General features: G+C 43.9%; 7 protein-coding genes across 9 annotated transcripts in view; 4 read left to right on the top strand and 3 right to left on the bottom strand.

Moving 5' to 3' along the window:
* The window catches only part of KIF18B (kinesin family member 18B), a 19,398-nt gene extending 19,121 nt beyond the window's left edge, over positions 1-277 (top strand). The window contains exon 16 of the mRNA XM_036756931.1: positions 1-277. This exon is cut by the window's left edge and continues 180 nt beyond it. The gene's annotated coding sequence lies outside the window, so the exon portion shown is untranslated.
* A 21,107-nt stretch (positions 278-21,384) lies between these two features.
* On the top strand, positions 21,385-33,906 carry LOC118848901 (glial fibrillary acidic protein). Its single transcript, XM_036757950.1, has 9 exons — positions 21,385-21,849; positions 23,875-23,935; positions 24,301-24,396; positions 25,171-25,332; positions 25,792-25,917; positions 26,111-26,331; positions 27,506-27,549; positions 30,868-30,953; positions 31,489-33,906. The coding sequence occupies exons 1-9, from the start codon at positions 21,398-21,400 to the stop codon at positions 31,525-31,527; spliced, it is 1,287 nt and encodes a 428-aa protein (XP_036613845.1). The 5' UTR covers positions 21,385-21,397; the 3' UTR covers positions 31,528-33,906.
* Positions 33,907-35,249: 1,343 nt separating this feature from the next.
* FAM187A (family with sequence similarity 187 member A) lies at positions 35,250-36,488 on the bottom strand. The gene has a single exon (XM_036753698.1). The coding sequence runs from the start codon at positions 36,486-36,488 to the stop codon at positions 35,250-35,252; it is 1,239 nt and encodes a 412-aa protein (XP_036609593.1).
* A 2,516-nt stretch (positions 36,489-39,004) lies between these two features.
* Positions 39,005-41,485, bottom strand: CCDC103 (coiled-coil domain containing 103). Its single transcript, XM_036758066.1, has 3 exons — positions 41,340-41,485; positions 41,001-41,151; positions 39,005-39,455 (listed from the first exon to the last, which is right to left on the bottom strand). The coding sequence occupies exons 1-3, from the start codon at positions 41,480-41,482 to the stop codon at positions 39,006-39,008; spliced, it is 744 nt and encodes a 247-aa protein (XP_036613961.1). The 5' UTR covers positions 41,483-41,485; the 3' UTR covers position 39,005.
* Positions 41,486-43,538: 2,053 nt separating this feature from the next.
* Positions 43,539-91,245, top strand: EFTUD2 (elongation factor Tu GTP binding domain containing 2). The gene is made up of 28 exons (XM_036756322.1): positions 43,539-43,612; positions 45,609-45,717; positions 51,190-51,355; positions 56,022-56,100; positions 57,886-57,961; positions 58,480-58,545; positions 59,390-59,425; positions 64,401-64,491; positions 67,183-67,265; positions 68,001-68,167; positions 73,617-73,741; positions 77,039-77,102; positions 77,761-77,851; positions 80,187-80,322; positions 81,081-81,208; positions 81,649-81,842; positions 82,680-82,791; positions 83,187-83,327; positions 83,873-83,974; positions 86,409-86,491; positions 86,971-87,057; positions 87,363-87,489; positions 87,717-87,804; positions 88,309-88,427; positions 89,374-89,468; positions 90,023-90,176; positions 90,282-90,389; positions 90,744-91,245. The coding sequence occupies exons 2-28, from the start codon at positions 45,613-45,615 to the stop codon at positions 90,837-90,839; spliced, it is 2,919 nt and encodes a 972-aa protein (XP_036612217.1). The 5' UTR covers positions 43,539-43,612; positions 45,609-45,612; the 3' UTR covers positions 90,840-91,245.
* A 677-nt stretch (positions 91,246-91,922) lies between these two features.
* Positions 91,923-94,419, bottom strand: HIGD1B (HIG1 hypoxia inducible domain family member 1B). Of its 2 annotated transcripts, XM_036756871.1 has the most exons (4): positions 94,333-94,419; positions 93,306-93,518; positions 92,603-92,737; positions 91,923-92,071 (listed from the first exon to the last, which is right to left on the bottom strand). In XM_036756871.1, exons 2-4 carry the CDS (start codon positions 93,409-93,411, stop codon positions 92,007-92,009), a joined length of 306 nt encoding a protein of 101 aa, XP_036612766.1. In that variant the 5' UTR covers positions 93,412-93,518; positions 94,333-94,419; the 3' UTR covers positions 91,923-92,006. The 2 variants fall into 2 exon arrangements, with proteins under 2 accessions (XP_036612766.1, XP_036612764.1); XM_036756869.1 differs by lacking the exon at positions 94,333-94,419 and having other exon boundaries at positions 93,306-93,686.
* A 10,768-nt stretch (positions 94,420-105,187) lies between these two features.
* Positions 105,188-140,912, top strand: GJC1 (gap junction protein gamma 1). 2 transcript variants are annotated; one of them, XM_036756687.1, is made up of 4 exons: positions 105,188-105,232; positions 124,125-124,266; positions 138,221-138,296; positions 139,572-140,912. In XM_036756687.1, the coding sequence occupies exon 4, from the start codon at positions 139,592-139,594 to the stop codon at positions 140,780-140,782; it is 1,191 nt and encodes a 396-aa protein (XP_036612582.1). In that variant the 5' UTR covers positions 105,188-105,232; positions 124,125-124,266; positions 138,221-138,296; positions 139,572-139,591; the 3' UTR covers positions 140,783-140,912. The 2 variants fall into 2 exon arrangements, with proteins under 2 accessions (XP_036612582.1, XP_036612583.1); XM_036756688.1 differs by lacking the exons at positions 105,188-105,232; positions 124,125-124,266 and having other exon boundaries at positions 138,116-138,296.
* The last annotated feature ends 206 nt before the right edge of the window (positions 140,913-141,118 follow it).

Genomic DNA, 141,118 nt, shown 5'->3' with positions numbered 1-141,118 from the left:
TGTCTTGGTGTTCTCTACTTCTTTATCAACTGACAATTCAACTCCTCATCTAGCACACCTTCCTAATTAACTCCATCTGATTACTTGACCCTGCCTTCTCTTCCTCTCCCATGCTCTTGCTGTAATCAGCTTGTACTTACATTCACATACATGTATCAAAGTGTTCTTTCCTATGTATGTATGTTCTCCCTCCTTAAATAGACCGTAAACTTTTTTGTCCAACAGAGTTTTATCTTGTTAAATATTTCTCCATATAAAAATATTTTTAACATTGATTTCTAAAAATTTTGAGTTCCAAATTCTTTCCCTCCCTCCAGCTCCTCTCCCGTCCTTGAGAAGGCAAGCAATTTGATATCAATCATACCTGTGAAGTCATACACAACATTGCCATATTAGCTATGTTGGAAACACAGACAAGAAAAGGTATGCTTCAGTCTGCCTTCAGTTCCTCAGTTCTCTCTGGAAGTGAACAGCATTTTTCATCATGGGTCTTTTGTAATTATCTTCATCAGAGTCATCTTTCACAGTTGATCATCCTTACAATACCTGCTGACTTCACTTTGCATCAGTTCATATAAGACTTCTCAGGTTTTTCTGAAACCACCCTGCTTGTCATTTCTTATAGCACAATAGTGTTCCGTCACCATCGTAGACCACAACTTGTTTAGCCATTCCCCAGCTGGTGGGCATTCCTTCAATTTCCAATTCTTGGCCACCGCAAAAAGCTATTATCAATATTTAGTAGACAGTTCATTTTTAAACACCTCTCCCCACATCCCTACCCAGCATAGGGCACTACAGACAGACCAGCTGTTCTCAGTAAGTGATAGAATAACAGAGAAGGGTCAACTTGAAAACAGACTAGATTATGAGCACATTGAGAGGAAGGATGGGTTATTTCATTTCCAGCAAATTTGCATGTAAGAGGTATTAGATAAATATTTGACCAAAAAAAAGCATCATGGCTAGAAGCCTGGTACTTTAGAATCCAAAAACCTTGGGCTCCAATCCTGCCTCTGCCACATGACCATGGGAAAATCACTTGAGCTCAGTGCTTCAGGGTAACTTAACCTGTGAGTCACAGAGAACAGCTGCAGATCTACATGGGCTATAGGAAGTTTCAGCCCCAATGTCTTGCCAATTAAAGGGTTATATGGGATATTCAGGAAGGATTAGCACCTCAGGTGTGAGGGCTTGCTGAGCCCTTTTCAGGGCTGCTCATCCACCTTTGGTGTCCACCTGGCACTCATCTGTGGCTCCAAGAAGCTGTAGCATGGGCAGTAGCCACACCATGGTAAAACTGTCTCAGCAGACAAACTCAACTAAGTCGAGGATGATAATCAACAGGCCTCAGACCCACAGGTGAGTCAGGGGGATGCATACTCCAAACAGGTGAAGACTTTCCTGGGTAGATGAGAACAATTTGTTCCAAGGGCCATGAAGGAGACTCCAGGAAGGAGCAGGTGCTATGGAGCACTTAGAACTTAGCTTAGCAAGACATCAAGGTCATCTACTGCATCCTGGGCCAAAGTGAGTTGTCTTGACTTCTTTCCTGCCGCTGGACTTCCAGATAACTCTGGAAGAGAGTGGGGCTGACAACTTTGTGCAACTCTGCCTCACTTGGATTCATGCACTAGTCAAGACATCACCTTGTGATTTCATTGGTCCTCTTCAAAAATGAAGTTATATGGGGAAAATTAAGTAACATTAAAACAAAAAAAAATCAATAAAAAAATCATTCATTTGCCACTTAAAAGCAAGGTAAACTTGTTTCCCTCCCTAGGCCTTTTCCCTCATCTGTAAAATGAAGTGATTAGAGTCAAAGAAAGTTTTCAGGGCCTCTTCCAGCCCTTCTAACTCTGCCAGAATTTTTGGGTTTAAGAAATATTTGCCTTCACAGTCCTCTCTGTCTGAGTCCCTTCCACGATGCTTTATACTCTTCTCCCCGATTGCTTTTCTGTCCTTTTATTCTAGATTGATGCCCCTTTGGTACTATGCTGAACCTTTTGTGAGACTGGAGGGAAAGCTGTTTGTGTGGACTTGGAATTTACCTCCATTGAAGAATACAGTACTGGGCAAAAAGACTGCGTTAAAAAGCAGGACACACAACTAGCTCAGCCCTGCTCATCAGACTCCAAGGCTTTTATTAAACACCCTTCTTTGTTCCTATACTTAATAAGCAATTATTGAGTGCCTGCCTACTCCAGGTTGCAGTGACCCTCAGGGCTGTGTTTGCTAGGATTCTTATACTTAGTAGCAGGGTCTCCTACCAGAAAGCAGACCTGGGGGGCTGTGGCGGGGAGGGGAGGGGGGGAGTGCAGACTAATTCAGTTTAGTTAAAAATCTCATTAATTCACACAGAGCCGATTGAGATTTTGTGGCCTGGAATGAAGCTCACCTTTGTTCTTTCATGGAGAAAGGGTTTGTTTAGCAAATTCATGGTACAAATAAGATTCCAGGAGGTATATTTAACCTATTTAATAAAACTTCAAAGATTTTTCAGAACATTGTTAGTATGCAAATAATGCTATTTCAAATGAGTTATTTATTTGGGCTCTCCTCCACTTGGCAGCTTTTTGTTAGCCATTAGTTCCAGTTACTGTTTGCACTTGAAAGTAATAAAATTGCATTTCTTTAAAAAAAGGCCAGTGCTTTTCCTCTTCCCTTACCCCATTAGTCTTAATGAGGCTTTATTGTATAGAATTGTTCACCAGTGGGAGAATAGCAGAACATCTGGTGAGAGATTAGCACCAATGGAATAGAGTGGGGTGGAATCGGTGGGGTGAGGTGGGAGACGGGATGCAAGTTGGCTTGGCTGGAGTGGAGGATGTTAGAATCCTGAAGGAGCAGCTCTGTGGTACAGTTTTGCTCTTGGTAATCAAAAAGTGTTAAGATTCTTTACAAACGGACTTTTTTTTGTGTTTTGACTTCAATGCTAGGGCTTTTTCCACAGTGCCCTGCCTTCCAATGTACTGGATGAGGGGCACGAGTTGGTGCCACGAAGTCTGGCTGTTTGAAAAGCCTCCCAGAAAGCTAGCAAGGGGCCAAGGGGAGCGAGTGCAAAGCAGGCATTGTGTTGACAGCAGTGTTCTCGAAGTGACATCTGTGGGTGGCTCGAGGGCTCCAAGATTGGATTGTTCTCACATAAAAAGAGTCATCTGTGAGATCTGTTGATCGATGCCTCACTCCATTCACTAGGTGCCCCAGTTGGGCAAACTTGCCCTGTCTCATCCCATGGCCTCATCTAATCTTGCTGTCTCCCACCTTGGAGCTTTTGTAGAAATCATTGCCTGTATCACAGCATAATCACTCCCTCTTCTGACTAGCTCTGTCTTCTTTTCTGGATACAGTTCCCTAAATCCATCCTTCCTTTCTGCGGAGGGCACCACTGTCCTTCCAGGCAGCCAAGTTAACAACCCAAGATTCTTCTCTTTTCTTTATTTCCCACATCCAGTCAGTTGCCAGGGGTTGTCCTTGGCCTCATGCCACCCCACAACATATCTTGCATCTGTCCCCTCAAAGAGACCCTGTTCTAGGGCAGCCCCTTATCACCTCTTGCCTGGACTGTTTTAGTATCTTTCTAATTGTTCTGTCTGTCTTCAGTCTTTCCCCTTTCCAGCTCAGCCTCCACATAGCTGACAGGTTGACATTCTCATACCAAGGATCTGACCTACCTGTCACTGCCCTACTCAATAAATTCCTATTCCAATAAATTGCCTCTGGGAGAGCTAGTGTCTCCTCTTCCCCTTCATGGGGGAAGGTGCTTTGTATCTGCTTTTCTGTGTTCGTGTTGTATCCTCCTGTTGTGGACCTCTAATGGAAGCTCCTTGAGGGCAGGGACAGCCTCATTTTGGGCCTTTCAGGTCCCAGCAGAATGCCTAGTACTTTGTTCAGTCATTTCTGATTCTTCCTGACCCCATCTTGGGATGTTCTTAGCAGAGGTACTAGTTTGCCATTTCCTTCTCCAGCTCATTTTGCAGATGAAGAAACTGAGGCAAACAGGGTTAAATGACTTGCTCAGGGTCACAGTGTCTAAGGCTGCTCATGAAGATGAGTCTTCCTGATTCCAAGCCCAACGGTCTATCCACTGCACCACCTACCTACAAGCCTAGATAGTAGGCAATTAAGCTTGTCAAATGAATGATCTCTATTATGATGCCTTCCAGGAGCCATCGGTGGTGGAAAAAAAGCCCTAGATCGGAAATCAGCAGACCTTGGGTCTTATTCCCCTGTTCTGCTATTCAACTTTGAGCAGGGCACTTCTTTTCTCTGGGTCTCAGCTTCCTCTTCTATAAACTGAGAGGACTGAATTAGGTGCTCCTAAAATCCCTTCTAGCTCTAAAATCCTATTATTCTACCCAGCATGGAGCTCATCTCTCACTGAAGGGGCACGGAGGAGATTATGATTGACATCAGCTCAGGAGTCCTGATTCCCAGTCCCCGCCCCTCCCCCCTTCATGCAGGGCATCCCATTCCTCAAGGAATTCTCAGTATGATTCCGCTCCCCTTTCTGTTGTGCTCTGAAGCTGCTAGTGGGTGGATGCTAAAGAATCTTTACATCTTCCTCTCCACCTGCTGGGGAAGAGGCAAGGCTGAGCGTGGGGGCAAGGGGAGGGAAGGGGGAGGAAGAATCAGGCTTGTGTGTCAGGGCTTCGGTGACCCGCCTTCTGGGAAGCGAAGTTTATCCCTAGGGCGGCTGGGGTGCGTGAGCGAGACTCCCAGGGAGTGTCGCTGGGAAGATGCACAGCAGCTTTTTTCCAGTTCACCTCGGAGACCTCCCTCCCTTGCTCACCCCCTGGCACTAACTTCCCCGCTCTCTCCTTCCTGTTAATTTGGAGAGCTGCTGGGTTGGAAATAACACGGGAGGCTGCTGCGGCTGCCGCTACCGCTGTTCTCCTCCCGCCCGTCGCACATCTGCCGCCCGTCGCACATCTGCCCCCCGCACCTCTCCCCCTTTCTGGTGGAGGAAGGGAGGGGGCCAGTGGGCTGTGAAAGGCAGAAGGGGAAGAGAAGCAATTAAAAAACTGAGCGCAGGGTCAAAGGCTTTGGTGGAGAGGATAGGAGGTGGTGGTGGAGAAAAGTTGCTGAGCTTATTAACCTCCCGATGGAGCCCGCGCCGCCCCCCAGCCCAGCTCCCCAAAGTCAAGTACCCCTCTGCAGCCCCTGTGAGGCTGCGAAGGTGAGTGGGCTTATGTCTTTAACGAGCTCGGAGAGAAAGGATGAGAAAGAAGTCCTGTTCACATCTTTCCTTCGACCCTGTCAGCTCTGTGGGAAGTTCGGGGCGAGCCTCTGAAAGCAAAACAACCTTGTGCTGAGTACTGGGAGGAAGGGATGGAGATTCAAAGAAGGGAAAAGACCTGGTCCCATTACTGACAAGCCTTGTGGTTTGAGAAACCCAGTACCTGCTCTCAGGGAGCTGCCGGTATGATGATTCCTTTGGGGAGCTCCCAATAGCTGTCGGAGAGTCTCCAGTATATGGGAGAGACTCCACCTCTCCCATCAGGAAGCCTCCAAATTTAGCGAATCTCTTACCTCAGGGAGATCTCAATCTAATTGACCATGCACTTGAGAACATCAACCCATACTGCCCTGGGCTCATGAGACTCTTAGACATCAGGACTTGGGTGATGGATGGGAAAAGCAAGCCAGGTGAGGGGAAAGGCTCCAAGACAAGAAGTGTGGAGCTGGAAAGAGGGAAAGGACAATATGGGACCAGAAGGATGCCACCCGACCAAATCTACATAGATTTCAGAAAGGCATTTGGCTGAATCTCCCAGGGTATCTGTGGACAAGATGGAGGAATGTGGGCCAGATGATAACACAATTAGGGGATTTTAGAACTGGTTGAACAATAGGACTTGGGTGATGAACGGTTGATTGATGATGGCCTGGACTGCTATTCAACATTTTTTTTACGGACTTGTGTGAAGACATAGGTGGCATGCTCATCCAATTTGTAAATGACACAATTCTATTCCACACGTGTATTAATCCTTTCCCTCAAGGAGTTATGATCCTTAAAAATATATGTGTATACAGTAGAGCATGCAGCCGAGATTCAGGAAGACCTGAGTTCAGGTCCAGCCTCAGATACTTATTAACTGTGACGTGATTTTGGATAAATGACAATCTCTATTTCCCTCAGTTTCCTCAACTGTAAAACAAGGGTAGGGATAACAATAGCACCTACCTCCCAGGGTTGGTGTAGGGAATGAGGTAATATTTGTAAAGCATTTGTGCCTGGCACATAGGCATTGAAGAAATGCTAGCTATTACAGTATATTATATATATATATATGTATATATATACATACACACATACACACGTATGTATGTATATAATGTGTGATATACTTTGATCAGCACTGGAATTTTGACCTGCTCCATTTCAAATCTGGGTTGTGACCCTCCTTAGGTAACCTAGCAAGCCTGTTCCCCAGAGGCTCATCATATTCATGCCAAACTTGGTTTGATTTGATCTCAGAACTCTCCAGATCAAGAGATCCTCAAGCCTCAAGCTCACCAGTAACTGGGATTGCAGGCCCTCAGTTGCCTCTGTCCTTCTGATTAGAGTCTTGCAGGGAGAAGCAAAAAACTCCTCCCAAAGCTTCCATTTAAAGAAACCAGCCAACTCTTCATTTTGTACCAGTTGTACTGCTTGGTTTCAACTCTACCATCATCTGGCCTCCACAGAGTTATTTTCTCTCTACCCTCCACCCATCTTTTCAGCTTCCTTTTATGTGTTGTCTTCTCCCATTAGATTGTAAGCTCCTTGAGGGCAGGAGACTGGCTTTCTTTTTCTCAGCACTTAGCACAGTGCCTGGCACATAGTAGGTACTTCAGAAATATTTATTTGTATGGCACAAAAGTGTGCCACCATGCAGGTAGAAGCTTACATTCTACAGGGGTGGGGGGAAATGCATCCTGTATGTAAGTCAATCTTGTACAAGAAAAACTTAATACGGGAGAGAATGCTAACTACTGGGGAGATTGGGGAAGGCTTCACATTCAAGGTGGCATCTGAGCTGAGCCTTCAAAGGAAGATGAGGATCCTCAGAAGCAGAGTTGAGGAGATGCTGCATTCGAGGGATGGCTTGTGCAAATAAATGGAAACTAGAGATGGACGCGGAATGGAAGTTTAGGGAACAGCTGGTAGTCCTGTCTGGCTTGAATAAAGAATATGTGAGGGAGAGTAGTATAAAATAAGGTTGGAAAGGTGGGGGTAGGGGGAATCAGACTGTAGAGGGCCTTAAATGCTGGGTTAAGGCATATTTTATCCCACAGGCAGAGGCAATTCAGTGAGGTTTTTGAGCAAGAGGCCAAATGTATCAATCAGCCAACAAGCATTGACTGGTCAGACCTGAGCTTTAAGGATCCATCAGTTTGGCAGTTGTGGAGAGGATGAATTGGAGAGGGGAGAGACTTGAAGAAGGAAAACCAATTAGGAGGCTGTTGTAATAGTCCAGGGAAAAGGAAGAATCAGGGCTGAATGAGTGTGGTGCCTATCTGAGTTGAGAGAAGGTTGTGGATTTGGAGATGTTATGGGGGAAGAATTGACAAGAGTTGGCAACTGAAATCAGTCTGAGAAGGAATCCATCAATCAACAAAAAGCATTTCTGAAGCACCTACTATGTGTCAGTCACTGCACGAAAGAAAAGCAAAACAGACCCTGTCCCCCAGGAGCTCATAATCTAATCATAAAAGTCCAGGATGATTCTGAAGTTACAAACCTGTATGACTGGGAAGGTGAGAGAAATAAGGAGGTTTGGAGTTTAAAATAAGGAGCTATCTCCAGTGTGTAGCTCACAGAGAGGCCAGGAAAGATAACATCTCTAACATTTCTTCCTCCTCACCCCTCCACTTCTGCAAAGGAGACTTTAATTCCTACCAGGAGGGGAAGCCAGAGGTCGGAGGGTAGAGGTTAACCACTCTGCTCTCCCTAGAGAGGGAAGTACCAGGCTAAAATTATATCTACCTACCTCCTTTAATATTATCAATCCAGGGGATTTAAATTTAAAGTTCAAGCAAAACTCTTGATTGTTATTTCTCAATGGGAAAGGAGGACTCCAAGCTTTATATCTAAGGCTTGACTCCTTTCTCATCAAATGCCAATACTACAATGAACACGCATGGCAAATAACAAAGAAACCCATTTATCCAAGCCAATAGCAAAACAGAAATAAGGGATAGTATACATATGAAAATATATACCAGACAATACAAATTGAAGGAGCTCTCCCATTGAGAGTAAAATTATTCAATTCAACCAAGAGAAAGGGTCCCAAATCTCACCCAATGGGGAAATTCCCCAAGGTCTCTTGTGTAGCAAACTAAGAATAAGGAGATGATCTAAGTTCTCTATGTAAGCTTCTTCCCAGAGTCTTCCTCCCTTCATGGCCCTGAAGAAAGGTTGGAATCATATGAGTGTTCTCTCTGGACACTGAAACAGGTCATAGGAGGAACAGGTTTAAGTGGACATGTAGAATTTGAAATGTCTGACACATCTAGGAGGCGACACATACAGGCCATTGATAATGACTGCAATTGAGGAGAGAGATTAGAGCTGAATCTATTGATTTAGAAGTCATTTTCATTAGAGATGATCCTGAAACCCATGGAAAATGATTAGATCTTCAAAGGGATATAGAGAGAGAAGCTAAGAAGGTTCAGGAAAGAGCCCCCACACGAAGAAGACAGGAGATGAATGATGATCCCATAAATGAGGCTGAGAAGAAAGGGTCAGACAGTAGGAAGAGAAACAGGAGAATGTTATAGAAGCCAAAGGGAGGAAAGAATATCCAGGAGGAGCAGGTGGTCAGCAGCTTCAAAAACTGTAGAAAGGTCAAGAAGGATGAAATCAAGGAAAAGATCTTTGGCTCTAGCAGTTAAGAAATCAATGCTAACCTTGGAGAGAGAGCAATTTCAGTTGTCATGGATTTGGAAACCAATGTAAATGACTGAGAATAGAGTGAGTGATGACAAAGAGGATGGAGGTAGGAAATATTGTTTGTCCTTTCTTCTCAAAGAGGACGAATGACATCAGGAAGGTTATGTCAAGACTTGCAAGTGAATTGGATTTAAGTGATGGAGGGCCATGCAAAGGCACTAGCCTCACTCTTTCCTCCAGAGCCATCTGGGTCCAGTGGCAAGATATAGATCAGGATGACTGGAGATGGCCCCACAGGTAGGAAATGTAGACTTTTTTTCTAGAGTTTTGGCAAATAAAGGGAAGAAGCAGAGTCAAGTGATTTCTTTTTTTTTTAAAGGATGGGGTAGACCTAAACATGTTTGTTGGTAGTGAAGAAAGACTGGGGAGATAGAAGCCATGAGAGACCAAAGAGTCAATAGAGAGATGGACTTAAAAGCATAGGGTTGTCCTTGGCAAGGAGAAAGGTCAATTATTCCTCAGAGATGGGGCTTAAATAGGAAAGGACTGGTAAACAGTTTTGAGGATAGAATAGGAAGAAAGAGGGAACTCATGGCAAATGGCCTCAGTTTTTTCAGTAAAGCAGGGCATCTTATGAGGGTGGGGATGATATAACATTGGGACTTGAGATCTAAGCTATGACCATCCCTGGGAGATACTGAGGTAAAGGGAAGGTAAAGGTCATTGGAACCAATGAGACCGATGAAATGGGAAGCTAGGAGGTTGAGAGGACAACAAAAACACCCAAGTATTTGGACAGGGATTGAATTAGAGAGAAAAACTGTGCACCAGGCACTAAATTCCTTGAACAAGGAGTGAGAAGAAGGCCCTGGAGGGCAATGGATCATAGCAACAGCAATCTGGAACATATTATATAGCCAGATGGAGTGAACCTCAAGGGAGGACTGATGGTGGCAGAAGAAAAGTCTAGAATTGGCATTTAGATACTTTTTATTTCTCAAGACCTAATATGTGTTAGAGGACATGGGGGATAAAAAGAGTAACCAGAACTGCATAGGGTGGCCAGTCATGCAATGTCTCCTAAAAAGAGTGGGGTTTCCATGGGCTCAAGATGTAAAGACTGTGAAAAGAAGCAAAACTAGAAGCAATAGCAGAGCCACGAGACGACAGAATGGAGATCCAAGATCTTAACAAACTAAAACAATGGTTCAATTCTAATAAAATGAAATTCAACAGGAATAAATTTAAGTATAAATGTAAAGCCCCACATAGGTTTGGTCAACTGCACAAGTATAGGGTTGGGGGGAGTCATGACAAAATAACATTTCACATTCATGAGATAATCAGATGGTGCAATGGCTGGAGCAGTGGACCTGAAGTCAAGAAGAGCAGAGTTCAAAATCAGCCATAGACGCTTACCAGTTCTGTGACCCAGGCAAATCATTTAACTGCTGTTTGCCTCAGTTACTTCATCTGTAAAATTAGGAGCAATATAACACCTACTTCCCAGTGTTGTGGTGAGAATCAAATGAGATAATATTTATAAAGCACTTTGTAAACTTTAAAGTACAATATAAATACTACCTATTTATTTGGTAATTTTTTTTATTTCAAACTTAAATACAAAATGAGAAAAGAAAAAACAAAACCATTGCCATGAACACAGCAGACCATAAGAGAAGATTCAATATAAAACAATAAATTTCCATTTCAAGAAAACCTATATAATAAATACTATACATTATTTGCAAAGCTGCCCAGCTTTTCTTTGCTTCCTTGATGGCTTTGTTTTATTCTCTGCTGTGCACTTTTTACTTTATTTTTTTCTCCCTCCCCCCACCATCCTAAAGAAGACTACAATTAAGCATTTATATATGTACATATACATACACATAGATATCTATAAACATATACATAACTACACATACACATATATGTAAGACCGCACTATGCTTATTTCCTCCTATCATCTGTTTCTCTGAAGGTCGATAGCGTCTTCCTTCATAAGTCCAAGTCTTTCCATAGTTTTCTAAATAAACCAACTCATCATTTTCTACACCACAGCAATATTCCAACCCAATCACCTTCTATCTGAGAGATTGTCTATGAAAGTTTTTTCCCCGATTTTCTACATTCCTTCTATTCTTGGCTCCATAGGTTTTGTTTATGCAAGAAAATTTTAATTTAAAATAATCAGAATTATCCTTTTTACACTTCAACAATGCTCTCATCTTATAATATAGTTTAAGGTCTGATACTGCTGAATCTACTCCCTTTCCATCTTTTTTCCTGGTTTCTTTGAAGTTCCTGACCTTTTGCTCTTCTGAATAACTTTGTTACTATTTTTTCTAACTCAGTAAAATAATTTTTAGTAATTTAATTGGGATGACATTGAATAAATAGATTAGATTAAATAGAATAGATAGATTAGTTAGGTATAATTGTCATTTTAAAAATTATATTGGCTTTGCCTACCCGTGAACAATTCAATTGTTTAGATCTGAGTTCATTCGTATAGAAGGTGTTTTACGTTTATGTTCATATAGTTCCTGTGTCTGTTTTGGCAGCTATACACTCAGGTATTTTATATTGTCTAGATATTTTAAATGGTCTAAAACAATATTGAATAATATTGCTGACTCATAGTATAGTTTCTATTTTTCACTTTTGATTAAATCTATTTTAACTTCAGCTTTATCTGAGATCATGATTACTATCCCTGCTTTTTTATATACTAAATTCTACTCCTTCCCTTTGTTTTATCTTTGCTTATATCTCTCATTTTTATAATGTTTCCTGAAAGCAACATCTTGTTGAATTCAGATTTTTAATCTGCTATCAGTTTCAGTTTTATGGGTAAATTCATTTCATTCACATTCTAGGCTTCAATTATTTTTTGTATATTTTCCTGTTTTCATCTTCTCACCTTTACTCTACCTCTCTTCTCTATTTTACTTTACTTCTACCAGCTACCTTGCCCTCCCATTCCTTAACCTAAGGACCCCTCTAAAAGTCCCTCCCTTATCTTCTCCCCCACCCTATTGACCTGCCCTCTTATTTCTTTCTGAATTTAGAAGACTTTTATGCCCTCCTAAATATATAATATATATAATATATGTGTGTGTATGTGTATGTATGTATGTGTGTATATATATATATATATATATATATATATATATATATACATATATATATATATATATAATACATATATCCCTCTTTAACCTATTCCCAATGAGAGTAAGGTTCCAGCACTACTTGCCCCCCCCAGCTTCCTCTATATCAATTTTTTCCTTTTATGTCTTATTTGTATGAAATAATTACTCTTTTTTATCTCTTCTTACACAGTTTTATTTTTATAGAATCATCCCACCATGCTCAGCTCAATCCATGCCTTTTTTCAAACTACCCAAATAATGATGACGATCATAAGAATATTGCTAATATTTTCACATATGCAAGTAAACAATTTGACCTTATTGAGTCCCTTATAATAAATGCTACCTATTAATATTTTTAAAAATTTCTATTCTGAACATAATTATCAAAAATGGGTATTTGCCTATATAACAGTTCTCACACTTTTTGATCTCAAGAGCCCTTCACATGCTGAAAAATTGTTTAGGATCCCTGTTTATGCAGGTTATATCTATCAATATTTATAAATTAGAAACTAAAATGCCTTAATATCATAAAAGTAGTTTTGACCTCACATACCTCCTGAAAGTATCTCAGGGGACTGGCAGAGCCAAGATAGTAGATCATGGCAGCCACCCAACTGAACTGTCCCAACATTCCCCTCTAAACAACTTTTAAAATAATACTTCAAATCAAATTTTAGAGTGGCAGAGCCAACAAAAGATTGAGGTGACACATTTTTCCAGCCTAACAAAATTTAAGAGGTCAGCACTAGAAGTCTGTGGTACAGGGGTGGAGGCCTATTTAGAGCCCACATGTGTAGTGATGCAACAGCAGCAGCAGCTTCAGGGGCTCTCAGTCCAGAGACATTCTGGTTCAAATTTCCAGGGAAGAGAGGAGCACTGGTGGTTGTTCACAAGGGAGGAGGCATCCTGGTCACAGTTCCAGAGCAAAGAAGAGTGCTAGAGCTTTCAGGTGCAGGGGATCAGGAACCCTTCCTGCATAAAGACCAGAACACAGACCAAGAGAGCAGTGACCATACGGATCCTAGAATCATAGCACTTGGGAGCACCAAAAACTTGCAGACCCCCAGAACTAGCTCTGAAAACAGCAACACAAAAAAGCCTGAAGCTTGGCACAGTGCCTTCCCACTCCTAGGTAAGCAGAGATCCAAAAGTTCAAAGTCAAGAAACAGGATGGAAAAATGAGCAAACAAAGAAAATTGACCATAAAAAGCTACTAAAGTGGCATGGAAAACCAACACATAAACTCAGAAGAAGACAAGAGTGTGAAAACAGCTACCAAAACCCCTCAAAAATGCTAATTGGACCCAAACTCAAAAAGAATTCCTGAAAAAGTTAAAAGAATAAATAAGAATGGTAGAGGGAAAATTGGGGAAATGATACAAGAAAATTATGAAAAGAGAGCTAACAATTTGGTAAAAAGAGGCTCAAGAAAAAAATGAAGAAAATAACACCTTAAAAAATGGAATTGGCCAAATGGTAAAAGAAGTACAAAAAGTCACTGAAGAAAAGAACTCCTTAAAAAAGCAAAACTGACCAAGTGGAAAAAGAGGTACAAAAATTCACTGAAGAATAGAATTCCTTAAAAAAGCAAAATTAACCAAGTGGAAAAAGAGGTACAAAATCTCACTGAAGAAAATAATTCCTTAAAAATTATAATTGGTTATCTGGAAATTAATAACTCCACGAGACATCAAGAAACAATAATATAAAATCAAAAGAATGAAAAAATAGAAGAAAATGTGATATATTAAGTTAGAAAAACAACTGACCTGGAAAATAGATCCAGGAGAGATAATTTAAGAATTATTGGACTACCCGAAGCCATGATCAAAGAAAGAGCCTAGACATCATACTCCAAGAAATTGTCAAGGAAAACTGCCCCAATATCTTAGAACTAGAGAGTAAAATAAAAATTGAGAGACTCCACCAATCACCTCCTGAAAGAGATCCCAAAATGAAAACTTCTGGGAATATTATAGCCAAATTCTAGAGCTCTCAGGTCAAAAGGAAAATACTTCAAGTAGCCAGAAAGAAACAAATCAAATATTGTGGAGCCACAGACAGGATCACACAAGATTTAGCAGCTTCCAAGTTTAAGGAGAAAAGAACTTGGGATGTGATATTCTGGAAGGCAAAGGGGCCGGAATTAAAACTAAGAACAATCTACCCAGAAAAACCAAGTGTAATCCTTTCAGGAGAAAATGGATATTTAATGAAGTAGAGGACTTTCAAGCATTCCTGATGAAAAGACCAGAGCTAAATAGAAATTTGGCATTCAAACACAAGACTCAAAGAAAGCATAAAAAGGTAAACATGAAAGAGTAATCCTAAGGGACTCAATAAAGTTAAACTGTTTACATTCCTGTATGAGAAGATGATACATATAACTTTTAAGAACTTGTAGCAACAATTTGGCTAGCAGCTCTTATGGGGTGTAAGACCCAACAAGACTAGCAGCAAGAGCTGCTAGCACAGGTTCTTTAATCTGCTTTACTAAGGAAAGCAACTTTAAGGGGTTAATAATCTCACCTTAATTAAACATACAAATATCATTCACTTAGTTCAGGAGGAAAAGCCAGCACCCTGAACTTCAAAACAAATACAAACAAATTGCAAACATCAACAGACAGACCTTGTCTGATTCAAATCTCAATTCATAGTTACCAGGAAAGCATCAACATCTGGGTTTACAAGCTGGGGGGCTCTTAACAACGGCTGCCCAGAGTCTCTTCAAGTCACATGCCACTCTTGCAGTGACTGAGAGCCCCAAAAGTCAAACACCAACCTTGGATCTTATATACCATCTCAAGGCCCTGGGGGCACTTGATTACCTCAGTGCTGAGAAGCACTCAAACAAAGAACAGTGAAAAATCCCATTTAGGGTGTGGGAAAGTTAATCCCTAGTACCACCATATACAAGTCAATGACTCCTGATTGTCTTAGTGCAGAGAAACATTCCAAGACAAGATCCTACTTTATCTGCCCCATTCAAACCAAGGCCAGAATCATTAAAGGCACTTAAGAGAGGATCCCACCTTAATTATTGATACAGACCTTTATCATTATTAGGGCAGTTAAAAGGAATTTACATACACAGAGGACAATGGGTGTGTATTGATTATGTTGGAATGATCTCAAAAAAAAATGAAGAGGTAAGAAAGAGGGATGTACTGGGCAAGGCAGAATCCAAAAATGTTTCTCACGTAAAAGAGGTGTTGCAAGGAAAAACATTTACATTGAAGGAGGAAATGGGGAAGTGAGCAGTGCTTGAACCTTACTCTCATTGGAATTCATTCAAAGAGGGAAGAATTTATACACACACACACACACACACACACACACACAAAGAGGGAAGAATTTATACACACACATATGTATACACACATATATGTATACACACACATATATACATACATGCACATACATATATACATACATATACACACTCAGTTGTATATAGAAATAGGGAGGAAGGGAATAAGAGAAAGAGGGAGTGATGATAAAAGGGAGGGTGGATTAAGGGAGGCAGTAGTCAGAAGCAAAATAGACTTTTGAGGAGGGACAAGATAAAAAGAGAGGGAGAAAAAGAAATAGAAGAAAATGGAACGGAGAAAATACATAGTAATCATAACTGTGAATGTGAGTGGAATGAGCTTCTTCATAAAACAGAAGCAGATTGCAAAATGAATTAGAAATTAGAAACCTATAATATGTTGTTTCCAAGAGATACATTCAAAACAGAAAGACACACACATAGTTAAAATAAAGGAATGGAGCAGAATCTAATATGCTTCAGCTGAAGAAAAAAGGCAGGGATAGCAATCACAATCTCAGACAAAGCAAAAGCAAAAAATAGACCTAAATAAAAGAGATAATCAGGGCAACTACATTTCGCTAAAAAGGTAGCACAGACAATGAAGTAATATAAAAAATGTTTACAGCAAGTTTCTCTAATAAAGGCCTCATTTCTCAAATATATAGAGATCTGAGTCAAAGTTATAAAAATAAGAGCCATTCCTGAATTGATAAATGGTCAAAGGATGTGAACAGGCAGTTTTCAGAAGAAGAAATCAAAGCTATCTATACTCATATAAAAATGCTCTAAATCATTGTTGATTAAATGAAAACCTCACACATGCCAGAAATGATCAGTGCTGGAGGGGATGGGGAAAATAGGTACACTACAGCGCTGTTGGTACAATTGTGAACTGTTCCAACCATTCTGGAGAACAATTTAGAGCTGTGCCCAAGGGGCAATAAAATTACGTGTACCCTTTGACTAAACAGTGCCACTACTAGGTCTGTATCCCAAAGAGAGCAAAGGAGAAGGAAAAGGACCTATATGTACAAAAAGATTTATAGCAACTCTTTTTGTGATGGCAAAGAATTGGAAATTGAGGATGCCCATCAATCGAGGAGTGGCTGAACAAGTTGTAGTATATGAATGTAATGGCATACTATTGTTCTGTAAATGATAAGGGGGGTGGTTTCAGAAAAACATGGTAAGAACTATATGAACTGATGCAAAGTAAAGTGAAAAAACTGGAAGGTGGTTGTGTACAGTAACAGAAATGTTGTAAGGGTGATCAGCTGTGAAAGACTTGGTTATTCTAATTGATACAATGATCCAAGAAAATTTCAAGGGACTCATGATGCAAAAATGCTATCCACCTCCAGAGAGAGAAGTGATGAACTCTGAGTGTAAACCGAAGTATAATTTTATCACTTTAAAATTTTTTCTTGCCTTTTTTTTTTACAGGATTGCTAATGTGGAAATATGTTTCCATGATTTCACATGTAAAATCGATATCCTATTGTTTGCCTTCTCAGTGGGTGAGAGGGTAGGTAGGAGTGAAGGAGAGAATTTGGAACTCTAAATTTAGAAAGAAAAAATGTTAAAAATGAATAATGATCATTTAAAACAATAAAATGAAATAAAATCCAGATCGCTGATTTCATAGGTATAGGGAATTCCTGGCAAAACCTCTTCTACCAATCAATATTTGCAACCTCATGTCTTCATTGCCTAGGTCACTGAGAAGTTAAGTGACTTGCTTAGAGTCACACAGCCATGTGTCAGAGAAAAAAACTCCAACCTAGGTTTTCCTAACTCCAAGTATACTTTTTTTCCAATATGCTCAGTGGTGGCAAATCTGAGGGTAGACTGGAGTTTTGAAAACAGGAAGACATCAGGTTGAGCTATATTTGGTGATGAAGCAAGGGAATAATCCCCTTTGGAGTCAAAAACTGAACGGTTAGTATAAAGGATAAAATGGGTTTTGTTAAAGGACATTCTCTCTATTTAAACTGGAGCTCTGGCCTGGGCAGCTGGGCACTGCCACCTAGCTGCCAGCTAGACACTTCACTCTCACTCAGTATCTGCCAGGACATTGGCCCTAGGGTCAGCCTCTGAAGGGGCTGACAGCTTCTGCACTTCCCTACTTATTCTCCTCCCAACCAGGATCTCTGGACCCTTTTTAGTCCATGCTCTGTTGAGTTCTCTGCTTCTCCAAGGGGATAACTCACTTGGATCATAGGTCTAGAGCTGAGAGGACCCTCGGGGGCCGTCTAGTCCAATACCCTTATTTTATAGAAGAGATAACTTTGAGCCAGGGAGGTTGTGACTCACCCACAGTCACAAATTAATATATTTCATAGGCAGGATTTGAACCTAGGTCCCTGGACTCCAGAATCAGGGATCTTTCCAATGTGCTATGACAATATTCCTAAGTCTCAGTTGTTTTTTTTATTTTTTATTTTTTTAAATGAGAGGGTTCAACAAGATAAGTTGATAAATCAACAAACATTTATTAGGTGCGTGCCTGAGCTAAATGATCTCTAAGGTGCCTTCTAGTTCTAACATTCTTTAAAAATATATAACCAAGGATCAAGGACAACTCCAAAAGATTCATGATGGGAAACACTATCCACATACAGGAAAAGAACCATGGAGTCTGAATGCAGATCAAAACATTTGTTTGTTCTTTTTTGTTCTTTTGTTTCTTCTTTCTCATGGTTCCTCCCATTGGTTCTAATTCTTCTTTACAACATGACTAATGTGACACTATGTTTAATATGAATGTAGATGTACAGCCTATGTCAGATTGCACGCTTTCTCAGGGAGGAGAGAGGGGGAGAAAATTTAGAACTCAAAATTTTATGGAAGTGAATGTTGAAAACTAAGAAATGAATAATTTAATTTAAAAAATATGACCAAGGGTCCAGACCTTGGCTAGCTGACTGACTCCTCAGCTAACCTCTGCCTTCCTCCGTGATCCTACCCTCTGCTGGCCTGATGTTCTTGATGCTGGAGTTCTGGACCGTAGAGGGAGTGGGTAAGTGAAGGGAGAATATCATCAGGAAAAGACCCAAGTTGGAAGGCAGGGAGAGTGGTCAGATGAAGCCGAGGGCCTCCAGCTGTAGTTTGGGGTGCATCTGTCCTGCTGGGTGTATCTCAGAATCAAGTCTGTCTTTGTGATTGTCTGGGTAGGGGATGGTAACGGGCTATAGGGTTGGAGGCAGGAACAGGAGCAGGGCTTCAGGGAGGGTTAGGGAGGGAGATGAGGCAAGGAATTAGGAGTGGGGATGCTCTCACAGCTATCCCCTGGGTATGGTGATGGGGCAGGTCACTTGCAGATGGGCAGTGATTCAGAAAGACAGCAAGTAGCAGAGAAGGAGATTTCTCAAGGCTCTTATATGTCACTAGTCCATCATGATCATTAGAAAAGCAAAGAAGGGCTACCTAGCTTACTTTTGTGATTTATTATTCCCCATCCACTGGCCTTCCTTGCTGTTTCTCAATATGACACTCCATTGCCCAGCTCTGTAAATTTTTACTGGATGTCTTCTGTGTTGTGATAGCCTCCTCCTGGCTTTCCTGGATTCCTTAAAGTCAGCTAGAATCCTGCTTCTCCAAGAAGCCTTTCCCAGACCCCCTTAATGTTAGTGCCTTCCCTCTGATTTATCATCTATCTATCTACCTATCTACCCATCCAACCATCTATCCATCCACCTATCTATCTATCTATCTATCTATCTATCTATCTATCTATCTAATCTAGATATAGTTTGTACGTGTTTGCATGTTGTCTTCCCCATTAGAATATGAACTCCTTGAGGACAGGACTATCTTTTGGCATTCTTTGTAACCCCAATACTTAGCACAGTGCCTGGCACTGTATGTAGTAGGCACTTAATAAATGCTTTTAACTAGGCTTGATAGCTGGAGCTTTACTTTGTCTTGGATGTGAATGGCAGGATGTTGGTGGGAGGAGTACATAAACCTGCTGAATCCCACTGGAAATGTCCTCAGTGTCTCTCTGAAAAATGAAGATGAAAAATTCCAGCCCCTCAGTCTTGCCCACTCCCTTATTCCTTTCAGTCAGCCCTTTTCTACTTGGGAGGATCCCAAGCCTTTCCTGAACCCTGCCTCCAGGGTTCTACAAGTGCTCCAGACCTAAAGGCCTTTGGGTAGTGTAAGCTCTGGGACCACAGACCTCATCTTGCTCTTCCTCCTATGGGGGCTCAGGGGTAATGCCCAGATCTGACCCCAGCCCAGGCTGGCGCCACTTATTGGCCAACTGTAGAACAAGCTTTAATTGGAGACAATGCTTTGTGATTCAGACTCAAGGTTCCTCTGAGTTTCCCAGAGAAACTGTGGTGGGGAGGGACAAGATGGCTTTGTAAAAAAAATTGGGGAGGGGGCAGTTGCTACAAACTAGGGCTGGGGCCTCTCTCTGGAGATGATTTCTCTTTTAGCTTTTGGTCTCCCTCTCCCCCCTCCCCCACCTCTGCTCCCCTTACCCAGCCTCTTCTGCTCACTGCATGACTCACCTTGGCACAGACACAATGGCACCAGGGTGGGCATGGAGCCCACTGCCTACTGCTCATCAGCCCTACTCCACTTCTTTCCGAGAAGCCCATTGAGCCCAGAGCTTGGGCAGCACCCTGGATTGGCAGTCTTGCATCCCTGGAATAAAAGCAGCTTCACCTCCTGGGGGGTTGACATTTTTCTCCTCCCAAACCCCTCAGAACAAAAATCCTTTCAGCAAGTGCCCAGGCAAGTAGAAATCAGCAGCCTGAGAATAATTGAGGCAGGGGCGGGAGGTGTCGGGGGGAGGATGCCTATCTCACAGAAGCCCAGGGAGTCTGGGACTGGAGCTGGAACTCTATGTTATCGAAGCAAGAACACTAAGGTCTGGAGACAGGACAGGAACCAGGGGTCCCAGACACCAGAACTCCCGGTCCAAGGTTTACCTTAAAGGGTAACTTGTTGTTCCCAAAGTTCTCCTCCCCATCTCCCTATTTCCCAGAGTACCAATCCCTAGCTCCTCTGCCTGAGAACTAAAGGATCTGATGTGTGGGAACTCAGGGGCTATAAATCTTCAGTGAGATATTGTGGGGGAAGGGAGAGGTGGAGTGTTGGGGAAGGGACCCTGGGAACTCTCCCTGGGAGACAGCTCCGCACAGCACAGCCTCCAGGGCCATCTGTAATGGCTTTGTGGAGCTGTCCAGTCCTGGGCTCTGACGGCCCAGTCAGAGGAGGCTTATGAACCAATGCAGGGTGACGTGGTTGGGAAGGCCAGAGGACTCCCATGCCTTCCTCTGACTCATCCTTGACCAACCTCCCCAACCTCCACCACCACCCCCAAAGTGATTCCTCTCTTCTGTCAAGAGGTGCTAGGATCATGAGATAATGGGAAGAGTGCCAGAAAGAAGTCAAGAGGGTCCGAGTTCTGGCCCTATTTTTGTCACTAGCTACCTGAATGAACTTGGACATAACTGAGGTCTAGACCTCAGTTTGCTCTTCACCAGGATGAGAGAATTGAATTAAAAGGTCTTAATGGTCCCTTCCTGTTTTGAGATTTTAGGAGCCAGGTTTCCAGACTGATAGGTCCTAGCTAAGCTTCAGGTCCAAAGCTCTTAGTGTAGAGGGAAATGGGTAGATGGAGAGTCTTGGGGAATGGCAGTATCCTGGCCTATGTTCAGAAAAGGGAATGTCCTCAAGAAGTCCTGTGTGTGGAGTGGGAAGGACTATGAGGTATATCACAGTAGAACAATTTATTCCAATTCCCTGGAGAATACAAAGGCCAGCAAAAATGCAGGGAGACCTTCTTTCTCTCTCTCCCCCTCCCTTCAGGAGAATAATGAGATGGGGAGAGGGGAGGGGGAAAAGAGGGCTCCCCCCCAGGGGGGCCTTTGGTCAGTGCCTCATTCCTTTCCAAGGAACAGTGCCAAAGTAAACATGGGCAGTGCCAAGCACCAACAGCTCAGGGTAGTGGAGCTGGGTGTGCCTTTCTATAAAGCCCCCTTGGGGCCCTCTGATCCAGCCAGAACCAGGGCCAAGATGGACAGACGGCGCATCGCCTCCTCTGCCCGCCGATCCTATGCCTCTGAGGTTGTGGTACGCTTCCCGGGCGCCCGCCGTGTGGCTCCAGTTGCCCGGTTCTCCCCGAGCAGAATGCCACCTCCAGCTCCCACTCGGGTTGACTTCTCAATCGCTGAGGCACTCAATGCCAGCTTCAAAGAAACACGGTCCAGCGAACGGGCCGAGATGATGGAGCTCAATGACCGCTTTGCCAGCTACATTGAAAAGGTCCGTTTTCTGGAGCAACAGAACAAGGTCCTGGCAGGGGAGCTCAACCAGCTTCGGGGCAAAGAGCCTACCAAGCTTGCTGATGTCTACCAGGCTGAGCTGCATCGGCTTCGGTTTCAGCTGGACCAGCTGACTGCAAGCAGTGCCCGGCTAGAGATAGAGAGGGATAACCTGGCTGAAGATCTGGCCACCCTGAGACAGAAGTGAGTAGGTGGTTGTCCTAAAGGAAAAGGGAGAGGAGAGGGTGCAGTGTGACTTTGAATAGGTTGGTTGTCTTCTCTGGAGCAAGGTGCTGGGTAACCTGGGGTGAGTTAGGACCTCTCTGGGCTTCAATTTCCTGATCGGAAAAATGAAGAGGTTGGAGGTCCCTTCTCAGTTTAAGTCTATGATGTTATGGTCTGTTTCCCCCAACTTAATAAGAGTGGTCCCTGCTTCCTGGGTCTGCCATGAGGCTGCAAAAACCAAGAAGAGATGAAGCTAGAAAAGGCAGGGAGAGTAGACCCTCAGGGTGAAATCTGGAAGCCACCAAAGACTCTCATTCTCAGTTTTCTCCCCCTGGGAAAATGTGTCTGATTCTTGGAGCAGTAGCTCATTCTGGAGGAGGAGTATGGGACAGGTGCTGGGCTGCCTGGACTCTGGCAACTTTTGCCTGACTGGGTTACTCTGGGCATCTTGCTTGACCTCTCTGGGACTCAGGACTTTGTAGAAATCAAGGGGAGAGAAAGGGATGTGAGTGTCAGATGGAAAGAGAAAGTCAGATTATGGGTGTATATGAAACTGTGGTTCTTGCTCTGCAGACTCTGGTTTTGGGAGTCTATTAGTCACTCAGTTTATCAGTCTGCTCATCCCACGGCCTGTGAGCCGGCTCACCCCTGTGAGCAGAGTCCTGTGCTGAGCCCACGGGGAGATACACACACCCCTACAGGGGAGCTACCAATCTGACCAGGCACATAAGAGAAGCGTCCAAAATAGAAACAAGAATGGACTCTTGGGTAGACCTGTGGGCATCAGTGCCAGGGGAATGCATGGGGAATGCATGGGGAATGCAAGGAAGTCAGGAAGTCAGGTGGGAAGAATTAAGGAAGGCATCCTGGAGATGAAGAGGAGTCTTGAACAGGGCTGGGGAGGAAGGAGAGGGGAGAGCTAAAGAGTGAGTATAGAGTGGGATGCCAGGAGGGGTGTGAGACCACTGTTAACATTATTCTTCATGGCCACCTCTAAGAATTTGGTGGTCCTTTAGTTATTCAATTAATCAATTTATTCATACCATAGACCAACTATCCCCTGTGGGCAGAGCCCACAGCATGGCAGGGAGATACACGCATCACCAGGCACTGCCTGGATATAGATTGGAAAATAGAAGCTGGGAAGTCCAGAGAATGAGTTAGGATAAGGAGCCAGTCTAAAGAGCCCTTGATTTGCCAGGCAGGAGTCTGAGCAGTATGGTAGGGCCAGGCTGACATCCAGATTCAGAGATGTATTCCTCACTCCAGGGCCATGTGGACAATCTGCTCACATGCTCTTAATAGGCATGTTCTCAGATAGCCTGTGGTGCCCAGGGTTGAATGGGCAATAGAAAGAAACCCCACAGAGAAACTTCTGGGCCATTGGAGGGGGCCGGAAGGAAAGAGGAGGGGAGGGAGTATTTTATATGTGTGCATATCATTGACTAGAGAGAAGTACATGGGTTGGTGGAATAACACATGTATATGATCCATTAACGCATGACTTTGGATGGGTCACTCCCCCGACTCTGGACCTCTGTTTTCTCATCTCTTAAATAAGGGAACGGGAACCAGGTGATGCCTGAGGGCCCTTTAGGCCCCAAGAATTTATGACTAGGATTCTATCCAATGTGTGTTGGTGGGAAAAGGTGTCCAGTGTTGGGGTCAAAGGTTTTATCCTCCCCTTAACTTCCCCTTTACCCCAGAGGACTGTTGTGGTCCTTCTCTCTGTAGCCCTCAATTGTCTCATGGGCCATTTTAGGCCATGTAGCATAGAGGGTAGAGCGCTGGGCCTGGAGTCATGAAGACCTGAGTTCAAATCCAACCTCAGACACTTCCTAGCTATGTGACCCTGGGTGAGTCACTTAACCTCTATTTGCCTCAGTTTCCTCTAAGGATCATAATAATAGCACTCACTTCACAGGGGTTTTCATGAAGATTAAATGAGATCATATTTGTAAAAAGCACCTGGCACATACTAGGTGCTTATTCCCTTCCCTGCAGGCTCCAGGATGAAACCAACCTTCGGCTGGAGGCAGAGAACAACCTAACAGCTTATAGACAGGTCAGGGAATTTGGAGGGGCTGGAGGGAACCAGGGTAAGGTGGCAGCATCTCCTAAGCTCAGCCTCTCCCTGTCCCTTGTCTCTGTCCCATCCCCTGTTTCTGCCTCTGTCTCTCCCTATTCCATCATCCTTAAGCTCTGCCTTCTTTCCCTGTGCCTGGCTTGTCTCCAGCCCTGTCTTTGTCCCTGTTCTGCTCATTCTCTGTCCTACTCCCTTGTCCCAGTGAAGAGCCCTGTCCCTGGAGAACAGAGGCTGGGTGAGAGCTGAGGGATAAGGAGAGTGTGTGTATGTATATGGGGTGGGGCAGTGGGGAAGGGGATGATGTCCTGGGGTCAAAGCTCATCCTACTCCTCTCCTTGCTGCAGGAGGCTGATGAAGCTGCTCTGGCCCGCCTGGATCTGGAACGGAAGGTCGAGTCTCTGCAGGAAGAGATCCGCTTTCTCAGGAAGATTCACGAAGAAGTGAGAAAACCAGGATGTACCAGGATTTCCCTTCTGCTTGTATTCCCTTGGCCCCCAAAACATAAAGGCACATGCTGGACAGTTACATGCACACAAATCCCCAATGCTCATTACAGCTACAGCCATAAACAATCTGCTTCTTTCTCCTCTCTTCGATTTTTCTGTCTCTTACAATCTCTCTCATCTCTGTCTTTCACTAACATACACACACACAATCTCTCTTTATCTCTGTATCTCCTTCTTTGTTTCTGTCCCTGTGTCTCTCTTCTCTGCTCCCCTCCCTCCATCTGTCTCTCATGTACATGCACTATCTCTCTGTATCTTTCTCTCTGGGTCTCTCTGTCTCTGTCTCTCTGTCTGTCTGTCTGTCTCTCACATACACACAGAATTTCATCCATGTACACAATCACCTCCTGAACCTTCAACCTTCACCCTTCACCTCCCCTGGCAGCTAGCTTTCCATCGTGGTGCTAGCCTTGCTCTATGCTCCAGAGTCCCTACCCCCAGGCAGAAGAGAGAAGGACAAGAGAGGAGGCATTCCATGGATCTATATACTCAGGATGCTTAGATTCCTTCCTACCCTGGCTAGGGCCATGATTACTTCTTGTTCCTATTTCCCTAACTTGTACTCGGGCCCCATTGCTTATCATCTCCAACCCTCGGTCTCTGGAAAGGGAAGAGGAGGGATCAGTGAGGTGGAAGGCAAAGGAAGGTTGGTCAGATCTAGTACCTGGGAGATACCCAGTCCTCCAAGCTCTCCCCTTCCCCATCCAGGAGCTTCGAGAGCTACAGGAGCAACTGGCCCAGCATCAGGTACATGTAGAACTCGACGTGGCCAAACCAGACCTCACTGCTGCCCTCCGTGAGATCCGAACCCAGTACGAGGCTTTGGCCTCCAGTAACATGCAGGAGACTGAGGAGTGGTACCGGTCCAAGGTAGGCCTCTCCTCTCAAACCCTTCCTTCTGAGTCCCAGGTGTCCTAGCCCTGCCCTGTGGGTACATTTCCCTTCCTCTCCTCCCCAACAGAAATACCAGTTTGTTCTGATTCTACCTTTGTAAGATACCTTGTTCTTTTCACACTTAACATCTATCACTTCCCTTCACAGTATCTGTTTGCTCCTCTGAGAAAGGAAGGGTGTGGCAGGGGAGGGAGGAAAGAGAATGTGGACTTTGGTCGGCATGGGAGGGTAGATACACTCTAGGGTGTCTAGGGTTAATGGAATTTTGGGAGGGCACTGAGGAAGGTATCAAGGTCTGCCCCCCACCCCCACTAGACCCATACTCCTCCCTGGGCCTGCATCTTTTCCCTCCCCCACTCCCCCCCAATGCCAGCCTGAGTTTACCCCACCACACCTACCCAAGCCCACTGATTTTCTTTCCTCTACCCTCTCCAGTTTGCAGACTTGACAGATGCCGCAGCCCGGAATGTGGAGCTGCTACGCCAGGCCAAGCATGAGGCCAATGAGTACCGTCGACAGCTGCAGTCACTCACCTGTGACCTGGAGTCCCTTCGTGGCACTGTGAGCAAGAGAGGGGGGCAAAGATCCCACTATTGCCCACACGGGCACGGACCAAAACAATGTACCCCCTGTGCTCACCCCCTGAGGGACTGGGCTGAGGGTGCTTAGGGTATGGTGCCCAGGGGTGGTACCCAAGGGTGGTGTCCCAGGATGGATCCCATATAGACACGAGCTATGGGGTTTGTTTGGGAAGAACGAGTCCCTGGAGAGGCAGATGCGGGAGCTGGAGGAAAGGCATGCCAGGGAGGCAGCTGGCTACCAGGAAGCATTGGTGAGGCTGGAGGAAGATGGACAGAGCCTCAAGGATGAGATGGCCCGGCACCTGCAGGAGTACCAGGAGCTGCTCAACGTCAAGCTGGCCCTCGACATTGAAATTGCCACCTACAGGAAACTGCTGGAAGGAGAGGAAAGCCGGTAAGCTTTAGCTGCTGGTGCTGATTCCACACTCTGGACCCTTACTAAGAGGTCCCATCCTCAGAACCCTAACTAGCCATTTTAGTAGCCAGGGCAAGCAGCACAAAATTCCCCTTAGCAAGTGACACTCAATATACCCTCAAAGATAGCTGGGGAGGCTACCATGGGGATGGGTCAGGGAAAAGGTCATCTCTCATATGACCACAAGTATACTCTCTCATAGCTTTCTATTTTAACTGATATTTCTTGTTAAGCTCAGTTGTTTCTATCCTGCAAAGATATGCAATACTGTCATCACATCTAAATTTTGGTACCCTAGGGCAAAGCTCCATTCACCCTGCCCTAGTTATGGCTCTGCCCAGTTCTGACCTACGCACTCTATTCTCAACCCAACTTATTGACCCCTTGACTTTATTCCCATGACTCTTTGACCCATCAGGCTCCTGATGCTTCTCTCCTTGTCCATCAATGCCAGAACCTGCTTGTTAGCATAAACAATGCCCACCCTCTTTATGTGGCCTTTGGTGTCCTATTCAAACTCCTCCCTATCCTTACCTTCCCCAGTCATCCTTCTCCCTCCCTGTCATCACTTCCTGTCCCCATTCCCGTCATTCCCTACCTTCTCTCCCATTACCTGCTACTTCTCTCCACCCATAACTGTTTCAAAATTCAACTGCTGAGAATTACTCATCCTCTTTCTCCTCCTACCTTAGGATTTTTCCATGCCCTCCCCCCAAACTTCTAACCTCACTCTATATCATCAAAGTCATCTCTCTCCCTTCTTTCTGGGTCCGTCTCTTTAGGGAGTCTTCTCAGACTCGGAGAAAGAAAGTATACTTACAGCACCTATTTGTTACTTAAAAATCCCTCAATTCCTCACCAAGACATGTCTGATATTATCTGTCTGGGAGGCCAGGAGGATGGGCAGGAGCCCATGGAAACCAGCGCACACAAATTCCCATGACCTTGGAGAAAAATCACACAGATCTCCCATCTCTCAGCCACTAGGTCTGGAAAGGGCTATTTGTGACTGGGATAGATAAAGGCACCCAAGGTTGTTTTGACCCTCATTTTCTGCCCTGACTTTCCTAGGGAACAAAGTAAGTTGCGGGTCTCCCTCACCCCCAGACCCTTCCACTTCTGTTCATCCTGCTCATTTTCTGCTCCCTTTTAGCATCACCATTCCAGTACAGACATTCTCCAATCTGCAGATCAGAGGTCAGTGGGGATGGCTGGAGTGAGGGAGTGGGGTGGGGTGTGAAGGCCTGGGGAGGGAGGAGACCCTTGAGGACCCTGATGGGAAAGTTCCCATTGCTTTGTCCCATGCATCTGTTGGAGTAGCAGAGTGCCATCTATCTGTTCTAGCGTCTATGAAGTAAAGAGGGTCTCCACCTTAAAGGGCTATTGTGAGCACCAGGGTTTCTTGTTAATATACACTCTCTGAGGATTCCCTGGGTGTCCCAAGGCAGTTCCCAGATAACCCTCTAGCCCTTTCTTCAATAGACCTCAGCTCTTACCACCTGTTCTCCCACCTCAGGCTCATTCTTTGGGGGCCTCAGAGGGGAACAGAAAACAGTCTCTCAACTTCCCTCACCATTCTCCACCCCATATCTCACATAATCCTCTGAGGATTTTCTAGGGGAGGGGTCCCTCCAATAACTCCAGGGAAGAAGAGGCAATGGAACATAGCCAGTAAAATTCTGGGCTTGGAGTCTGGGAACAATCAACAAATATTTTTTAATCACCTACTATGTGCCAGGTGCCACATGTTCTACGTGCTTGGGATACAAATAAAAGGGCAAGATAGGTCTTGCCCTCAAGGAGTTTACATTCTACCGGGAGTATACATGTTCACAGATAAGAAATATAACATACATACACAATCGTTTCAACATGCGGCTGGAAGGGTGAAGGAAAGTACTAACCACTGAGGTAATCAAAACTAGAACTGGGCCTTCAAGGGAGCTAGAGATTCCCAGAGGCAGAGACGAAGAAGATTTGGGTTCAAATCCTACCTCTGTCACTTACTGTGTGACCCATGGACTAGTCACTCTAGCAGCTTCCCTGGGATTTATCTATTAAATCAAAGACAAGTTGGGATTTGCCTTGGTGGAGAGAGCTCTCCATTCAAACAGCAGGGCTTTCTTCACTCTGAGGAAATCTTATTAATTACAAGGAAAAAGTCAAGGGATAAAAATTTACACAGGGGTGGTGGTGGTGGTGAAGGAAGTTACTAATTTCCATGAAGTCTCAAAATAATAGTTATCATTGATATTCAATATAATGTAAATAGAGATTAGGCCTAATTTCTCTTGGCTCCCTGGCTCTACTTGTAAAAATGGAAGGGTTGGATTCCATCACTTGATCAGTTAATCAGTCAATCAACCGGCACTTATAAAGCACCTACTGTGTGTCAGGCACTGGGGATACAAAAACAAAGAATGAAACAATCTCTAATCTTAAGGAGCTTACCTTTGATTGAGTTAACAAGTTCATATTTAAGTGATAACCAGCACATGTTTGATACATATATACAAATGCAAAGACATATGTTCTGAACACACAGAATAAATATGAAGGAAACAAATACAAATAAATGCAAGGTAGTTGGAGGGTACTAGCAATTGAAAGATCAGGAAAGGCTCCATGTGGAAGGTGGTGCTTGAAGTAAGAGAGGGATTCTATGAGGCTGAGGTGAGGAGGGAGTGCATTCCAGGCATGGGAGATGGCCAGTGTAAAAGCATGGAGGTGGGGAATGCAGTGAAGAACAGAAAAAATTCAGTTTGACTACATTATAAGTACAAGAAGAGAAATAATGTATAATGGAGTTGGAAAGATAGGTTAGAACCAGGCTAGGTTTTGGAAGACTGTAAAAGCTAAACATAGTTTACATTTTATCCTAGAGACAATAGTGAGCCACTGAAGTTTATTAAGTAAGGGAGTGACTCGGTCAGATCTATGCTTAAGGAAAATACAATCTTTGGAGATTGTATAGAATAGAGGTGGTAAATACATAGATAACATTTGATTTTAAAACGAGGTCAATATGTGGTCATCTGGGATCCTTATATATGGATGACTCCCCCCCCCCACCCCTTCTCTTTGGGTTTGATGCTACTGGTGTAAAAGATGGGCTGGGGGGAAAAGAGACTTAAGGCTTGAGTCCAATTAGAAGGTTATTGCAATAATCTGTTGATGAGGATTTGATCTAAGGTAGTAACTGTTTGGGTAGGGAGTCAGGATGGATATGTGTATGAGGGAAGGGTTAGCCAATGCTGGAGATGATAACCAGAGTTTTCTGAGAGGAAGCCAGGTCTCAATGAGGACAAGTAGATGGAAGCAGCATGAGAAAAAGAGATCCATGATGGAGGGATAATTATTCACCATGAAATGGGAATTCCAGAGGGCACACTGAAAGGGTGGGAATATTTGGAATGGAACATGGGTATGGAAGAGTAAGTTGAAGATAGTTTGCTCCTTGGTGACCAATGATTGAGTAATACAGGAATAAGGGAAGAAACAGGTAGTGGGAATTGTTAGCCATAGGAATAGTAATGGGTGGCCAGCCCATAATATCCAAGGAGGGTTTCATGACCCCTAAGGTCCTTTCCAGCTGCAGAGTCTCTAAGCTGGAAGGGATCTTAAAAGTATATTTAGTCTGCTCCTTTCATTTTACCGATGAGGATGTAAAGTCAATTGACTTCACCAACACCGTGCATTTATTAAGTGACAGAGCCAAGCCTTGAACCTAAGTATTGTGATTCCAAGTTCAAGGCTTTCTCCAGTACACATGCAAAGAAAACCTATGTGCTAGTCCTTGAATGTCCAAGGACTCAACCAAGATTCATTTCCATAGTCACAGAATGTCAAAGCTGGAAAGGACCTTAGGAATCATCAAGAACAAATCCCTCAGTTTACAATTAGGATGCAACTGAGGTCAACAGGGTCAAACTGTGTCCGAGGTCACACAGAGAGGTAGCAGTACGCCCAGGACTTGGTCAAACCAAGGTCTTTCATTGCCCAGTCCAGGGTTGTTTGTTTTTCCACTACACACAGAGTTTTCCTCCATTTTTCCCCCTTGACCACTATTGGTTTGTTTTGAGAATCTCCCCTCAATTCAGCCCAAGGCTTGGTTTTCTTATCCCTCTGGTTATATTGTACTGTGGGTAGCACAGAGAATTATGTCCCCAAGAGCTTCTCTTGTATTGAGTAAAGCTTTATATTCCCTGTTCTTAATTTTAAAAACAGGCAAGTGGAGTATTTAATCTCTCTTTCTCCCAAGAGGAGGAGAAACAAAGAAATGAAGTTGCTTTAACTTCTTCAATGTGATCCCTGACTCATTCTTTCTGTGAGTTGGGTGACCTTTGCTCTCCACTTCTGTGGTAGGAAGTATTTTTTCTTGGGGGTGGCAGAAGAATGGAATATTATCTTGGGGCTCAGCTTGTATGACTGGGGGTGGGTGGTAGAGTAACATAGATGGGGGCCCTGGTGCCTAGAGTGCCTGCCCTTAAGAAAATGGCCTTTTCTTGTCCACAGAGACCAGCTTGGACACCAAGTCTGTGTCAGAGGGGCATCTCAAGAGAAGCATTGTAGTGAAGACTGTCGAGATGCGTGATGGAGAGGTAACTGACTGGAAGTCTGGAAGGAACCCTTCCCACCAGCCCAGTACTATAAGAATTCATTATCTAGGGGTTTCCCAAAGGTCCAGGGTAGAGGGAGGAGCAGTAATCTGTGTCTCATGGGGAGGGATAATGTGGAAGCGAAAGCAATCAGAAGACAGAAACCCAAGCCACTATCCACTCTTCCTCTTCTTCCCAATTTGGCTCCAAGACTGTATCTGTAACCTATAGGCAGAAATATCCCTATTATAAAGAAGAGTAAACTGAGACTCGAAGTGCCTACATAATTTGCCCAAGGTCACACAGCTAATGTTAGAACTAGAATCTGAAAGAACCCAGGGGAATACAGGTTATTAGATAAATGATCCCAGTTAAGAGTAAAGGAATTATAAGCATGTCCCCTTCCCACATTTGGATGCGTAGGAAAGGGGAGTCTGGAGAGATGGGCTGTAGTCTCCTAAGTCAGGGAAAAGGTCCTTGGGCTAACTGCGCCTTGTCTTTCCTTTCCACCAAACATGTCCTATCTCTCTCCATCTAGGTCATTAAGGAGTCTACGCAGGAGCACAAAGATGTGTGAAGTGGGGTACACCCAGATAGCCCCTACAGCAGGAGGCAGAGTAGCTGCCTTGATTCCTAAGTGAGAAGTTGTAGGGTAGGCGATTTATTCAGATACAAGTCCCATAGAACAAGGCCTCTTCCCCTCCCCCACCCCCACCCCCAGCCTCTTGGCCAGCTTTGTCTTAGGCTCCCATCAGCACTACAGCTGATGCTACACTTGTCATAGTTTCTCCGATTCTCCAGTCCAATTCCTACTAACTGGACAGGATAAGCCTCTAGTGTCTGTATTTCTGGCACTAATCATAAGGGGATGATGTTAGAGACGCTTAGGAATCAGTCTGGTTTAGGCTAGTAGGGAGGAGACTGAAGCAGAGGGAAGAACATTGCTGGAGGTTGCTCCCCCTTGACCCTCCCCACATCCTAGTTTCTATGGCAACTATTGCCAGGGCACCAGGAAGCCCAGAGCTGTCATTCCTAGACTAGGGGGAGCGAAGGGTGGCGTTGGAACTTATCGGGGTGGGAGTTGTAGAGGGTTGTCTGGGCCCCTTATTATCAGGCTGAAAGAGAAGAAATAAGATCTAGCAAGGGGAAAGTAGGGGTCCTCGGGCAGGACAAGGCAAGAGGTTGATCTCTTGTTCTCTGGCCCTGACCTGGGAGAGGCTGGGGATACTGATGGAGGTAGTTATTACTCAGTTACAACTCACATTTATATAACTCACATTATAACTCACACATATTTATATTTAAGGTTTACAATTCATCTCTGCTTGCAATAAGTCTGTGAAGTAGGCAGAATTATTATCTCGATTTTAAAGAAGAGTAAAGTGAGGCTCAGAGAGCCTAAGTTCACACAGCTAGCTCTAGAATCAGGATCTGAACCCAGGTCTCCCTACTCCAAATCCAATACTCTTTTCCTTTGTCTTCTGAGTTCCAGGAGAATAAAATACCCCAGCTGACTTCAAGAATCATTGTTAACACAGTATATTGTCACTTAGGTTTTAGGATGATAGATGTCCAGAGAATCAGCATTACAGTACCCCCTCCACTCCATCCCCACCCCCACCACCCCTAATGTGGTTGCAGTAGACCCATTTAAGGGGATTAAGGCTTGGAAAATGCTTATACTTGGAGAAAGCCATTCGGTGTTCCATTCTTAGCACGTCAAACTGGGAGGGAGGGAGAAGAAGCAGAGCATTTCTTTTGGTATAGGAAAGTCTCTGGTGTATGTTGAGGGACGGAGGGGATCAGAGGTGGGGAGGGAACAGAGGAGAGAGTTGTTCAGGTAATTCCCAGATTTGGGGGTCAGGAGGGGCCTGAAGAAGGTCGAATGGAGACTTGAGATTCTGATCTGCAAGAAGCCTGGAGGTGGAAACCTAGTTCAATGGAACCTTCTCTCCCTCTCCCCCTTTTCTCAGTTGGAGCCAGGTGGACGGAGCACAGATCACAATTCCCCTCATGCTTCACTAGCTGCTTCATCTGGCCTCTGGATCATGGCAATTAAGAGGTTAACATCCTCTTCCCCAGGCCAGATTCTGCTGGGAAAAGTACAGCTAGAGAGACCACCAAGCTTAGGGGAGCATGTAGTCTATTTCCAAGGCCCCCTTCCTGCCCAGTCAAAGTCTCAGTCCTTTTTATACTGCTTCACCTCCACAGCCCTTCACCCTCCCCCATCTTTTTCCATTTTTTCTCTATATACACTAGATTCTAAGCCCGATCTTGGTTTCCCCTCCCTTCTCTCCCTGTCATAAATTCAAATAGGAGACTCTAATTTCCCATTTCATGGCATAAGTTTTAGGCTCTCCAGCCAAACTTAGTGGAGTGTTCCTTTTCCCCAACAATTCCCCCTGCCCAGAAAGAGCCATGCTAGGTACCATGGGCGCTCCCTACACACTGCAGAGGCTGTTTGGATGACAGCAATACCTGTCCTCTAACCCTCTCTCACACGTTGCTGATTAGCTGTATTTCTAATGTATTAATGACCTTCTGTAGTACCTCTCTCCCTCCCTTGCTCCCACCGCACACACCAGCCTGGGCCCCATTTTTTATAATGGGAAAACTAAGGAGTAGAATCAGGGGAAGAGATTAGGCTGAAAAGGCTTAGATCTAAAAGCAGTGCTTGGCCCACTGTGTCTCCTTAGCATCTCGTAGAAGGCTTTGTTGGGTATGGGATTAGTAGTAGAGCCTAAAAAGTGATCTGGGTGCTTTGGTTCCAAGACCCCCCACTTCATTCACACCAACAGGCTAGACCTTGGGAGATCATGGAGAACCTTTCTTCCTTCTCAAGCTTCCTTCCGCCATGACTTGTCTTTAGTTCTGTCACCTACTGCTTCGCTATTACTGACTTTAATCTAGTCAGTTGCAGAGGATAAATAATAAAGTGTGATCTGCATTCCCTGGAGTGAGGACCTGATTTGTATTGGAGAGGGAGGTACCGTGGACAGAACTGAGGCAAGAGCAAACTTTGCTGTCTCCCCTAGCCCCACATTCCGTCATAGCTGGGAGCCACCCATGGTTCTTTCCTCCTTTCCTCTGGTTCTTATCCAACACCAATTTCCCCAATTCCATCCCCAATCAGGGTTTAACTAGGGCTCACTGTGCTAGTTTTCAGATCTGGGTCCCCACATGGGCCCAATAACCAACCTCCTTCTCAACCAATTGTTCACACATCACCTGTGAGTCTTATCTCCTACCACAACCTTTCCTAGTTCATGGCCCAGAAAAGAAACTGTCTCAATATCACTCACTTAGACCCCTACCTTATTTTTTAATCTTTTCTCATTGTCTCAAGTACCCCATAGCCCTGCCCCCCTTCCGCCCTCGCCAACCTAGGCAACTCTGGCTGCCTGTGGTAGGATGCAGGCTGGGAAAGATTCTGCAGCTACATCTTCCTCCCTTTGCAGAGATAGGAGACCATGGGTGTGGGCACTATCACGTATACTGTCAGACACACTTGAAGTGTTTAGTTGGCTTTAATGAGCTGCTTTTTCCCCCCTCCTTTTTAATGATGTGTTACAAGGGAAGGTCACTGGATAGGAGAAAAGGAAAGGAGCCCATCTCTCGGCTCTAACACCATACCCATCTCCCACGGGGAGAGCAGGTTTAAGTATGGAGTAAGACAGTGCCAGCCTCATCACAGTCACCCTGACCCCAGACCTTTATCTCCTCTCCATTTCCCTAGCCTATGCTAATGATACTGCTCATTCAATAGTAGGTTGGGGAGTTATAACAACAGTGTGTGCTTCTGCTTCCTGCTCTCCACTTCCTATCTGTGGTGCAGTATCATTAGGACTTCTTACATTTAACTAATAAAGGTAGTTTACAAACAAATGATATTTTTAAAACGTTTTTTAAATCAATAGCATTGAGGTCTTCTCCAAAAGAATCGATCAGCTTCCCAAATCCTCCTCTATCAACATGGCCATCCCTATTTTCCCCACTAAACCAATGCCTACTTGACCATCTTTTAAGGAAAGATCTAAGACTCATCTCTTGGCTCTGACTTCACACATACCGACTTTAGGGGAAGGGAGAGCAAGTCAGTTCCTGACCCCAGGCCCTTATCTCTTCTCCATTTGCCTAGTCTATGCTAATGAGACTGTTCATTCAATAGTAGATTGGGGAATTATAACCAACCACTTCCCTAGTCTCCACTTCCTCCCCATGGTGCAGTATCATTAGAACTCTAACCATTTAATTAATATATTTAACAAATAATTAGTCTTTAAGGTCTAAGGGAAAAGCCTATAGATCAGGGCAGCAGGTAAAGAAGTAACAGCAGCAGCGGCATAAGTGAATGAGGATGAAGACAGCTGTGAGGAACATGTAGCCCACCAGGGCAGCCTGTAGGGCGTATTGGGTCTCAGGGTCAGAGAGAGAAGCATAGTAGCGACCCCCAGATATCACGGTCAACCGGAAGCCAGCTACCATCTCCCCTTCTCGCCAACAGTAATAGATTCCCCTATCATTCAACTGGGCGAATCGGATATGGAATTGATTGCCATGGTCAATGAATATCCTCATGGACCGGTTGACCCCCTTCAGGAAGCTGGTGCGATACAGACGGAGGTGGTCCTTGTCCCAGGCTATGGCATGTTCTGGACGAGCCCCAGGGCAGGAGAGGATAAGCCCATGGCCAAGCCTCTGTTGGTGGAACTTAATGGGTACTTTGGGAAGCCAGGGCTTGCTGCCCAGCTTAGAGATGAAAGTATAGATGGCCATAAGCCCCAACTGTGGCTTCTTCTTGCAGGGCACCATGCAGCTCCGGATCATTAGCTCAGGTGGACGGTGGTTTCTTGCCATATTTCGCAGTTTTCTCGGCACTGCCTGGGAGCCACAAGACACCACATCAGTCACACTCTTTCGGAACCGGGGGGAAAGGCCTGGTTTATTCAGGTAGCAGAGACCAATCCGCCACTGTTCACCCCTGACGCCACAGCGATCACAGTGGGTCCACTCCCAGAAGGTAGTGAAGATGTAGAGGTTCCCATGCTCCTCATCCCCAGGAGGTGCCTGGCCTTTGTCAATGAATGCTGCTACCATCTTTTGACTACTTTGTATGTCCACGTCATAGCCATAGAAATAGTCACCGTGGCGTGTCCCACAGAGGTAGAGCCCTGAGTCCTCAGGCTGTGCACGGAACACCAGTAAACTGAACATTCGGATGCCAAAGCGGGCCAGCATGTTGCTGCCCACCCGCACTTGTCCTGAATCAACTACCACCCGCCCATCAAAATCTGTCAGGACTCTGGTGTGGTGGCTCCCTAGATGCTGTTGGTAGTACCAGACCACAGCGGGCACCTCTTCAGGTTTGCAGTGACAGGGGAGTTCAAAGCTCATGTCTGCCAGGTAAGCTGCATTATCGAACATCAAGAAGGCAGGACAAGGGATCTTCTGAAAAACATTCTCCTTTTCTACCAATTCAAAAGCCCAGAGACTTCCCCAGCTCCAAAGCAGCAGCAGAGGGGTGTGGACCAGGCTCATACTGGTAAAGCCAAAGAGTTAGATGGAAGGAAGTGGGGTAAAACCAAGGGGCGAAAGAGCTTTGGGCTTTAGAGGCCTCCCAACAAGTGTTGCTGTGTAAAGTGGGCAGGGTTAACAGGGAATCACTCCCCCAGCTCAGTTCGTAAGGAAGGACCTTTCTGTAGAGAAAGCAGAACCCAACTAGGAGTGTTCCCCACCCCGTTTTTTGTTCCTTTTGAAAATAAGAATGCTTCTAGATCTGATCCTATTTCATGGGAAAAAATCATTCTAGAACCAGTCCTTTCTGTTCTGTTCTAGAATGCCTGTGTGGAGGTGATGCGATGGTGACCAGATCTGATGGTATCACTTCAGTCTTCATCCTTCTTGACCTCTCTGCTGCACTGGACACTGTTCACCACAGTGAGATGCTCTGACCTCTTTGGGATTTCATGACATTTCTCTCTCCTGGTTCTCCTCCAACAGCACCTGACTGTCTCTCAGTTTCCTTTGCTGGCTCCCCACCTGTAATCATACTCTCCAACTCTGGATGCTCCTCCTCTTTTCTTTTCGAGGATCTCACCAGCTCTCCTGGGTTTAACGATCACCTCCATGGAGGTGGCTCATAGATCCACGTATCCAGCCCTAGTCTCTCCCCTGAGCTCCATTCATACATCAACGAGAATGTCTCACAGGCATTTCTACTCAATGTGTCCAAAATGAAATTCATCATCCTTTCTCCAAAACCTTCCCTACTTCTGCCAAAGACACTATAATTTTTTTTCTTATATGCAATGGATTTTATTTAATTCTTTCATTTTCTCTTTTTAAAATTTACTTATTTATTTTTAGTTTACAACATTCACTTCCACAAGCTTTTGAGTTCCAAATGTTCTTCCCCTCCCTTCTCTCCCCCCTCCCCAAGACGGCACACAATCTGATATAGGCTCTACGTATACATTCACATTAAACATATTTTCACATTAGTCATGTTGCAAAGAATTATAACCAATGGAATGAAAGAAGAGAAAGAGGAAACAAAATAAAGCAAAAAGAGAGAGAGCAAATAGTTTGCTTCAATCTGCATTCAGATTCTATAATACCTTCTCTGGATGAGGATAGCATTTTCCATCATGAGCCTTTTGGAGTTGCAAAGACACTATATATAATTTTTCCCTTCTCCCAGGTTCATAACCTCAGAGCTCTACTTGACTCCTATCCCTCACCCCCCCCTCCACATATCCAACCAGCTGACAAGTCTTGCCATGTGTACCTCCGTAACATCTCTTGCATATGACTCCTCCTCTCTCCTCACAGAGCCATCATCTTAAATTCAGGTCCTCATCACCTCTTGCCTGAACTACTGCATTAGCCTCTTTATCAGTCTTCCTGACTCAAGTCTCTCCCCACACCAATCCAGCTTCCACACAGATGTCAAAGCGATTTTCCTTAATGACTACGTTACTCCCTTATTCAATAAACTTTACTAGCTCGCCCTTGTCTCTAGGATAAGGCTGGTTAGCTTTTCAAGAATTTCACAACCTAGCCCCAATCTATCTTTCCAAATCTGTTATATATCGTTCCCCTTCCTGCGTGCTAATATGATCAAATTGGCCTTTTTTTCATATTTTTTCATACCTGCCACTGCCTCCCCTCTTTTGTGTCTCTCTAACTGCCTCTCCCATGCCCAGAATGTGCTCCCTTGGCACCTCTGTCTTACAGAACCTCTCGCTTCAAGCCCACGCCACCTTCTCCACAAAGCCCTTCTGGATCCCCGCCACTGACACCACCTTCCTTAACTACCTAGTTATATAGAAGTAGGCTTCCTAACAGAACAGAAACTCCTTTGTTTCATTTCTTATAGTGTATGTCCAGTGCCTGGAACATAGAAGACCTTTCACGAGTGCTTGTTGATGGAGGCTTTTCTCCCACAGTGTTCACCGCTCTTTGGGAACAAAGTTTTTCTCTTTCATCAATCCCGGAGAAGTGAGAACAAGTATGTCTATAGCCTGACAATTCTGAACCACCATCCAAAACCTGGGTAGCCCGACAAACCACTTGCTGGTGACTCAGAATTCCCCAGAGCTCAGCTCAGAAAAACTCAATTCTTGGAAAAAATGGTATCCCACCCCGCAAATAAGGGGTCAAAGTCTATCAATAAAATGTCTTTATTCATGGGTTAGATCCTTGTAGATATTAATGGCCATAATGGGTTGATGGTAAGCACTAGGGTGGAAGATCTTAATCTTGGGGCCAAGGTGCCATTCTTAGCAGGTATTAAGGATGAGAAGCCAAATTTCCCAAAGTTTCCTAGTGTTCTCATAAGAGCTTTTGGCTGTTTGGAGTCATATAGGTTTAAATAGACCCATTTAAGGTTAGGATAGATGAAACCAACCTTTCGCCATAGTTCTTGAGGGACAAGTCTAAAAGGAAAAGTTTGGGGGTCAGACAGCAAGATGGCCAACAATATTAAGGACTGTCTAGGAAAAATAAACCTCTAGTAGCTAATTAGGTTTGCTGTTTGTCCTGAAAAAGACTTCTCTAGCCAACTTGGTATAGCTCTGCTAGCTCCTGGAGGAGTTTCTCATCCCCATCATTCCCATTGTGTGGTTTCTCTAGTTCTTGCTCCTTATGGCTCAGTTCTTCCTCTGTAGGTCTGGTAACATACATACTTTGGAGTTTCTGAAACAATTTTTGGCAGCTCTCTCTTTCAGCATTGCTCAGCAGGCTCAGGTTGAGGCCAAATCGGCCAGTTCTGGATAGGCTATGAAGGATCTCCAGTACAGCAGCACAGTCAGCTGGCTTAAAATTGTCTGCCAATGTCACCAGCAGTTCACCCAGAAGTCCAAAACCCACATCTACCCGGAAAAGGTGGCCCAGGTTGGGGGCCCCAAGCTGTAAGAGGGCCTGATAGCGCTCTGATCCACTCTGTAGATAGTGGCGCCAAGCCCTGTAGAAATCTGATGATGTCTCAGGCTGACAATCTCCCTTCTAGGTCAAAGAGAGAAGTAAAGAGAGTTAGGTCCTCAGGACACTAAGGAGTCAATACTTGTAGGCTCTATTCCTATCTTTTCTACTGACTCAATTTTCATCTTAGGAAAAACACAACCCTTCGTGGGCCTCAACTTCCTTGTATGAAATACAAGGAAATACAAACTTGCCCCTTCTTCTCAGCAATGCAAGGTTCTAAGAAGACTCCAAAAGGCTCATGATGGAAAATGCTACCCATGTCCAGAGGAAGAATTACAGAGCCTGAATGAAGACTGCAGCAGACTATTTGCTCTCTCTTTTTTGTTCTGTTTTGTATCTTCTTTCTTGTGGTTCATTCCATTGGTTATAATTCTTCTTTATGACATGACTAATGTGAAAATATGTTTAATATAAACGTACATGTAGAGCTTATCAGATTGCATGCCATCTTGGGCAGGGGGGAGGGTAGAGCTTGTGGAACTGAATGTTGTAAACTAAAAATAAATAAATAAATTTAAAATAAAAATAAAATAAAATAAAAATTTGCCCCGTCAGGCACAAGTGGAATCTTGGGGATTAGGGCATTAAATTAACAACGTGATTTAGCATCCTATAATGGAAATTTACAAAATATGGATATAGCATATTCTAAGTTGGGAAGAGAGACAGGCCACAGGTCTCAGACTCCTAGAGGAAGGTCTGATTGGCTGAGAGCTGACACATCCTGTCTCCTCATCCAAACCGTAGTGACTACACGTACAATGGGACTGTACTTTATATGTCCTTAGCAGAATGTTGTCTGGGACACTGAGCCCCTGTAGTCCCCTTACTCCCTCAGTTGAATTTGGTGCAGTTTCAGCTAGTTACAGCTCTGTAAATAGTGGTTGAGCTGGGAAAATATAATACAACATAGACAATGTTAATGTGTGGTTTCTCTAAGACAGTATGTGGCCCTGCAGGGATTCATTTCTATTTGAGTTTGGCACACTCCATAGAGTATGGAGAGCCTGGCCAAGGTCACAGAATCTAAGAGACAGCTCTGATTGACTGAGACCTGTCTCTTATCCAAATCATGAGTTGGCTCTTTACCCTGTACTTGTCACAGCCCAGAATCTGTGTACCTTAAACCTGAATGAATGGGATTTCTTGAGTGTAATGGGAATGGGGCCTTTCCCCAATGCAATGACATGGTGGGACTTGCATGCCCCTTCCCCAGAGATATCCATTTCCATACCTTTCCTTGAAGTCCTCAGGATGCCGAGGGCACAAATGCCCCCTTGGAACTCTTGAAAGATGGGCCATCCCCTTTAAGCGAGACTGCATTTTATACTACATGTGCTTAGCAGACTCTCCTCTGGGACACTGAGCCCCTGCAGCCCCCATACTACTTAGCTCTGTACCTGGTACACAGCAGATGCTTAATAAATGTTTATTGACTGGTTGGATTAAATTTTGTCTAGAGGCAGTTTCTGCTAGTTACAGCTCTATAAAAGTTTTGTGAATTAGTTATTTAAGAAAGAGAAGTATTACACGTTAGGGCAATGGACTATGGAATGGCTATTTCACCTGGGAGATATAAGTGCTCTCCTCCTGATGTGGAGCGATGCCTGTTTGAGCAGTGGTACTTGTCACAAGGCAGTTCCAAGGCACTGTCTTTTTGATATTCTTCTTGTCCTTCCGCTCTAAAGGCTTCAGGTGTGAGGCAAGGACAATGTCCCTGTGGGCAAAATAGACAGTATTTGAGGGAAGACTCACCGGCCTGGGGGTGGAGGTATGGAGCTGCTGCCATAATGGCACCTGAACCCTGTAACTTCAGCTGCAAAAGCCTGGTGCTGTAACTGTCTAAGCTAACTGGGCCATGGAATACAGTCAGGACAGCTCTGGGGAAAAGCTGCGTGAGCCAACCTGAACTCTTCATAGGAAGCCACCTTCTGTTCCACAGCCCGGAACTTGGCAGCATTCTCTCTTCGGTATTTCTCATCCGCGGCTAATGCAGCCTGCAACTCCTTCTCCAGAGCCCTAAAGTCAATGGTATCTGTCTTTTCCATGTCTGGAACCTGGGAGTGAAAAAAGGGGGTGGAGGCCAGCAACAAGACGTTAGCAGGAGAAGAAGCTGTGCATCGTGATGATGCTTTGCCATCCTAAAAAGGTTGAAGCACTTTGTCCAAATTATCACTCATCTCAAAGGGAAGAACACAAAGGCTAAGTCTCCTCATTTTAAAGAGAAGAAAACCTAAGACATGCAGCAATGGTCCAAGATCCCAAATCACTCCATTGTTTCACTGGGAATAATAACAGATGACATTTATATAATTCTTTAAGGTTTACAAAAGGCTTTACACATACATTGTCCACACATACACATTACACCTACACATCCCACAACAACACAGTGAGGTGGATACTATTATTATCATCTCCATTTTATGGATGAGAAAACTGAGACTCAGAGAAAGCAAGTGACTTGTCCAGGGTCGCACATGCAGTATGTATCTGAGGAAGGAGTCGAACTTAGACCATCCTGATTCCAAGTCCAGTATTCTATCCACTGTTGAGGACTTCTAAGTTGGTATTCCCACCTAGACTTGCTTCTAGACTAAAGACTCAACTGGCACACGTGCTGTCAATCTCTTTTATTGAAGAAGTAGTTTCAAAAAGCCATTTGAAACTGAAGGCACCTCATAATTCTGAGCTCAGGGGGTCCTTCCTAAGAACTCTCCAAGTGGGCTGTTAATAATGGAGGGCAGATGGCTTCACGCAGCAGCTCCTTTTGAGCCTTAGATAAATTTCAAGCCCTGTCCATCCAAGTCAGGTGTAGTGTTGGGGTAGGGGTAGAACGACACAACTGTTGTTGAATTTTCTAAGAGGGTGGATGACACTTTCCAGCCTCCTCAACTGTAACAACTGAGCTAAGAGGAAATATAAGAGCATCAGAAAGAACTGGTTGGGATGAATGCTTCATGACCTTGTGGCCTTGCTCTTTTCTGGAGTGGCTGGAATCGCGTGGTCCCAACTCAGTGGACACCTGTAGCAGCAGGGGTGGATGTGGACTAGCTGAAAAACAAATGCCTAGAGAGGCTCGTGTTTTGCACAAATTAGACCCTTCATAGACATTCCCCGAATTGAACTGTGGCAGAAAAATGTATGAAGGGAAACTTTTCCTTCTACTTAACTTGGATGCCTTTGCAGCTAGCCCCTTCTACCCTTTCCTTCCCAGTTCTTAGTGCAAACTGGCTCCCTAAACCTCTGGGATGATGGAGCTACCCTGAAGGCTCAAAACTGTTGTGGCTACCTATGCTCTCAGTAGACATGAGCAGATTAAGATCTGTAAAACGCCTACAAAACTCATCTGGTCCAAGTCCCTCTTTGGAAGGGTCCTTCAGAGCTTATCCTGTCCAAGCCTCTCATTTGGAGGAGGACCCCGAGACCCAGAGAGATAGAGCAACTCGCCCCAGGTGATACAGGTAGATAGCCCCGGATCCTGACCCTACATCAAGCACTCTTCCCACTGCACCGCGGAACTTCCGCCACCACCAAAAAGGGTCCATCCGAAAATCTAAGGTGGAGGGCAGGAGAGCCGGGGACATCGACCCCCCCCCACACACACACATACCCCATCCTGCGTGCAGGTAAACTGAGGCCACCAGAGCCCAGGCGTCCTGTTCCCGACCCAGTTCCAACTGCCCCGAGAACTAACAGGGCAGAACGTGAACCTACCCTAAGCTCCTGGTCAGTCGTCGTATACCCTCTAACCCCAGGAACCCAAGAAAAATCCTAATTCTTCTCCTGCCTAACAGCCGCAGGTGAGGCTATAGCCACGCGGAGACGGTTGCCTAGCAACCGTTTGACTCAAGCAGCCCACGTGATCGTGCCGAAGGCCTCTCCCCGTCCTAGCTGCCCAAGTGTCGCCTGATGAAATGAACGCCGCGCTTGCTCGCTCGGTCTCGCCTAGGCCGTTACGCTTTCACGTCCGACCAGTCGCAGTGTTCCCCCTCGAACCACCCCTTCACCCCGGAGTCGGACTATGCTACTCCGGCAACTCAGGCAGAAGGGCTGACGGCGGCGGAAGGGGGCGTGGCCTCGATGTCGCGCGGGGTCCTTCCTAACGAGTGTCGCAGGCGCCCGCACATCTTCGGACGAAGAGAGCGCGGTAGCGGAATTGAGAGTTAAAGCTGCAGGTGAGAAGTTACGGGCCCCAAACTCGGGGGGTGGACTTTCCCGAATGGGATCCGAGGCTGGCTCATGTGAAAGGGGTGGACCTTCCTCCTCTTTCAGAGGAGGAAACTGAGGCCTAGGACTCTCCTCGGCCCTGGGTCTCGGTCTCCCACGAGAAGCGGGGATGAGTGGGCCGGGCCTGGCAGTGATGGGAGGGCCGGCGTGTCACTGATTGGCCTGGTCGGAACCGTGGGCAGGTTTCCTAACTGCTGCGTGCCCCTTGACAGAGTGGAAGCTTCCTGAGGGCAGAGACTTGTTATTTGTGGTTCTGTGTCTTTGTACGGTGCCTGACACACACGTAGTAAGCGCTTTACAAATGCTTATTTAATTTCCTCCTTTTCTACCTCCAGCACATGGCACTTAGGAGACGCTTTAAATAAGTACCGGTTGAATTAAATGAGCAATAATGTACATTTTATCAAGTGCTTTAAGGTTTACACGCTGCTTTCTTACCCCCTCTCCCCCCATAAGTTTGAAGTCATAGGTAACTTTAAGATCCTCATGTGACTGATGAGGTCCTGAGAAGTTAAGTGACATCATCATCATAGCTAACATTTATAAAGCACTTTAAGAGTTATTATAAAGAGCTTCACATGCGTTACCGCGTTTATCCCTCACAGCAGTCCTCTGAGGTAGGTGCTGTGATCATCCCCATTTTATAGATGAGAAAAATGAGGCTGACAGAGGTTGTGACTTACCCAAAGTTATACACAGTAAATTTCTGAGGTGAATTTGAACTTCCTAACTACACTGGGCCACCTGGCTTGTCTCTCTAATAAGTGTTAGAGAAGTAAATCCAAGTCCTTTGATTAGAAGCCTGCTTCTTTTAGGAAGGGAGTTATTGAATAGCCCTTTTAAGCTTTAATAACTTTAAACTGCATTTTTGGGATGCCCTCTACACAGTGCTGGATCCCTAACACATAGAAGATGTGTTCTTTCATACACGTGTACACCATATTTAAATCTTGGCATCTCTTGGAAGAAAGCTTAATAAGTTTAGCCAGCTAAAAGACAGGTCATTGTTTTGTGATTTACTATATGACATACCTTCTAGTGAGGAATATTCAGTTATTCTAATCCTTGAACTGTGCTTAGTGCACAAGAAATTTTTCTAGCCTGGCTAGGACCTGCCTGAGCTAATGTAAGTTCTGCTGGGATTGACTTGTGGCACCAGTGTGACCTTATCACGTTGGGGCATTGGAGTGGAAGCTTACTTAGTAAGGGAAGCACAGGCATGTACGTGCCTTCACTGGAAGTTGATTCAACAAATGTTCGATTTAAAGTTTTTTGTTGATATCTTTTGTACGTTGCTTACATTCCCAAATGTATCCCTTTGTTATCCACCTAACCCATCCCTTGTGTCAAAGAAGAAAAAAGAAAGCGGGAGGAAAAAGTAGTTGAGTAAAACTAGCCAACCCTGACAGTATATACAATTCAAGAAACATTTATTAAGTACTTTGCATGTGAAAGGCACTTTGCTGTGTACTGGAGAGATACAAAACATAAATAAATCAATTCTTGTCCTCATGGAGCCTACAGGTTTGTATAAAATGGGAACAGATCTTAATATTTTGAAAGTGTAGAAATTGTGGAGAACCAGATAGTACAGTTAAGCCTCACAGGGTTTATCAGACGGGTTTATCTTAGAAAATAGTAGATACTCAGTTCGTGTTTCTTGGGGTGGGAAGCTTGGAAGGATCTGTAGGAGAAATAGTACAAAAATACACAGGGAGTTTTATTAATTGGTCTTCAAGGAACGTATAGCATGGTGATTTTATTTTTCTCTGCAGCTAGCATAACAGAACTAGGGAGGGGCAAAAAAATAAACAGTTCCAGATAGATGTGACTGTTCATTTTACACTGAAATGGGGCTAGTTTAAAGATAGTCATGGCCAAGAGAGGGATTATATAGTACCCTTCTTACTCATATTTTCTGTTTTCTTCCCAATGGATATTTAGCATCATGGACACAGACCTGTATGATGAGTTTGGAAATTATATTGGACCAGAGCTAGATTCTGATGAAGATGACGATGAATTGGGTAGAGAAGCCAAAGATCTTGATGAGGTAAGACTACTTTAAAATAAAGTTTACTCTTTTTTTTGAGGATGTGAAATTTTGTGTCACTGAAAACAATAGCTGGCATTTACGTAGGCCTTTAAGGTTTGCAAAACACTTTATAGATAATATCTCATTTTGTAGTCACAACACCCATGGGAGGTAGGTGCTACCATCTCCATTTTACATTTGAGGAAACCGAGGTAAACCAGTCACATGACTTACCGCAAAGCTTAGTGTATGAGGCACTAGCATCTTAGTGTTTGAACTCATGTCTTCCTGACTTCAGGCTTAATGCTTTATTCACCGTGCCACCTAGCTGCCAGAATAGAGAATGTGAAGTACTTTATTTTGTTTTATCCTTTCCTCTAACCTTTTCAGTGATTTTCGATGGAAATTTTTCAGGAGGTGTGATATTTTGGAATTTTATTTATCTATTTCAAATCTATTATTTATTTTTAATGTTCTTTCCTTTTCAAATTTTGAGTTCCAAATTCTTTCGCTCCCTCTCCTCCAGTGATATCAGTTACACATATGAAATCATGCAAAACATTTCCATGCCAGCCGTATTTAAAAAAAAAAACCAAAAATTTTAAAGTGAGAAAATTATACTTTAATTTGAACCCAGAATTGATCAGTTCTCTGTCTCTGGAGGGGGATAATATTTTTTTCCCATCATGAGCCCTTTAGAATTGTCTTGGATCATTGCACTGATCAGAATAGCCAATCTTTCACAGTTGATCATCATTACAACATTGCTATTACTGTGCACAATGATCTCCCAGTCTACAAACTTCACTTTGCATCAGTTCATACAGGTTTTACCATGTTTTTCTGAAACCACCCCTTCATCATTTTTTTTTGAGAGGGGAAGGCAGGGCAATTGGGGTTAAGTGACTTGCCCAAGGTCACACAGCTAGTAAGTATGTCAAGTGTCTAAGGCCAAATTTGAGCTCAGGTCCTCCTGACTCCAGGGCCAATGCTCTACTCACTGTGCCACCTAGCTGTCCCCCTTCATCATTTCTTATAGCACAAGAGTACTTCATCACAATCATATGCCACAACTTTTTCCGCCATTCCCTAGTTGATGGGCATCCCCTCAATTTTTCAATTCTTTGCTACTACATAAAGAGCTGCAATAAATATTTTTTGTACATATACGTCCTTTTCCTTTTTCCCTGACCTCTTTGGGGGTACAGAGCCAGTAGTGGCATTGCTCAGTCAAAGGGTATGGACAGTTTTATCACCCTTTGAACTTCTAAATTGTTCTCCAGAATGGTTGGAACTGTAGCAGCAATACATTAATATACCTATTTTCCTCCATCCCTTTCAGCATTTATCATTTCTGATAGATGTGAGGTGGGACCTTAGAGTTGTTTTCATTTGCATTTCTCTAATCAGTAGTTATTTAGAGCATTTTTTCACATGCCTATAGATAGCTTTGATTTCGTCATCTGAAAATTGCCCGTTCATATCCTTTGACCATTCATCAATTCAGGAATGCCTCTTATTTTTATAACTTTGACTCAGGTCTCTATATATTTAAGAAATGAAGCCTTTATATTAGAGAAACTTGCTCTAAAATTTTTTGGTATTATTTCGTTGTCTGTGGTACCTTTTAGCAAAATGTAGTTTCCCTGATTATCTCTTTTAATTAGGTCTATTTTTGCTTTTGCTTTGTCTGTGATCATAATTGCTATCCCTGTGTTTTTTTCTTTAGCTGAAGCATTTTAGATTCTGCTCCAGCCCTTTATTTTAACTCTGTGTGTGTCTTTCTGTTTCATGTGTCTCTTAGAAACAGCATATTGTTGGTTTCTGGTTTCTAATCCATTTTTGCTATTTGCTTCTGTTTTATGTGTGAGGTCATCCAATTCACATTCATAGTTATGCTTACTAACTCTGTATTTCCCTCCATTCCATTTTCTTTTGTTTCTCTTCTCTCTCTCTCTTTTTATCCTGTTCCTCCTTAAAAGTCTGTTTTGCTTCTGACTACTGCCTCCCTTAATCTTCCTTCCCTTTTATCATTCTCTCCCCTTGCTCTTACCGCTGTCCCTTCCTGTTTCCCTATTGGGTAAGTTATATTTCTATACACAAGTGAATGTGTATATATATTCTTCCTTCTTTGAAACAATTCAGATGAGAGTAAGGTTCAAGTGTTGCCTGCCACCACCACCCCACCTCCGCCATTGCCCCTTATTCCTGAAAGCAAGCTATGCCTCTCTTAAGTCTGCCCAATAGCCTTTTTGGTCACCAAACACACTGGTCACTCTCATTGAGTTTGCAGTCTATGAAAATCACCTAGGGTTTTTGTTTTTTTTTTTAGAGAAACTTTCTCTTCAACTGTGCCTCCCCATCTTGTACTTTCGAAGTCTAAGACTTGGTGAAATGGAAAAAACACAACTGCGGTTAGAGGCCCTGGGTTCAAATCCTGCCTTTTATATTTACTATCTGTCACTTTGGGCATGTCACTTAACTTTCCTGGGCCTCAGTTTCTTCATCTGTAAAATAAGGGGGTTGAATGAGACCTATATGACCTCTGAGGTTCCTTCCAGCTCTTGATTGATGATCCTGTGATTTAGTGAATTCTATATTATTAGATTAGCCCCGTCCTCTAGTTTGTGAAGATCTGTAGATCCTTTAGACTTTCATTCAGTGTGTTAGCTATCCGCCCCTCCCCCCCATCTGTAGATTTGATGAGCATGCCGTTTAAGCCTTTATCTCAGGTAATTTTTAAAATGTTAAATAGTAAAGGGCCATGCAAAGCCAGGACTCTCCACTAGAGACCTCATGCCAAGGTAACATTGAACTATTGAGTCTGGCCCTTTAACTAGTTCTAAATCCATCTAACGATTATTGTTTAGTGTTGAAGAAAAAATACTAATACAGGGTTCTGCCCAAAATTATTTTTAAAAGAAAAAGAGAAAAAAAAAACCCACAAACCCAATCAAAAAATGGGAAAAGTTTAAAAATATAATCCAAGCGATTTCTAGCATATAGAGAGAACTATCCAAACTGCTATTTTTCCCATGTAGATTTCACTCCATTATAAGGATGGACTTTCTAACAGTTAGAGGTATTCAGGAACATAGTGGACTGCCTCATGTAGTGAACTGAACTGGATCTCATTGGAAATATTTAAGTAGAGGCTGAATAACCATTATCCAAGATATTCTCTTCTTCTTGAAACTTACTACTCCCTTTCCATACTCAGCTCAAGTGACAGTTCTTTCAGGTGTTAGTGCCCTCCCCAGATGACTTGGTATTTATTTTATACATATATTTACTTATCTTTATACAGGTTTTGCAGTATACCTAATAGAATATAAATTCCTTGAAGCCAGCAACTGGTTTATTTTTGCCTTTGTAGCTTCAACATTAAGCATAGTGTGCAAGAGTAGGCAACTTACTACATGTTCCTACAATTGAATGTTGTAAAGGGTGTTTCTGTGTTGAGTAGGCAATTGGATTAAATGACTCCTAAGGTTTGTCTGCTTCTTAAGACTTTTAAGCGAAAGCCTGGTCCAGCTAATGGGAATTTATTTTGCTCAATTGTGTATATTTGTTACAAGAAGTTTGTTTTGTTTTTGTTTTTTCCCGTGAGAGGGAGGGATATAAGGAAGATAACAAAGAAAGAAAAGAGGGTTATTGGGGCATCTTTTTAAAAAATGGAGCAGAAAGAAGGCCAGATAAGCAGGACAGCTTTGAAAGCTACAGGTTGATCCTACTATATGCTTAAAAAGAAAAGCAAGCTGTACATAACAGCTACAGTTTCATGTGCAATCCTCTTTTTCTGTTCTGTCTCTTTATATATGTATATGTAGGCCGTTAGGTGGTGTAATGGATAGAGGGCTGGGTCTAGAGTCAGGAAGACTCATCTTCCTGAATTAAAATCTGGCCTCAGATACTTATTAGCTGTGTGACCCTGGGCAAGTCACTTACCCCTATTTCCCCAGTTTCCTCATCTATAGAATGAGCTGGAGAGGGAAATGGCAAACCAGTCCAGTATCTCTGCCAAGAAAACCCCAAATGGGGTCACTAAGAGTCAGGCACGACTGAAATGACTGAACCACAACAAATATGTGTATATAAAATATGCAAATGCCCATTCTTTTTTGGTATTCGTCAAATTCAGAATAAAAATAAAAATTAATTTGAAAAAAGAAAAGTCAGCCAAAAAGCATTATTAAGCACTTACGATGAGCCGCTGCTAAGCACTAGGGATACAAAGAAAGGCAAAATAATTCCTGTCTTCAAGTAGCTCACATTCTGATAGAGGAGACAAAGGTGAAAATAACTAGCATATATGAGATATGTACAGAGAAGAAAGCGCTAGCAGCTTAGAACCAGAAAGGTCTCTGGTGGAAGGTAAGATTTGAACCAACTCTTGAGGAGAACTAGGGAAACTAAGAGACGTAGGTGAGGAGTGACAGCATTCCCGGTATGGGGGGCCCAGGTAGGGCAAAGGCCCTGAGATGGAGAAGCCCAAAGAACAGGTGATGGCCAGTGTGGCTGTATCCAAGAGTGCATAGAGGGAATAAGTATAAGAAGACAGACTAGAAAGGTCGGAAGGGCGCTGGTTTGAAAATTGTCCAGTGCCAAACAAGTTTATATTTAGTCCTGGTCATAAAAAGAGTTATTGGAGTTTATTTAGTAGGTGGTGAGGCAGTGACTGGTGAGATTTCCACTTTAGGAAACCCTTCCAGAAGGGAGGATGGATTGGAATGGGGAGAGACTTGAGGCATGTATATGAGAGATTTTGTGTAGGTAGACAAAACAAGATTTGGCAATAGATCAGCTATGTGGGGTGAGTGAGAGTGAGTTAAGGTTGACGTCAAGGCCATGAATGAACCCTGGATGACTGGGAGGTTGGTGGTGTCTTTGACAGTAATAGTTCAGAAGAAGGGAGGGTTTGGAGGGAAACTGTAGAGTTGTTCCAAACCCGTACTTTTGTTTCCTGTCTTGAGAGTCTCAGGTAGGAATTTAGGGCAGATAATCTTACCAGAAGGTACAAAGAATTCAACAACTCATCCGCAGTCCCAGAAATTTGTAAGCAGTAAATGATGTCTTGTGAGATCCCCATAATGCTACTGATTGTCGATAGGACGTGAACTGTGGGTTGTTTTTCCATGCGTATTTTCTGTTTCTTTCTCTCTCATCTGATCATTCCCTCTTGTGACCAGTAATAAACATTGTTGATATCTGTCTGGTTAGGGATAAGCAGGTGTTCTTGCTATGGAATCTTTTTTTCTCTGTGTGTGTAGTTAACTTGCTCACATAGGGTGTGAAACTGCCACCCTGGCTTCATTAGGACCCTTCTCTAACCAGCTGAGCTAACCAGCCCAGACTCTTCACCATGAGTAATAAGGTAAATGAGATCGGTGCTTTTCAAGTAAAAAACTTCTCTTCCCTCATTTATTACTCATTCTTATTGAATTAAAAAATGCTGGTCATTTGTAGTCTCATTCCCTCTTTGGTTTTCAGATGGATGATGACGACGATGATGATGACATAGGAGACCATGATGATGATCACCCTGGAATGGAGGTGGTCTTGCATGAGGACAAGAAATACTACCCAACCGCTGAGGAGGTCTATGGACCTGAGGTGGAGACGATAGTGCAAGAAGAAGACACTCAGCCTCTCACAGGTAAGTCACTGTGGTCCTGGACTCAGCCCTGGGTTACCAAGGCAGTCTAGTTTAGTGGAAAGAGTCTTGGACTTGGTGTCAGAGGGACCTGGGGTTCAAAACCCCCTTGACACTTATTAGCTTACTCACTTAACCTCTTTGAATTTTACCTTTCTTATTTATAAAGGAGAATAATAGTACCAGTGGTAACTGTCTCAGAGGGGTTTGGTTAGAATCAAATGCTTCCACTTCCTTTCCTCTTCTTAACTCTCTACAGTTTGGCTTGCAACCTCATCATTCAGCCGGAGCCACTCTCCAGAGTTACTAATGTCCAAATCCAGTGACCTTTTCTCTTTTTATGTCCAAGTGTTTTGGGTTGGTTGCTCATTTTTCCAGCCTGTTTCTTGACTTTGAACTTTATGTTGAAGTTGGGCTCTGCTCACCTAATGGGAAAAGGAGGGTGGGTGCTGTCCCAAGCTTCAGGCTTTTTTGCCCTGCTGTTTTCTCAGATAGTTCTGGGGGGTTTCCACAGCTAGTTTTTGGTGCTTCCAGAGTGGTGTGATCTGAGGAGAGGTGTGGTCACTGCTTTCCTGTTCTGCCCTCTAGTCTTTACCCAGGAGGGGCTCCTGCTCCCATACAGCCACCAGAGACTGCTCCCTTGCAACTGCAAGTACTTCTCCACAGCCTGGCCTTGGAACTACTACCCAGAACTGAGTAGTAGGCAGTGGAGTTGCCAAACAAACAGTGCCTGGTTCTGCACCCAGTGCTAGCACAGGAGTCCCCTGTAATCTCTTTCTGACCAGTTGTTCAATCCCCTTAACTAGTCTGAGAACTTTCAGAGCAGCTGCTGCTGCTTTTGCAGCTACCTCCAAGGCCCAAGCTGGTGTTGCTGCTGCCTGCACTCAGGACCGGTTCTCTCTCCAGTATCAAGATGTCTCCTGACCTCCTAAGTTGTCTTAGGCTGGAAAAATGTCTCACCCTGACCTTTTGATGGATGTGTTGCTCCAGAATTCAATTTGACCAATATATTTTTTTTTAATTTTTAATTTTATTTAAAGTTTCAGTTCCAAATTCTGTCCCTCCCTTCCTCCCTCCCCTCCCCCATCCCTGAGATGGCAAGTAATCAGATACAGGTTTTACATATGCAATTATGTAACACATTTCCATATTAGTCATTTTGTACAAGATTCAAATAAAAGAAAAAGAATGAAAGTGAACAATAGCCTGCTTCAGTCTGTATTCAGTCAGTATCAGTTCTTTCACTGGAGGTGGATAGTGCGCTTCATCATTAGTCCTTTGGGCTTGTCTTGGATCTTTGTATTGCTGAGAATAGCAAAGTCATTGATAGCTCTTCATCGAACAACGTTGCTGTTACTGTGTGCAATGTTCTGGTTCTGCTCACTTCACTGTGCATCAGCTCATGTAAATCTGAAATAGGACTTATCCATCGCATCCAGCCTGGACAATACAGCCATCCTGGGTTCTCATGGAGCTCCCTCCATCATCTCCATGCATAAGAACAGCTCCGCCCTTCTCCACGCCAACCAAAAGGCCACCATACTGTTTTCATCCAAGGCTTCAAACTTTGACCCAATATTTTAAAGTTGTTTGGAGGGGAGTATTGGAAGAGTTCTGCTGGAATGCTTCTTCTACTTTCCTGTCTTGTCTCCACCTCCTCTCCAGTGACCTTTTCTTAATCATCATCCTTCTTGACCTCTCTGCAGCCTTTGACACTGTCTATTATGCCTTCCCCTTGATACTCTATTCTTACTAGCTTTTTGGGATACATGTCTCTTTTGGTTTTCCTCCTAACCCATCTGACTGCTCCTTCTCAGTCTCCTCTGTTATATCTTCATTCAAATCACACTTGCTAACTATGAGTGTCCTGTCCTAGGCTCTCTTTTCTTTTCCCTCTACACCGTTTCACTTAGTGATCTCACCAACTCCCATGGATTCATGCTGCTGATTTTCTGATCTACTTATCCAGCCCTAATCTCTGTTGACCTCCAGACTTGCACCTCCACCTGCCTTTTGGACATCTTAAACGCTATGTTCCCTAAACATAGTACACTCAGCAGCTCCAAAGCTGAATTCATCATCTTTCCCCCAACCTTCCCTCCTTCTGAACTTCTCTATTCACTGTTGAGGGTATCACCATTCTCCTAGTCACTCAGGCTTATAGCCTAGATGTCATCCTCAACTCCTCTCTCTCTCACCTCCCATATCCAATGTTGCCAAGATCTGTTGTAGTATCTCATATACGGCCCCCTTCTCTCCTGACGCTGCCAGCACCCTGGTGGAGGCCTTCATTACTTTGAGTCTGGACTATTGCAGTACCCTCCTGGTAGGTCTCTGCCACAAGCCTCTTCCCACTCAAATCCATCCTTCACTGATCAAACCAATTTTCCTAAAGCTTAGATTTCACCATGTTACTTCCTTATTCAGTACACTCCAGTGGCTTCCTATCACCTCCAGGATCAAATATAAAATTCTCTATTTGGCATTCAAAGCTCTTCATAACCACCTGCTCTCCCCCCCTGCTCTTTCTCAAACAAGACACTGCATCTCCCAACTCTGGCCAGTTTCATCTGGCTATCTCTCCTGCCTGGAATGCTCTCCCTCCTCCTCTCTGCCTTCTGGCTTCCCTGGCCTCCTTCAAGTCCCAGCTAAAATCCCATCTCCTACAAGAAGACTTTCCCATTGCCCTTTAATGCTACTGCCTTCCCTCTGTTGATTATCTCCAGTTTATGCTGTCTGTAGCTTGTTTGCACATGAATGTGTGCATGTTGTCTCCCCACTTAGACTGTGAGCTCTTGAGAGCAGGGCCTGTCTCTGTATCCCCAGTGCTTAGCACAATGCCTGGCACACAGTAAATGCTTAATAAATGCTTATTAACTGACTAAAGTCACATGTCAGTGAATGTAAGTTAATATGCTTGCAACTAAGAACGTGTGTGCTGAGGGCAAGTGCCAATAATAAAGTAAATAAAATTAAGTGGGATTACTCAGGGAAGGTTGGCTGGGCAAAATGATTTTTGATTTATTAGTATTTAACCAGGTTATTTGCTTGGGCAAAGGGCAGTGTTATCCAGCTCTCTAGGAAAACAAAGATGGTGGGGGGCGGGTGGAGAGAACAGGGAAGGAGCCTATGAGGTTCAGGTTTCCTTTGTCCTCACTGATTGATACTTAACAGATGAATACCCTTTTCTTGAGGCAAACTCTGAAGCTGGCTCTATCCATTATGCTACTCTGCCTCTCCCTCCATTGTCTACATTCTTAAAATAATTTTTATGTCCTTGAGTCTTCCCTTAGCCTTTTCTTTTCCAGGTCAAACAAACCTAATTCCTTTAACTTTTTCTGCTCTCTGTGCCTTGAAACTTTGGTTACTCTCCTCTGAGCAGGAAAGCACTTGGAAGTAGTGACAATCTCGCAACCCACGTGACATTTAACATTTTGAGGTCGTGATTCCTTGGCCTCAGCTCCTATAACCTCCAACTATATTCTACTCCAGTCATCTCCCAGGATGGCTACATCTTTGACTTCATGTTGCTTGGAAGTCCCAAGATCATGAACTCCGAAATTCCCACTCTGGCCAGAATTTTCTGCCTTGCCCCTACTGCATCCACCCTTCGCCAAGAGTGGGCTTTTCTTTTCTCTTCCCTCCCATCTCTTCTCATCAATTGATTGCAGTCAGGACTCGGCTCCTGTATCCTCTTTCTCTTTTTCTAAACAGCCATCAGTGTGGTCTTGCCATCCTTGGATCGTTGATTGTATGATCCTGTTCATTTATCCCATTCTAAAGAAGTCACATCAGAAATCTTTGTGTATTTATCTTATCTCTCCTACTCCATCGTGTGCTCTCTGAGTTCAGTAGCTATTATTTTATTTGCTTTGTGTGGTGCCTTGCCAGTGCTTCCTAGTAGGGCAGGGTAAGGTAGTGCCTAGAGAGCTTGCCTCAGAGCCAGGGGATGATCTGGGTTCACGTCAGCCACAGATTGGTTGTGTGACCCTGAGCAAGTCCCTTCCTCACCTCTCTTAGCTGAGTTGTTCAGTAGGTATGGTTCTGCCTCTGCTAGTGGAGGGAGTTCCTCACCCAGGGGCTCCTGCCCTTATGAAATCTTGCCAAAAAGCAAGATGACCCTCTGCTCTTCCTGCGGCTGAGTCACCCCTCTGTGGGAATCATTCTCTAGAGCAGGGGGGTGTCACTCTTTGTGTCAGGGACCCCTCTGGAGCCAGTCTGGTGAAGTCTAGGGACCTCTTAGACATAGTTTTTAAATGTCTAAGATAAAATAATAGAATTACAGAGGAAACCAATTATAGCAAAATGCAGTTATCAAAATATTTTTTTAAAAAGTGCATGGACCCCAGATATTAAGAACTCCTGCTGTAAAGGTTAAAATATATTAGTGTAGGTGATGCAGTGGCTAGAGTGCTTAGCTTGGAGTCAGGAAGACCTCAGCTCAGATACTTACTAGCTGTGTGACCCTGGGTAAGTCGCTTAATCCCATTTGCCTCAGTTGTAAAATGGGGATAATGGTAGCACGTACCTCCCAGGGCTATTGTGAGCGCCTGGCACATAGTACCTGCTAAATAAATGTTAGCTATTATTATTCATTCACATATAGGAATGGACGTGTACATTTATTCGTGCCTGAACATGAACCACATTTGTTATGTTTCTTCCTCAGAGCCAATTATAAAACCAGTGAAAACCAAGAAATTCTCTCTGATGGAGCAGACATTGCCTGTCACTGTGTATGAGATGGAGTAAGTAGCAAAGTTTTCACCTCCTCCACTGAAACAGCTGGGAAATGGTGTCTTGTCTAGGTAGGAGCATGGAATGTCGGTGGGTTGCGAGAGCAGGATTTCTCCTAACCAAAGGTTGGTTTGGGCTGTCGGCTGGGAAATCTAACTGTGGCCGAGTGTGTACTGGTTGATCTGCAGTGTCCATGTCTTTAGCCTTTCACTTGGTGGTAGTGTGAGTGACCTTTGAAACAAAATGAAATGCTATTCATTTTTGATGTTGTGTTAAATAACATGATTATCAGGATCCCAGCAACAACCTTGTATTTGATTAATAAGGCAGATAAACATTTTTCAAACACATTCACTCTCTACTTGGAATGGGGAGAGCGCCAGCTGGTGGAAATGTTCAGAAATACTGTCCTGACCATGGAGTGCATACTTGTTTTGATTATGCTTTCTCTGTGAAATGTATGTGAGACTATCCTTGAATTGCACTGATACTCTCGTTGCTCAGATATTTTGAGAACTTTTACTTTGGAGTTTCCTTCAGAAACCATGTCACTTTTTTTTTAAACAAATTTCTATTGATGTTTTTTGTATACCCTAAAATTTTCCTTGCATTCTCCTTCCCAGAGAAGCATCCCATATTACAAAAGATATTTTGAAAGAACAAAAAACAATCGGCAAAACTGATTAAAACATCAAAAAAAATCTGAAAATAAATTCAGCGTTCTACACCCATAGGCCTTCTCCCTCTGCAAAGGAGTGGGGAAGATGCCTCCTTGTGTCTCTTCTTTGAAGCCGTTCTTGTTCTTAGCAATTTTGCAACATTCACCTGGGATTGTTTTGTGGTTTCCCTGCATCACAGTCTTTCAGTATCTTCAGTGATGGCAAATCTTCATTCCTGAAGGATGGATTTAACTTTTGAAAATAGTCAAGAGGCACCTGCAGCTCCAGTGTGATACAGCAGTTAGAGAGCCAGCCTCAGGGTCTGCAGGACGCAAGTTCAGGTCCTTCTGCAGACCCATACTGATTTTGTGGACCTAGATAAGTTACTTAACCTCCCGGGGCTCAAGAGAGACCATAAGTTGCACTATTGCCCTTCCTGCTGGTCAAGTGAATTTAATGACTAGACGTTCTGTCCACTGACTGAATCCAAGATTCAGGCATCTGGAGCCTAGGCTGGTGTTCACATTGCTTCGCACCATTCTGGGTCACGGATGAGTTATAATTATGAAGTAAAGAGACCAGTTTTGTGCACCTTGTAGCCTAGGTCCGACAGTAATTCCAGGTGATAAGTTCCAAAGAAGATTTCAATTGGAATAACTGTAGCTTCTCAAGATGACTGCTTTGAAGTTAGCAACATTCATTTGGATGTATTAGTATTGGATGTATTTCAAAAAGAAAAACAGGAAAACAATCAAATATAGTTACTTTATAGTTGTAATATAGAGTGGAGAGAGAGCTATAGATATATGTAGATAGATAGATAATCTGTATAAATCATCTGTCTGTCTATGATAATTTTCCAAGGCATGCATTTCCTGGTGTAGTCTGGCTGTTTAAGTGACTTTACTATTGCATAAAGGGTGCCATAGTAGCTGTGTAGAAGTAAGGATAATGCTTGCGTTTTCATTTTCACAGGCTTTCAGATTGTTCACGTCATTAGTAGAAAATCTTGTTTTACTTCAGGACTCTTTCCCAAATGTTATGTATGATATTGGGTGTTTGGGCTTTCTCAAATAATTCAAGAAGCATTACTCCCCCGCTTGAGGCCATCTGAAATCAGCCCTTCTTGCTTTCCAGTTTCTTGGCAGACTTGATGGACAACTCGGAACTGATCAGAAATGTGACCCTTTGTGGCCATCTTCACCATGGCAAGGTAAGGAAGGCCTGTAATAGCTGTGGAACTGGATTTCTCTTTACTTCCATTAGTTGTTCATCCCTGAAAATTGAATGGATTGGGAGTAGAGGGGGCGGGTAAACAAGTTTCTTGATTCCAGAGGGTCTTTCCTTGTTATAAAATCATACTGAGTAGCCAGGTTTCCTGTCTCACAGCAGGGCCTATTTATAAGTCACTTGCCTTCCTGAGCCTTGTGTCTACAACTTGAGAGAAGAAGAGAGATTGAGCTTTTAGCTGGCTTGCTGCCTTACTCTGATTTTTATGAGTTTTCATTTCCTAGGGGATATCTGTCTGAGAGACAATTCATCTTTATTTCTTTTGGAAATTAACCTCTGGCCTCAGTGTTAATACTGTTCTCTCCCTTGGTCCTGCCTTTCCTCCTCCTACCACATCTCCTCCCCTTTCCCTAATTATGTTGGGGTTTTAAAAAAAAAAGTAATTTGATGTTATACCTTTCCCAATGCAGTTGACAGATTTTATTTTCTTTTCCTTTGAAGACTTGTTTTGTAGACTGTCTGATAGAACAGACTCACCCGGAAATCAGAAAGCGCTACGATCAAGATGTAAGTAGAGCTACCATTGTGGGTGACTCAGGTTGAATCCTGGTGTTCTCTCTGTCATCTCCTTTTACTTTATAAATAGATGGAAACTACCAGATGCTGCTTTGTAGTTGTTGGTTCTGCTGATGGTCTCCGAGAGGGTGGTGTGAACTCTAATTTGAGCATAGAGAATCTTCACCTGCCAAGTCTCAGCAGTCTGTTCTCACCCTGGGCTATATCTTTTGCCCTAGTATATCTAGAGTTACATACTTTATTCCTTCTTGTTAGTAACCAGTCTACAAATATGCAACTGGGGCTTGTTTTCACTGTAAATCTAAATACCTCTGAATGAGGGCAGAGTAGCTAGAAGTCTCATTACAAAGAATGCTGACAGGAAAGTATTTTTGAAATAGCTAATATCAGGAATCCTTAGTTCCAGGGGATGCGTTGGGTAGCAGGGAAGAAGGGAAAGTGAGTGACAAGGAACCTATTGGCAACTAAACTCAGGAAGTACCAGTTGACCATTCTGACATGCAGGGTTTCTGAGAAGACTGCTCTGTTCCTTTCGTTCCTCTAAGGGCCCTTTGTGGGTTTGAGTGATTTTATCCATCTGGCTGCACCAGGTTTTACCCCTTATTCTCTAGTGTACTCCTCCCCAGTTGCATATACTTTATTCACACATCTAGTTACCGTCTCCAATTGGGTGGACACTGTCCTAAATACTTGATTTTAACTGTGTAGCTTCCTGCAGTTTCAGTTCCTTTGCTTGCTTAATAGTACTATAAAGGTTAGGATGTTGTTTGTGCAGGACAAGGAATCTGAATCTGGATAATGATAACAATGAGAGCCCTTTATTTTTTTTTTCCAGCTCTGCTACACAGACATCCTATTCACTGAGCAAGAGGTAAGTGTGCCTAGGAAGAGCAGCTCCTGTTGTCTTGTAACACTTTGCCAGGTCCAGCAGCTATCAGATCAGTCAGGGGTGAAAATGTATGAACCACAGGGTGACTTATAACGCCTCTTCATCTCCTCCAAGGATCTTAGATTCCTTGTGGCACCATAATTTGTAGTTTAGGGTGAGGAGTCAATTTTTTTTTTTATTTTTAGTTTACAGCATTCAGTTTCACAGGTTTTTGGGTTCCAAATTTTCTCTCCCTCCCTCTCCTCCCCCTTCCCCCCCAAGACAGCATGTAATCCAATATAGGTTGAACTTATTTACATTATAGTCCAGTTGTAAAGAAGAATTCTAACCAGTGGATTGAATTATGAGAGAGGAGAAATGAAACCAGAAAAGAAGGAAAAAGAGAGCAAATAGTTTGCCTCAATCTGCATTCAGACTCCATAATTCTTTCTCTGGATGTACATAGCTTTTTCCATCATGAGTTTTTTGGAGCTGTCTTTGAACCTTGTATTGATGAGAGGAGTCAAGTCTACCAAAGTTAGTTCTTACAGAGACCGTGTATCTGTAGTTGTGTATAGTGATTTCCTGGTTCTGCTCCCCTCACTCAGCATCAGTTCATATAAGTCTTTCCAGGTTGTAATGGAGCCCATCTGTCCCTCATTTCTTATTGCACAGTAGTATTCTATTACATTCATATACCACAATTTGTTTAGCCATTCCCCAATTGGGGAGTCAAATTTTTAGGCAGACAGTCTCTGCTTGAATTTGATATGACTACAGAGCAGGTAGCAAGAGACAGTATCTTAATCTGTGCCTATAGTTGCCAAAATTCAGCACAGATCTAAAATAAGCAGTATATTAAAAGCAAGTCACTTAACCCTGATTGCCTCCCCCCCCCCCCAAAAAAAAAACCCTGGAACAAAACCAGAAAGTTTATAAGATAAAGATGTTACTCTGCAGAGAGGGTATACTCATATGTATGTGGCATACAGAAATACACTCATAATGTAGCAAGATATTATAACAACAGAATATTGTATTTTTTCATTTGCTCCTAGTAATAGGCTGGTAAAGTAAATAGCATAGGGGGATATCCTCGTTTTACAGATAAGGAAACAGGTTCAGAGAGGTTTAAGTGATTTTTTTTTCCTCAAGTCTAAGCACAAGGATTTGAGCTCAGGCTTTGTAGCTCTAAATCTATGCCCTCTGCCCTTACACAACTGTGCGGCCACCATTCCTTGTGTGCCACTCTTATTTGAGCTGTGAATCAGTGGGGCATGTATTTGTCTTGTCTCTGTCATCCATGTTTTCATTTCTCCTCTGTCTCCCCATTCTTCCTTAATAAATGAACAGGTCATAGAACTAATGTGTTCGTCTGCACGTACATATACAATAGCTCACATTTTCCTGGTGCCTTACAGTTTGCAAGACCCTTTGATCACAAGCGTTTGCTTTATTTTGCAAGGCAGCGTGGTGTGGAGTGAGTCGTGGGCTGGAAGTCTCAGGTTCTGCCTGACCTCCTCACTAGCGTTGTTTGACCCAGGGCACTTCTCCAGCCGAAGCCTACTCTCTGGGCTTCAGTTTCTTCATCTGTAAAATGATGAGATTGGACTCGATGACCTCTCCCTTCCATGTTAGCCCTTAGTCCGTGGTCTCTGAGGTAGAAAGTGTGGGCTTTATTGTCCTAATGGGATTTGATCGAAGTCACACAGGAATAAGAAGAATTGGATGTCAAATTCATCAAGTCCTTGCTCTGTATTTGGAGCCCTTTCTATTGTACCACACATAATATCATAGATTTAGAGCTGAAAAGGACCTTAGAGATCATCAAGTCCCATTTGTAGTTGAGGAAACTGAGGCCTGGAGCAGTGAAGGGGAAGTGAGTGATTTGTCCTGGTCACAAAGCCAGTGGATGTCAGAGGCAGGGTTGGCGCCTAGGATCGCTCCTCTAAAGTACACGAGCTCTGTTTGTTTCTGTGTTCCTGCCTCACCCACAGTGTCTGTTTTCCATCTCTCTCTCTCTCTCTCTCTCCCTTTCTCAGTCTCTCTGTCTTGTCTTACATGTGCTCAAGTACATGCGTATACATGTTTCTGAAGAGATAGATATACATTCTCAGCTATGCATCTGTAATTTCTGCTCTGATTTCCCTTTTCCTCCTTTCCCAAACCCCATGGTTAGCCAGCTGAACTTTGCAGTGTCTTCTTTGCACTCTGTTCTCAAGTCCTACATACCCTTGGCCTTTCACCATTCATCCCTTGCCCGTCTCCCGGTCACACCTGCCATCCTACCTTCTGAGACCAATGAGGCTGAATAATGATAGAAGTCATACAACTCTGTTCTCTGGGTCCACTACAAGTTTGTTATCCAGTCTCAGCTGGACCCTCAAGGAAGTCCCTTTACTCGTCCTTAATTGACAGGACTGCATTCTTACTGTTACCACTCAAAATGTTTTCTTCTCTCAAGCCTCATATACCACTCTCTTTTCCCTTCTCAGAGGACCTTGCTTCGTACTTTACCATAGACCAGTTTCTTTGAGCTCCCTGTTCCCCTCTCCTTTAATCCAGTCTGATGATGAGATGGCCTTGCTCCCAAGGTCAGCCCTCTCTTCTTGTGCCCCTGATCTCATTCTCTCCTGTCCTCTCCAAAAGATCGCTGTCATTAACATCATCTCTCTCTCTCTGTCTAATCTTCAATCTCTCTCTAGCTACCGATTCCTTCCTTGCTACCCACAAACTTGCCCAGGTCTCCTCCATCCTTAGAAAATTGTCACAACTCTACCAACATCCTCCCCTCCCATCCCCCGGCTAAGCTATCCTCCCTTTCACAGCTGGACTCCTAGAGAAGGCTGTCTGCACTTTCTGCCTCCAGTCCTCCTCTCCCTTACTCCTCAACCACTTACAGTCTGACTTTGACCCTCATCCCTTAACTAAAACTGCTCTCTCCAAAGTTACCGGTGACCTTTTGATTGCCAGATGCAGTGACTTTTTCTTAGTTCTCATTTCTGTAGCTTGTGATGCTGGTGACCACCTCTCCACCTGAATCCTCTTACCTTTCTAGATTTGGATGACATTCCTCTTACGTCTCTGGATGCTTTCGTCCTCCTTTACTGCACTCTCATCCTTGTCCTGTGATTAACTGAGTATACCTGGCTCAGGCCCTCTTCCCTCCCTACACCTTCTCAGTGGTCTGTTTAACTCTCACAGTTTAGTTATCATCTCTGTGCTGATGACTCCCACATCTATATATTGAGGCCTAATCTGACTTTCTGAACTCTAGCCTCTCCAGCTGCTTAGTAAACATTCCCATTGACAAAACATCCCAGCTGACATTGACATTAGTAAACATTCCCATCCTCATGTCCCATTGACATCTCATATTCATTAAACCCCAGACAGAACTCGTCATCTTCTCCCTCAAACCCACCTTCTCTTTCTAACTTCCCAACTCATGTTGAGGCCGCCACCATCCTTCCCATTGTCCACATTCAGAATTTCAACATCAGCCTTAGTTCTTCACTCTCATCCCTGCTCCCCACCACACTCCCCGCCACATCCTGTTGTCCTGCCACTACCACATTTCTCACATCTGTGCTCTTCTCTACAGTCATGGTTACCCTGGTTCAGGCTGTCAGTTCTTCTCCCCTGGTCTGTTGGAGTAGCCTTCTAGACTCGAGTCTCTCCTCTTAATTCATCTTCTACACAGGCACCAGAGTGACATTTATAAAGCACACATGTGACCATGTCACTCCTCTGCTCAAGAAGCTCCAGCGGCTCCCTCTTGTCTCTAGGATAAAATACACTCTTTTGTTTGACATTTAAAGCTCTTCACAGTCTGTCTCCAGTCTGCTTTTCCAGGCTTACTGCCCAGGTTTGGTCCCTCACATTTGAGCTGTCTTTCTTCCTCATCTCTGCTTTTTTAAGCCCTAGCACCACTTCCTGCAGGAGGCCTCTCATGATTCCCTGCCAGCTGCTAGTGTCCCACCCCTGAAATTACTTTGTATTTATTGAATATATTTACTTACATGTGTATAAGTGGTTTCCCCTCATAGAAAGTAGGCTCCATAAGGGCAGGAACAATTTTAGTTTTGCCTTGGTGGGTGCCCTGCCTGCCCCCGACCCTGCAGCCCCAAGCCCCTAGCACAGTACCTGGTGGACAGTCTGTGCTCATTAAATGTTTATTGGTTGATTTTTGTCATTGTAGAAGATTCCTGGTATAGGAACTCCCTCCACCAACATAGAATATAAAGGGTATGATTTCATAGATAAGTTGTAGAGATCTGCCCGAAGCACATAAGGGTTAATTAGGGTCTCACAATTGGTAAGTATCAGAGGCAGATTTGAACCCAGCCCAGCAGTCTATCCACAGTGCTCTGCTACCCCCTCTCTGAATCTAAACATGCATGTGTGTAGATACATATTGTATATATATGTCCCTATATAAATGTATGCACTGTGGCTAATTCTATTTATTAGTTTCCTATTTTTTGTTCTTTTTTTATATTCCCTGCCATTTAAAAATGAACAAGATTTTAAAATCTAAAATAAAAAGTACCCCTGAATAAAATTACTTTTTATTTAAGTCACTGTATTGATTTTTTTTTTACTTCAGACCAGTCACACTAGATTAAAACATTTATTACCCTATGAGAGAGATTTAGGGGAGGTTAGACCCAGATTTCTGTAATAAGCCTTGTATGGTCTTCATACTGCCTTCCATCTCTCTTCACTATTCCAGATTTACGGTAGAGAATCTCTCTCCCCTCTCAGTGAAAAGAAAGGGGGAAATGATTTATCAAGATCATAGCAGAATGGGCTTAGATAAAAATCACTTAGTGTGTGTGTGGCGGGGTGGGGGGAGATCTTGGGGAGCCAATAGGGTTAGCAGTTCATCTTTAGTTGGCAAGCTGTCCGGAACAGAATGACCCCAGCCTCAAGGCCTCTCATGTTTAGATCTCACCTTCCAACTTTATCCTTTCAGAGGGGTGTTGGCATCAAAAGTACTCCAGTGACAGTGGTCCTGCCAGATACCAAGGGAAAGTCTTACCTCTTCAATATCATGGACACACCAGGTGAGTGGGCCAGTGTCTGCTGGCATCCCTTAACCTTTTAACATCTTGGCCACTTCTTCCTTTGAGCCTTCATGGTCTCCATTTCCAGAGGAGATCAGCTCATGCTTGGGTATCAATCAGTCAATAAACATTTATTAAGTATCTGCTACATACTAGGTACTAAGTTTGGGGGATACAAAAAGAGGCAAAAGACAGTTCTGGCCCTCAAGGAGCTTACAGTCTAATTGGGGGAAACAACATCCAAACACATATTTACAAAGCAAGCTTTCTACAGGATAAATAGGAAATAATTAACAGAGAGAAAGCTCTAGAATTACAGAGGGGTTAGGGAAGGCTTCCTGTAGCAGGTAGGATTTTAGTTGGGACTTAAAGGAAGCCAGGGAGGTCTGTAGTCAGAGCAAAGGAGGGAGAGGGAGAGCATTTCAGGCCTGAGGGACAACCAGAGAGAATGCCTGGATCCTAGAGATGGAGTGTCTTGTTCATGGAACAACCAGGAGACCAGTGTCACTGGATCAAAAGGTACATGTCAGGAAGTAAGATGTAAGGAGACTGGAAAGGTTAAGAGGGTGCTACGTTACGAAGGGCTTTGATTGTCAAACAGAACATTTTGCATTTGCTTCTGGAGGCAATAGGGAGCCACTGAAGTTTCCTGAGTAGGTAGGTGACAAGTTCAGACTTGTGTTTTAGGAAAATTGCTTTGGTTTCCTGATTGGAGGATGAATTGGCATGGGGAGAGACTTGAGGCAGACAGATACTGCAGTAGGCTATTGCAGTAATCAAGGCATGAGGTGATGAGGGCCTGTACTAGAGTGGCTGCAGTGTCAGAGGAGAGGAGGGGCCGTTTGAGAGGTGTTTCAAAGGTGAAATTGATAGGCCTTGGTAACACTTTGGATATGGGGAGGTGGGGCAGTCTGGTGAGAGACAGTGAGGAATCCAGGATGATTCTTAGGTTAAGAGACTGAGGGACAGAAGGGATGGTGTTACACTCCATGGTAATAGGGAAGGTAGGAGGATGGGAGAGTTATGGGCTCCATTTTGGACATAATGTGTTAAAGATGTCTAATTGACATTCAGTTCAAGATGTTGGAGGTCAGCAGAAATATTGGGGCAAGATAGGTAGATTTGAGAATCATCAGCCTAGAGATAATAATTAAATCCATAGGAGCTGATGAGATCGCCAAGTATGAAGTAGCATAGAAGGAAAAGAGAAGGCCCAGACAGAATCCTGAAGGATGTCTATGATTTAGGGGGTGTGATCTGGAGGAGGATGCAGCAAAAAGACAGGAAAAAAAAAACAGAGAAGGAAGTCAGACAGGTAGAAGGAAAATCAAGAGACAGTGGCATTCTGAAAATCTGGAGAGAAGAGGTCAAGGAGGAGAGAGTGATGAACGGTGTCAGAGAGGTCAGCGAAAATGAGGATTGAGAATAGGTCATTGGATTTGGCAACTAAGAGACCGTTAATAACTTTGGAGAGAGCAGTTTCAGTGGACATCCATCACACTTTAAATTCCTCCTACTTAGGAAGGAATAATAATATATGTTAGGTAATCTGTAATAACAAAATGTTATAAAGATATAATACATGTGATATAATCAATATATATCTGTAATATTATGTTACTATTTTATATTCTATGTGGTTACATATGTTATATGTAATAGTAAATACAGTGCCTTTTAAACAGCTCCTTTAGTGCTGGCTGACTTGTTCCAGACATCCCATGTGCCCCTTGCTTTCTGTTTCAGTGCCATATGATTGAAGGAAACCATGACTTTCCTAGTAGGTTTCCCTCTTGATCTAGGGCAGGGGTGGGGAATCTGCAGCCTCAAGGCCACATGTGGTCCTCTGGGTCCTCAAGTGCAGCCCTTTGACTGAATCCAAACTTCACAGAACAAATCCCCTTAATAAAAGGATTTGTTCTGTAAAATTTGGATTCAGTCAAAAAGCTGCACCCAAGAACATAGAAGGCTACATGTGGCCTCAAGGCCACAGGTTCCCCAGTCCTGATTTAGGGTATCCCTAGATCAGAATTGTAATCCAGCTTTCCCTTACTTTTTCCACTTTGAGTTCTACCTCTCCTTGCCCAGAACACCCTGTGCTCTTGTGCTGCTCACAACCCCCTCCCACACCTGCCTTTCTCCTGAGTTCTGAACTGTCCCTTGACATTTCGTGGGCCAAGAAAATGTGCTTGTTGTGGAAAAATAGGATGTCAGAACTGAAAAAGGACCTGAGAAATGATCTACTCCAACTCCCAAGTGAGGGAGACAAGGCCTGGGGGGGCAGTGACATTCCCAAGATCAAACAGTAAGTTAGTGGGAGAGTAAGGCATAAGGTCCTCTGTTCTCTATCCCTGTTCTCTGCTTTCTAGAACCACTACCTGCTAGTTGAATCAGTTTATTTATATTAATGTGTTAGTGGGTACAAATGTGTATCCCTTCTTATCTGACAAGGCCTTCTGTAGAAGAAGATTAACTCCATTTGTCTTATCAATGGGAATTCCAAGAATTGTGGGAGACTTTGGGTTGGGGGAAGGTAAGGAGGAGTTACAGGTCTGAGGTTACCTATAGTTGCAGTAATTGTCCTGGAGGAAGAGAACCAGGTACTTTTATTTGAGTCGTTGCAGGCAGGTAAGACTACCAGTGCTTAGCTGTACTCACTCACTGCCCTTTCTGCATGTTTGCCCTTTTCAGGACATGTGAATTTCTCTGACGAGGTCACAGCTGGTTTGCGCATCTCTGATGGGGTGGTGCTTTTCATCGATGCAGCTGAGGGGGTGAGCATTTGCTTTCGTGAGATCTTGAACAATATTGTCTTAACCCCCTTCCCTTGTATTTGCTCCAAATAAATCCAGATTCAGAAGTTTTGTTGGTTAGCTTAAGGTAGCTGTGTGATTAAATTCTAGTTTTGCTCTGATTTAAGGACAGTGAATCAATTCAGCATCAGGTCTTAAAAGAGTCAGTGGAATTCAACGCAGCTTAGGGAATGAAGAGGCAATGTTACAATCTGGAGGGAGGGGGCAGGTAGAAAATATTTATATTCCTAAAGTATTTAAAATATTTCTTCTATAATAATGATTTTATTGAATTAGCGATAGGAGTTCGAAAGCTCCACTGAGAAAGAATATGATGGTTGGGCGAACCAGTTCAAGGTTTCCAGGAGCCTTTGCCAAGCAGTTAGAAAACCCCGCCAATAGTCAGTTTCCTCCCTTGTGTGCCATTGGTGAGATGGCCAGTAGGGGGAGCTATTAGTCTTAGTCAGATAATCCTGCTTCTTCAGGTAGTAATAATTACAAAAGCTAGCATTTCTATGTTGTTTTAAGGGTCGCATGGTTCTTTCCAAATAGTGCTTCCTTTTGGCTAACCAGAGGCCTTGCCTTACCACTTCAAGAATCAGTGAGGGAGCTTGTCTGCCGTCGTAAGCCTCTGTCTTGTAAAAGATAGGGCCCTTGGTAGCCATGCTGTGGGGCTTTAGTGGCTCCTCCTCCATTCCCTGTGTCCGGTATCCTCAGGTGATGCTGAATACCGAGCGTCTGATCAAGCACGCTGTGCAGGAGAGGCTGGCCGTCACCGTGTGCATCAACAAGATTGACCGGCTGATTCTAGAGCTGAAGCTTCCCCCGACAGATGCCTATTACAAGCTGCGCCACATTGTGGATGAGGTCAATGGATTGATCAGGTATGGGGCAGACCGTTTGGAATGTACTTCCCTTCTTTAGTGCCATCGAGTCTTTAGAGACTGTAACCCTGAGGGCCTGAGGTTGTGGCTGGGGAGGACTGGGTAGAGGTGAGTCAGTGTGATCTCAAGGAATAGAGTTTCCTAGGGTCAGAAACCTAGAGCTGGAAAGGGCCTCATGTGAGGAAGAGGCCCAGAATGATGAAGCGACTGCCCAAGGCCATGCAGGTGGTAGGAAGCACCAGGAGAATTTGGCCTAGGTAAAAGAAGGCCAGAGACTGATGGGACTTAATGACAGAGTTAGTGTGTTTGACATAGAGATGTTGCTGCTGGCCCACCATTGACAGGGTGCGTGTTCTGAGATTTTTTTCTAGGGAGATTGAGGCTAGGGATGTGGGGTATGGCCATAAAAGGATTGAACCATAAACTTGGTCTTGTCACTGCTCAACCAAATGACCTAATTAGCCTCAGACCTTCAGTATAAGGAATATTAAATAAGTGGCAGCAAGTCACTATCCCTTGTTTTTACTACAAACGGGCCTCACTCCAAACTGAACAGGTTCAGAAAGAATTTCCCCACAAAACATTGGAAAGCCTGCATAGTATAGAGAGGCAGCGTGGTACACACTTGGAGTCGAGAAAGACTGGATTTGGAGTGTCTTGGGCAGTTACTGGATGTGTGGTCCTGGGCGAGTCATTTAACTTTTCTGAGATGCTTTGTCTATAAAATGGGGATAATAATAGCACCTAACTCACAGCATTGTGTGAGACCTAAACGAAGTCATGTGTGTAAAGGACTTTGCAAATCTGAAAGGAGTGTAGAAATGTCTGCTGCTGCTGCGGCTGCTTACATCACCGTCACTCCTACCATCCACCGTGCTCATCGGGGTACATGCAGCCTTGTGTGAATGTGGAGGAATGGACTGGATGGCCTTTTGAGGTCTCTGCCAGCCCTGGGAGTCCATAAAACAGCCATCTAGATCTATCTGTAAAGATGCTTTTTCCCTTAAAGAGTTATTCCTCTGTAGGGAATTGAGAGCAGTGTCTGAGCAGGACACAAAACCACTGTTAGGAGTCTTTTGGTTTCTTAGCCCCCAAAATGATTTCTTGCAAATCTTTTGTAGTTTCTATTGCCTTATAACATAGTTTGGCTGTCCCTTTTTACTTATCATGCCTCACTAGCTGTAGAATCTTTTCTAATCCAACAAGCCATTTATTAAGTTAAGTACTTACTCTGTGCCACACACCAGGATTACAAAGATAAAACATGAACAGTCCCTGCCCTCCTTGGCGGAGAGGAACCGTTTATTTGAGGAGGGGTTGAGCACCCACAACTAAGGACACCAGGAAAGGAATCCGAAAGAGATGACATATGTGCTGAGCTTTGGATATGAGGAAGAGGCAGCTCATGATTCCAATACAAGAGACAGAAAGCCTGGGAAGAGGCCCAGAAGATGGCTAAGTGCTGAGCTCAGGAAACTCATGTGGGCCACTTTGGCTGTACTGAAGAACGTAGGAAGGGGAGAAGGAGGCAAAGGCAGGCTGGGCCAGATAGTGAGGGACTTTAAGCTCTGAGCTAAGTTTGTGTTTTATCCTAGAGGTGGAAGAGCACTGCTTACGGTTCTGGGGCCAAGGGTGACATGGTCAGACTTATGCTTTAGGAAGGTGATTCTGCCAGCTGTGAGAGATGGATGGGGGAGGAGGAACTAAAAGGCAGCACGTCCTGGATTTGCCACAGTCTAGGTACTAAATGTTCCCTCAGAAGGCTTTTTGTACAGGAATTCATTCAACACATTGATTAAATGACTCCCGTGAATGGCACTCTGTTGGTGGGATGATAAGAAGTTTAGATAGATGTTGTCCATGTTCTCTTTGAGCTTAAAGTCTAATGGGATTTTCCATACCCACAACCAGCTTTCATAATACATGAGAAATACCTATGAGGGGCCCAAAATGCTTGTGCAATCTTCTAAGGGGGAAGGGTCCTTACTCATAAGGCAATGCACAAGACTGGGGTGGGAGGTTGGCTACAACAGAGTGTGCCTAGAGGGGAGTAGTATCATCATGGGTAAGCCACTGTGTCTCTTTTAGCCTCCTTTTTCTCGTCTTTAAGAAGAGGATAATGGTGCCCAAGAACCTGCCTCACAGGAGTGTTATGTGGATCAAAATGAAATCAGGCAGTCAACAAACATTTGTTAAACAAGTGCCAGGCCCCTTGATAACTTGTGGAGTTACAAAGAAAAATCCCTGCCCTCAAGGAACTTATATTTCAATGCTGGAGATAATCTGTACATATATAGGAATTTGTAAGATATATGCCAAATAGAAAGAAAGTAACCTTAGACGGCAAGGCTCGTTTAGCAGCTGAAGGGATCCAGAAAGGCTTCCTACAGAAGATGGCACTTGTGCTGAGTCTTGCAGGAAGCCAAAGATTCTCATAAAGCATTCCAGGCATGAGGACAGCTAGCGCAAAGGAATCAAGACTAGAGGTAGAACATCATGTATGAAGAATAGTAAATAGCCTAATATGTCTGGATCGTAGAGCATGTAAAGGGGAGTAATGTGGAAGAAGACTGGAAAGACTACAAGGGTCTAGCGTTTGAAGAGCTTTAAATGTCAAGTGGAGATGGTAGATTCTCAAGCTAAGTGGGAGGTGCTGGAATTTGCTGAGTAGGGCTTGGTGACATGGTCAGACCTGTGCTTTAGGAAATCACTGTGGCGGCTGTATTTAGAGTAGGGAGAAACCAATTTAGGAGACCATTGTCTCGGTGTGAGGTGGTAAGGACCTGAACTAAGGTGGTCACTGAGAGAAGGAGAACAGGTCAGAGGCAAGAGATGTTGTGGCCACGGATTAGATATTTAGGGTAGAAGAGAGTAAGGCATCAAGGATGGCACTGGGGTTGTGAAACCGGGTCACCAGGAGGATGGATGGTGGTGCCCTCAGCAGCAGTGAAGAGGTTCAGAAGAGAGCCAGATCGTGTGAGGTGCCCAATAGGCCATTGATGAAGATGAACTGGAGCTCAGGAGAGAGACCAAAGCCGCGTATGGAGATCTAGGAGTCCTCTGCACAGAGGTGGTGATTGAAGCAGTGGGAGCTGATAGGATGACCAAATGAGAGAGAGTATAGAGAGAAAAGAGGTGAGTCCAATCAGAGCCTTGAGGTTTGCCCCCAGTTAGGGTCATGATGTGAAGATGAACCAGCAAAGGAAACTGAGAAGTAGCAGTCACACAGGGAGAAGGAGAGCCAAGAGAGAGCAATGTCATGAAAACCCCGAGAGGAGAGGAGAAAGTGGTCAGCAGTGCAGATATTGCAGAGAGCTCAAGAGTGCGGAGGATTCAGGAGAAACCATTAGATTTGGCGATTTAAAAGCTCTCGATAAGTGTGGAGAGCAAACTTTCAGTTGAGTGATGAGGTCAGAGGTCAGATTGCAGAGGGTTCAGAAGAGAGTGAGAGGAAAGAAGTTCTAGATGCCACCAGTTGGCTTTTTTCAGGAAGGTTAGCTGAGAAAAGGAGAGAAATGGGGGAGAACTAGTGGGGATGGCAGCGTCTAGTGAGGGATTTTTTAAGAATAAGGAGACTTGAACATGATTGCAAACAATAGGAAAGGAATCAGTAGGTAAGGAGAGATTAAAAATTAGAGTAGGGATGATAGAGCAATGTGCTACAGATAGGATATGGAGAGGCGTTGGCCTTGGCGAGGAGGATCGCCGCTTCATCAGACACATCAGTGAAGGAGGACGTAGTTGGGTGTGATGTCAGCAGGATGTGTGATGAGGAAAAAGGGAGAAGAGAGAGCTTTCTGCTAATCACCTTAATGTTTTGTGAAATATAAGGTAAGATTCTCAGCTAAAAAGATGGGGGAAGGGGTTGTTGTGGGGGCTTTGAGGAGAGAAGAGGAGGTTCAGAATAGCCACTGTGGTCAGTGGGATAGAGAATTAATTAGATAGGAATAGGAGGATTGCTTTGTTGTAGTGACTGCACAGTTGACATGATGGATATAAAGTGCCTAACTTATAAATATCATTCTGAGGTAAGGCTGGGAAAATAGGGTGGCACCAGGTTAGAGGGTCTTGAATGCCAGGCTAATCAAGTTTAAAGTTTACTTAGTATAGAAGAGGGATCTTTTGGTGGATTTTGAGCAGAGATGACCTTCTAGGGAGGTTTGTCTGGCAGCGTTGTGAAGGACAGGTTGGTGTGCTGAGAGAGGGCAAGTGTAAAGCCCAGGCAGGATGAAACCTCTGGTATACAATGGTAATGAGAATGTATGAGGGTAGTGGCAAGGGGATGCAAAAAGGATTAATAATCAGATTGTTAGGACTTAGTGTCTGATGGAGTTGGCAAGGGATCGGGGAAAGTCCTTAGAAAAAGCTGTCCTTTGCTCAAGTAGTTCAGTAGGCAGAGGGGCCATTTCCATTCATCTTGTTCTGTATCTGGCCACTGGACCCAGATGGCTCTGGAGTAGAAGGTGAGGCTTGTCCCTCACTTAAATCCAATTCACTTGCAAGTCATGGCATCACCTTCCTGATGTCATGGTCCTCTTTGAGAACAAAGGACAAGCAATAACAATCAGTAGGCAGAACAGGGCAGGGGAGAAAGGAAGTTTTTGTTTTGACAGAAGAGGAAAATATAATGATTTTAAGTAATTTGGTGAGAGACTATGATACAATATGGGAGAAACGCTGGATTTTGGAGACAGAACCTAGATTCAAATCTCAGCCCTTCTACTTATTTATATAGTATTAGACAGATTTATAAATTCCACTGAGCCTCGGTTTCCTCATCTTTAAATGAGGGTATTAGACTAGCTCTGCTCCAACGAACTCCTAGATTTTTTCCAACTCTAAATCTGTAGATTTTTACATCAGGACAGAGTGAGGAGAGCCTGACTCATAGTCCTAAGCTCACACCATGTTTCAGTTTATGAGTCTAAAGAAAAATAGGCAGTCTGAAGAGTCAAAGTAAAGACACTGCTTTGAAACAATAAAACAGAATGATACTGTATAGTAGGGAGAATTTTTTCAGCAGATAACCTACAAGAAGACATGTTTGCATTAGTGAACATTTCAAGTATATTTGTGTAATTGTCATTTCTCTAAAAGTCATTCATATCTTGGCACAGTTGATTTGTGTTCCGTACTATAAAAATCTTTGTCTTTGGCCTCTGGTTTGCCCCTTGTCAGTCCCACACAGTTAACTTTTTCCAAGATTATGTTTAATATTACCAACTCTGGGAAGTCAGCTTGTTAATAAGAGTTAGGAAAGAGTTCCATCATGTCACTCTCTCGGGCCAAGCTATTGGCATTGCTGAGCCTATTATGTAAGCACATTTAGGCGATTGGATTGTGTGCTGATACTATCCCACACACAGCTACATGCCATGTGTCAATACTCTCCTATCATCCAAGTGTCCATACAAGCTTGTCATTCTATTTGTGGCCATCTCCATTTCAGCATGTATTCCACTGATGAGAACCTGATCCTCTCTCCGCTTCTGGGCAATGTCTGTTTTTCCAGCTCCCAATACAGCATCTGCTTTACACTGGGCTCCTTTGCCAAGATTTATGCCGACACCTTTGGTAAGCTATCCATCTTTTTTACTTCAACAGTTTCTCATTCTGAATGGACAGGATCATGGCATCCTGCCAGAGTCCTCTGTGGGAGCTTTCTTCTGACTTTTACCTGTATTTTGAATACTCTTTTCCTTCCCCAGGCCACTTCTTAGGATCAAGTGAATTATGAATGTTAAAAGAAATATAAATGATAGGAAAAAGATGAGGAAAAAGGTGAATTATTCTTTAGGGTGAAAACTCCTGGTAGGGTGCATACTCTGAAGCCAGGAATGCCTTTAAGCTAACAGAGTACTTTGGGGCACATTATTTAGATATGGAGCATCTATTATCATTGGCCTTTCTAGCAGTTCAGTTTGGTTTGCTAGAGTCCTGAGCGGGCTGGGTAAAAAGCCTCTGTATTAGATTTGCTGTGGGTATGTATAATCCTCTTTCTGGCTGTGCTTAGTTGAACTATCATATGGGCTTCTTGACTTCTCGAGAGCGCCTGCCTCAGCTCCCCAAATTGAGAGTCCCTATAGCTTTCTTATCCAAGCCTCCCTGGTGCCCTAAGCTTCTCAGTATTTATCCTTTATATTTATGTATTTATTCTTGTGAAAGAATGAGGAGATATAGTCTAAATTTGAACCCACTTTCCCCTAGACTCTGTATAGACTGGTGGGAGAGTCTGAACAATTGGTTTTATACCAAGTCTTATTATTACACCTCACTAAGTACCCCTTTCTAAGAGCTGAAAAAAGAAAGATGAATGAGGACATTGGACCTTGTTGCAGAAGGGCTTTTCAAGCATAGACTGACTGATGTGGGAAGCTAATATCAAACTGGGACCTTGCTAGTATAGACAGTAAGAACCTGTTACAGTGTTGGAGCACAGGTAACGTAAAGCAGAATCATGGGAATCCTTTCTGCAGCTATAACGTAGCTGTATGATGGTAACTCCTAGTTGGAAGTCTTCGAGACGTGGGAGAGACAGATACCTGTCCTCTGTCTCAGTGTCAGTGTAAGAAAACGTCATCCTGGAAAGCACAGAAGGGGAATATACCAGCAGCTTTTAGTTTTGTCACTGTCAGTGTACACGTTTATTGCATTAGTTATAATCTATTCCAGGCACTGGGGATGCAGAGAAAGAGGAGAGAGAGGAGACATGGAAGCCACAATCCCAACCCTCAGGGAATTTGGAGATGTGTTAGGGAGAGAGGACATAAGCACAGCAGAAGCTAAGAGCCAAATCTATGTTATCAGCAGTAATAACTAGTGAGTGGCCCAGGAGTTCAGAGGAGGGAGTAAGACCCAAAATTGGATTTGGATTGAACTTGGAAGAAAGCTAAGGACTCAGACAAGTAGAGAATAGGGAAGGCGTTCCAGGTGTGGAGAACAGGAATGGAGCTAGGCATGTGATGATTAGATCAGTGCGGCAGGAACAGAGAATTCAATAGATGAGCAATGGGGTCACCATAGTCAAGGGTCAAATGCAGGCCTTAAGCCTCAGGCGGAGGAGTTGGAGCTTTATCTGTAGGCCATGAGAAGCCATGGAAGGTTTTTGAGTGGGGAACCTGCATGTGCAAATTGGGGTTTGGAGCGGATTAATATGGCATTTGTGGATGTTATATATTGATCAACAAGCATTTGTTAAGCTAGCCGCTATAGTTGGAGTTAGGGATACAAATATAAACAGGAAAGCTTACAGTCTATTGGAGGACATGAAATAATCACAGATAAGTAAATACAGAAACTGGCAGGAAGGGGGTAGGATTAACAGCTGTGAGAATCAGACATACAGGTGTGAGGAGAAGAGGCTGGAGACTGGATAGCAAGCTAGTGCAGTGGTCCAGGTGTGAGAGAATAAGCCTGATGATTAGAGCAGTGTCTTTGGGAGTAGAATGGTATTGGATGACAAAGATATCTCTAAGAAGTATTCCGAGGAAGAACCAACAGGACCTGGTGACTAGAACTAAATGGGGGTGGGAGGGGGGGAAGAATAATAAAGGATGTCTGTCTTGTGACTATGGAAACGATGGAATCTCAAACAAAAATAGATGGAGCTGGTTTGGGACACAAGGGGATAGAAGAATGATCATTATGTTGATTTTAGAATTAAGTCTGAAGTGACCAGAAAGATATCCAGGTAAAGTTTCTATGTGAAGGAAGTTCTAAAGATGTCACTATAACAGCAGAATCTCCCAGAGCCCTTGAATCTCAGATTATTTGGCCCAGTGGGAGACTCAGCTGGATTGGGACTGAATCCAGTCTCGTAAGGGCTGAGTAGTTGTCTGTCGTGATCAGGATCAGCGCTTACAGCCTAACCAGAAAAAACTTTTTTTGGGGGGATGGGGTTGGGGATGGAATGTCACAGACTCCAGACTAGATTTGACATTTTTTCCTGGCTACTACAAGGTCCTGTATGCACGCAGAGTGGGCGCAGAGGGACAGCAGAAGTGAGGTGGTCCAGGCAGGCTGCAACTGTAGAGCTACTAAAACTGGCGGCAGCCCAAGCTTCCCCATGCATCACAGAGAAGTGAGGGGGTGGGATGGGGTGTCAGTGCCAGCAGAGAACCCTGTGCAAGAAAGTCAGAAGAAACGTCAGTCATTTTTTCCTTTATGCATCACTAAACACTGAGACTAGAGAGTGCAAGGGAGTCTGAGAGTTGCATTTGGGTCTCAGCATGGTCTCGTTGACTTAGTTATGCTTATTTTGATTCTGAATTTAATAAATACCACATAAAATGGGTATTCCTATATGTGTAGTAGAACAGAAAAAGAAGATTGTACATGAAGCCACTGATTTCTGTTATGCACAGCTTGCTTTAATTTTTAAATACATAATAAACTCAACCTGTAGCTTTCCAGGCTGTTGTGCTTTGTCTGCTTCTTTGTGGCCTTCTCTCCATTTTCTGCATCTTTTAAAAAGAAGCCCCAGCAGCCTTTTCTCTTCTCTTGCTTCTTTTTTTTTTTCCTGCTGACATTTCTTTATGTCCCATTACCCTCCCCTCACCCCCAATAGAAGGAAAAAAAGAAAAGGAAAAAGGAAAACAAAGCCCTTTTTTATAAATATGTATAGTCAAGGAAAACAAATCCCCATGTTGGCTATGCCCAAAAACGTGTGTCTTACTCTGTCTCTTACTCACTGTCTTTGGATCAGTTGTTTCTTTCTGTCTCTCTTTTCACATGTCCCCCTGGTCCAAATCTTTTAAACTTAGAAAGAAGGATCTTGACGCTCTTATTTAGGAGCCAGTGGTGATAATTGAAAGGATTCAAACAAGTACTCCAAGCAGAAAGTGGGTTATCATTTTTTGTCCTGTCATGTAGGTGACATCAATTACCAAGAATTTGCCAAGAGGCTATGGGGTGACATTTACTTCAATCCTAAAACGTAAGTGGCATGAAGAATTTCCCTTTCCTCAGGGGGTGGTCTGCTTTCCCAGTAAGGCTGTCTCCCAGTCATTGAGGACATGGAGAAAGAGATCTCATAAAGATAAACCCAAAGCATTCAATGGCGTAAACACCATCTTCTCCTTAAATAAGATTGACTTCATTGGCTCTATCCAGGGAGATGATGTGTCTTTATGTCAGCAAGCATTTATTAAGCACTTGCTGTGTGCTAAACACGAGGTAGCAGAAAGAAAGACAGTCCTTGTCCTCAAGAAACTTAAATTTCAATGGGGAAGATGGCACATAAAAGTAAACTGAGGAACAGGGGGATGGAGGCGGGAGATGTGGGTACCCGCCTCAGGGCATGGTAGAGAAAGCCTGGAGAGTCAGGAATGAGGACATGGTCAGCGGGGTATTCTGGGCTGAGATTCTTCTATAAATGGAGGTTCTGAGAGGAACTAGCCTATCAGGAGGAGGACACTGCCAGTGTATGAAGTTCAGAGATTGAGCTTCTAGGGTGAAGAGGTCCCAGGGCAACCCCAGAAGCTGAATCCCTTAGGAATTCTTTGACAGTTCTCTTGACTGGCTTCAAAACCCCTGGATGATAGGCACTCTGCACTCCAGAGGTATCCACAGCTCTCTTGTCTCTCACCCTTTAGGCGGAAGTTTACCAAAAAGGCCCCAACCAGCAGCTCTCAGCGGAGCTTTGTGGAGTTTGTCTTAGAGCCGCTTTATAAGATCTTAGCTCAGGTGAGTGGAAGTGAATATGTCGGTTTGTCTCCCACATCCCCACATCCCCACATCCCTTTCCTGCTCAGGTCTGCTCTGTTCTTCTGAGCCAAGGAAGCACAGCCATGGTGAGTGGCTTCCTACTGTGTGTTACCATTTATTAGGATCATAATTGGTCTCTCTTGAGCATCTGTTGAGCAATGATGTGTGCTAGGTTCCATTGACTGGGAAGGGAACGTGAGGTTGAGTACAAAGGAACAATCTTTTAGGGGAAGCCAATCCCCCTGGGATGCCTTGAGAATTCAATTCAGCCGGTAGTCGCTGACCACCAGCTCTTTGTGCTGGGAAAATGTGTGAAAAATTAGAAAAGCATGTGACAAGAGTTCCTGTCTTCAAGCAGCTTGTGATCCAATTGAAAACAAAATTACTTATCAATAGATGCTAAATAGCATAATTGAAAGTCATTACAGAGCTGAGGGAGACCCAGAATGAAGTGGCGTGGAGTTAGACAAAGCTTCATGTAAGAAGGCTTCATTAAGATTTGCTGAATAGATTTTTTTTTCTCATGTGGGGTATGTCATACTAGAATGGATGAATTAGTTCACAAACTTTTTAAAATAAATGCTTATTGTTCATTTTTATGTCATTTCTATTTCCTAATATATAAATGGGAAGTATATATAACCTTTCCAGAAAACCATCCCTTGTTGTAAAAAATGAAAAAGAGGGGGGAAAGTTCAGCAAAGCTAGTTGACTTCACAAAGGTGTGCCGTTCTGTGCAGTGTTCCACACCCATAGATTGATAAGCAGTGTTTGCTTAGACCTCTTCTTTGGGACCAGGCTTGGTCATTATAATTTTGCATGTGGTTTGCATTCAGTTTCACTTGTTTTGTTGTTGTGGTTGTTCCTTCTATTAACATTGTCATTGTATAAATTGTTTTCCTTCTTCTGCTTACTTCATATTGCATCATTCAGGTATTCCCATGTTTCTCTGAAGTCGTCATTTTTTACAGCATAGTAATGCTCCATTGCATTCATGTACCACAGTCTGTTTAGTCATTCCCAAATCAATGGGAATCTAATTCATTTCCACTTCTTTGTAGTATGGAAGGTATGAATTAGTATGCCTAAAAAAAGAATCCAAAGTGCCCTGAGCTCAGCTGAAGGAGAGGTCACTTCTCGAAGGCATCTTAGAAGAGACGGCATTTGAGCTGGATGATGTCTCTGCCAATGTTCAGAATCGCTGGCCTGAAAATCCGGCAGTGGCAGCAGTAATGAGCATGGCTCCCTGTGGCCTTCCATTGTCTGAAAAGAGTTGCTCAGTAACCCTGAGTAGGCTTGTCCACCTGGAGATAAAACTAAGGAGATAAAGGTCCAAGGAACTCCTGGGGGGAGGGGGGTCAGGAAGAACTTTGTACTCCTGGGAGAGACTTGTCCCCTCCAGATAGCTCTCCATACCTGTGCCTCAGATTGCTCACCTGGGGGGAGTTCTTTATCAGCTGTTGCCAATTGTACCACATTCAAACTATTTACTGTCAGATGAGTGGGCTGTCAGTAGGTAGAGATTGGGGCGGGGGGGGGGGGGGGGGGGGGGGGGGAGGGGGGGGTTGGTGCGCGCGGCGCTTTGTGGGATTAAGGAACACTGTGAATAAGGGTGTAAATTTTGGTTGGAGCACAAGAGACATGAGAGAAGATGTGCAAAATAAAGCTGAGTTGGGGCCAGGTTGTAAGAGAACTTTGAATGACCAGCTAGGGTTAATGAAAGAAATTGATAGACTCACCCTCCCTATAGACCCTGAGAGCCCTGGGAATGATTTAGGTTCAGCCTTGCCTTGAGGAAGGGTGATATATGTCCAGCCCTGTGCTACATGTGGTCACTGCCAAGTGACCTTTTTTGGTTCCTCACAGAGCTCTGATGCTCTAAATCACACTGTCAGAGGAGGTGTGGGTGATTGCCTAGCCGAGATGAAATGCTGCTTTTAGACATAGGGTGGCAGCACTGAGAGCCCTCAATCTCCTTGAATGAAGACCAGCTTTTGGGAGAGCCTGTCTATTCTTTTCCAGTCAGTGACCAGTCCTTCCAAGGGACCTCTCACCAGAGCAGGCCATAATTTTCCTGTACCAGGCGGGGGGCGGGGAGAACTAAAGTAAAATTCCTCTCTGTCCCCTCACTGTCATCCTTGGTGGCAGCTTCAGCCCCAGGGACTCTTGCAGTTGTTCTTTGGACCCTCATGGCCTCACTACATACATACAGCAAACCAACAGCCCCCCAGGGCTCCTTGCCCATTTATTTTTCTGGGGTCACATCCTGGAGCCATCTTTGACTGACCGTGTTAGTGACTTTATGTCATGATAGGTTGTGGGAGATGTGGACACCAGCCTCCCGAGAACCCTGGATGAACTGGGCATCCACCTGACCAAAGAGGAGCTGAAGCTGAACATACGTCCTCTCCTTAGGCTGGTCTGCAAAAAGTTCTTTGGGGAGTTCACAGGTAATAAATAGTCCGGAGTCCCAAGAGATACTAGAGATCAGTTACCCACCCTGGAAATGCTTGGGGACGGTCTTTAAGAGGGCACACTCGGTGGCCACACAGCCATATGTTTTTTTTACCTCTGTCCTTGATGGATGGTATCATTGGGACCTAGACATTGAAATCACCAAGGAGCTGATTTGCATCTCAGGAGAGAGCAAGGATAAATGTGGCCCTTTTTAGAGGGCTCCATAGCCTGGTACAACTTGTTTTAGATGGACTGATTCAGAAACTCCCCAGTCAGGTATTGTTGGTTAGCGATTGTGCTAATTGTGCCCTGGAGGTACAAGATGTTCATACATCATGAGATCGTAGTAAAGATGGGAAATTTTCCTATTCTTAGAGAGAACTGCTAACAGTTAAATAGAGAAACTAGAAAAAACACATTTTCAATAGAAATAGAATACAGTGCTTCAAAGAAAGGAGTTTGATCAGGGATTATTCTGAAGGGTTAGATGAGGGAAGGGAGCATGGGATGTCTGGTTCAGTGTATAATCTGAATAAATACCTGGATAAGGAATCATCTTCCTAGACCTTTGGATTGAACTTAAAAATCTTTTGCTAGATGAGTATTAGTAACCCATCACCAGGATGACCTTGCCCCTGCGCAGTCCAATGAATGGTCCTGTTTGTTGGCCACTCTACACCCTCTCTGAATGGATGGCCTTTCCTTGAGGGAGAGGGGATCACCATGGCATTCTCTTTCTCTCTCATCACAGGCTTTGTAGATATGTGTGTGCAGCATATACCTTCTCCAAAGGTGGGCGCCAAGCCCAAGATTGAGCATACTTACACTGGCGGTGTAGATTCAGACCTTGGTGAGGCCATGAGCGACTGTGATCCTGACGTAAGGAGACCTATGTGGCTTACTCCCTTGCTCCCCCACCCCTCCCTCTTCCTCTGCTCCTTGCTTTTCTTCTGCCTTTTCCCCTCCTACTGCATTCTCCATACTGGCCTTTCTGTCTTTTTCTGCCATTCCTCACCTGAGCATTCATAACATGAAGATAAAGACAGCTGAGCGTCAGGATTCATATTTTTGGCAGAAAGAACCCCATTCTTTTCTGTTCCCTGGTTCTTTTCCTCTCAAAAAAATGGAGTAATTATCTGCGCTCAGCTCTCACTTGGTCTTTTTGTTGACTGTGGACAGTAGTGTTGAGCTTTGCTTTCTCCCAAAAGAAAGCAAAGTTCTTCTTGTGCAATGCCCAGAAAATTCATCCCAGCCCCAGGAAGCTGGCATGTTCTCGTGCCGGAATAGATAAATAGGACTGTTCTCTCTTTCTCTGCCAGGGGCCTCTAATGTGCCACACCACCAAGATGTACAGTACTGATGATGGGGTACAGTTCCATGCCTTTGGGCGGGTGCTCAGTGGCACCATCCATGCTGGGCAGCCAGTGAAGGTGCTTGGGGAAAACTATACATTGGAAGATGAAGAGGATTCCCAGATCTGTACTGTGGGCCGGCTGTGGATTTCTGTTGCGAGGTACCACCAGGTGGCGCCAGCATCCATATTAGTGCTGTCCAGGGTATAAGGAGGAGGAGTCAGTCTGTCTCTTGAAGGAAAATGGAGGCAGTCTATTTCTCTACAATGTGGTTAAGGAAACTCCTCTCAACTTGTAGTATCTGATTCCCATGGTAGAGAACCCTCTTCATGGGTTCCAAGGGCTTTGCTTTTGAGTTGTGGTTGAACCTCTCTATAGGAGGATTTCCATTCTTTTCTGTAGCCCAACCTAAAGGTGTCAAACCTGCAACACTCCCAAATGGGACCCGAACCAGATTAAGATGAAATTGGGAAATATTTAATAAAACATAAAAACATAGTAATACATAAATTATGTTAATATGGTTTTCTGCATCATACGGCCCTCAGAGTTGGGCCTCATGTATGGTTACTGGCCTTGTTTGTATTTGAATTTAACACTCCTGGCCTAGCCTATAACCTCAAAAATCACTCTCTACTCTAAGCTTAGCTCCATGGTCTGTCGTGTGGCAGAGATGTGACTGCTATACGCCTCCCCAAGGTGTATACTGAGCTGCCTGTCATTTCTTGATTTTGATGTCTGCCCTGGGAAAATGAGAAGGCTCAAGGGCCACAAGAGGCCTGTCCCTTGATTGCAGTACCCTCTGTCTACCTCCCAGCTTGCATTTCCTGACTCCTAATCCGTATACATTCCCTAGAGTATAGCTGAGGCAAAGGAGCCTGCTGATGTGGAGAGTAGCTTTCATATAATTAGTATGCTCAGTTCCTTGTTCTGTGTTGCACCTCAAGAAACTACTGCTTGATGTGCCCTACTTGTGTCATTGTTACGTTGGGTTCCAGGTACCACATAGAAGTGAACCGAGTTCCTGCAGGCAACTGGGTTTTGATTGAGGGTGTGGATCAACCCATTGTGAAGACTGCCACAATCACTGAGCCCCGAGGCAATGAGGAGGTAGGGCTTTGTGAAATAGCAGCCAAGATTGTTAGCAATTTTCATGGTTTTTGAGGGCAAAAGTCAATGTTAGCCATGAACACCAGAGCCACAAAGACTTAACAGGAAACCTGGGCTCTGACACTGGCTTGACAGAGGTCAGACCTCACTGGTTTTCTCTTTGCACAAGGAAGTTTTTGATGGTAAGGGTATGCTCAGGGAGCCCTCTCTTTATCTGTGGATCCTCCTGACTCCCCAGGATCCGTAAGGTGAAACAGATTTTTAGGCTGCTCAGAACCATTTGAGCTTCTGACAAAAACACCCAATACTGGCTCCTATTCCTGAGCCAATCCTCTATTCTATGTGAGCTGCCACTTAGGCCAGGTGGCCTCACTTCTCTGTGTTTTGAATCTCAGGCTCAGATCTTCCGGCCTTTGAAATTCAATACCACTTCAGTCATCAAGATTGCTGTGGAACCGGTCAACCCCTCTGAGCTGCCCAAGATGCTGGATGGCCTGCGTAAAGTCAACAAGAGCTACCCGTCCCTCACCACCAAGGTGCGTCCTAGGCCCTGTAGACTCATACCCCATAGCTGCCATGTTGGTGCCATAAGAGACAGGAGCAAATTTAGCTTCAAGCCGACATCTCTGCAATCACTCTGCTAGCCTGTCTTTGGCTCTGGTTTCTGCCTGTACTGCTCTATACCCCTGTCACTGCAGAATGCCTACCAGCTCCTTTGCTGTCCTTTAACATGGAGGTGGACTGCTGAGTTGTGTTGAGCTAGCCATGCTCTCTTTAGTGACAGAGTTAGAGGCTGACTTAGGGCTGTGACCATGACACAGAGTTTTGTTTGTTTTTGATTTCAAAACCTGTGTGGTCTGGTGGATGTTAAACCCTAATCAACTTTGTAACTGGCCAAGGTGTGGTTTGAATTGATCACCTGTACTTCTTAAGTGTCACCTTTTAAGAAAGGCTAACCCTATGCAAAGGTAATGGGATACTGAGTTCCTCCTCCTTGGTCTTCTTAATCCTGACTATATCAGTGGTTGCTGGCATTGTTGAGCCCCAGACCGAGATCTTTACAAGAACTACTGTATTTCAGGTGGAAGAATCTGGGGAACATGTGATCCTGGGCACTGGGGAGCTCTATCTGGACTGCGTGATGCATGACTTACGGAAGATGTACTCAGAAATAGACATCAAGGTGACGTCATGGACCTTTTCCCTAGCCTTCCCTGCCTGGTGGGTGGCTTGGCTTCTAGTTCAAGACTAGTTTTTCCCAGTGAAAGCAACATATTTCTCCTTGAAAATGCTAGGGATGGAAGGGAACAAAGGGAGTCTGAGGGACTAAGAGAAGCTTGGTGGGGAGGTATCTGTACCTATTTGTCCTATTCTCTTGGAGCATATCAATGTTGGGACCCCAGAGCAAAATTTTAGAAAGAGTTCCTTTATTTCTGAGATAATTTTTAGCAAAGGGTAGCCCCCTCTTTTTGTGAGTTCCTCTTTGGTGCCAGTTTCGTTGGGTGGTATTTATATCTGTTGTCCTTTTTCCCCACTCCTTTATTTCCCACCCTAATTTTTGATAGGGCAGGAGAACACAGAGTAACAGTGGGAATAAGGTTGGCATTTCCCTCTGTTCCCTTGGTACTGTGCCCTAAAGGGCCCAATCATAAGCCTGCAGTAGTTAGTTGCAAGAAGAGAGTGGGTGCCAGCCCTGCTTGCTTTAGAGCTCCAGGTCTCTCCCTGAGTCATCTTTTTCTTTTTTTTTTAATTTTTATATTTTATTTTTTCCCCTAATTCCTTGTAATAATTTTTAACATTCATTTTTTTTAATTTTGAGGTCCAAACTTTCTTCCCCCCTTGAGAAGGCAAGCAGTTCGATATAGATTATACATGTGTAGTTGTGCAAAACATATCTCCATATTAGCCATGTTGCAAAGAAGACAGACCAAAAGAAAAAAATAATAAAAACAAGAAATGAATGTTTTTTTATAGTTCATTATATGCATTAGCATTTTATTTTATTTTTTTCTTAGGCATTTTTTAAAAATTTATTTCTTGTTTTTAGTTTATAACACTTAGTTCCACAAGTTTTTAAGTTCCAAATTTTCTTCTCTTCCTCCCTACCCCACAAGATGGAATGTAATCCAATATAGGTTCTACATATACCTTCACATTAAACTTATTTTCACAATAGTCAGGTTGTAAAGAAGAATTATAACCAATGGAATGAACCATGAGAAAGAAGAAACAAAACCAAAAAAGAAAAAAAGCAAATAGTTTGCCTCAATCTGCATTCAGACTCTGTAGTTCTTTCCCTGGATGTGGGTAGCTTTTGGAGCTATCTTAGAACCTTGTATTGCTGAGAAGAGCCAAGTCTATCAAAGTTAGTCATCACAGGTACCGTGTGTCTATAATCATGTATAATGTTTTCCTGGTTCTGCTCCCCTCACTCAGCATCAGATGATGTAAGTCTTTCCAGGTTATCATGAAGTCCATCTGCTCCTTATTTCTTATAGCACAATAGTATTCCATTACATTCATATACCATGACTTGTTTAGCCATTCCTCGATTGATGCGCATCCCCTGGATTTCCAATTCTTTGCCACCACGAAAAGAGCTGCTATAAATATTTTTGCATGAGTGGGTCCTTTTCCCACTTGTATGATCTCTTTGGGATATCATGGTATTGCTGAGTCAAAGGGTAGGCACATTTTTATAGCCCTTTGGGCATACTTCCAAATTGCTCTCCAGAATGGCTGGATCAGTTCACCATTCCACCAACAATGTAACAGTGTTCCAATTTTCCCATATCTTCTCCAGCACTTATCATTTTCCTGTTTTGCCATGTTAGCCAGTCTGACAGGAAAGATGTGGTAAACAAGAAACAAAGTTTAAAAAGTTTGCTTTAACCTGCATTCAGATTCCACCAGTTCTTTCTCTGGAGACAGATAGCATTTTTCATTCTAAGTCCTTTGGAATTGTCTGAATCCAGTATTGATCAATCTTTGCTGAGAATAGCTGAGGCAGTCACAGTCGATCATCACACAATATTGCTGTTACTGTGTACAATGTACTCCTGGTTCTGCTCACTTCACCCAGCATCAGTTCCTATAAGTCATCTTTATCTTCATAAGCAAGTTCTATCCTTTGTTTGGGCATCTGTTTCCCATTCCATAGAAGTTCCTCTGAGTTCCTCTTAGTGATTGGTAATGTCTGAGTTCTCCCTCCAGTCCCTTGTTCTAGTGTTGACCAAGTGGAGGATGTTGGCTTTCCAAAGGGATAGACTGTTGTGGGACCTCAAGAAGGACTTGGGATCCTCGGGCCACCACTGTTATCCTGTCAGCTTTGTGGGGCTCATCTGTTAGTGTTAGGATTTGAACAACGACAACAAAAGCCACAGGATTCCTTCTCTTTCCTTTTTCTTCTCTGCTCCCTTTTTTGGGGGTTTCTTATGGTACTGCAAGCACACCAATTGTCCCTGTATTATTCTTTTTAAGTTATTAGTTGCTGCTTTGCCCAGCTGAGGGGATTCCTAAGAGGAGTAGGCCCTGGAGCTCCTGATTTCTTTTTGGGTGGCAGAGTCCTGTCTTAACCCAGCAGGTCATCCCCTAACTGCTCATCTTCTCTTTCCCAGGTTGCTGACCCAGTTGTCACATTTTGTGAGACAGTGGTAGAAACTTCTTCCCTCAAGTGCTTTGCTGAAACACCCAATAAGAAGTAAGTGGGGTTGTGGATATCTCTTCACACAGTCACTAAGACTTTCAGCTTGCATGCAAGCCAATTCCTGCCATATAGGATAGAAGGCAGGACTCTAAATTTATGATTTTGGCAAGAACTAGTATCCCCATCTTCCTCAGCACCTGTGCCTTTGGGCAGATTTTTGTGTTCCCTCCTCCATTCCCTTATGCTTTCCTACAGTCATATGATGATTTTAAGAATTTATCTCAGAACCTACTTTTAAAAACAAAGTGATTTCAGAAGTAGCGAGCAGATCAAAATATATACATACATATATACATACATTTGACTATTAGTATTGTTTTTCCTTTCATACACTTTAGTTTCTCATTAGTGTATAATCATATTTTGCCAGTCAATTTACATCACCAGGTTTCTTTCATTCCCTTTTACTCGGAGTGACTTTTCTCCTCGCCTTGTTTTGACCTTTCCATATTAACCCATTTTTTTCTACACAGGAACAAGATCACCATGATTGCTGAGCCTCTCGAGAAGGGTCTGGCTGAGGACATAGAGAATGAAGTAGTACAGATCACTTGGAACAGGTGGGAATGGGGTTTTGTTCCAGAATTGATGGGAGAATGGATAAAGGGCAACAGAGGGAAGTGGCATCTGTCTTATCTCTACCAATACTGACCTCCTGGGAAGGTGTCAGTATGGTCAGAGAGGTGCTTTATCAGCATTCCCCTGCTGTTACCACTATAACCTACCCATGTACAGGGAGGAGGATAAGGAAGATTTAATTATAATCCCCCAGAGAAGGACCACTGATCAAAAAAGACCACTTATCAAAAAGGCCAGTTGCAATGGAGCCATCCCTAACACCCCTACTTTCTCCTCCTCCTACCAGGAAGAAGCTAGGCGAGTTCTTCCAGACAAAGTATGACTGGGATTTGCTGGCAGCCCGTTCCATCTGGGCCTTTGGCCCTGATGCCACTGGCCCCAACATCCTAGTAGATGACACTTTGCCCTCAGAGGTACAGGGGAAATGGTGGGTGGTTTACTCAGGAGAACTATGTGGGGAGGGGGCAGCTCTTGATGAGAAGAGATACTGAAAATGTTCTCCCAATTCCTTGAAGAGCTTTGAGATCCCCTTATGGAATAGAAGACCTCTCTCAGGTTTAACTATTTTCTTATTCTCCTCTAAGCCTATTGGTCCCATGAACAATGGTGGGAGTTAAGATGCCTTCATGTTTTTCTGCAGGTGGATAAAGCTCTGCTGGGCTCAGTGAAGGATAGCATTGTCCAAGGTTTCCAATGGGGCACCAGAGAAGGGCCCCTGTGTGATGAGTGTAAGTTCACCAACTACTAGTAGAGGCCTCTTACCAAGCAGTAGGGAATGCTGTCATCTCACCATCTCTGAGACCTGGGCAGTGGACCAGATTGAAAAGCAGAGGGCAGACCTATACCCTGCTCCAGACTCCCTCATTCATTCTGTACTGGGTGCCTCCAACCTGGCACAAGCTTGTGTCTCCAGATCCAGAAGATGCCCTTCAGATCTGCTGAGACAAGAGTGGGGGGGTGGTCATATTTCGGGTGGTTGGAGAAAAATAGCCATTTACACTCATACAAAGAAGCAGGCCACAGTAGCTGGGCTTGCCAGATTGTTAGAGAGGATGTAATCTCTGATTCAGGCCCAAAACTGATACTGGCCAGCTATCTGAAACCCCCGCATAGCCTAGTAGAATTCCCTCCTTAGGATTTTCTGTCACATGCTGTTCACTTGAACCACCACTGAATTTTTCAGCTTTTGGCCTTCTTCATCTCACGCTCCATCCATTTCTCTTCATTCCTAGTGATTCGCAATGTGAAGTTCAAGATCCTGGATGCGGTTGTTGCCCAGGAACCACTGCACCGGGGCGGAGGCCAGATCATTCCCACTGCCAGGAGGGTTGTCTATTCTGCCTTCCTTATGGTATGGAGCAGACATAATGGGGTTGAGGTTACCTCTTGGGGGATGAGGGAAGCCAGTGCCCTGTCCATCTTTAGAAGACACTTGACCCAAACAACAATTGAGAATATATGTGGAAGGTTGAGCCCTTGGGAGATTCCAGGCCTCTGCCTTCCACCTTGGCCTTGCCTATCCATTCTCTTTGGTTCCCCTCTTCACCTCTTCCCAAGCTGAGGACTGTTTTTTAATTAATAGTTCAGAGTTTTTAAAAATTTATTTTTAGTTTACAACATTCAGTTTCACAAGCTTTTTAGTTCCAAATCTTTTCTCCCTCCTTTCCCTCTCCCCTTCCCCCCTCCCCAAGACGGCATGCAATCTGATATAGGCTCTACATATACATTCACATTAAACATGTTGCAAAGAAGAATTATAAACCACGAGAAAGAAGAAATAAAACAAAAGAGAGAGTAAATAGTGTGTTTCAATCTGCATTCAGACTCCGTAATTCTTTCTCTGGATGTGAGTGGCATTTTCCATCGTGAGTCTTTAAGAGTTGTCTTAGAACCTTGCATTGCTGAAAAGAGCCAAGTCTATCAAAGTTAGTCATCACACAATGTGTCTGTAACTGTGTACAATGTTCTCCTGGTTCTGCTCCCCTCACTCAGCATTAGTTCATATAAGTCCAGGTTTTTCTGAAGTCTGCCTGCTCATCATTTCTTATAGCACAATAGTGTTCCATTACATTCATATACCACAGCTTGTTCAGCCATTCCCCAGTTGATGGGCATCCCCTCAATTTCCAATTATTTGCCACCACAAAAAGAACTGCTATAAATTTTTTTGTACAAGTGGGTCCTTTTCCCCTTTGGAATATAGCCCTAGAAGTAGTATTACTGGGTCAAATGGTATGCACATATTTATAGCCTTTTGAGCATAGTTGAGGACTTCTTTTTTTTTGCCTTTGTTGCAGGCTACCCCTCGTCTAATGGAGCCCTACTACTTTGTGGAAGTTCAGGCCCCTGCGGACTGTGTCTCTGCAGTCTACACTGTCTTGGCCAGGCGCAGGTGAACAAATCTAGCATCCTAGGGATAGACTCAGAGTGTGAGAGGTGACCCAGCTTTAGTGGGGAAGAAGAAAGGAACCATTTTGCCTGGCTCAAGACCAGGCATGCTGAGCTAATTTCCCCAAAGGAATAAGCAGCAGGGGTTCCCAGGTTCTAAAGGGTGTCCTGTTCTCCCAGCTGCCTGTAAAGAGAAGTCCCTATTGACTCTCTGCCACCTTAGCTCTTGGTCATCTCCAGAGAGGGACACTTAACCACCAGCTTGGGGAATGAGGGAAGATTGGGGACAGTCTAAAGAGTGACTTTCAGAGGAAGGCCTCTAACCCTAATTCCAGCTGGACTCCAACTCTTACTTCTTGTCTAAAGAAGATTATCTTGTGGCCCTAGAAGAAGCCCACCGAGAGCGCTCTACTTAATGTCTAACATCCGTTTTCTTTTTCTTATAAGATGATAGCTTTGGTTTGGGGTAGATTTAGGATTGGCCAATGGTTAGTGCTTCCTTGACTGTCTTCCCAAGGCATGGGGCTCAACTTCTGTCTGTCTCTCTGTCTGTCTCAGAGGCCATGTGACACAGGATGCACCTATCCCAGGCTCTCCACTTTATACCATCAAGGCCTTCATCCCAGCTATTGACTCATTTGGTTTTGAAACTGACCTCCGGACCCATACCCAGGGACAAGCCTTCTCTCTGTCTGTCTTCCACCATTGGCAGGTGAGATTTAGGGGGAGGTGACACATTTCCACAGCTCTGGTAAGATGGTTGCACCCCAGGACATGGGAGCCTTCCCATTCTCATATATGGCCTGCTATGTTTTAGATTGTACCTGGTGACCCATTGGATAAAAGCATTGTCATCCGTCCCCTGGAGCCACAGCCAGCCCCTCACCTGGCCCGGGAGTTCATGATCAAGACCCGTCGTAGGAAGGTATATGTTTCCCTTTGCCCATCCTGTACTCAGTGTTCTCAATAAAAGTCAGTCTCCATTCTTAGGGATTCCTCTCCCAGGGGACCACTAGGTAAAGCAGTGGTATGTGGGATTTCTACCCCTTTCCTAACAGCTGCAGGCACTGGGAGATACTTTCTTGCTAGGATGGGAGGGACATAGAAAAGTCTTCCCACCCCACCCCCCATGAGAAATCATTGCTCTTTCTGAAACAGCCTGCCTTGTCCAGAGCTTTGTATGGGCTCAGCTTACATTTCACCTTTCCCTCCCTCGCTACTAGAGCACAGATCAGCTTTTCCCCAGGACTCATCCTGGCCTTTCCTTCCCCAACTCTAGGGTCTGAGTGAGGATGTGAGCATCAGCAAGTTCTTCGATGATCCCATGTTGTTGGAGCTTGCCAAGCAGGATGTGGTTCTCAACTACCCCATGTGAGCTGGGGGGATGCTTCTGGCAGCTCCCCAAACTCAGTCGTGGGCAGCACTTCCAGGACAGCAGAGCCTGGGAGGCTCAGCTTTGGGGTGTTGGACCAAGTGGCTTTGCCTTTGCAGTTGCTGTTGGTGGAGTAGGGGGAGAGAAGAAATGCTGTCGACTTTTTCAACAGCCAGTAAGCTGTCTCTACAGACTCTCCAGGAAGGGAGGAACACTTGACCTCTTAGGTCTTTCCATGGTCTCTGCTTATTAGCTCTATTCCCCAGGGAGTGAAAAGGGGGTGAGGCTCAAACCTCAAGGGGGAAGAAGAGAAGGAAAATGTCTGACCCTGAGAAGCCCTGTCCTGGGATTTAGATGGAATTTTATTTTTACAAGTTTGACCCTAAACATTGTTTGTAAATGAACAGAACATTCTGGTCTTTGTCTGGTCCTTTTCCTCTCACCCCTTTCCTTCTCTTACCAAATCTCTTCAGCCTTGCTCTTACCCCTGGCACTTGCTTTTGGCTGAAGAGATACAGAACTTCAAAGATGGTCCTGCTGGCTCTGGCTTCTAGCACAGGGCTCCCCTTCTCTGTCGATGCCCAGGGAGGCTTGTTAAGGGGTGGTCACTACTTGCAGCCTCTCTTAAATTAACATTTCTATGAACTCTCTAATCATTCATATTTTTTTTTCTTGTAGAAGGAGGTGGAGGTGGGAGGTGAGGGAGGGAACTGGGACTCCTGATGCAGGGATTATGCTTATGCTTAAATTTTCAGCATGCACAAGTCCTCCCTAGGAATCCCCAGTGACATCGTGGTAGAGAGGAAAGGATTCTGGATTGGAGTCAAAGGATCTGAGTTCAAATCCCAGCTGTTTCACTTAGTATTTAGCTGAACCTGGGCTTCCTCATCTCCAAAACGAGGGGAGTGGGGGTGGGGGGGAGACCTAGATGACCTCTTAGGCCCCACCAGCTCTAACTCTGATCCTGTGAACTAAGTGGCCGAAGTCCTGATTGCTGCCCCCCCCCAGCTCCCTCTTCTAAGCCCTCACACCAGCTGCCACCACCACCTACTTGAGTGCTTCCCTGTGTTAAGAACAGACTGTTGCTTATCCTCAGAATCACTTTATTATAAGGAAGCATACAAGGGACTCCTCTGAAGGAGTCTGACTGTCCCAGCCTCCGTACAGCTCCTACTTCTCCTCAGCATCATGTGCTGGCCTCTTGATGTAGTCACAGTACATGGTGTACACTGCACCTGTATGAGAGGAAAGGACAGAGATAGCCCCTTGTGGTCAGAGCCCTCATGCCACCTCCAGCTGGCCAGGGAGCAGGAGCTAGCACAGCTTCCAAAACCCTGGAGCTCCACTATCTCCAGGCCCCTGGGGGTTTTACTTCCTCTCTCATCTTTCTGCCCCAAGTCACAGCAGCTGCTCTGAACACCTGACTGCTCCTAATCCTTTCTCCCTGTTCCCTGAATCTCTTCCCCCATCTTCTCAGGTTGATGATGTACCGATGGAGGGGGGATGGGGTCGCCAACTGGCTATTAGCAAACCTGGGCTTTGCTGCATTTGCCCACCTTGAGTGGCAAAACAGGCTCTACCTGCATAGCTATGAAAGAGAAGAAATTTATAGAGTTTGGACCCTGAAGGCTAGTCTATATTTGTGGCTCCTGCTGGGAAGCTGGACTGCCCACAGGGTTTGGAGAAGGAGGTTGGTCTCTTACAGCCCCTGAAGTATTAGGGCATCAAGCTAGATTTTAGGGGCCCTTGCTCTGTTGCCTACTCACCTAACATGATGGCTCCCACAGCACAGGCCTGAGCTGCCACTCGAGTGTGAATCAGGTGTAGAGACATCTTGAGAGGGCCTCGGGCCTTTAGCCGGTAAATGCCATAAGCTGTCACCACCAGACAGCCCCCTAGGCCTATGCAAAGAGAACATGCCCCCCACCCCCCGGGCAGAGGGGGTTGTAAGCTGTTAGGACAAAGCCAGAGGGGGTTTCAGTTGACTTCAGAGCTGCCTGACTAGACTGTTTCCCCTCAGTTCCCCCACAACACCCTGTACCTTATCCCCTTAACTCACTTCAGCAAGCACACCCTTAGTCACTGCCAGTGCCTCCATGTTGCCTGACAGCTTTTTCTGATTCTCCATGTTTATTTTTAGGGTGCCCCTCAGGAACTTGGATTGGTGCTAGCTCCTCTGACCCTTCATGTAATTTAACTCTTAAGAGTCTGTATGCCAGCCAACCCTGTAACTTGTATGCTAACTTCTCTCTTCCTTTCACCCCCTTGGCTATTCCTTTGTTGCTCAGTGTTTCGGTATAAAACACTCCTTTCTCCTGTTCCTCGGCACCCTCTCTGTCCTTAGGCTACTACTCCTGGTCAACCAGCTCCTGGTTGTTGCTCGGTGGGTGGTGTTGGTATGTTCATTATCTGGACCCTAGCCTCCAAGAACTTGGTTGGCTACTTTCCCCATCCCTATCCCCAACTCACCCACAGGTACCAGTGGTGACTCCTTGGATTTCCTCAGTAGCTTCTCAGAGACGCTCCCCTCGCCCTCACCTTCAGGTGGCACCCACCAGTCCTTTTTAGCAGACATGGTCCTGGACCCAGATGCTGGGGCCCCAACCCAGCCCTGAAAAGATGGGTCCCAAAATCAGAATCCTTGAGGTTTTCCTTGTTTCTTCCTCTCACCTGGCTGTTGGGCTGGAAAAAGAAGGGTCAGACAGCTAAGGCCCTTCACCTCTCATGCTCAGGGCCACCTCTCTGGAAGAGTGACCAATGAGTACTTTTCAGTAGATGACTGAACCACTCTGTCTGCTGTTGTCCATATTCGCCAACGCTCTACAACTCCCTTCTTATAACTTTCCTCTCCCTTCCCATCTTCCTTTCAATGATTTTTTTTCCCCTGCTCCCCTCCCTCTCCCTCAGCTCCTTCCTTGAGATTATGATCTCAAGCTGTCTGGAAGAAGTCATTGCAAGGGGGGTGGAGGGAGGGAAAGAGGGAGGGAAGAATAGGGAGCTTCATGGATCCCACTGGACCTGAAAGTATCCTGGATAGGGCCTTTGTGCCCAAGTATCAGAGAGAGAGACTCAACATTTTAATCAGGTATAATTTACATGCTGTTTTGCATATAAGTTTATACATTAGTTTTCTGTCAAAATAAACCAATTTTCCCATGCTTCCTATACTTTTACCTCCTGCCTTTCCCCCTGCCCCTTTTCTCCAATCTCCCTCCCAATCTTTACCCCCCTCCAAGTGGTAGAAAGTAAAAAATCTTGTCCCCAATGTCCCCCAACACTCCTTTTTAACCTCTGCTGGGGTACCCAAAGTCCCAGGCAACAGATGTTTGACTCCCCAGTTCTAACCATCGGAACATCCAGCTTTTGCTAAATCTGGATTTGTAAAGACCTAGTTTTTTTCCTTCTAGGAGCTGGGGCTGGTGTAGATGAACTCTGCACCTCCAGGGACAATAAGGGCTGCTCAACTCCAGGGAAACCCTGGCATGTGGGCACATACCTTAGTGGTGGTGGTGAAAGGGAGGACTGGAGAGCTGGGCCTGAGCCTGTGTTCACTATCCTAAAGCTGTTTAGAACTAGAGCTGAGCTACCACTTTGGGGTCAGGGGAACAGTAGCTTGGGTTTTATGGAGATTTTGAAGTGAACGAGGGGAGGGGAGTGAAAAGAATGGAACATCAGCTTTAACCCCCCATCTGCTGGGAACTCCAGGCCCAAAGTGTTGGGAACAGATGGAGGCAGGAGTGATTAGGAACCTAGGCCATCCTGGTTCATCTCAGGCACCAATGAACATAAGGATTAGAGCAGAGCCAGACTCCCTTGTATTAGGGGTAAAGTGGGAAATGTAATGTGTTTGGGGGAAGGGAGGCAGGGAGAACTGACACCAGTTACCGAAGGCCAGATCCCCCCACACAGCACACTAAGCCAGCTGCTCTCCACACAGCTTCCTGCTCCTGCCTTGAAGTTTCCCACACTCAGCTGTGCTTGGTTGGAACCACCGATGGATCCTAGCCATATAGCTCTCCCGTGGAGATCCTGGGCAGTATGATGGTCACCCGTGGGGGGCGGGGTCGTAGATTCAGCTGCTGGAGTTAATTACCCTGTGAATAGGAAAAAGGGAAGAAGGGACCTCCTCAGAATCTGATCACCTCCAGCACTCCTGTTGGCCCATGAGATTTGTTTAGGGAGGAAAAGTAGCAACAGTTGGGCCCCTCTCACCTTTCAAAGGCTTCCTGGGGGACATCTGCTTGTGAGATACATGGACAAGTTTCAGGAAGCTGGACAGAGCCCAAGGCAGGCATCTGTCAGGACTGGCCATGGAACCTAGGAATCTATAGGAAATGCTTATCCTTTGTTAGCAAGAGAAGGAAATGGAAAGGTGGATCTTGGAACCCTACCAATAAAATGATCCTTGAGCATATATGCCAGTAGAGATTTCCTTTTCCACTAAGATGCCTCTGTTGCTACCCCTTGAATTCCCCTTCTTCCAATTCCAGTCTCTCTGTCCTCATCCACCAAAAGCCTAGTGTTTGTCTCAGAAGCCTAAAGACCTCCAACCTGCCCCACCCCCTCCCTAGACCCAACATAAAAAACTGGTAGGCTTACATTTCCAAGCAGGGGACAGGAAATCACTGCAGATCCCCTGGGACTTCCCACCTCCCCAGGGTCTGTGGGAACTGGCCTCTTTCTTTCTCTCACACTTTCCTATATCCCTTATTCCCAACTGCATCATCTGGGCTCTTGGGAGAGGCCCCAGATGGGAATCCTCCCTCAGGGCTCTAGATCAATAAAGGGGACAGAGGAAGGGTGGAAGGCTCATACCAAGAGGGCCAAGGAAATGTGGGGGAAGAACCCTGGGGTGGAGAATATAGACTTTAGACATGGGCCATTTTGATCCCAGCTTGGCCCGTGAAAAGCTGAGCGAGCCTAGACAAGACCCCCAACCTTTCTGAACATATGTTCTTTCTAATGAGTAATGAAGATCGGATGATGTGTACATGAGTGCACTTTGTCCAATGTAGTTCTACATACCTGAGATTGTTATTATGTAGGGTCAGGCATCGGAGACTGAGTCACAGAGTGAGGACGAAGGAACAGATGTGGAGGATAAGGTTGCATCCAAGAAGGAGGACATGGTATTGCTGTGCCCATCAGGGAGAGAACTAAGAATGAAACCCAGGAGTCTCTGTTTCCAGCCCAGTGAAGGGTTCCTAAAACTAATTCTCACTTTTGCACATTAATATTGGCCGGGGGGGAGGGGGGGTGGTCAGGAGGGTGGAAGTTAGGTATTAGACCAACAGGTCTTAAAAAAAAAACAAACGTTTTTTAAAAGATTCAGCTGTTACTTTTAAGAATGTACCTCTTTCCAAAAGATCCTATTTATATTGTATCACAGGGGAGGAGAGGGAAGGAACAAGCATTTAAGCACCTACTGTGTGCCAGGCACTGTGTAAGTGATAGACAAATGTTATCTGATAATGAGATCGCATTGCAGTGAGCTTTTGTGTCAGGATCCTGTTGTGCAGTTTTCCCAGTTCTTCCCAGGCTGCTCTGCTCCTACTCAGTTTTGGGCCCACATCAGTGCCCACCTGCAGTCTACGCCTGTCTGTGGGTACCAACGGACTAACTCAGTAGACAGCCCCATTCAACTATGTCAGAAGGGATGGGGAATGGACCTGTGATTTTCATTGGTATAAGGAGTTTGTGGATGAAGAAACACCTCTCCTCCTCTCTGCCTCCAATCCTCCCCCCTCCCACACACACAAATTTGCACATTCTTCTCAACTTAGAGCCTTAGTTGCCTGGAGCACAGAAAGGTTAAGTGATTTGCACAGGGTCACACAGCCAAAATATGGCGGAGATGGGAGTCTGTACAATGGGCATTCTTTAGCCCTGTGTTGTCATTTTTTTTTCCTTTTCCATGTGTGCACTATTAGAATGAGCTCTTTTGAGTGGCCATGGATCTTATCACAGTGATTCTGTTAGTATTCTGGGACTTGATGCAGAAGGACCTCAGGAGTCCTTCTATGTAGACCCTGTGTGGGACAGAGGTGAGCAAGTTCAGCAAATATGTCTCCCTGTTTTATGTCTCAAAGACTCTAGTATGGCTGTAGGTCATGGAGCATCATGATTTCCACAGAATCACAATGACCCAGAGGAAAAAAAAAAGACTGCACATGGAGGCTAGAAGTGATTTGCAATACACTCTCAACAATGACCCGTGTGCTAGAGACAGCATGACGAAAACCACCTAGAAATATGTGGTGGAAAAGAAAGGGAGCTGGTCGCAAAACCAGCTGAGGGGTAACCTACGACCTGAATGTTGCAGTGGTGCCCGCAGAGTGTCAGAAGACCCTGAGGAAGGCTCTAGCACGTTGGATGAGCCACGAGGATTTGGGAAAAGACACGGACAAATGAGAGGGGGTGAATGGGTTGTGAGCTCATCGCATAATTAGCACTGTTGGAATGAATGAATGAACTCATGGATCCCTTGAAATGTACTGTTATATGCAAAGCAGTCTGCTGTCTTAGGCACGATAAACAGAGGGAGGATACTACTCACCCGCCCAACTTGGGACTCGCTAACTCGGGATATGAACTTGGAATAAAGTTTAGTCAAAAGTCTGGCTAGTACTTAGGGGACACTGGCCACAGAGGGGACCACTGAACAGAGGTAGGGGGATGATGGAAGGATAAAAGAAGCCTGGGATGTGTTGAAGGTGTTAAGAGGGTAGAACAGTAGTTTAAAGGGACAGGCAGTGAGTGGACAGTACCAGAAAAGAAAGCTGGAAGATGTAGAAGAAAAGTTAGGAGCAATTCAGAGAAAAAAAAGAGATTAGAGCTAAAGGCTTCAGTATAGAAACATAGAGGAATCTGACCAATCTCTCCCACAGTCAGAGACCCAGATTCTTTCTTATTCATTGGTCCTAGGAGGTGATAGAAGGGGAGAAAAGGAAGAGGAATAGGAATAATAAGGTGGCCTTGGTTGGTCCCATTTTTAATTCACCTCCTGTTCCTTGGCCTTTCTAAATTGGCTTACCCCATTCAGCCCCTATCACTTCATAATGGTTGGTGCAGCCGAGTAGGGCTGAGATACCTGGTGTTCTCAGTATCATCTACGTCACTGTGGTGCTATGTGTAAGCCCTGTGGAACAGAATGGCCAGCCTGGGAGTATGTGGTGGAGAAAAGAGGGAGTTGCATGATCTGCCATGAGCCAAGGTCCCACCCAGGGAAGCATATGAGGGAAAAGGAAAGAGTAGGAGCGGGAAGATCCTAGGACTTGGGAGAAGCAGCACAGCTGGAGGGAATGAGAGTAAATACCAGGATGTACCAGGAGGGAGTTAAGGAGTAAGAAGGGGGAAGAGAAGAAAAGCCTGGGAAGCTGCACATTCCAGGATGAAGTGACAATGCTGAGAGCCTGGAGGAGATGCCTCAAAGGGTGTCATCCTCTGGGAGTGGGGCATGAACCCTCCCAAATACTTTGACCAAACTAACATTTCTCTAAGACTATCCCTGAAGGCCACAGGTTTGCCCCAGGAATTGTTACTGTGAGTCTTTAGACGGGATGGGGTCCATCCTTTGCATGATTTCATGGCTTAAGGGAATTTGAACTCCTAGGTGCAGAAATGCCTACCAATGCAGGTAGGCACCTTCTCTGAAATGTTAAAAGTCTTAGTTACCTAGAGTTACCTAGGTCAAGGGATCACACAGCTAGAATGTGTCTGAGGTGGGGCTAGAACCCAGGTCTTCCTCGGTTTTGAGGCCAGCACTCCATCCACTATACTATATTGCCTCCTGTTGTTGAGTTGTTTTTCAGTTGTGTCTGACACTTTGTGAGCCCATTTGGGGTTTTCTTGGCCAAGATACTAGAGTGATTTAACCATTTCCTTCTCTAGCTCATTTTACAGATGAGGAAACTGAGGCCAACAGGGTTAAGTGACTTGCCCAGGATCCCACAGTAATTGTCTGAGGCCAGATTTGAACTCAGGAAGATCAGTCAGACCTGGCACTCTATACACTGTGCTACTTAGCTGCCCATTCCTTCTAGAAATCTTCTAAATGTGAGGAAGAACACAGTATTAGGATTCAGGAAACCTAGACTCTGCTGCCCACTAACTATAAGGGGATGTGGGGGGAACACAAGTCACTTTACTTGTCTTGGCCTCAGCCACTCTCACCTATAGAATGTCGCCGGTTGAACTACTTACCCTGAAGGCCGATTCTATTCTAAGATATCATGGTTCTAGGCAGCCTCAATGTACTTTTAGGACCCAGGGAAACATTTAGAAAGATATGGACAGGGACAGCCCCATTATATGAGTTGACTCTAGAATTGACCCAGTGAGTATTAGAAAGTTAAAGATACCGGCAATATCAGCACCGAAGAGACATGTTGTAGCGTGCAAAGGAGGGGATCATTTTTTGGCCACATGAGAAGCTGCAGAGGGGGCTCTCACCACTTGCCTTTGCTATTCTGTGAATAGTTTGTTTGCAAAGTTCTCCTTGTTGGCTATCTTTTGATTTATAAGGTGACAGTGGTTCTCACAAGTTCCCCCCATACCAACCATCCTTCTCCCACAAAAATCACCCACCCTTACTGTGTCTGTGGCTGCCACGTTAACATGCTAGAGGTGCCAGGATGTCCTTGGAGGAATGAGAACCTGGGACAGATTCCTCCCATCAATCAGCCAGCCCCACACTTCTGGTCCCCTCACCTCTAAAGGCAGGGTAGTCAGGAAAGAGATTTTATTCTAAAGTCAACTGGAACCAGATCTGATTATTTCTCACATTCCTAGGGTATCTTAGGGTTTACAAAGCTATGGGTTAGATAGGGCAGGCATTTTTTATTCCTATTTTGCAAATGGGGAAATTGAGGCCCAAAGAGGCAAAGAAGAAATTCCCTTAGGTTAATACTCCCTTGTCCTGACTGTGAGACATCCATCCAGGGCAAGTTAAACTCTCAGTGCCCTAGGCAACTCTCAAAGAATGTGAATTGCAAAGAAGGTACTTTAACTACGTCGGGAGAGGGAGTGTTCTCGCTTGGGAGTTACCAAGTTCAGTTCCCCTGTTCCTATCCTTCCTTGACTGAGAAGTAACCTGGTACAGAATGGAAAGAATATTGGACTTGGAAGTCAGGAAGGTTTTATAGCGTGTCTAAACCAGTGTGTAACACTGGACGAGTCACTTAAACTCAGGCTCAGTTTCCTCCTCCATAAGATGGTGAGAACAACTAGCACTTACATAACTCACTTGTCTACGTAAATGTCGGTTATTGTTTTTCCATGGATAATCAAAATGTGTTTGCAAACCAATTCCCTTCATCTGGGGGAGGCAGCCTGTGAAGACAGGGCTCCTGGTTTCCACCCGGAAGCTTGCCAAGATCCCACACTTTGCTCTTTGCCCCACAGACAGAAAGGACCCTCTGCGAACATTCTCCAGTCAAGCAGAGCCCCGACGTTCGTAATGGAAACAGTGACAAGCAATGGAGTCAGTGAGCCGGCCCTGAAATTCCCAAGCCCCAGAGTCCCAGAGAGGCTCTCCAGTTCCAGAACTAGCCTTTGATCCTGCTCTGCCTGGAGCCTTGGGTGAATGTGTACTGATGTGGTTCTCAGCACATCGATTCCCTGCCTCCACCCCTCATCCCTGCCCTCCCTCATCCCCCCACCCCCCAAGCCCACAGCTGGAAAGCAGAGGGGCCAGTCCCTCCACTGGACTGTGGAAGTTCTTTTCCCAGGCTTCCGGTAGATGGGCCACAGACAAGAGTACTCACACACTCTTCTGGAGAGAATAGCACATGGCTGTGTGTCTGGAGCAATCCACTGAACCTTAATTTTCTTACCTATAAGTACCAGTAGGGTAGAAAGAAGAGTGAAGGATTGCACATTGTAGGGGCTTAGTAAATGTTGAATTAAATTGAATTGGTAGGGACCTGAGCTGGGAAGTTGGAGACCTAGATTCTTCTGATTCTGTCATGGACCAGCTGCGTCGTGGACTTTGAACATCTCCCACGATAGAGAAACCGGCTAACTCATGAAGCAGCTTATTTGATTTTTGGAGGCTTAGCTGTTCTAAGGTTCTTCTCTTATCTTAAGCTGGAATCTGCCTCTGTAACTTCAATGCACTGGTCCTAATTCTCCCCTCAGGAGCCACACAGAACAAGTTTTACCCTTTCACATTTTTTGTTCTTTTTTTTTTTTTTACAGTGGTGTCCAACTCTTTGTGACCCCATTTGGGGTTTTCTCAGCAGATAGTGGAGTGGTTTGCCATTTCTTTCTCCAGCTCATTTGACAGATGAGGAAACTGAGGCAAATAGGGTGAAGCGACTTGCCCAGGGTCACACAGCCAGTAAGTATTTGAACACTGGTCTTCCTGACTCTCTATCCATTGCCACCTAGCTGCCCTTCCTTTCACTTGCCAGCTATAGCAACTATAGGGGTGTAAGACCCAACAAGACCAACAAGAGCTGACAGCACAGGTTCTTTAATCTGCTTTACTAAGGAAAGCAACTTTAAGGGCTTAACGATCTTTAATGCAACATACAAATATCATTCACTTAGTTCAGGAGGAAAAGCCAACACCCTGAGCTTCAGAGTAAATACAAATAGAAATTAAAAACCTCAACAGACGACCTTGTCTGATTCAAGTTGAAGAGGTCATATGTAAAAAATGATGATAGTAGGGAAACCATGTTTCTAGGGGTGCTGGAGACCTCAAAATACCAACATGCCGGCTCCTGCTGAAAGAATTCAACTCAAGCCTTCTCAGCCAAGGGAAAAGACAAAGTTCATTAGGGATTCACCATAATGGGTTGTCTTAAGAAATCCCACCCTTTGTGATGCCTGTTTTCACACGCGGGCCAGATTCAACCTACTGAGCTAGATTGAACCTGAGCACCTTCATGGAGGCAAGATGGAGATTATATACACAAAGGTTGTAGGAGGGATTGAGGGGTGGTCTGGGGTGACTAGAGGAGGGCTTTAGGGAGGGTCTTGAGGAGGAGTCTAAGGAGGGCGAGATGAGGTCGGTCCAAGAACCAAGAGAATGGGATTAAGGGTTGGAAGTAGCTGAAGGCATGGATATTGGTAGTATCAAGGGTTGGGAAGTAACTGAAGGCATGCATATCTATAGTAACTATAGAGGGCAAGGTTTAGGTAGAGATTTGGGCCTAATGAATATAGTCTCTGGGGAAGGCCAGATCTAGTTGGAAGATTCAAGGACAGTTCAAGGGGGCTCCCAGAGACTATTCCAGATTCAAGGGGGTTCCCAAAGACTGTGCCCTCATCAAAATTCATAGTTACCAGAGAATCACCAACATCTATCAGTCTGGGTTACAAGGCCAGGGGTGGGGAGGGGGGCAGTTACAGCTTGCCCAGAGTCTCAACACTCCTTCCATGAGTGTGCCCCAAAAGTCAAATGCCAACCTTGGATCTTACATACCTGTCTCAGGGTCTTGGGGCACTTGACTACCTCAGTGCTGAACCCAAGACTGCATCCTCTGTGTGGTCTGATTATGTAGCATCACTGACAGAGCTGAAGGGGGACCAGCTACTACTACAGGGCCCTAAAGTTCAGTTAGAAGGGATTTAGTTCCATTTCCTTTATTATACAGATGAGAAAACTGAGGCTGGGAAGAGGGAGAAATTGAGCTCCTTGGGGAGGTGGGGAAGGGGAGTCTGAGAAAGGGATAGGGTTGGAAGTGACTATATGGAAGTCACTCATAGATCTGAAAGGGACTTAGAGGTCATTTATTCCACCTCCTCATTCCATGAAAGAGGCAAGTGATTTACCCAAGGTATACAGAGACCAGAATCTCCCAATCCAGCGCCCTTACAAAGGACCGTCTTCATATCTCTGAAGGATTGATGCTGCGGAAGAAGTGACTTGTTCACAACTGCCTGACCGAGGGGAGGGAGGTTGAAGCCCAAGCACCCAAGATTCAGCTTAGTGTTAAAAGGAAGACTTCCAAAAGTGTAAGGCACGTTATAGAACGAGCAAGAGCGGAGTTGGGGAAGTTTTATGTTTTCTTCTGGCAGTCTCTTACCAGACTCAAATGTGAGATTGTTTTGGTGAAGATGGATCAGGAAGCAGGGCCTGACTGGCTGAGATGAATCTTACTGAGGGGAGGAGGGCTGCCTTCCAGGGGGAGGAAACTAGGTTAGCAAAATGTCAGGCTCTGGGAGATGAAGATTTGGAAGGGCCTCGGATTGAGGAGCAGGCTAAGTGGCTCTTTCGCACCTTGCTCTGATGCAGGGTTTGGGACTGGGATTGGAATAGCCTTTCTACTTTGGGGCCCCCAGAAAGCGCAGCTTCCTACTCGACTCGCACCATCCTTGGCCAGAACCCTCAGGGAGCCCACCAGGGACTTCTGGCTCCGGGCACCCCTCCCCCCACCTCTCCCCGGGAATCCATACCTGGGGAAAAGCTAGCGCCCTGGCCCCCAAGGATCTGGGCTTGGAGATCCCCGGCGCAGGAATGCAGCCGGGCACACACTCACACACACATTTTGCACGCGAGTGTCGGGTGTGTAGAAGGGGCGTGCCTCTAAGGCTGGGGCACACGCCCCACCCGCCCAGCAGCGCTGGGTCCCGCTTCCCGGCTACTCGGCGGGTAGGACGACCCCCACCCCCCCACCGCCCCCGCCCAACCCCCTGTGCGCAGGCGCCTTGGAGGGCCGGAGCAGGCTGCGGCGGGAGCGGCGGGCACGGGCTCGGAGGCTGCAGCGGCTGGCACGGGCCGCGCCCCGAAGACCCCTCACGACGGAGGAGGCGACCACCCCTGGCAGGGGCGGGGCGGCGGCCAGACCATGAGGTGCACATGAGGCGGCCGGCGGCGGCGGGACGGGCCGGGGGCCCGGAGGAGGAGGAGGAGGAGGAGGAAGAAGAGGAGGAGGCGGGGGCTCCGAGGGGCCCCGGGCTGGGTGAGTGGGGGGGAGGGGCGGGGAGGCGGAGTGTAGGGGTGGGGGACTTGTAGGGCATCAGGAGGCTTTTGGGGCGGGGGCTGCCGAGGGAGACTGGGAGGGGGATGCCGGGGTATCCTGGCAGAAGAGGGGGCAAGAAGTCCCTGGAGGCAGGGATGGGGTGTCTTGAGAGAACTAGGGGTCCTAGAAGAGGGAGCTGGGGTGTACTGGGAGAGGGAGGGCTGGGGTCTCTGAAGGGGACATGGGGGTGTCCTGAGAGGGGACTGAGGGGCTCCTGAAGGAAGTAGGGATGTCCTGAACTAGGGCTTGTGAACTTGGCGAGGGGAATCCTTAAAGGGGAAGCAGCGCGGGTTCCCGGGTGGGGGGGTCAAGGGACCGGAGGCTCCCGAGGAGCGGAGACTGAGAGATCGGGGAGGAGGGGAACTCTAGAATTGAGGGTCTTGGGGAGGAAGAGGGGTCCTGGAGGGGGGGTCAGGTAGTGGGCCTAAGAGGGAGGGGCCCAGAAGGAGGGAGGAACTAAGAAGTGGGGGGACCCATGGAGGGGGGAACTAAAAGCCGGAGGGCCCAGGAGTAGGGGACCGGGGCCCGGGCGGGGGGCCCTGGAAGCCGGCGGACCGGAGAGGGAGGAGGCCAGGGACCCAGGGGACCGGGGTGGGGGCGGCTGAGCGGCGGGGAAGGGTCTGAGAAGAAATGGGGGCGCCTTGGGAAAGGGGGCCCCGGAGAGCCGGGGGCCGGGAAGAGGAAGAACTGAGGACTTGGGTGGGGGGGTCCAGGAAAAGGGAGGAACTAGAAGTGGGGGGGGCCCGGGGCGGGGAGGGACTGAAAACTGGGGGGGCCCGGGGCGGGGAGGGGACTGAAAACTGGCGGCTGTGGGAGTGCTGGGGGCCCGGAGGGGCCTCTGAGGAGCGGGGCGGGGGACTCGGGAGAGCGCGGTGGGGGAGGGGGCCGGGCCCGGCTTCTTGGCAGAGCCCGGGGCCGGACGCGCCGTCCCCTCCCGCTTCGTCCCCCCAGGCGGCTGGCGCGCTCGAGGCCGCTGCCCAAATCGGGAGGGAAAAGAAAGGCGGGGGTGGCCCCGGCTGTGCCCCGACCGCTCTGCCCGGGCGGGCTCTGCCTCCCCCTTCCCTCCCGGTCCCCCTCCTCCTCCTCTTCCTCCTCCGCGCAGCCGGCCCAGCCCAGTCCTGCCCCACGGATGAGGCGGGCGCTGGCGGGGTCCCGGCGGCCCGGGGCCTGAGGGGCGGGAGGGTGGCAGCGCCCGGCGTGGGGGCCCGGCACCCCTGCCTTGCAGCTCCTGGAGGGGGGAACCGGCTGCTTTGCTCTCCACGCAGCAGCGCCGCGGGTCCGTTGGAAGCGGCGCGATGGGGGCGCCCGCCTGGTGCCTTTTCCCCGTCTAGCCTTTGTCTCCCGCGCTGGACACCTCCCGATGCACAGGACCCTTGGGTTTTACTTTTGCCTCCCCTCCGCTCGGACCCGGAGCCCGGGAAGCGCGTGAGTACGTTTGAGAGCCCGAGAGACGGAGAGGACTTAGCGGAGGGAGGGATGGTGCGGGAGGAGCCGGGCTGGGGGGCCGCGGACACGCTCCTTCCCAGCCTCTTGCCTTAAAATGGTTGTTTGCTCGGGCTCCGAAACTTTGGAGGGCTCTGGTGTCCAGCCCGCGGAGAGAGGAGAGAAGGAGCCGAGTCTGTGCGGAGGCAGGGCTGGTAGCGGGCACTGCCCCGAAGTTTGGGGCTGGAGCGGGGAGTCGGGAAGCTTTGGGAGGGTGGGTGGGGGGCGCTTGTCATTGGGATGGGGGGGGGGCAGAGAGGCGGGAGATTTCGGTTTTACGTGCTGCTGTTGGGGGGAGGGGGAGCGTGAGTTTGGTTTGGACTGGAGAAGGGCTTCGCTAATCAGAAACCAACCGGACCCCAGTGTGGCTGGTTTGGGGGCATGAGGCATAGACCAGATTGTGGAAGGGGAGGGTAAGTGAAGTTTGAATCCGCCTTTTTAGAGAAAGCCACTCCTGTTTAGGGAGGCTTAAAAGTGTTCTGGAGATTGTCCTTTTGTACACCGTCCTACTTTGTGTGTTCACATCCAGATGAGATAATAGATGAGAAAGAGCTGGGGCGATTAGTGTCTGTCCTTTTTACCTTCTTTCTTCCTTTTCTTAATTTTTCTTTCCTTTTCTTTGTTAATTCCTTCCTTTCTTTCCTTCCTTTCCTTTTTTCTTAATTTCTTTCCTTTCTGCCATTTCTTCTCCCTTTTCCTTAACTATTTTTCTTCCTTTCCTTCCTTCTCTCCTTCCTTTCTTTGCCTCTTCTTCTTTTCCTTTCTTCATTTTCATTCATTCCTTCCTTTTCTTTCTTAACTTATCTTTCCTCGTTTCTCGCCTCTATTTCTTTTATTCCTTCTCTTTCCTTCTTTCTTTTTCTTAATTTCTTCCTTGTTTCTCTTAATTTCTGCCTTTTTCCCTTCTCTTTAGTTTCTTCCTTTTTTCTTAATTTCTTTTTTCTCCTTACTTTCCTTCTCTTCTTTTCTCTTAGAGCATTCTCTTATAAGTAGAAAACAATAGTGTGACTTATACACAGTTGTCTGCTTTTTGTCAGAGCTAGCAAATTGATGGTTTAAGGATAAAATGGTCTTTCTTCTCAAGGTGGTTTTAGTATTTGAAGGAAGGGTCTGGAAAATAAATAGTGTCCAAGCTCAGAAATTGAAATACCGTTAAGTTGCTGTAGGTCTGCTGATTATTTCTGGAATTCCACGTTTTTATCTGCCTTCGCTTTAAATTTCTCAAGTGCTATGTAATGGCAGAACCAAAGAAATATGAACTAACTCCTCTGGGTAAAAGGTAAAGGTTTTGTAAACAAATCTGCATCTTCTGTAACCAGAACCTTAGATGCTGAGCAGAATATATGGTTCCCTTGGGAGAGAGCTGCTTCAGAGTAAGGATGTTTTGGAGAACATTTGTAAGAGTCCTGTGAAAGTCCTCTTTTAAAAATTTGTTTCATTTTGTATTGTTTAATTTTGCCTACTGATGGATTTACTTAAATGAATTCATAGCTCCTTTTAAGAGTGTTATAGACAAACAGTATTATGAGCTATTAAAAATAAAAAACTTGTTTGATGCTTTTTAGATTTTAAGGAATGTTTGTTCTTAATTTTCCATTGTGTTACATCTGCCCCCCAACTCCAATGACAAAACAGGAAAAGAATTTTAAGGATCTCTACCTTTTCCCCTATTCAGCCATTGGAGGAGATACTGATTTTTAGCCATTAATTTGAGGATTTCTTACTTGAGAAGGCAGTATATCTTATACAGCATATCGTAGTTGGAGTGTCTCCATTAAGTGCTGAAGTCTCTTTATATATAGTCTTTATTCTGCTTTAGCTTTGCAGAAATCACCCTTTTTGGTGAACTGTAGGGATATTGACATTCACCCCAGTGTGCCCATCCCAGCCCTTACTTAGCTCACTTACATCATTGGGAATTTGGATCCTTAAACAGATAGTATATTGTTTACAATCCAGTCTGTCACTCAGATAACAGATATTTAGTACCTACTATGTGTCTACTTTTGTTTAAGGTGATAAACCAACTCCAAACCTTTATTTAGTAGTCTCTTTACTGGGTTAGTTTTATATAGGATTCTGTTCATGTTTAGAAATGGGTGTGATGTACAGGGGCTTAGTGAGTCCATATTTTTAGGAAGAAATGTGAAAGATTTATGCTTATTTAACATTTGTTATATTAATGCTGTTCTTGCTGTATAGAAATTAGGCCCCTAATGGGAAAATACCTATTCCTAATAAACATAGGCAAAGAATTTGTTTTTTTATCCTTGACATCTCTTTAAGCTGAAGACCACACCTGGGAGTCAGATTATGGCATATTTGGCAAACATTCTTCTAGAATTTAGAGGTTGTACCACTGCCATCATCTTCTTTATTCACCTAATTCAAACATGTGCATGGAAGCCAGTGTCTGTTTAAATATGTTGTTTGGTTGATGGGAAAATAGGCTCTCTGTCCTTTCCTTCTTCTTCTATTAAATCTGAGCATTTTTAGTTTTCACAGGAAAATCTCCAGACTAGTCAGGCACAACACTGTCACATTCTGGCACTGGAAGAGTTGTGCCCAGGCTGAGCTGACAAGTCCCCTTTGGCAGTGCGCCCTTTGTGATTCTGAGCTGTGGAGCATATTGCCCACAGAGGTTTCCTGCAGCAAGGACAGGATCCCTTTGTAGATTTCATTGTGCTCCCCACTTGAGGAAATTAAGTGATTTGTGGCATGAACACAAAACCTTGGTGACAGCCTGTTCTCTCTTAGGCATGTAGGATGGGTAAATGAAACTACATCCCTGTTCCTCAAGACACCGAATTGGGACATCAACGCTTTGATGATTTTCAAGAGTTGTGATTGCCACATCAAGAGGAATTTGGAATTAGGACACCCAGTTTGGGTCTAAGGCCTGGTTCTGTCACTTAGTACAGCTTTCTCTTCAGCCTTGTTGTTTGTCTGGGTCTCTGTTCCCTCATTTTTAAGAATAGAGTCTATATTCTGGTGAGGAAATTCTCTCCACCTATGCAGATCAGCAAACATCATCAATAAACTAAATACATTTAAAAAAAAAAGAATAGAGTCTTTAAGGTTCTTTCCAGGTCCAGATCCCTGTGAACTGACTCACTCTATCTTCTGATGGAAATTGTTCAACTCCAAACACTCATTCCAAGAGAGTCCTTTGATTTGACTCACGTTAATCATATGTATCAAGCATCAAATTTGTAACCATTGAAGTAGAAACTTGAGAGCTAATTTTTGAACATGGTGGTGGCTTAACAGTTACATGTTGGAATTGGAGTTATTTACCAGATAATTAATAAAATTCCCTGAGGACATACCAGATTAGATGGAGCTAGAATCAGTGTCCGCTTTGTGATAGGTAGTGTTAAGGTGAGAGCTAGACATGGAGCGGGAGAAGCAGTAACAATCCAGACCCAGCTTTCAGCAACCTACAGAAAAAGAAGCGAGCTGGTTGTTTGTTACTTTACTCCTTAACCAGCCAGGGAGTGAAATTTGTAATGGGGCCACCAGGAGGCACTACCTTTTGGCAACTACTAAGTGGTGTCCTCGGAGAATATATTTAGTGTCCAGGCACTGACCTTTGCAAAGGCTTCTATAGATCCACTGCTCTCAGAGCACGCCTGACCTCCATGGCAGCTGGACACTAGCCCCAGGTTCAATCCAGATTCAGGACTTAATACAATAGGACATATCATCTCTTCTCTAAAGCTGCTACCATGCGTTTGGGCAACCTGCTTGACTAACCAGTTTCACACATGAGATGTAGGTAATTGATTTTTTAATTTCCACGTGATCAGTTAAAACCCAGGTGTAAAAGAGCTGATATGTAGCAAAACTATCAAGGAGCAGCTTTTCATGATCAAAATTCTAGTTCTCCCATCACTGTTCCTGCCTAGGGCATGAAGAGAAGAATTTGGAAGGGAATTGCATATATAGAACTTAACCAGATTGACTGGGCAAATAATTAGAGAAAATGGGATATGGGTGTAGCATTAGGCTTTGAGAATTGCATCCGACTCCATCTGGTTGTTTCTGAGGTTTCCCTGCAGTTATTAGTCCTGTTCAGTCTCTCTTTGGTGTGTATGGTATTGGCTGGCCTGTCTCTGCCCCACATCCCCAAAACTTTAGCCTCATCTCTGCTCCAGATCTCTCTCTTGACCACCACAGCCCTCCAAGATTGCCTTAGTTCAAGCGTTCTTGACTTGAGCTCTGTGAGCTTGTTTTTTAAAATATTTTGATAACTGTATTTTGATATAGTTGGTTTCCTTTGTAGTCCTATGTGTTTTATTTGATGCATTTAAAAACTTTATTCTGAAACTGAGTCCATAAATTTCACCTGACTGCCAGAGAGGGATCCATGATACAAAAATGGTTCAAAACCCCTGGTGTACTTGGACCACTATGACACCCACCTTGGTTGGTGGTTGTGACAAGAGGCACAAGGAGCAAGCAGCTTGTGGGCAAACCTGTTTCATCTGGACCTCCCGATCTCAGGAACCATTTCACTCTTGGCCTCATGGAAGGAAAGGAATGGAATGGTAGGTTAGAAGTATTTTTAAGGGCAAAGAAGAGGAAACTTGAGTGATCTGCGAAAATGTTGACTTATGTTCCCTCCCTTCCTTGGGTCCTACGTTCCTCCTGTCTCCTCCCACCCCTGCCCCCAAATGAATTTCCTGGAGGCTTTCAGAACACCTGTTATATTTAGAGAATGCCCTTGGATTGCTACTCCTTGTGAATTGAAAAATTCTCCTTTAGCACTTACAGGGACCTGAAGTAATTTTTCTCTTGTTTATGGTCATGATAATGGAGAAGAGATTTCTAACAATTGACTTTATGAGTATTTCCAGCAGCTTCTGTTTTTTTGTTTTGGGGGATTTCTGCAGCATTGATCTTGTATATTAGGACAACATGGGGTGCATAGATACTTGGTTGATTGATGAATACAGATCTTCTGACAAGCATAGATTTTGCTCTTAGCTTTCTCAGTCAACAGGCCTTTAGTGGCATGGGCTTAAGAACAGTAGCATTCTAACTGACCTCACTGTAGGTCAGTCGGTAGACTTTCATTAAACACCTCACATGTATAGAACACACACAAGGGCTATGATCACTTGAGCAGGGCAGGAGGATTGACGCTGCTGTATCTAGTCAAGTTGTAGTCAGTGTTTTGGAAACTGAAGAGTTGATTTGTTTCATTCACAAATGCCCTTCGAATATTAGGTGTCAAGCAACCAGGGATAGGGGGTTGTTTCTTCTCCCAAGGAACTTGTGCGTTGTCTGTAGGGTGGCATGAGATCTGATTACAGAAGTTGGTTATTTTCTACTTGAGCTTCATAGACTCTTGGAGCAGTTACTACAGACTTTACAAGTGCTTTGATGTCCTTAAACACTACGTAAATGCCAAGTGTGGTTGGAAGAATCAAGTTGTGATGTTGAAAGAATTATTTTGGAAAATAATAGTTGACTGGGCAGTTTTCAAAGGAAGAAATCCAAACTATCAGTAGCCATATTTTTAAAAATGTTATAAATCACTAATAATGAGAAAAATGCCCATTAAAGCAACTCCAAGGTTCCTCACACCCATCAGATTGTCAAAAACACCAAATGCTAGAAGGAAAGCAAGCACACTAATGCTGTGAAAATTGCTTTAGTCATTCTGGAAAGCACTTTGGAACCTTGACCCAAAAGTCACTAAACTGTGCGTGGTTTTTGGCCCAGTGATACAACTACTAGGCCTATGTCCCCAGTAGAAATTTAAAAAAAAAGAAAAGGACTCACATACAAAAATATTTATAGCAACTCTTTTTTGTAATGGTAAAGAACTGCAGATTAGGGGGTGCTCATTACCTGGGGAATGACTGAACAATTATGGTATTTGAATGTGATGGAAAACTGTTTTGCCATAAGAAATGATGCAATGAATGGTTTCTGAGAAACCCGGAAAGACCTACATGAACTGATCCAGAGTGAAGTGAGCAGAACCAGGAGAACAGATTATATTATCACAACATTGTAAATACAGTCTTGAAAGATATAAGAACTCTCATTAATGCACAGACCAACCATGATTTCTAGAGGACTGGTAAACAAGCATGTTCTTCACTCCCTGATAAAGAGGTGATAGGCTCAAGATGCAGGTGTAGATATATGTTTTCTAAAATGGCCAGTGTGGGGATTTATTTTGCTCAATTATTCATATTTGTTATGGGGGATTTTTTTCTTTTTCCCCCATCTCCCCCATCATTGGTGGGGAGATAGGGAAGGGAAAGAAATGAAATTCTTATGAATTAGAAAAAGGAAAAGTTAAAAAAAGAAAATAATTGGTATTATATTGAAAAGATGTTAGAAAATTTTATGAACTATGATATGTCGTCACTAATCACAATGGAAATGCACGTTCATTGAACAACTGTGAACGCTGGACTCAATAATCCTTTGCTTAACTGTTTCCATCTTGCTCTAGCTAACCAGACCATGCCTTATCCTATCAGATTTTCCATTTCTAGTAGGTTGTTGATGGTCCTGTGTGTCCCAATCTGTTAGTGAAGCAGCCCTTTTGTGATCACTTTGGAAAATAGTATTTACCTAAAGGAAATCTTCCCTCTTTCACAACAGGGAATCCATTGTTAGTGTGTCTGGCCTAAATGATTTGTCCTGACCTCACATTCCAGGTCAGCAGTAGACGTTCATGTTATCTAAAGTGAAAGCTTTGTGTTATAGGGTGGGCAGCTCAAACATGTGCTCTTCTTAGAGTCACTCGGAAAGGAGAGAGCTTCCTTTGTGCTTGGAAAAATCATTGGAAAGGAAAGAAAATGTGGAGTCTGTGGTTTGTTTTTTTCTTATAGATCTGTGTATTTGGAGATATAGTATTCAGAAATGAAAAGGGATTGGAAAAATACATTTATGATTTTAGGAACGCCGAGGGTCAGATTGCATTTGTACAGTTTACGTTCTGCTGGACAAATTCACTTAGTTACCGATTGATGGGGATGCTTCGTTGAGCAATTAAGATGGACTTGCCATTCTGAAATTCAGGTAAAAGTGCCTTTTGTTGAATGGAGAGAACTATGTGTACTTGGAGGAAGCCTGGTGTTTAATTCTTTCATTTAAGAAAACGGTTTTGTGTTAGTGGCCTGTGGTGTGTGGACACATGGCTGGAATAGAAGGCAAAAAAGCCTTTAGAGATGGTGGTCTTTGGAAAAGAAGTAGAATTGGAATACCCCCTTAGCAGAATTTGAAAGGTCAAAAAAGTTATGTTGCTTAATGGTAATATAAAGCCATCAATAGCTTAGGGAAATATATATACAAATATAACATTTCTCTAGGGAGGTAGGAATTTTTAGTTCATGTTGAAACATGATAGGCAAATTTTTCTTATAAAAATTACTAGTGCCTTTTAAATCATAATTATTTCTGGATATACCCATCTCATCTCCCCTTCCCTCCATTTCCCTTATAATAATGAAAAGCAGTCAATATAGCACCCATGTATGTCACATTTGACATGTGTGATTTGCCACCCTCCTCTCACTGCAGGGGAAGGTTTGTTTCATCATCTGTCATCTGGAATCAGTATTGATCATCGAATTTAATCTGTGTTCATCTGCCTTTTAGAGTTGTTTTCATTTACATGTAGTCATTGCGTCTGTACTGTTCTCATGATTTTGCTTTCTTTGCTCTGTACTATTTCATACAAATCTTCCAATATTTCTCTGGATTTTTTATTTAGGACGGTAAGTACACCATTATCTTTATGTGCCACCCCTTCCTTATTCAACCACTCCTCAGTTTAGGAATGTTAACTTTATTTCTAGCTTTTTGTTGCCGCAAAAAGTGCTACTGTGAATGTTTTGGTATCATTGCGATGGTTCTTTTTTTGTCTTTGGCTTCCCTAGAGTACATGCCCAGTAATGGGGATTGCTGGATCAAAGGGGAGGAACAGTTTAATAACTTGCCTCATATAATTCTAAAATTTTTTGGAGTGATTGGACTAATTTATATCTCTGCCAGCAATATTAGTGTGCCTGACTTGCCACAACCCCTCCAAAGTGGACTATTTCCTTCTTTCATTATCTTTGTCAGTTGGCAGACATGAGATGAAATGTCTGTTTTTTAAAATTTGTGTTTCTCTTATTAAATGCTTTTTTGAACATTTTTCCAACATGGTTGTTGGTAGTTGGAATTTCTTCTTTTGAAAAATTGTTCCTATCCTTTGACCACTTTTCTACTGTGTTTTTTATGCAGTGGAGTCTTAGATTGCTTTCTTTGACTCCTTTAAAAAGAAGTGGAACCTAGTGATGAGCCTAGCATCTAGGAATGTAATAACTCTAATGTAAAGGAAAATTGCAAGGGACTCGGCCGATTGTATAAACAGGCAGGCTTTGAAATGTGTTTCTGTTACTCTTCTGTTTCAGGTATAAAAGTAACTTCTAGTCAAGGATTCCACTCTTACATGAGAAAATGAGGAGAATAGTGATAATGGCATTAGCCTACATAGAAGGTTTTCCAGTGCTGTTTATTCGATTATATTTGTAGTAGCTTTGATGTAAATAAGAAAATAGGTGATTTATTCATTATAGGTAGATTTGTAGCGCGAGCTTTTTATGCCTTGAGGTGCAGTGTTCTCTTTGAATTGGGTAGACCTTAAGATCCAGCTACTGATGTTTGGACATTTTTATATTGCTGATCTCTGCATTATGTTACTCAATAGCAGGACTTGGGTAAAAATTACTGTAAAAAGAAAGAAAATGAAGATTGTGCATTTTTTCTTATTGCGTATCTATATTTGAGTCTGCAAGGTCCTAATTAGTGTGAATAATGAAACCCCTGAAGTGAATGTGTTATTTGCATTTGCATTACATATTTCCATTGAACTAGGACCAATGACCATATTTTACATAAATATAATTTTGAATAGTGCAGATTCAAACATTCGAGAATACTTAAGAGGATTCATTGTTCACACTAAACTAGACCTAGCTGTATTGTATCCAGTCTTGTATTCAGAGAAGATGGCGGTGAAGAAATACTTCTATGATCTGAGAAACACTGAGCTTAAAAAAAAGTTTCGAAAGTTCATGAATTAAGATTTACATAAATTGTCGCTATCATAAAATTCCCTAAGGATTCCCAGTATAAAGTGGGTCCATTTTGGATCCCAGCCAGGGGAGAAAATAATTATTGAATTTTACTGAATTACCAAAAAAATATTGTTGTTGAGTAGTCTCACATGTAAAGTAATCCCATGTTATGTAGGCTTTATTTATATTGTAGTTTTTATTATCTCTCATAAAGTTACATATAAATTTGATGAATTTTATGTCCCTTACCCACTTAAGAAACAACAAGCCACTTTTAAATTTAAATGGTTGATCTTTTAATTGAAAAGCTGTGTCAGTTTCTTTTATTCTGACTAAAATTTTTCTACTTTTCCCCATCCATTATAGTTTCTTCTGTTTTCTTCTTCCATACCTAGTTTTCTAGCCTAATTTTGCCTTCAAAAATAGTATCTGTTTTGATTTTGTGTATTGTGAACTTGATCCTATTAGGAATAGTCTACATTTGACTTCACTTTGGCATAGGCATGTTCTTTTCTCCGTATTCCAGTTCAGAATAGCTGTTTTGATCCAAACTTAGGATGCTTTGAGTGTTGGTCTTTTGCCCTCTTGTGCCATAGAAGAAATATCACTTTTAACTCTTTCAGAATGAATACATTATTTCAGGTTGCCTAAACTTCTTCATCTGGTCCTTATGAGGTCTTAATGTATTGAATGAAAATGGATTTTGCCAGTGCATGACACCATAGCTTATCACAATATACTTTCCCTCCACTTGTCCATTGACAAAGCTGATTGCAGAATGTTTTTTAAACTTGGTTTCATTCACTACATATTATATTTTCTTGTCTCTGATTCATTTTCAGAATCTCTTCTGAAAAAGCATCGGTTGTCATGTGTTGATTACACAGATTACTGTTTGCCAGTCATCCAGCTTAGAGGTTTTGCTTAGGAACTGTCACTAGCTGGTTATTAAACCTCTATTATCACCCCTCTGGAATTAGCTTCCCCTTAAAACATACATTTAAAATAAAGTTAGGCATTGTAGCCTCTCTAATTGCTCCTTTGTTTCATCACATTCGGCACTCTCATTCAGAAGTATGAATCACTGTGGGATTCCTAGAGGGCTGTTCAGCTCATGACCAAGATAGTTAAATTTGGAATCCTAGTGGTTGGTCAGAGTTGACTAACTTTGAACTCATGCTAGTCCTTTTTTCTTTTTTAATGTTGCACTCTAAACAACAGAAGGATTATTCCTAACACTGGTGGGAATCTGTTCTGCATGATGTTCACAACACGTTTCATTCATTCCTTCATCTCCCCCTGTCCATAAGGTTTTTGTATAACACGTCTGTACTATCCATTGCTTAGAGGAGCCATGATTTCATTCGTGTTGAAACTCCCTCCTCGGTGCATATCATAATCCTCTTATGCTTTAACAGATAGTTTTCCTGTATTGCTGAGCCTCAACAATGAATACTTTTTAGCCAACCTAGTGGCTCAAAGTGACCCTTTCTAAACTTAGGTAAGCTGAGGATTCCATGCCTAATGCTGTGCCAGATTGAGTGGGACTTGAGAGAGCCGCTTCTCTTGCTGGCACAGAACTTTTGAGAATTTGTGGACAACTCCCGGCCATCAACAGGAAGCCCCAGTGATCTGAAGAATGAGCCACTGACCTCCTACGCCCAGGATTGTGGGTTTGAGTCTCACATTGGGTGGAGGGGCCACTCATTTTGGGGCATCGAGGTGGCACAGGAAGAGTTATCTTCCTATGTTCAAATGTGGCTTCAGACACTTACTAGTTGTGTGACCCTGGGCAAGTCACTTAACCATTTGCCTCAGTTTTGTTATCTGCAAAATGAGCTGGAGAAGGAAATGGCAAACCTCTCCAGTGTCTATACTAAGAAAACCCCAAATGGGGTCACAGAGTCTGAAACAACTGAAATAACAGAAAATACAACAACCAGGCCATCATGAGACATAAGGGTAGGATTTTAGTGGAGGGTTCATTGACTCTGTAACATACATGTAATATGGGAATAGGGACTGAATCTGTGATTTATTTCATTGGCATAAGGAATTCCTAGGTGAGGAAACACCCATTACCAATGAGGCAGACACATTCTGTGAAAACTGTAGTGCCCTGAGAGTTGCCTGAAAGGTTAAATGATTTGCTGCAGGTCACACAGCTAGGACGTGTTACATATGAACCTAGATCTTCCTGGCTTTGAGGCCAGTTCTGTATCCACCATGTTATACTGCTTCTCCTATATGTGTAGTAGAGATGTAAAATACTGGAATCGTTTTCCTTTGTTTTGTTTTGGGGAATGATGCCTGAAACAAATTAAGATATCTTCAAGTTCTTTTAAGACTGTAGTTAGCAATCACTGTTCTAGGAGTTGGACTTTTCCTAAGCCCAAGGTTTGTCTATTTTATAAAGGAAAAATTAAGATCTAGAATTGTAGCATCATTCTGTTTTGGTCTTGAAAGTTTGGAATTATAAAACTCAGTTTTAATGCAGTGGTTTGTGCTGAACTGGAAAATTTTAAAGCTTTTAAAATAGTATTAGTACTCAGACGTAAAATTTATTTTCAGCAATTATACTGGTTCCTGATTGATTGTGTTTAGCAAGAATTTAAAAATTGGCCAGAAAATGTATGTAGCAGGAGCCAAGTTACTCTTTTAATTGGTTAAGCTGAAACCTCAAACATGTTTTACACAAATCTAATTGGAAAGAATTTTTCAAAGCTATAAATAAAAAAGATATATTTGGAATAACAGTGTATTTGTGGTCAGTATTATAGTAAGGGGACTGTAATGGAAAAAATGAGTCAGATAATCTGAATGTATTTAGGAGTTTGTTCCCACCCCACCCTCCTCCATCCCAGTTGATGTTATCTCAGAAAGTAAAGTGCATACAGTGGAGGTAACAGGGTGGTAGTGTATTAAACAAAGTGCAAAGATAGGTCTTGTTATTTCCTTACAAGTGTGAGGAGGTTTCCATGATGGAATTGGAAGGGCAACTTGCCATTGGCTCTTGGAGGCTTAGCCATGCCCCTGGAGGCTTTTATTTTTTATTTTTAATTTAATTCTTTTTTTTTTTTTTCAATGAACAAAAATCTTTTTTAGGCAGCTAGGTGGTGCATTGGATAGAGTGCTGGACCTGTAGTCAGGAAGACCTGAGTTCAAATCCAGCCTCAGACACGTAACTGTGTGACCTTGGGTAAGTCACTTAACCACTGTCTGCCTTAGTTTCCTCATCTGTAAAACAGGAATGAAAATAAGTTGTTACCTGTTGCAAATCTTAAGGTGCTATAATATATGCTGGCTAATACCATTTTTCTTCTTCTCACTTTCCCCAAAATATATTTTTTAGTCTACACCCTGAATTTTCACCTCTGTTAAGAGATGAGCATCGTCATTAGTACTCTGGACTTGTGGTTTGTCATTGCATTGATCAGAGTTCTTTTAAGTCTTTGAAAGCTGTTTGTCTTACGGTGTTGTTACTGTATAAATTGTTCTCCTGGCTCTGCCCGTTTTCACTCTGTTTGCATCAGTTCATACAAGTCCTCTAGGAAGAAGTTTCCTCTGAAACCTTCCCGTTTGTCATTACTTACATCACAGTAATATTCTGTTCCATTCCTAGGCCACAGTTTGTTCAGCCGTTCCCCAATTGATGGGCACCTCCCATATCTTTAGTTCTCACTGCAACCAAAAAAAGCTGATTTTGTACATATAGGTCTTTCCCCTTTTCTTTTATTTGGATATGGGCCGAATAATGGTATTACCAGGTCAAAAGGTGTGTACAATTTAGTGGCTTTTGGTGCATGGTTCCAAACTACTTTCCAGAATGGCTGGACTTAATTTATAGCTCCAACAAACGGTTATATTAGTGTACCTGTCTTCCCCTAGCCCCTCCAACAATTAATGACTGATATTTCTAGATTATTTAGAAATGGACATAAGAGTTGTTACAATTTTTATCTCTTGAAAATCTCTTGTCAACTGAAAATAGGAAGAAATTTGAGCAAAATTAAATCCCAGTTCTTACTATTTGAGGAGGGGTGGGGGCAGAGCTTGGTGTCAAGACACCTAGTACCTACTGCAGATGTGGCCTATACCATCCAGGAGCCTGCAATCTAGTCAGGGAGAAAAAAGACAGGATGACTATTTAAATGCTAAATTGTATGGTACTGACTCTAAATATAGTAGGAATTCAGACATAAGAAAGATCAATATCAGTAACTCAGAAAAGCTTCACGAAAGAGGTAAGAGGAGGAGCTGGACTTGAATGACAGGGGAAGGCTATCAGGTGGGGGTGGGTGCTGACAGAGGTACAAGCATTTATTAAGTGCCTGCCTTGTGCCAAGCACTGGGCACTGAGAGCTTTACAAATATGCCCTCATTTGATCCTCAGAGCAATCCTGCGCAGGAGATGCTCTTATTTTCCCCGTTTTACAATTGAGGAAACTGAGGCAGACAAAGCCCAGCATTGTATGCCCTGAGATACCTAGCTGGATTGCTGAGCATTATTAATGACTATCCTGAGGGTAAAAATGGTAAATTTAAACTCGTGCCATGAATGCATTCATCTCTCTCAAGTGGAGATTTTAGATGACAGAAAGAGATGATAGTTCTGATTGTCCTCTGCCCTGATCAGACCATCTGAAGTATTGCATTCAGTTCTGGAGACCAAATTTCAGGAAGAACATTGAGCTCATGCCATATGAGGACTGGTTGAAAGAACTGGGGAATTTAGCTTGGAGAAGAAAAAGTTTAGGCAAGTTAGGTGGCAGTTGTTAAGTCAGTACTTGGAAAAGTACCCTGTTTAGTTTGGCTTTCCAGGGCAGAGCTGGAGCAGGAGGCAGAAGTGGAAGAGAGGTAGATTTAGGCTTGATGGGGAGAAAAACTTGTGAACCATTAGAGCTATTGAAGTAGAAGGGGCTCCCTGTCTTGCTTTGAGCAAAAGAGGTTCTATGACCAGGTATACTTGTAATAGAGTGATTCTTTTCTGGATAGGGGTTTGGTTTCATGGCCCCTGAGGGTCCTTTGAACTCTGAATCTGAAATGATTCTGGAATATCATTTCCATGCTTTGTGATGTCCTCCAGGAGCGTGGCAAGGCAGTGATGATCAAGAGTTAAGGTGGCCAAGTAGGGTGTTAGTGGACATATTGTTAGGTGACTAACTCTTGGAGTTTGGAGACCAGTCCAGGAGTCCTTTCTTAATTTGACTTTTTACGAGGCCAGTTGATTTGGGTGCAGTGTGGTTCTCTCCCTGGTACCATTTCCATGTCACTGGCATTTAAAATGCTTGACAACTGGCCTTTCCAGCCTTCCTATGCACGCTTCCCCTCCGTGTGTTCTTGGGCCAGCCCTCCCGACCGGTAACATTCCTTCTCCCTTTTCCATGATTTATACCAGTTGAGCTGCAAGTGGCAGTTCTCTCCTTCCTCTCCTTGGATTCTTGGAATCTCCGGTTTCCTTTGAGACTCAGCTCAGGCTCTTCCTTCTGTAGATGTCTTTTCTTTGTCTCCCCGTTCTCTAGGGCCTTCTCCACAGTTACTTTGTATTTGTTGTATTTGCACTATTTGCACGGTATTTTTAACCATATATGTACATGTTTTCTCCCCATTCATTCAAGGCCAATACTTTGCTCGTGGTTGGTGGTTGTTTTTCTTCCCACAAATGCCTCAGATTTTTCTTTTGCAGATTTTACATAGCTTTCGTTGATACTTAGACTCAGGTGTGTACTATTGGGGGGGCGGGGTTTGCAGCTTGAGCTCCTTTGCTTTTTGGACTGTACTGCCGTTGCATTTCCTTCTTCAGTTTCCAGTGGTTGCATAGCACTCTCATAATGTTTGAGGATATTTTTCCTGCCTGCCTACAGAATTTGTCATCAGAATTGTTAAATTTGACAGTTGTGTCTGGGAATTTGAAATACAGGCTTTTTGTTTTTTCCTGGGGGCAATAAGTGGATGCTTTTGGTGAGTGTTTTGTTTTCTATATTCAGAAGTCCTACATACAGAACTGAGCAGTCTCTTGTATCATTTTCATTATGTATTCAGGGTTTTTGATTTGTTACGTTCTCCAGGGAAGCCTGTAATCATCAGGTTGTCTCAGTGCTTCCTTTCTGCGGGGTCAGTTGTTTTGGCTTTATAGAGATCACGTATTGTTTTGATGTTGCTTTTTTCCCTCTTCTTTAGTATTTTTGTATTCCAAATCTGTTGCTGTCATGTAAACATCTTTGGAGAATCTTTACAGACTGCAGTCAGTTTTTTCTAATCTGCTCCTTAAATTTTTTATTTCTGCATTGAAAGCTAGAACTTCTGACCAACATTCATTCCTATTTCTTCTCTTACAGATTTCATTTTCCTTTTTTTTTTTTGGATGATTATGGAATTTGTTCTGTGTTCTTTTTGGTTTCCACAAGATTCTGTGTTTCATTAGGCATTGGACCACTTGGTAATATTGATTGAGTGGTTTGCAATAATGCCTTTAAATGTGTAGTACTCATCCATCCTTCCAGTTTTGGGATCCTCTGTTGATTTATCTGCTTGTGATGGGGTTTTTTAATGCTTTCCTTCTTGAAATCTTTGACATTTCAATATTATTTCCTTATTTTCTCCTGTCACTTTCTGACTCTTTTCTATTTGCTAGTGGATGTGTCCCCAAGGCTGGGCTGCAAAGTTGCCTTGGCTTTTTCCTACACTGATGTTCACTGGTCTTGTCCTTGTCCTAAGTAGCCCCTTGGGGAATAGAACTGACACCAGCTGGATTTTAAGTTCCATTTGGGCCTGGCGCAACACACTGGTCCCTCGCCCCATTTCTTCCCTCTCCCCTCGGCTCCCCTTTCTTTCTTTGCTTATGCCAAATCAATTTCTCCCACTTTTTATGGGTTTGGGGGAGAGTAGGAAAAGTGCTCTGGATGAAGTCTCTGTAGCCTTAGGAATCCTATTGTAGGGACCAACCCAGGGAGAAGACAGTATCCTCTCTTCCCACCCTTTCAGCCTACAGTGTAGTGTGCTTGATCAGAATCAGTGTCCACCACTCGTACAGGATAAGGGGGTGGGGTATATTGGCAGAGTCTCTGTGGTTGGAGTGAATTCCATTAGGAGCCCCAGGCACATGCCTGCTAGTTTGTGCATCCCAGCTGGAAGCATGGAGGCTGGTGAAAGTGGGTTACTGAATGAATACTTTAAAGATTGTTGGCTTGTGCTATTCCTGATTTTACCTTGTTGGGTCTCTCTTTTTTGTCCTGTGGGTTAAATTGTAATTACTCTACATTTGGTACATAATTCCTTTTTTTTTTTTATTCTGGGTCTCCCTATCTTGCCCAGACTGGAAGTGCAGAGGCCATTCATACTGCTGATGAGCCCAAAGCTTTAACCTGCTTCGTTTCTGACCTGGGCCTCTTCATCCCTGCTTAGGCAGCCTCTGGTGGCCTTGTGCTCCTCAGGGCTCACCATAGAAGTGCTAGACAGTGCATTCACCCTGCCAACTTTTCTACTGTCACTCAGAACTCCTGAGTTCAAATGAACTGTGGGCCCAAGAGGTAGATACTACAGTTGTGTGCCACCATGACTGGTGCTGGGGTATTGTTTTTTGAGAGTGAGCCTGGGGAAAATATTTAATCAGTTATTTGTTGGTTTCATGACCCTTCTGTATTCCAGAATACAGAATCAATTTGGGAAAAAGGATTGTGTTTGTGTATACATATATATATATACACACACACATACACATAAAACACAAATACAAAAATGGAGACAACAACTGGGGCAGGGGCGTTAATAATTAGAGAAATGCAACTGAAACAATTCTGAAATTAAATCTCACACTCATCAGATTGTAAAAAAATGACCAAAAAATGGAAATGACAGTTGTTGGAGAGACTACAGGAAAACAGGCATACTACTGCACTGTTTTGGCAAAGATGTTAAATTGGTCCAGCCATTCTGGAAAGTAATTTGGAACTATGTCCCAAAAGTCAATCAGGAAACACTTACTAAGTGCCTACTTTATGCCAGGCACTGTGCTATGTGCTGGCGATGTAAAGAAAGTCAAAGATGGGCTTCCCCCCCCCCAAAAAAAAGCAGTCCTGGGCTCCCAAGAATCTCCCACAGTCTAATGGAGAAACAGCATGCAAACTATTATGTGCAAACAAGATATATACAAGGACAAATTAGAACTAATCAAGAGGAGAACATTAGAATTAAGGGGAAAGCACTTTCTTGGGAGGTGGGATTTTTAGCTGAGACTTGAAGGAAGTCAGGAAAGTCAAGAGGTAGAGATGAGAGCATTCCAGAGACAGGCACAGCCAGGCAAAGGTGCACACCCTTTGACCCTTTTACACTACTGCTAGGCCATTACCCTGCAGAGGGAAAGGAAAGAGGAAAAGGTCCCATGTATACAAACATAATCATAGCAGATAATCTGGTGGCAAAACCTAGAAGACACTAAGGGGTGCCCACCTGTTTGGGAATCGCTACACAAATAAGGGATGACAAACACCAGCCAGGGAGATCACTTATCAGTTTTTCTTTTGAATTCAAACATGTTTGCCACCCTCTCCACTACTTCCTTCCTTCCTTATTGGCTTCAACTCTTTGACTCATTTTTCTTTTCCATCTCTTTCCAGCGTCCTCAGTGACTTCAGTGTCCCTCTTGAGGTCTCTTTGGAAGCCCAGCTTCACAGTTCCCTTAACTCCTTAATTTTAGTCACCTTCTTTTCCATGCTGCTGTAGCCACCTTTATAGAATGGTCATCCCCATTATCTTCCTTCACTCTGGTGCGAACCCCTGGTGCTGGCTACATATGTTTGTCCTCCAAGTCCGACTGGATTCTCCCTGCAGTTCGGCAATCCTTGTTGGTTTCTCTCATTGACTTTTCATTGCATTTTTCTCAACAGCTGTTCCAAAGCTGACCCATCGAAGATTCAGACCACCTAGCAAATGTGCCTACCTCAAAGCATGTCTGTGGCCACATCCTCCTCACCACTTTAGGATTTCCTCATTCATCTTTCCCTTTATTTTTTCCCTGTCTCTAAAGATGGCATCCCCCTTCTTTCATCCTTTGCAAAGCCAGCATCATAGATACGGAGTGGAATGGGCCGCAGAGACTATCTAATCCACCTCCCTCATTTTACAAATGAGGAAACTGAAGTCTGGAGAGGCTAATTAGGTGACTTTCACAGGGTCACATAGATGTAAAGTACAAAGCCAGATTTTGAACCCAGGCCCTCTAGTTCCAAATCTAGCAGTCTTTCCTGTAACAGATTCCTGCCTTACACTAATCTATCCATTCTCCATCTGTTATTCCCTCTTTTGCTTCTTAAAATCTCTTCATTTTTATTGATTTCATTTTTGCTCATTAACGTGCTCAGGGTTATACTATCTTTAAACAAATTCCCTCTATTCTGTCTTTGAACTACACTATCTTATTTCTGTCTCTTATTGCCACACTTTTCTTTAAAAAGGGATATGTACTGTCTACCTGCATTTCCTCACCATTTCCTCAATCCTGTGCCCCTTTTAATCTGACTCTCTCATACCACTTTCCCAAATGACTTTCTGTCTACAAAATTCAGTGATGTTTGTCTTCATTTTTTCCATGGATCTAGTTGCAAAATTTAATTGTTTCTACTTAGTCTTCATTTTCCTCAATGTCTTTTTAATACTGTTGGCCACCTTTCCCCCTTGAAATAAATGGCCTTGCAGCTTTACCTTCTACGATCCTATAACCATTGCAAAAAATTCTCCTTCTTTAGCCATGTGAAACAACTAGAGACCATTTGAGTGTGAAATTGTATGGGACAGACTATAAGCACAAGAGGAGAGAGTAGAGAAAGGAAGATCATTGTGGTTTGGAAGAGCTGAAGAAGGCCACAGAAGAGGTGCGATGGAAGTATGGTAAGTCTTAAGTAAGGAAACTACAAGCTCCAAAGGGGATTCATTGCCTCCAAGCCCCCATCTTACAGAGATACAGACAAGTGAAGTGACTCGCCCGGGGTCACACAGGTGGTTGGCATGTGAGTCAGAATTTGAACCCACGTCTCTCTGACCTCAGGTCTAGTGCTCTTCCGGTTCGCCATGTTGCTGCTTTCAGAGTATGTTGCAAGCCGGTAGTACGTAAATTGTCACATAGTGAAGAAGTGTTAGAGCATTTGAACCCAGTTCTTACTTGACCCCAAGTCCCATAAGCTGGCCACTTGTTCTGTGTTATAATTGCTGATGTGGTTAGTTGGAATTAGCACAGAAATCTTGTGGAGACGTATTTCCCGTAGTCGCTGTCATGCACTGCATTTGTGGACTCAGAGCAGTGGAGAAAATCATTGAACTTTCTCGAGTTATAAAAGATCAATAGAAATGGTATGCCTGGAAATAAATAAATCATCAGTCGAAACAACAAAAAAAGAAAGAAAAGGAAGGGCATTCTAGGCAGGAGGAGGGCAGCAATAAGTGTCTCTGTGAACAGAGAATAAATGGATCTGCCCGACTGAATGAAGGGCCTTGAAAACCAGGCCAAGAAGTTTGAACTTAATGAGGAAGGGAAGTGACATGCTCCCAGTTTAGGAGTCATTTAGGCAACAAGCATTTATTAAGCTATTAAGGGCTAGGTTGCACAGTGGGTAGAGCCACCAGGCCTGGAGTCAGGAAGACCTGAGTTCAAATTTGTCCTCAGACATGTACTAGTTGTGTGACCCTGGACAAGTCACTTAACCCGGTTTGCCTTACTTTTCTCATCTGTCAAATGAGCTGGAGAAAGAAATGGCAAACCACCCAAGTATTTTTGCCAAAAAATCCCCAAATGGGGTCACAAAGAGTCAGACATGACTGAACAACAAAATTTATTAAGCACGTGCCATATAAACCAGGCAGAGTCTTTGCTAGAGATACAAAGACAGACATGAAATTGTCCCTGCCCATAAGGAGCTTACACTCTATCATTGCTACACCACACTTATAAATAGAGACAAAAATAAATGACATGGTAATGGGCTGGGGGACCACCACTGGCAGCTAGGGGAATCATTGAGAATTTGTGAAATGCAAGTAGAGAGAAAAGGTCTGTAGTTTAACCAGGAGACTTATGTGGGCATGAGGTGAGGTATGCTTGGGTTAGCTTATGGTATTTCTCTAATTCTCTGCTTTATTCATTTAATAATTATTCAGTGACTTATGTTCAAGGCATGCATGTATGTATGTGTGTATATGTATATATGTATGTCTACATAAATATGGACCCTGCCCTTTGGGAGCTTAGTAGAGAGTATAAGATACATACATTCTTTGATGAATATGTTTTCATCAGTATGAGGCTTGGATCTGAGCTGAACCTTAAAGGATGTGTGCCAGTTCCAGAAGGATAGAGCCTTCTGGGTAGGGAGGCTAGCATAAGCAAAGAATGGGGGCAAGAAGGCAAAGAGACACGCTTCAGGGCACAGTAAATGGCTCACTTGTTTTGTGGTAGAAAGTTAGTCTGGAAGAATACCTTGGGGCTACGTTACAGAGGGCCTTGAATGCCTGTCTGAGAAGATTAGGGTTTATCTACCGGGCAGTACTGAACTATTGGAGGTTTTTAGGCAGGAGACTTAGATCAGGTTAGAGAATTTTAGAGTTTCAAAGAGGCTTTAGGGATCTTTGTTATCTTTCACTTTGAGTCCATTTACTCTCCTTCCACGTAGAGCAACACACACTCATTTCTGCCTCCTTGACTTTTTTGTTTATGTTAAAAGTAAATGTTCCAGGAAGACAACCAGGTGACTTCTTGTAGAATACATTTGAAGGGTGGAGGTTAGAGACAGGGAGGCTTCCAAGTAAGAGATTCTCTTTAGGTTCTGAACTAGAGTGATAGCAGTAAGAATAGAAAGGTCTAGAGCCTGGAGTGGGATAGGGTGGAAGAATTATTGCTCGCTCTGTGACTGACGGGATGTTGGGGTTGAGGGAAAGGACAGTCAAAGATGACTCCAAAGTTTGGATCCTGGATGAGTGGGGAAATCAGTGGTGCCATTGACAGAGGGAGGAGCTGTTTTGCAGGGAATATGGGTTTAAAATCCCAAGAAATGGAGGGAAGAAGGAACAGCATAAGCAAGGACATAAAGGCATATTGGATGACTATAGCTTGTATGTGTGGACAGGAAGTAAGGAGATTAATAATAATGATAATAATAGCTAACATCTATGTGTTCTTATATTTACTGTGTGATAGGCACTATTCTCATTGCTTTAAAATTACTCTCTCACAACTCTGGGAGGTAGGTGCTATTTTTTTCTTAGCCAAAGAAAAACAAAGTTTATTATTTAAGATTCCCCATATTGGGTAGACTGAGGGAGCCCAAGCATTTGTGATGCTAATGCCAGTGGGCTAGATTAATCTGAGCCGCTATTTTAAATAATAATAAATTTACTGTAGATAAAATTAAAACCCTCTTTTTACAAATGAGGAAACTGAGGCAAACAGGTGAAGTGACTTTCCTAGGATCACACAGCTAGTGTGTGGGGCCAGATTTGAATTCAAGTCTTCCTAACACCAGACCTGGGACCCTATCCACTGCAACACCTAGCAATCTGAGATGTGTTAAGGGGGTCAGGAATGACAAAATTTGATGATGGACAATATTCATTCGGGGGATAAAGGAGAGGGAAGAGTCAAAGATAAGGGTTTTTTGTCTTGGACTGAGGAAAGATTGGTACCAATTACAGGGAAACCTATTTAGAGACATGTGCCAAGGGGCAAAAATGAGGCTACTTTGACATGACTAAGTTTGAGCGGACATCCAAGCAGAGATAGTCCTGTACACCGTTGAATATGGAGGACTGGAGTCAGAGGTAAGAGTGCAGAATTGGTGATCTGGGAGTCAGTTTGAATAAAGGTAATCATTAAGGCCATGCAGATAGAGAGGGAATAAAGGACAGACCCTCAGAAGACGGTGCAGGAGGATGGGAGGAGTTTGAGAAGACAAAGCAGTAGCAGTCCTAGAGGTGGGGAAACCCTCCAAACCATAAAAAGTGCTTTGTCAAGTAAATGAAGGGACAGCTGGAGGGTTTTAAGAAGTAACAATAGGTTCAGAGTGTCCGATTCAGCAGGAAGATCAAGAAGAGTCAGAAGAGAAAACACATAATTGGATTTGACAAGGAGGTCATAGGATTAAGAATGGAAGGGACCATCAAGAATATCTAGTTCCACTTTCTCATTTTTATAGATGAGGACATGGAGGCTCAGAGAGGAGAAGGCAGGTTAGCGGAGGGCACAAATGTCATAAGAAGTAGGATTTTCAAGTTTTTCACCTAGATGGCCTTGGGGGAGAGGAGGAGTAGGGAGGAGGGATGGGAGGTATCTGGTCCCTATAGGAAGGAGACATGAGCTCCAGATTGCACTCCATTTAACTGACTCCATGATAGAGAAAGATCAGTTTTAGCAGAGGCATCATGGTATGGTACAAAGAAGGGACCTGGATCCAGATTATGCTTTGGATGCTTACTACCCCTGCAACCTGGAGTAAATCACTTAACCTCCCTGTGTCCCAATTTTGGATAATGGTAAGAATCAAATGAGGTAGGCAGGTAGGTGGCACAGTGGATGAGTCGCCAGCCCTGGGGATCCGAGTTAGAATTTGGCCTCAGATACTTAACACTTACTTGGTGTGTGACCCAGGGCAAGTCACTTAACCCTGATTCTCACACACCACACACACACACAGAGTCAAATGAGATAACATGCCATTAAAAGAGTCTCTAAAAACCAGCATTATTCAAGTGGGGGATACAGAAGCCAGGTTGCTGGGGGTCAAGAAAGGAAAGAGCTCCCATGGGAATTGCTGGCATGTCTCCCACTTCAAATCAGCTATTTAGCTGGTACCTTGTAACAACAATGTTACTTGTAGCTGCTGTGGAGGTGTAAGACTAATAACACCAGCACACAGGAGGGCTGCTAGCATGGGTTCTTTGATCTGATTTTCTAAAGGAAAGCAACTTTAAAGGTGTCAACAATCTTTAATCAAACACACATATATATGTACACACACACACACACACACAACACACACACACACACATCATTCATTTAGTTCAGGGGAAAAGTCAGCACCCTGAACTTTGGAGAAAACACAAAATGAAATTACAAGCAGAAATTACATAAACAGAGCAAATGCAAACAGCAAAGACCAACAGACAGGACTTCCAACTGTCTGACCAAAAGCAGTACATACATAGTTACCAGAGAGAGAGAAGCACCAACATCTGGGTTTTTCAAAGCCGGGGGGCTCCGTAACAGCTACCCAGAGTCTCATCTGGCTAAATCACACAAACACTCTCTCCGTGAGTGAGCCCCAAAGCAAAATGCGAACCTTGCAGTGTACATACGCTTCTTCAGGGTCAGAGGGCATCGCAACCCTCATGACCCAGGTTCATGTGACTCAAACTGATGTGACTTAAGCAGGTAACATGAGCCTGTTGATGTATGTGAAAGATTTTCCCATTAAGCAAAAAATACATTAGCACTACATACCTATAGGGTACACTGCGCTATGCTTATTTCTGTTTTCTCTGTAAAGAAAAACGTTGAAACAAATGTTTAACAACGAGTTGATGTCCGAGATAAGTGAGGAAATGGTAAGAATGTAGTTAGCCATCTTGATGAATTCAAGACACCTTGCCCAAGTGAATTATCTTCACCCACACATCTTGAAACAAGTGGCCAGTGTAACTGCTGAGCTACTGTTGGTGATGTTTGAAAGCATGTGGAAAATGAGAGAAAACTTTCTACCAACCAGTGCTTCCTCACAGTTAGGAAAACCTTTCCAGCAGTCAGCCTTTCAGAGTGGAATGGGCTGCCTCAAGCGGTCTTCACAGAGAGGTTGGATGACCGCTGGCCACATTTGTTATAGTGGGGAGGCCTTTGGTGTTTGGATTGAACTAGATAGCTGCTCAAATCAACTCAAGATTGTGTGATTCTGCCATTTTATGTTTAGTGTGAAAGAGAGAATTCTATGGGGAATGTCAAATAGAACCTAGGATTGGTGATGTTGTGATGCATTTGTCTTCAATTACTGCCTCAGTTTCATTGTGCTTTTTGACTCCAGTTTTTGTTATTGAAAGTTTCTACATTGTTATCTGTTGCTGGAAGACAAGGGTCTTAATAGGATCATTTTGTCTTTTGGTGCTTCTCTGTTGCTTTGGGCTTCATGGTGAGATTGGATTTCCCTGCTGAGCAAGAAAATTTTTTTTTTTCCACAAGAATTCTGTGATGTTAGAGTTCTCATGGGATGCTTTCTTCCCTTCCTCATGTTGATTTTTATTTAAATTTCTTTTTTAGTTTGAAAGAGCATTACATTTTTTCCAATTTGTTTAAATTTGCATCTCCATTATTTTTCGTTGATTTCTTTCCATCATCTTTTCACTTGAGCCTATGGTCTTTGTCTGGTAATATGGGTCAGGATCAATTTTCTTAAATTGATGGATATTTCATAGAATATAATAGGCCCTAAGGATTTTTCCCTTTTATAGATTAAGACATGGAAGAGGCTTTTAGAAATTGTCCAGTTCAGTCCTATTTTTAGATGAGAATACTGAGGCCCAGAGGAGTGAAATGACTGGGCTAGTGTCACATAGATAGTAAGATAGAGATATGAGATTTAAATTCATGTCCTTTGATTGTCCAGTGTGCTTTCTACTACTGTCTATCACAAAGCACTTTGCTTATAAGGACTCTGAGGAAGCTGAGGTTAAGAGATTTTCCATAGTCACATAATCAGACAATCGATGAAAATTGATTATTTGCCAAGCACTGTGCTGTTCTGAGGACACAAAGAAAAGCAAAAATGGTTCCTGCCTTCAAGTAGGTTATGTTCTAATGCTGGAGACAACGTGTAGGTAATTGAGTACATATGAGATAATTAAGTAGTAGAAGGTAGGGCACTGACATCTGAGGGGATCAGTAAAGACCTGCACAAGGTGGTGCTTGAGCCACTTGAGAGTGTTGAAAGAAAGCAGGAATTCAAGAGGCGGAGGTGAGTAGGGAGAGCGCTGTAGGCATGAGAGGCAGCCGCTGTAGTGGGCTTGTAGAGAGGAGATTGTTGTTTGAGGAAAAACAGCAGTAAACCAGTATGGCTGCACCATAGAATGCCTGGAGGGGAGTACTGTGTAAGAAGACAGTAAGGATAGGATAGGACCAGGTTAAGAAAGCTTTACATTCAAAACATGGAAGTTCATATTTGATCCTAGAGATAATAGGAAGACACTGGAGTTTATTTATTGCATAGGTGGGTGATATGGTCAGACCTACATACATTTAGGAAATTTTGATGTAAGAGCTCTGGTCAATGCAATGATGACCACTCAATTCCAGAGGACTGGTAATGAACCAAGCATAAACCATGTTCCCACCTCCTGACCAAGATGTGATGGGCTCAAGATGCACAAAGAGATACATGTTTTTGGACATGGCCAAGGTGGTAATTTGTTTTGTTTAATTATGCTTATTTGTTAGAAGAATTTTTTTTTATTATCTTCTGCTCTCCGCCTAGTTTGGGAAAGGAAATAAATACTTGTAAATTGAAAAACAAATTTAAATCTAAAAGATTTTTAAAGGAAAAGCAATGGAAATGTGAATTGGTCCAGTCATTATTGAGAGCAATTTGGAACTATGCTCAAAAAAATTATTATCCTTTAATCCACCCATACCACTATTAGGCCTATATTCCCAAAGAAATCAAAGGAAGGGGAAAAAGATCCACAAATACAAAAATAGTTATAGCAGCTTTTTTTGTGATGGCAAAGAACTGGAACCATCAGGGAATGGCTAAACAAAGTGTGAATGTAATGGAGCGCTATTGTTTTAATAAGTAAATGGTTAGAGAACAGAGAAACTTGGGAAAACTTGTATGAACTGATACAGAATGAGGTGAGCAGAACCAGAATAACAAACTGTGTAATAACAACAACATTGTAAAGACAAACAACTTGGAAAGACTTAAGAACTTTGAATGGCACATTGACCAACCACAATTCCAGAGGACCATGATGAAAGCTTACCTCTTCCTGACAGAAGCAGTGTAGTTAGGGTGCAGGATGAGATAAATATTCTTTGGGCATGACCAGTGCGGAAGTTTATTTTTCTTGACTGTACATATTGGTTACAAGTATTTTGCTTTTTCTTATTTTTTTTCCAAGGTGGGAGGGAGGGAAAATAGATCTTTGTTCATTGAAAACATTAAAATGAAAAAAGAAATCACTTTGGCAGCTTTGTGAAGGATAGATTGAAGTAGGGAGAGCCTTGAGGCAGGGAGACCAATTTGGAGGCTAGTAAACAATAAAAGTGAAGGTTGTGACTCTGTGACTGAAAGAATGGTGGTGTCTTAAATAATAATTGCATGGGAGATCACAAAACAGGTAGAGTTGAGAGTAAAGAAAATGAATTCTGTCTAAAACTGAACTCATTTTCTCTCACCTAACCACCTCTTTCTATCCAAACACCACCATCCTCCCAGGGTCTCGGACTTGTAATCTTGATATTATCTTTCAACTCCTTGCCTTTCTTTCATCCCTGTAATTTCCACCTTCATATCTCTCGCATACCACCCATTTTTTCGCCACCACCTTAGTTCAGCTCCTGCCTAGATTATTGCAATTGCCTCCTAAATTGGTCTCCTTCCTTCAAGTCTCTCACCGCACCCAGTCCATCCTATACCCTGCTGTCAAAGTAATTTTCCTTAAGCACTGACTGACCATGTTGTTCCCCTACTCAGCCAACTCCATTGGCTTCCTATTGCCTCCAGAATAAAATCTATGGCATCCACTCCACAATCCAGCCAAACTGCCCTGGCTTCTATCTCCCATCTCACTGCTTTGCATTGACCACCCCCAGGCCTGGCATATATTCCTTTCTGACCTCTTCCTCAGAGAGAGAATAGTTTCAGTTGGATGATGAGGTCAGAAGACAGATTCCATTGTCCATTGATCTACTTCTCTATTTTTTAATTAATGCCAAATGGTTTTGATGACAGTGTTTTAAAATGTAATTTGACATCTGGAGTTGTTATTTCCCTTTGATTCCTACATTTTTCCATTATCTCCCCTAAATATTCTAGATCTTTTGCTCCTCAAAATGAACTTTATTTTTTTTGTCCAGTTTCTCTTTGATAATTTGATTGGTGTAGCATTAAAATTATAAATTAACTGTGGTCATTTTTATATTATTATTATATATTATATATACATATTACATATTATATTGGCTAGGACCAGTCATGAGTACTGACTATTCTTCTAGTTATTTAAGCTTTATTTCTTTAAGGAATACTTTGTAATTGAATCTATAAAATAAGTATGTGCTTTGGTTTATTGACTCTTAAATATTTTATGCATTTTGTAGTTATTTTGAGTGATCTCTTTCTATTATTGCATTTTGGATGTGTTATTAAATAGAAATGTTGATTTTTATTTTGTAGTCTGCAACTTAGCTGAAGCTCTGATTTGTTTTAATTAATTCCTTTGGCAGTTCCCCAGGATTTTCTATGTAAATTATCATGTCAACAAAGAAGGATAGTTTTACTTTTTCTTTACTTACATTTTTATTTTATTGTGATTTCTAGCATTTCTAGAACAGTGTCAAATAATATCAGGAAGAGAGAGCATCCTTGTGCTTCCAGTGTGTCCACATTGCATAGGATATTTGCTTTGGGGTTTAGATACATTTTATGATTTAAAAAAAAGATCCTTCAATAATTCTTCTTTGTAGGGCCTTAGCACAAATGAGTCTTGTACTATATCAAAAGCTTTTTCTGCAACTCTTAAGATAGTTGTGTGGCTTTAGATGTTTTTGTTTTCAACATGATTAATTATATTGATTGTTTTCCTAATCTTGAACCATCCTTTTGCTCTTGGCATAAATCCAGTTTGTTCATAACGAACGATTTCTTGTACAATTTAGCTATAATATGTTTGACAGGATTTTTTTTTAAAATTGTGAATTGATATTCACTAATGATATTCATAGGTGACTTTTTTTGAGGAGTTTGGCTGTGAAAGGGAGGAGGATTATAGGAGATAGCTTTGTGGAATGTTGGAATCAAGTGAAAGATTTTTAAGGATGGGGAGACTTGGGCATGTTTGTAGGCATCAGAAGAAGCCTGTAAATAGGAAGGGATAGAAAATTAGAGATGATAATGAGTATGATTTTTTTGTAAGAAACTGGAGGGGGTAGGATCAAGGGTACAGATAGAGGAGTTGACTTTGGCCAGGACAAAGTCCAGTCCTTTATAAGAGACTGCAGCAGAGAATAAGAGATGGGAGATGCTGTCAAGGAGCTTTAAAATGTAGAGTAAGGGAGCTACTTGACATAACCATAGTTAGAGAAAGAATTCATATGATAAGCAAAAGAGAGGTTGTTACAAAAGACAATTTCAGTATTGGGATATCAAAACTTCTGAACAAACAAAATCAGTGCAACTAGAATAAGAAGAAAAGCAATGGTTTGGGCAAAATTCTTTTCATCAAGTATCTCTGATAAGTGTCATATCCAAAATATATTGGGAATTTACACAAATATGTAAACTCCTTCTACCAGTGTACCTTCTCTACAATTTATAGTTTTAGGGCATGGCAAAATCCATAGTGTTGGAGAGATGAAAGAAAAACAGGCTACAAATTGATCTAACCATTCTGGAAAACAACTTGGAATTATGTGAGAAAAGTTACTAAACTTCATGCTCTTTGCTCCTGTCATCTCATATCTAAACATACGTACCCTGATGATGTTGGTGACAGAAGGATCTCGTGTGTGCTGAAACATGCATAAAGATGTTTTTGTAGTAGTAGCAAAAATATGAGGAGAAAGTCTGTGTGTATTGACTGGCAAGTGCCTGAACGAACAGTAGTGTATGGATGTGATGGAATATTATTGTGGGGTAAGGAATTAAGAGAATGGGGAAGACTTGGGAGAACTGGTACAGAGTGAAGAAAGCAGAGTCAGGAAAATTATATACGGTGATTATAGTAGTGCAAATGACTGTAACACTAGAACATATCACATGCACTGACCAATGTTTGTAGATGATTGGTGATGGAACATGCTTTCTTTTCTCTGTAGAGAGGTAAGGGACTACAAGTGGTATGACTTCTCTGCAGTAGCTTGGCATTACTGACCACTGTTGTCTCCCAGTCACTCTCATATCTCTGAGTTTTTGTGATGTGGCTCTCTTGGTGCTATTCCTACATATCCTGTTCAGTCTCCTTTGCTGGAACAACATTCGTGTCACATGTATTCATAGTGGGTGCCCCTCTGCCCCACAGTCTCTCTCCGGAAATGCTTTGTCTGCTGTCTCTATATTTTGTCTTGATGACCTCATCAGCTCCCATGGATTCAATCATTTCTATGTAAATGACTCAGATCTTAAATATCTGTCCCTAGTCTCTCTCCTGAGCTCTAGTTCTGAATAATTCCAGCTGTCTATTGTAGGTTTCCAATTAGATATCCCACAGGCAACTCAAACTCAACATGCCTAAAACATAATTCATTTCCTTTACCTTTAATCTCACCCATCTTCTGAACTCCCCTATTACGATTGAGGGCACCACCTTCCAAGCATCCAGGTTGACAACCTTTGAATCATCTCTGACTTCTAGCTATCATTCACCCCACATGTCCATCAGTTGCTGTATGTTACTATTTCTAGCTGTTATGTCTCTCATATCCATCCCCTTTTCTCCACTCTGATGGCCACCAAAATGATCTTCCTCTGTTACCCCCAACTCAGACTCCTGTGTTTGCCTGTTACCCCAGGCTCAAATAGAAACTCTGTTGATGTGATGCTCTCCTCACCTGTCTATCTCCTTTCCTTCCAGTCTTCTTACACATTACTCTGCTCCCAGGCACACTAGCCATTCTGGCCTAATTCCATCCCCTTCTCCCTGCCTTGGCGCTGCCTGACCCTCACACCTGGAATACTCTCCCTTCTTGCCTTTGCTTCTTAGAGTGATCACCCTCCTTGAGGGAGTTCAGCTCTGATCAGTGCAAAAAACAATATTGTTCCAGAGGGCCACTGACAAAGTATTCTTCCCACCACCTCTGACAGGCATATATATTTGGACATGACCAATATGGAAATTTGTTTCACCTGACAGTACATATTTGCTGAAAGGTTTATGTCATTTTTTTCAACTGCAAAGGATGCAAGGAGTGGGAATTAGGGATAGGTTTCCCCCAAATAAAAATTAAAATGGGAAGAAGACTAAAAGGAATCAAAGAGGTGAGACAGCTAGAAATGTACATGTTGAATCTATCATATTAATTAAAAAGAAAAAAAAGTTCTTCATAAGAGTCATAGTTTCATGGACAATCCTACCCTTCTATTCCACAATGTACGTGGAAATGTTCGTTTTATTTGGTGTTTGTTAAGTTCAGAACAAATAAAATGGGGGAGGGGAAGGACTCGGTTCAAGTGCTTTTGCTAGGAGGCCTTTCCCAGTCTGTCTGTCTTGCCTCAACTCCGACCCCCAGCTTCTCTTGCTTTCCCATACGAGGTTAGCAGGTGCCTGCTTTGTCTATGTCATGTTTATACCGATATATGTATATGTTATCTCCTCCACTAGGATGTAAGATTCTTGAGGACAGGGACTATTTGACTCTGTCTTTGTATCCCCAGAACTTAGCATAGTATTTGGTATGTAGTAGGTGCTTAATAAATGTTTGCTGGCTTATTGTTTGATGGCTTACTGGAGTTAGTAGGATTTTTAAAAAATAGTTTTTAAAAGGAAAGGGTATTGCCATTGCCGAAATTTGGTGATTTGGGACGGACCCTGTGTATACATAGGTGTCAGCATTTTTAGAGGGCTTTGCTAGAAACCTGCTCTCTGTCACATTTAAATAATTTAAATGATTCTTCCCAGTGTGTAGTTTTAATAAAGACAGGCTGGGGGCCCTTGATGGGAGACTGTGCCTGGAATTGCAAGTTGGACTGACCCAAATGAAAGAGTTGGGGCCATGATGAAGCCACTTGCTCCCATGATGGTTTATTTGACTGTGGCATTCTAGTACTCCAGCTTAAAGGGCACCAAACTCCCCCTAGATGTTTAAGGGACTTAATCCCTTTTTAGTTTCTGTATAGTCATGACTAAAGTCATAGATCCTTGGAGCAAGAAGTTACCTTAGAAACCATGTAATCTAGCCCCCTAATTTTATGTGCAGAGGAAAAATCCTATGCCTATAGGGAGAAGTGATTTGCCCAGTATCCCACAACTAGTTAGTGGCAGAGCCAAGAAGAGAGCCGTGGTCTCTTGACTCTTTCAATGAAGTGTTACTGTCTCTCCCATATATGGAAACATTGACAGTCACATACATACATTCAGTTGCCAAAACTTTGGAAACTTTCTTCCATATGTAGATGTCAGAACCATGGAAACTTCCTTCCACGTTAACCTCTTTATGGGCCTTTGGAAATCATTCAGAAGCCTTCCTGCTTTTTATTTCTTAACTTTCACAGTAGGTTCTTGGGGTTCTTTCCATGCTTTGCTCAGACCTCCAGCAGCCAGTCATAGAATGATAGAGCTGGGAGAGAGGGCCTCAGAGATCTGGTGGCTCAGGTGAGGAAATGAAGGCCTAGAGAAATTAAAGGACAGGCCGAGGTTTCTGATACAAATTCACTCATTAACTTTGAGTTGTAAAGAGGCCAGGCTTGCTGATCCAGGTCAGTGACCTTGCCTCAAGGTTTCCTCTTTAATTTCTCAGTCTGAATTTGAGGTACCAAGTTTCCACCCCACCTTGGTGCCTGACCTTTCTTGGTCCCCTGGGCTCAGAGATGGGTCATGCCAGATCCTGAATGGCCTTTTCTGCTTGTGCCACTGTGCTTGGGTGCCTCATCTGCTCTCCAGTCCCATCTTGCTCCCTAGGTCAGTCAGAGGTTCTTAACTTCTCTCTGTAGTAGACCCCTTCCTTTGGTGCTGGTGAGGACAGCAGACCCTTTCTCAGAACAACATGTTAAAATGAATAAAACAAAATACTTAGGATTGCAAAGGAAATGCTATATTGAAACACAGTTATCAATTTTTTTTAAACCCAAATTTGTGACCCCAGGTTCAGAGCCCTTGCACCAGACCACAGGGGTTTCTCTACAGTGCCTAGCAAATAGGCATTTAATAAATACTCACTGACTGAAGGATGAGAATTAGTGTAGGCTACAAGTGACATGAGGCAACCCCTCTTCCCCCAGTGACCTGGGAGCCCCCCTTGGGGGTGGGAGAGGTGACTCAAGGGCCCAGGGAGGATGGAAGTAGCTCCAAACTCTCTGGTGAAGGGGAGGAGACCTGTACGAAGCACTCCAGGAGGCCTGAGGAACACAGCACCCATGAAGGACTCACTGTCCAGGAAGGGGCGAGCTCTGTGACAGAGAAAGAGCTAGGGGGAGTCTTAGGTAAATAGTTTGGCTACTCATTGCCCAACAGGACATGTTTGTTTATAACAAGTAATGGAATTGTCCAAAAATGTAGAGAATAAAGTTGCGTGTGGTCCCTTTGGTGACCTGATTTAAATGACCTGGGATTGCCTCTGCTTTGACGTTTTTCTATGGATGACAGAATTTATCAGCTTCTGTTTCTCATAAATATTTCATCTTCGTGTCATATTTTCACAGATTGCTGTGTCAAAATACTATATAACTCACTGCTGTTTTGTTGGTCTTACTTCATATAGTTTTAAAAAGAGAGAGAAATGTACCATTCAAATTGTAATTCAGGTCCTTCATTTTCAGTGCTTTGGGTATAAAGAAAGCTTTGTTTCCTTGTGCCTTTTGAATATGACATTTTAGTAACCCATCGTCACCTATGGGAGGAGGCTTAAGACCCTTGTCTTGTCTTTTTTTTTTCCTTTCAGTGGGATTCTGGAAGAACTGCAAGATAAACATCCATTCTTCAAGCGTATTCTGCATAACCGAAATTCTGGCTAACAGGTAAAAAATGTGTGTTCAGATTTCCTTTGAGTGGAGTGGATATCAAGTATCAGTAACCAGGAGCAGAAATCTATTCACTTGTGTTCCAACAATCAGCCTAAAAATTTTAGAAAAATAGTTTTTTCTTTAAGGAAAACACTCCTCTCTTTTCTCTTAAAATATAGACCTAGTTTAGTAATTTCAAATGGGCCACCCCATTCACTGGACTTAATATCCACAGAGAAACTACAGTTTAAATGTAATCATATGCATACAACTTCTGTTATTCGATAAAATGGCCCTAGAATCTGTTGCTGAACTTACTCATTGCAGGCTTTTAAACAAAACCAGGTTCCTAGATTCTGCCATATGAGGCAGGCTAGCCAGGGGGTGCAGAGGGGTGAGTCTCCCCTTAGTTTCTTTTTTTCTTTAAATTTCAGCTCTTGATTGTTGCTAATGATTTCCAGCTGTACCATTTCCTTAGCTCCCTTTAACGCTTTGCTGCCTGGTCCCACATTTCAGCCGCTCCTGAAAGGACATATAGTTTATTGGTTGTTAATGGACTCTTACTGTGGAGTGAGGTCCTGTTAAGAAACCTGTTGTCCTCTTTTAAGAACCCAGCTTCTTCGTATATGTATTAGATAGAAGTAACCATTGCAGTTAGATCCTTAAGTGTTAAACAGATGATGTTTAGTTGGCAATATTTAATGAACAACAAAGATCTTTGTTTCACGGGTTGGCGTAGCTAAAGAATTTATCATCTAGCAGTTACCTTATGGCTGATGATGAATATTGAAAAGATCCCAGTAGAACCTAGCAGATTCTAGGTGCCTTTGAAATCCAAAATTTGAATAGAATACTGACATGGGAATTCACTATTTTCTTCTTTTTCCTGAGATTAGTCTGGTTTCATGCCATCCCTAGTATTGTTCTCTGGAATCTGGGGAGACCAGGGCCAAAGAGCTGAAAGTCAGTTCAGGTCCAGCCTGACTCAGGTTTGGAATTATGAAGGTAATTTCGAGACTAGGCAATACCTAGAACCATCCAAGCTATGTAGGGCCATTTTGATTCAAATGTAAACCCTTATGGTTGAACTGAATTGGATTGGCCCCAGGGGGTGAAGGGCAAAATACCATTTACACCACGATTTGCTTTAATGTGTGTTCCTTGAGTTTAGATTAACTGGTCCTGAATAAGGATGGGGATAGTTCTTTTGTCCTTCCCAGTAAAGTGAATTTCTTCGAGTTTTTAAACACTTGTAGATTTTGCTGTTCAGTTCTCCTCCTTTGTGTGCAGGGTAAGCCAATCCAGTCACCATGAGTTGGAGCTTCCTGACTCGACTATTAGAGGAGATCCACAACCATTCCACATTCGTGGGAAAGATTTGGCTCACCATATTGATAGTCTTCCGGATCGTACTCACTGCTGTGGGTGGGGAGTCCATCTACTATGACGAGCAAAGCAAGTTTGTATGCAACACAGAGCAGCCGGGCTGTGAGAACGTCTGCTACGATGCTTTTGCCCCTCTGTCCCACGTCCGCTTTTGGGTATTCCAGATCATCCTTGTGGCTACCCCCTCGGTGATGTATCTGGGCTATGCCATTCACAAGATTGCCAAGATGGAGCACGGAGAGGCAGACAAGAAGGCAGTGCGGAGCAAGCCCTATGCAATGCGCTGGAAGCAGCACCGGGGCCTGGAAGAAACCGAGGAGGACCATGAGGAAGACCCCATGATGTACCCAGAGATGGAATTAGAAAGTGAAAAGGAGAACAAGGAGCAGAGTCAGCCTAAACCCAAGCATGATGGCCGGCGGCGGATTCGGGAAGATGGGCTCATGAAGATCTATGTGCTGCAGCTGCTAGCAAGGACCTTGTTTGAGGTGGGTTTCCTGGTGGGGCAGTATCTTCTGTATGGCTTCCAGGTCCGCCCATTTTATGTGTGCAGCAGAGTCCCCTGCCCTCATAAAATAGACTGCTTCATTTCTAGGCCCACTGAAAAGACCATCTTCCTGCTGATAATGTATGGTGTGACAGGCCTCTGTCTGATCCTTAACATTTGGGAAATGCTCCACTTGGGGTTTGGGACTATACGTGACTCACTAAATAGCAAAAGGAGAGAACTGGAAGATTCAGGTGCTTATAATTATCCTTTCACTTGGAATACTCCATCTGCTCCACCTGGCTATAACATTGTGGTCAAACCCGATCAAATCCAGTACACCGAACTGTCCAACGCTAAGATTGCCTACAAGCAGAACAAGGCCAACATCGCTCAGGAGCAGCAGTATGGGAGCAACGAGGAGAACCTCCCCGCGGACCTGGAGATGCTGCAGCGAGAAATCAAAGTGGCCCAGGAGCGCTTGGATCTCGCCATCCAGGCCTACAACCACCAGAACAACCGCCATGGCCCCCGGGAAAAAAAGTCCAAAGCTGGCTCCAAAGCCGGCTCCAACAAAAGCAGTGCCAGTAGCAAATCCGGGGATGGGAAGAACTCTGTCTGGATTTAATCTTGGCCAGGCTATAACTGGTGCTTCTCCTCGTTTAGGGTAAGCAGCAAGCGGCTCACTGAATAATGACTTCCATTGAGTAAACATTTGGCTCTGGTTATCTTCAGGGAGGTTTCATGTTGGCCGATGATCCGAGCTTGGGGGACTTGGGGCCAGGAGGGGGAGACTGGGGAGTGGGAGAGAAGGGACACAGAGCGTCCCGGGCTCATGTTCTCAGCAATAACACGGTTGCAGACTTTACCCTTGTGTCTTCCAGATCTGGAACAGAACAGATATATTTAAATCATTCTTGTTGAACAGTTTTTTATGTACAGTATTATGGTACATTTTTAGTAT

Source organism: Trichosurus vulpecula, chromosome 4, assembly GCF_011100635.1.
Source record: "Trichosurus vulpecula isolate mTriVul1 chromosome 4, mTriVul1.pri, whole genome shotgun sequence".
NCBI classification, from domain to species: Eukaryota; Metazoa; Chordata; class Mammalia; order Diprotodontia; family Phalangeridae; genus Trichosurus; species Trichosurus vulpecula.
The sequence above is the reverse complement of the archived record's forward strand: the minus strand, read 5'-3'. Positions and strand labels throughout refer to the sequence as shown.

What these genes read in the sequence shown, in the direction of transcription:
- LOC118848901 (XM_036757950.1), top strand. Translation starts at nt 21,398, where the DNA reads ATGGACAGACGGCGCATCGCCTCCTCTGCCCGCCGATCCTATGCCTCT. An exon ending in TCAGGAAGATTCACGAAGAA is followed by an intron (nt 24,397 to 25,170) that starts GTGAGAAAACCA and finishes TTCCCCATCCAG; the next exon opens with GAGCTTCGAGAGCTACAGGA. An exon ending in CTGGAAGGAGAGGAAAGCCG is followed by an intron (nt 26,332 to 27,505) that starts GTAAGCTTTAGC and finishes GCTCCCTTTTAG; the next exon opens with CATCACCATTCCAGTACAGA.
- FAM187A (XM_036753698.1), bottom strand. Translation starts at nt 36,488, where the DNA reads ATGAGCCTGGTCCACACCCCTCTGCTGCTGCTTTGGAGCTGGGGAAGT.
- CCDC103 (XM_036758066.1), bottom strand. Translation starts at nt 41,482, where the DNA reads ATGGAAAAGACAGATACCATTGACTTTAGGGCTCTGGAGAAGGAGTTG. An exon ending in GCTTCCTATGAAGAGTTCAG is followed by an intron (nt 41,152 to 41,339) that starts GTTGGCTCACGC and finishes TTTTGCCCACAG; the next exon opens with GGACATTGTCCTTGCCTCAC. An exon ending in AGAGCACTTATATCTCCCAG is followed by an intron (nt 39,456 to 41,000) that starts GTGAAATAGCCA and finishes TCTTTGACCTAG; the next exon opens with AAGGGAGATTGTCAGCCTGA.
- EFTUD2 (XM_036756322.1), top strand. Translation starts at nt 45,613, where the DNA reads ATGGACACAGACCTGTATGATGAGTTTGGAAATTATATTGGACCAGAG. An exon ending in TCCTATTCACTGAGCAAGAG is followed by an intron (nt 59,426 to 64,400) that starts GTAAGTGTGCCT and finishes TTATCCTTTCAG; the next exon opens with AGGGGTGTTGGCATCAAAAG. An exon ending in TCTATTCTGCCTTCCTTATG is followed by an intron (nt 88,428 to 89,373) that starts GTATGGAGCAGA and finishes CCTTTGTTGCAG; the next exon opens with GCTACCCCTCGTCTAATGGA.
- HIGD1B (XM_036756871.1), bottom strand. Translation starts at nt 93,411, where the DNA reads ATGTCTGCTAAAAAGGACTGGTGGGTGCCACCTGAAGGTGAGGGCGAG. An exon ending in GTCACCACTGGTACCTGTGG is followed by an intron (nt 92,738 to 93,305) that starts GTGAGTTGGGGA and finishes CTCTTTGCATAG; the next exon opens with GCCTAGGGGGCTGTCTGGTG. An exon ending in TGTGGGAGCCATCATGTTAG is followed by an intron (nt 92,072 to 92,602) that starts GTGAGTAGGCAA and finishes CCTCTCATACAG; the next exon opens with GTGCAGTGTACACCATGTAC.
- GJC1 (XM_036756687.1), top strand. Translation starts at nt 139,592, where the DNA reads ATGAGTTGGAGCTTCCTGACTCGACTATTAGAGGAGATCCACAACCAT.